The 144,179-nt window shown below is 40.3% G+C and overlaps 1 protein-coding gene across 2 annotated transcripts; it reads left to right on the plus strand.

Moving 5' to 3' along the window:
- Positions 1-5,257: 5,257 nt before the first annotated feature.
- On the plus strand, positions 5,258-108,513 carry LOC149249687 (protein REVERSION-TO-ETHYLENE SENSITIVITY1-like). Of its 2 annotated transcripts, none has more exons than XM_089458760.1 (3): positions 5,258-5,625; positions 106,990-107,506; positions 107,968-108,513. In XM_089458760.1, the coding sequence occupies exons 2-3, from the start codon at positions 107,228-107,230 to the stop codon at positions 108,388-108,390; spliced, it is 702 nt and encodes a 233-aa protein (XP_089314886.1). In that variant the 5' UTR covers positions 5,258-5,625; positions 106,990-107,227; the 3' UTR covers positions 108,391-108,513. The 2 variants fall into 2 exon arrangements, with proteins under 2 accessions (XP_089314886.1, XP_089314885.1); XM_089458759.1 differs by having other exon boundaries at positions 107,016-107,506.
- Positions 108,514-144,179: the final 35,666 nt, after the last annotated feature.

Genomic DNA, 144,179 nt, shown 5'->3' on the forward strand with positions numbered 1-144,179 from the left:
CGATGCCCCTGTTACATTGAAAACAAAATCACCTATATCCTCTAGAATCTGCACTCTAAAACTCAAAACCACTCATCCCCATCTTCAATGAGCAAAACTACCTTCATAACCCTACAAATTCATTCTAACCTCTGTTGCCCAACTTTAGAATGCATAAGCTGACTTCTAGGGTTAAATTAGGGTTTTAGTTGAAGATATTATGTCACATAGGGATAGAGGCCATGATATTCAAATTAGTTTTGATGCAAAAACTAACAAAATAACCCAAAAATAACTTTAGGTTATAGATAGCCCGCTGGCGATCAGCTGACTGCGCGAAGATGGGTTGACTGCCCATGTGAATAGGCTGTGGTCTAACCACAGGCAGACACCTCACGGTCACCTCTTCGGCAGTTTCGCTAACAGTTGCGATGCGTTCACATGTTGTCACCGCCACGGTAATGTTACCTTTGCCTGACTGCGATTTCAATGCCATGTTTAACTGACGGTGCAATGAATGTGTTCACATGCGTCTCGCATCCACTCTGTATTTCGCCGACGGTTCTATAATCTGACTGCCACAGTTAACCTCCGCCTGATAAACTGTCTGTTCACATGCTCTTGTCTCCGTCGTGGTCTCCATACCCATGGTTAGGACTGTTTTATTTATAATTTGTATTGTTTTATAATATGTTTATTATATATGGTTTGAATATAACATGGTTCGAGAGGGTTAGGATTAGGTTTTTAATGCATTTTAAATGTGTTTTAACACATGTCTTAGGTTCTAGGTTAGGGTTAAAGGGTTTAGGTGTTAGGTTTTGCAGGTAAGCTTTAGGTTTAGAACACTTCCATAATAATTTTTTGATCACGATACTAATTTGTTTTGGAATACTCTTCGGATCTAGAAGCCGAGAGCACATATAAATCGACAGAGTAGATAAGACTGACTTAATTAATATTGTTTTTCCTACTAAGTGCAACCAAAAGGCACCCCAAATTCCTATTTTCTTCTTGAATTTTTGTATTATCTCTTCCCATTATTCCTTAAAAGGTAAACCTAATGAGATTGGAACTCCTAGATATTTGAAAGATTTCCACCTAATCTTAATTGGGAAATCGAGAGCTGATGCGATCTCCTACAATGTTACCTCAGAACAATTCCATCCATAAAGATGGCTCTTCCTTTTATTTACTAATCCCCCTGAAAGCTCTAGAGAGACATATAAGATCCCTTTGAATCTTCTTGCTATGATTTTTGAAGCGTCACCCAAGAGAATAGTGTCATCTGCAAATTGGGAGTGATTGATATCTTTGATGTTTCTAGGAATGTAGAGGCATGACAATAATCCACGTACTCTGACTTTTTCTAGATTTCTACTTAAGCTCTTTGCCACTAAAATGTACAATAGAGGAGAGAGTGGGCAACCTTGACACAAACCTCTAGAAGCTTTAAAGAAGGGGGTTGGTCTACCATTGATCAGGGGAGCTATCCAAGGGGATCCAATATAAGCATTTATCTAGAGAATAAATTCTTTGCGGAAACAAAGTTTCTCCATAATAAGAAGAGGAAAGAATGAATTACTCGGTCGAAAGCATTTGCCATGTCTAGCTTTATTACAAATCTCAGTTCACCCCTTTCTTTGCTCGAGTGGATTTCCTCTTGTTCTAATATTATCCAAAATGTGCATGTGTTGAAGAAAACTGTCTGGATTTTCAAAGATCAACCTCATAATCAGTTTCTTTAATCAACTTGCAATTATTTTTGTTAATATCTTATACAAGGCATTGCATAGTGAGATGGGGTGAAATCTATTGAAGTTTGTAACATTTGACTCTTTGGGGATCAGGGCTAAAAATGTTGAATTAATTCCCCCTCCAACATTACAATCCCTTGATCTTGGTCCAATTGGGTATTTTAATCAAACCTTTTTTAATCAACAACGAAAGGGCTCGATAGAAGATGATAGGGAATCCGTCATGCCTTAGAGTCTTATTAGTGTCCATAAACTTGATTACTTCAATCATTTCCTCTTCTACAACTTCCTTTGTGAGATATTGATTTTATTCTTTTGAAATCTCTAGAAGAAATGAGGACAAAAGTTCATTAGCCTTACCAAGATTTAGGTCTCCAACTAATGAATACAATGACTAGAAGTGTTTGTAAGATTCAACTTTTATTTATGGGAATGTTGTGATTGTTGTCTTACCTTCTGAAGTGATCTCCCTCACCCTATTTCTTATTTCCCTTGCTTTTGTCTTCTTATGGAAGAAATAAGTATTTTGATCACCTACCTTTAGCCATATGCTTCTGGACTTGAGCCTCCAAAACTCTTCCTCCTTTCGATTTTCCTAGTAGATTTGCTTATTTAAACTTTTCTCCCTCTCTGGATGCTAGTCTTCCACTTTAGTGTTTTCCATGCTATATATATGTTGTTCCAGTTCATTAAGAAAATCATTCCTTCTTTTGCCCCGTGAAACATATACTCCTTTTGCCTAGGTTCTTAGCTCTTACTTAACAAATTTTATCTTCGACTTCCAAACAAATGTCGGGGACCCTCTAATTGAAGTGCTCCATGCATGTAATATTATATCCATGACACCATCCTCTTTCAACTGTCAAGGGTTAAATAAAAAAGAGATAGGTCCCATATCCTCCATTGCTTCCATTATCGACAAGATTGATCGATGGTTTGACTCACTCAGAGCCAAAATGGAGGAAAAGGGGTCCAAACCTTTTAGAATCCATGTGTTGTGAATTAAAAATCATCCAAGACGAGTTGTTATATTATCGAAACCACTTCTCTTGTTCGACCATGTAAAATTTCCTTTCCTTAGCTTGACATTTATCATATCTCATTCTGTTATGATATCTTCCATTCTTTCTCTAAATGGATCTCGCACTACGTTTCTACCCCCTTTCTCGGATGCAAATAAAGTAGTATTGAAGTCACCTCCGATGATGGAGCTCTGATTCCATTGATCATTCTTTAACATAATAAGCTTATCCCAAAATTATAACTTATCCCCATACGTAGAAGGAACATAGACATTCAATGCCTTGATCCTTTCTTTGGTATCATTCCTTTCCAAAATAGTAGCAATCCAGTTGATGTTTTTTACACATTCAATTAAAGAAAATTGAAATTTATTCCAAAAAATGCCCAGACCTCTAGATGCTCCCCGAGAGCTCTGCCCAACTCCATCGCCATCTTCCAAAAAAATTGGCCACATTCGTTAATTCTTCATCTTCTAACTTAGTCTCCTGGAGAAAAAAAATGGAAGGCTTCTCCGCTTTGATTAAATACTTGATCGAGAGGGCTTTAGAGGGTCCTCCCAAACCCCTTAAGTTCCATGAGAGAAATTTCATTATTTCTTAGGAGGTGAGTGAGCTTTGCTACCTCCTTCCGTTATCCCTGTTGTGCCTTTGTTTCCAGAGAGCTTTAACAAATCAAATATTTGCGGCTGATTTCCCAATTTTTTATTATGCTCAACTTCATTTTCCCTAATCTCCTTTTTAGAATGTCTCCTCCTTTTCTTAATAGTGCTTTTAGTCTCTTGACTACTTGCTTCATTAGGTCCTCCAATTGTCAAAGCCATATTTCTCATCACTATTTTCCCGGATCCTCCCTGTAAAGCTTCTGCTTGTCTAGGAGGGGACTCTGGTTGTGCTAAATGACAAATGATAGGACTACCATCTTCTAAGGGGGGTTTTGGGGTTGATGAGGATGCAATTTCTCCTAGATTGACCTCGTTCAAGGGTTCAAGGATTTCCCCTTCCTCCACAAGGACATCTTATTTATTTCCCAGTGTAAGCGATGACTGGGAATCATGAACTGACTCATCCAATTGAGTTGCTTCCGGTGCCTGCAAAACCTCAAAAGGATTCACAGAGGAGGATGGGGTGTTGTTACTTTGCTGGGCATTCCTATTAGCTGTCGAGTTTTTCTTATTTCCTCCTTTTCTCTGGGTCTACCACTGCTCTGTTTGGGCACCCATAGGGGTCTCACTTCTATTTGTTTGGGAATTCTTGTAGCCACAGGTGAAATGCCCATATTCATGGAAAACCCGACGCTTGAAGGGAAGATGCTCATAATCCAAAGTTTGACAGTGTTTCCATCCTCCCATCGTGAGGGAAATCTCTGCCGGGAGCCCCTTCTCCAGACCTATCTCACTACAATTTTTTGCACATGCAAGCTGACCTCCCTTTGGCTTGTCTCTGTCTATGTATTTGCCTACTATGTCGTTGATGGCTTTGAGACAATCATCACTCCAACAAGAGAGAGGGAGTCGAGGAAGCTTTACCCATAGTGGAACAATGTTTGGGATGTCATCTGCTAGGTCGAAATCTAATAACCATTTGTTCAAATACATCCCCCTATTCCTGAAGAAATATGGGTCGTTTCTGAAAATAACCTCTTTGTCTTCCTTGAGCTTAAAAAGGAAGGCGAAGAAGCCATTTCCAACTGTGTAGATTCCCAAGTTTCCTTTCATCTTATATTTCCATTTTTTCTCAGCCCAAGCCTCCATGGATTTTGGCGAAGGCCACATCCCTGTGAATTTTCCAACTAAGGCTTTGTCTGTGAAAGCCAATGTCGAGCGACAAAAGACATAGGGCATTGCCACATATGAAATTTCCTCCAACCTTTCCACAAACTTGGAAGAGTTTTCCTTGGATCTCTGCTTCACTAGAAGAGATGCAATCAAAGCTTGAAAGGCCGCCACATCGTCCTATGGAGGGGGAGGAGCTTCCTCCGGGCTAACCATGGCATGAGCACAAAAGGCAAGCAATTAAGATTTAAGATTTCAGGGGGTTGAAGTTGAAAGTAGAAAAAGTTACATTTGTAAAAATGTTTCCAGTTAAATTTAGTTTCATATTCAACGTTGCATAAAACAAGTTATTCATTTACCATGAGATATTATTATGAAAAATTATTATTTTAACAATAATTAAATAAAATTATAAAAATAAATAAATTAAAAAACACTTAAAATGTTTTGACTTATTCATTTTGAAACCCCCACGTTATTATTATGATTCAATATATTAGTTTCACATACTTTTTGAGCTTTAAAAAGACAAAGGTTTACTTGCAAATTTTAAGTTAAAACTTTGGAATTTAATGATTTAACGTATCTTCTCTGTTATAACAAACATTATTAATATAGGAAGGAATTCATATGAAATCTTCGAAAATGTTTATCTTGAAAATCTAAAACAATTCTTTACTAAACATTATTGTCAAAATACGTTGACAAGATGGGCCTAACTACTGGTGTGGCGTAGTCAATGATAATTCCTCCCAAAATGTCAATCGTTGCAGATTTTTCGATCATACTTCCAATAATTTTTTATTAAAATGTTTAACATAGCAGATTGGCAATCAAAATATGGTAAAGAAAAAGTAAATTCAACGAAGTTACCGGACCCAATTTTCTGCCCTCGGAAAGTTATCACACTCCTGCAAGCATGTATGAGGTTGAAAACAAGTTGAGGCTGCAAAGGGGCCTGTACTTTCTTCCTCTAAATAGAAAGTCAATAAATGCAGAGCGCGCCTGATTGTTCTATGGATCTCACTCATTGCTGCAGTTAAGTTTGGCACAGATCTCTGCCTACGCCTCCTCATCGTCGAATCTACCAGACTGGTAAGTACCAAGTAGGGCTGATGCTAAATTTAATCTATTATTTTTCTTCTTCTTCTTTCTTTTCTGCAAATCCTTTGAAAATAATAAATTTCAAATAAGTATAAGCTTTGAAGAAAAAATTGGCCCATGAAAAGGTTTACTGGCAGTGTCAATCATCGACATGACACAAGTATTCTTAACTTTTAAATAAAAGAGGTAATGCTGTGTTTTATTTTCTTTGCTGCCATGTACCTGCTGCTCTTATGTTTTTTGACCAGATTCTTCCGAAAATCCTTCAGCCTTTCTCCAATCTGAGAGAATTGACGATAGATTGTACGCACGTCTACTGGCTTATAACGCATATTTCTGGGAAATTTGAACATTTGGTGGGGGGGAATATAACAAAATCCATTAACCATTATCCACTCAACCAATACCCCACTGACAGACAGCTGTTGTTAGTGAGACTATTTGCACTCAATACACTGATCGCACATGAGCTCAATATTTGTTTAGGTCAGATGTTCTTTAACAGAGATGTAAATTCATTAGAGTATTCATTTCCTGCGTTGTTAACTGTTGGCAGGGGTGATTGGCATTCTGATCTTACACCAATATCTTCACGGTCTGTAAAACTGTTTAAACTTAATGTCTGTGAATTTATGCTTTCGCTTGGGTCAATCCACACTGGCTGATATCTTAAGATCAATAAGTTTATGGTTTTCATTACAATCCCAATAATTCTATTAAGATATATTTCAAGGATGAACTTGATGGAATTTGCCAAATAGCCATTTCTTAGAACCTGATATTTTAGGCTGAATTAAAGTAATATAGCTGGGAGTAGACTAAACTGAGGCAGCTTGAAGAGACCTTTAAAATTTGCAAGATTACAGGGCCATTTGATGAATATAAAGCAATAGGGCTTTGTTTGACTTGTGCGGTCACGGAGTTATGAGAAGTCAAGGAGGATCATAGTTATATAGCCCTTAATTAAGAACTAGATGGCCTGGCAAGAAATTTGTCCAGGTTGCACCTTGAACTAGTAGAGTGATCATCATGGGGGTTTTCCTAGTTAGTTTTGGGGACTTGAAAAGTTCTAATATAGAAAGGAGGATGATGAGGACCACGAAAGAGTTGGATGCACACTACAAGAGGAATGAAGAATATTACAATAATAGCATGCGACATGATATTTGCTACAACAAAAGATTGCCAAGAAAGTTGTAATGACCATTGAAGACATAAAAGACACGAAGGATATAACGTACATAAAATATTTACACGTGATCAATGAATTTAATTTTATAGGTGATGTATTTTATTACTTTATAAGCGAAGTGGAGTTGTGTCGATGCTAATCAAGTGTGTGTTTTATAAGAATGAGGTGCAATACCTGAGCCATATCATTTTTGAAGATGGGATTTCTATGGCTTGCAAAAATTCCAAGCAATTGTGGGTTGGCCTATGTTGATGAATGCTTTCCAAGGAAGAACATTCCAGGACTTGTTAATTACTATTACAGGCTTGTGGAAGGGTTTTTGAGTATTGCTCACTTGAGAACATCTTTTAAAAGAAAGGAAAGAAGTTCGAGGAGACAATTGGATGTGAAAAGAGCATTTAGAAACTGTAGTAGTTGTTCATATCTTTTAAAATTGAAGTAGTTTCCAGATTGTGATGATGACTTTGTGGTCTATGTAGATGGTTGCATCAAAGGCAGCAACATTTTGATGCAAAACACACTAGTCGTTTGTTATGTAGATGGTTGCTTCAAAGGCATTAGCATTTTGATACTTTAAAGCTGAAGGATCAGAACTTGAATCATTATACTCATACTCTAGAGTTTAAAGAAATTTTTCATGTAATGAAATTGTGGAGAAATTGTTTTATGAGTAAAATATTTGAGTTAATAATAAATCATGAGTTTGAAGAATATTTTCATTACGTCTTGTTACTGCCAAGTTCTCACTTGGTGCAAAAGTCTTTAAGTGGTGAGACCACAACGACAACTTAAGTATGCTACCCACTGTTACTTCTGTACTGTTGCCTTTCTCTCTTTAGATTAGGTGAAATCTAGCCTAGTGGGGCTATCCCAATGATTAACTAAGCTCAATGTGTGTAGCAGAGAGTAAGAGCAAGTGAGAGCTTAGAAGGCGTAAATAACTCTGAGATTTTTAGAGTTTTTGGGTGGTGGATGAATGGGAAGATCGGTGCTTTTATTTGTTTGGGCTATGGGGTCACACATGTAACTTCAAATGGCTGTTCTTATGAAAGATTGTGGGCTACTAGCAGCCAAGGTGATGTACCCTACAACAGCCCTAATTTGGTTACTAGAACAACAAATTTGATGGGGGATGATCCACTCTTCAAGACAACACCAAGGGTGGCCCCTACTTAAACAGTGTTTACAGATGCAATAAATTAATCAGATAAAATGCATTAAGGGGTACCCAACCTTCTCCAGTGTAGTGATTCTGCTCCTCTATGGCCCTTGACTGACTCCGACATTCACAAACCTGCAAATAATATATGCCACACATATAACAAAGTTGTACAAACATTTCACAATAACTTTGACAAAATAAACACCTTTATTTTGAAGCTTAGGAGCTCTTTCACTCACACCTTACAAATGGGGAGAGTAAACCCTTATATAAGTTTCAACTCTATCTCCCTTTACAATAAACTAGTATTTGTTTTCTTATCCAAGGAATAACAATAAATCACCCCTATTAATAGGTTGCTTACTAAAAGTAGCAATGAGTTTGTTGAGATTGTTAGGGTCCTGTTATCACACAAATTTGCACTTTAGGAGATAAAGTGAGAAAAGCTCAAGTGCGATCTGAGTGGACTAAAAGGGGGCCACTGTCACCTCACCAACCCTCTTCTGCACTTTAGTTCGACTCTCCTCTTACTCAAGGGGGGCTTTCCTAGGTTAAGATTGCTTGGGTTTCAAGGCAACAAAGCTCAAGGTGATATGAAGAGTAAACCTAGCAAAATGGTTTTGAAAGAATTTAGAGTATGAGAAATGGTGAGAGGATCTGAGACTAGTGCCTTTTCATTGGGCATATGGGTTTAACTAGGTCTCCCTTGAGAAGGTGAATAATGGATACAAAGTGATGATTAAGGTTGTCCACTACTGACCTTAGAAGATCCTTCTATAGGGTGATGACTAGGGTTGCCCACTACTGACCCTAGAAGATATTCCTATCAGTGTAGAAAGCTCCAAGACAATTTCAAGGAAAGGTCCTCTACTAGAAATTTTCCTAGGGTATGCAAGATAGGATCTATCCAAGCATAATACAAAGAGAATGCACCCTCACCACTAGATAAACACATTTGCACTTAATACATTCAACAAAGAAATCCACAAAGACTTAAGAATAACACTTACTAGATAAATCATTGCTCATACATAATCCCTAACCATGAAGCATTAAGAGATTGCAAAAATTCATCCACAAATCATCTCCTCAATGAAGGCATCTTAGTCATCCATCCATAGCATCAAATCCATGATAAAAGAACTCCAACAAATTTTATAACTTTCAGACTTGCTAAGGGAGTTCTTCCCCAATCCAACCATGAAAAAATGAGAGGAAGTGCATCTCTATCTATGTGAGATTCTCAACTTCCCTTACAGTTAAAATATTGATTATTTTAAACTAAGATCCCCAAATACAACCTATGGAGAGGTAGAAGCCCTCTTCTCTAATGATTTAATCTAAAATATACAAAATTTGAGCTTCTTTATGCCACTTGTACAAAATCAAGGGGTACTTACTACTACTACCTCTCAAATGTGACTCATCTCCATAAATAATAGGAATAGTGGGCTTTAGTGCCCAACATCCAACCTCCAAAGGCCCTTCAAGGGTAGGTTCTCTCCACAAAGCATGCATATACACCTCCAATTATCCTCCATTTATGGGATTTCAAATGAGTGTTCTAGCCTCCATGTCATCATCCTGGGTTGACACTCTAGTCTTCTAAAGCCTCCAAGATGGGCGTGTTCTTAAACCAATTCCACAATGTACGGAAACAAGACCCTCCAAGTGAATGCATGGATTCAAAGTAGAATGCTGCCTATTAGAGCTACAAAGGTTACATGTTATCATGAAGGTCCACTAACTCTTCTTGAATATGCACATACAATCCTCAAGGTAATTCCAAAGGGCGCCTATCTAATTCATATTAGAATTAAAGTTTACCAATAGTCGGCTTCAGGTCATATGTATAGGTCGACTCACTTTAAAACATTACACTTAGGCCAATTTTCCTGCACAATTATGTATACATATAACTATCATACTCAACCAAAAGGCCTTTTACATCAACAAATATGAGCACAGGTTTAAGGTTGATTCTCCATAAAACTTTTGGTTGGTTGTAGATTACCTTTTGCTTTCATTGTTTGTGGGACTCTATCAATGATGGTCTCAACTACGCGATTTCATTCTGAACTTCCTTTAATCTTGTGTTGAACCCATCCGCATGTGGCTTAGACTCTCGCACTCTGTTTCTCCTAAAATGCAGAAAATACATATATACCAATGCCATACCTAATTTGTTGATTTTCCACGAAATTATGCAATTGCTATGATGAACAATCTGAAACTAATTTCTTTTCACCAAGACATAAAATTTCTTAACAATAGATAAGCAGCGAAATAATCACAAAGATAAAAAGACAGTCACACAAGAGACACAATAATTTTTCTTGGGAAACCAAACTGGGAAAACCCACTTCTTTGCTGTAGAATTTATTGATAGTGTTTTGAGCAATCAGATCTCTTACAAGGCAATTTATCACATTGATAAATAAACTGATCCTCACGCTATACTAGCTGGACACACCCTGCAAAACCTTGACCTCTGCTCCTACTTCCTTGTGGCCTGCCAGGCCCTATTTCCTTGCGCTGGTTCCTCCTATTTCCTAGCACTGTCTTGGCCCCTAATATTTAGGAAAAACCTCCTAAATCTTAGCGCAAATCTGGCAGCAAGAAGTCTCTCTATGCTCTGTGTATTGGCTCTTCCAAGATACGCTCTCACAACAAGGATCTCTCAATCTCTCACAAAACTCATGAGCTTCCTTTGTCTCACAACCTTGTGCACAAAACAATTGATGAATAAACTTGTGCCTTCGTCCTCCTTTTATTGATTCGATCCATGCTATATTTGGCGAGTACAAATTTAGAACATGAGTTGAGATTGACTTGTTAACTGAGTTTGAACTGAACTCTCTCCAATCGTAACTTGGAGTTATAACTCATCCTTGCCTCAATCAAACATTGGATCTCCAATTTGTTTTATCTAAATTTATAACTACCACTCGATCTGTTGTCAAACTAAAGGAAGGATCTTGATAGCTAGTACTCCAACACTATGCATTAATTTACTAACTCCATGAACTTGTCCATGGCCAAATGAAAGATTAACTCAGTCTTTCTGGCTAAGGCATGAGCTAGAAGACCTTCTCTCACTACAATTTTCAACACTCCCTCGTCGCGAGGAAGGTGCTTTTGCGAGAACCTTGTCCACCTGGATCTGTCTTCAACACTGCCACATTCTCCGCTGTTGCGGCTGGTCCCTCTAAACTAGAAGAATTCCCTGCTTTCTTCGGCGGAATCTGATCTAAAGACCTGTTCTTTCCAACCATGCTCTGCGAGTCTATCACTTTAGTCATAAGTGCCATGTACCCCGTGTACCCTGTGGCTGCTTCCTCTGGTTGAAGGTGACACTGGATAATCCAACTTAATCCTGATCTCCCTTAAACAACTCTTTTGCCCACTTGGCTCGAACTCTCTCTGTACTGGGAATCAGAGACTGAGTGGCTGCCTCCACTCGCCTTGGGCTATGCTCATCATCTTGCTGGTCGGCCCAACTGCCAACTAGCCGAGACTCAAACTGAGATACTGGCCAAGGCTCCATCTTGAGAGCTCTATCCTGCTCTCGCTCAAACATCACCTCTCTGCTTTGAGAGCTTTATGCCTTGCTGTTCAAGGCTGTACTTGTCTCAACTTGAGTAAGTACAAATTCTTCTTCCTTAGACCAATCTGCTTCTTACATCCAGAAGCTAAGTGCTGGAGGTAAGCCTTACCTTTGCTGAAAAAGACATCATAACCCTTGTCCTCAAGGGTAGCTATTGAAACAAGATTTTGCGTAAGGCCTGAAACATAGAGGACATCTCTGAGATGAAGGGGATTACTTGACTCCCTCTGAAAATTGACAGTACCAACTCCTCTAGCTGCATACATACCATCATCTCCTAGCTTGATCTGAAACTGCATGTCCTTCTCCTTCAGGTGGCTGAAATACTTCTTGTTCCTGGTCATGTGGAAGGATGCTCCTGAATCAATATACAATACACTGCTATTTGCTGAGCTTGCCATGCAAGCAATCAATGTGAAATCTTTCTCGAGCTGGGCAAAAAATGCATCTACCTTTGTTGATGTAGCTACATGATCCTTCTTGGATTCTTTCTTCCGATTAGGACACTTAGTGGCATAGTGCCCAAACTCATGGCAATGGAAGTACTTGATCTTGCTCAAATCCTTCTTCTTCTTCTCGCCCTTCTAACTGGACTTGGCCTCTCTTTGGCCCTTCTTTCCCTTGTCTTTGCTTCCTTTGCCTACTAGGGCAAAGTTATCCTCATCCTCTCTCTTCATCGATCTACCATCTCTCGTCCCTCTCTGGATTTACTCTTAAATGCAATCACTCCATAACCTTTCCCAGCTAGGAAAATTTTCTTGGCCACTTATTGCATCCTGGAAGCCATACCAAGACTTATGGAGTCCCAGAAGCACAAGACTCACAAGGTCTTTTCTGCTACTGTCTCGCCTACATCGCCTAGCTCATCCCGAACTTGAGTGAACTTTAAAAGATATGTGATGATGGGCTTATCTTTGCTCATTCAGATACTTCTTAGCTTCTCTTTGAGAGCAAGCTTCCTGGCATCATTGGTACCCTGAAACAGATCCAAGATGACTTTGAACATCTCATATGCTGTCTTCTTCTCATAGAGATGAGGAATAATATGGTCTCTGATCCCCTCTAGAATGATCCTCTTCGCCTTGGTGTCATTCTTAGTATGCTGAGGTAGCTTTTGGGGATATTGAGGTGGAACTATTTGATTCTTGACAAACTCTCCCACCCCACCATCTTCCAACACTATTGTGATTCGCTCCTTCCACGCACAGAAATGCGAGGCTCCCTCTAGACTGTGATCTGACCTTAGTCCTAGGAACACCATGCAGCTATCCAAGGAACTTCTCTGCTCTGTTCTTCGAACTCTGATCTGTGCCTTCAAAAACCGATGCATAGAGATAACCTTGCTTGGTTCAAGCAATTCAGATTTGCTACAAACTTCCTCCTCTTTGCTTGAGACACCTTAGGCTCCTCAAATTGCTCCTTGCTCTCTGTCTTCTCGAGTAGAATTGCACTTGTGTATATCACAAACTCCTGCCCTAGAAAACCTTTAGGACAAACCTATTCCACCAGCAATCTTCTCCACAAAACAATACCTTCTAGCCTCGGCCTGCTGTAGATACACTTCTCAGACTTTGTGACCAATCTTCAAGCCTGAAGCATACTGTGACAGACATACAACCCTTAACTTCAACCTTACAAACCTGTATCCTCCTCACTCTTGCCTGAGATAACTCCGGCCTTCAATCCGCGCTTGAGAGAGGCTTCTTGGTCTCCTGTACCAATACTCCTTTACCTCACCCCTGCTCCACCAAACACAAAAATCTCGACCCTATACTCGTCTCGAATTTGAGGTGTTACAACTCTCTCCTAGGCTGCATCCTTGACTGTCATGACAAAGGTAATAAACACACAGAACAATGGTATCTTCCTAGACCAGAACCTAACCAAACTGTCGGTTTAAACAAAACACAAACTGATCTATAGATGTTGATCTTTATGCAGATCTCTGCTCTGATACCATGTCGATTTTCCAAGAAATTCTGCAACAGCTACGATGAAAAATCTGAAACTAATTTCTTTTCACCAAGACACAAAATTTCTTAGCAATAGATAAGCAACGAAATAATCACAAAGATAGAAACACAGTCTCACAAGAGACATAATAATTTTTCTTGGGAAACCCACTTCTTTGCTGTAAAATTTATTGATAGAGTTTTGAGCAATTAGATCTCTTACAAGGCAATTTATCACTCATAAATAAACTGATCCTCACGCTATACTAGCTGGACACACCCTGCAAAACCTCGACCTTTGCTCCTACTTCCTTGCAGCTTGCCAGGGCCTATTTACTTGCTCTGGTTCCTCCTATTTCCTAGCGCAGCCTTGGCCCCTAATATTTAGGAAAAACCTCCTAAATCCTAGTGCAAATCTGGCAGCAAGAAGTCTCTCTATGCTCTGCGTATTGGCTACTCCAAGAGACACTCTTACAACAAGGATCTCTCAATCTCTCACAAAACTCGTGAGGTTTCTTTGTCTCACAATCTTGTGCACAAAACAGTTGATGAATAAACTTTTGCCTTCGCATCCATTTATTGATTCGGTCCATGCTATATCTGGCGAGTACAAATTTAGAACACGAGTTGAGATTGACTTGTTAGCTGAGTTCGAATTGAACTCCAATCATATCTTGGAGTTATAACTCGTCCTTGCCTCAATCAAAGACTGAAACTCCAAATTGTTTTATCTAAATTTATAATTGCCACTTGATCTGTAGTCAAACTAAAGGAAGAATCCTCATAACTGGTCCTCCAACAATACGCATGAATTTACCAACTCCATGAACTCGTCCATGGTCAAAGGAAAGACAAACTCAATCTTTCTAGCTAAGGCACGAGCCAAAAGACCTTCTCTTGCTACAATTTTCAACATCATTGGATTAAAAATGAAGACAACAATAGTGTCTGAAACAAGGTTACTTGGGAGCGGGAGCGACATTTTCAGAAGCTCCCGGTTTGGGAGCGAATCCCAGAGCGTTTTATATATATATATATATATATATATATTTTAATATTTTGATGCATATATGTCAACACAAACATGTAGAATGATGAATTAGATATAAAAAACATAGATTGAACCATATAACAACAATCATTTAGAAGTTATAATCTTCATCAACCACGTCCACAAGTTAGTAACATACAACATATTGAGTCTCATGAATCATGATTCATTAATCTTAAAGTTTCAAGTTTTCAAAATTCAATATATAACATTTATCATCATTGATCAGCAAAGTTGTACTTGTAAGCTAAATGTAACCATTACAACAAATAATATCTAACATGAAATGAAATGTTTTAAAATGAAATGAAATGAAAGTGAAACAACTTTCAACTTTCACGAAGCATCATATTCATAATTCATTACCAATGAGTTATAATTGCCAACTTCAAACTTCAAATTTAAATTGTCATATATTGTTTACAAAAAATATCATAATAAATACGAAAGAGCCAACAATTATAAAGACTACTAGAAACTAGAAAAGACAAGTAAATCTATCATCTACATCTTCCTCTTGCCACCACGAATAATGTCTAATGTCTGAGTAAGTCATGGTGGTCTTCTAGGAGTCTCCTCCCACGCAGTCCCATGACTAGAACCAGAAGGCACATGCCCTCCACGTGAGGATGTACATGGAGGCGGCGATAGCAAAGGAACAAGACTTGGCACTCGAGCACTGCTACTGGATGGTGGGGGTGGCATGGTTGTTGCTTCATCTTCCTCTCTCATAAGTTTTGCTTCCAGTTCTTCAAGATGTATAGTACCATCCTCCAAATTATCGTCCTCTAGGTGGTTGTCCCAAATTTTATATGTTGGATCCTCATAAGCCCGATCATAGTAATGACTCAACACCTCAAGTTGTAGTGCACATAAACCAAGCTTTCTGCCCAGTTTTCATTGAGTCTGTTTCTTCTCTCATTATGTATGAAGTTATAGGTGCTCCAACACCTCTCTGCAGAAGAAATATTTACAACCTGTGAGAGAATTTTTTTTGCTAATTTTGGCAAAAGTCACTAGCTGCCATATGCTTCCCACCATGTGAGAGCATCAAATCTATCTCTATCTTCCATTGCATGGAAAGAACCAAACAAACTAGTGCAACTAAAGTATCTGCCTTGTTGTCGCTTAAAATCGCACCAAAAGCACGAGTGTTGCAGGAGAGATAGAAAGCCTCTTAGAGACAGCGTCTGGGTTGATTGTAGACCAGTGCCTAGGACATCTTAAATAGAGGAGTGCTTAAGGGATTATCTGTGAGGGGTTTTCAACACTCCAGTTGTCACGTAAAAAGGTAATAGGAGGGGCTTGGTTCAATAAGCCTTCATTAAGGTGGACTCAAGCCAATACAGGGATTCAAATGAGGGGGTATATCGAGACAATCTTAAAAGAGAAATGTCTTCTCCTGGTGGTCGACACACAACAATGAGACAGTTTTAAACCTGAAGTTGGAGTAGTGGTGGAGAGGAGGAAAAGAAGGAGGGAAACATATGCAGAGGGCTGTAAATGAACAAAATCCTTAGCAATAATATTCCAGCAGAAATATGGAAGAGAAAGGAAGGTGAAATGGCAGAAATAGCTGATCATTGATTAAGGTTTCACGCTACATATTAATATGGGTATCATTCTCTGCTTAACAACCAAAGTAAGTCTGAGCCACCACAGGTACTGTAGGCTAATCACAAACACAAGTAAATCTGTAATTCTACAGGTATTGCATGCTAATGAATAACAAAGGTAAATCTGTGATATGCACAGGTACTGTTTACTATTGAGCAGCTAAGATAAATCCATGAACCAGCAAGAAACCAACAGCTCCATTAACACTATTTCAGGGAAAGAAATACACAAGTGAAATGAAATTACCAAGAAAACATGTTGCACATCCATTATGCTTGGAATCAACAGGGAGTTTCATTAATCCAAAGGGTCCAAACAACCAGTCCATACATTAATCCCAACATCAGTTCAGTCCCCTCCATGAATACAACAAGTAGAACAAATGGTATCTCAGAACTCAGACCCAGCGGGTGAGAAATTCTGGAACCAGCCAGCCTGCCCAACCAACCAACCAACCAACCACCCCCCCATTACAGTGTTGCTTCCCCCTATTTATAAGAGGAGGGGGAGCGTTTATCAAACATGATTCAATACAAAATATCCTTGGGCCGAGTCTCAGCTGTCAGATCAGCTGGTTGTCTTGGCCAAGGTGAAGCTCTGTTGCCCAAACTGTGATTACAATAGGGATTTCCTGCATTTCTTGGAATCTTACAGAAATTAATGAACAAAGAAGGAAGTTGGAAAGAGGAAGGAGGAGGTGTCCCTCTACTGTTCTTGTGGAGGCCTCTGGTCGAGCCACGTCCCTGCCGTGATGCATTTCTCTGTTGTTGAAGCGGTTCGCTGTCTATTCTCCTTTAAATGCTTTCGGCACCAACTCTGGAGGTGTATTGCAGACTGATCCTTCCTTGAATGCGCCCATACCTGTTTTGAATGCTCTGTCCCCCATGATTTACTGCTAAAGCTGCTTTAGGGGCTGACTCTGTCGTTTCAGCCTTAAACCTCCTGCTAAATGCAATCGGCGCCCTGATTTGCCTGGGGATATGTATTACAGTGTAGCAGAGTAGTCTTTTGGGTGTGGCTTTTATTGCGGAAACACACGAAACAGGTGAGTTCCGACTGCTTTCTGATTTGTCCCTTAGCCCCTCACGCTTTCAGCCCCTTTGTACTTCTTCCTTCATGTGATCGGGGGCTTGAACGAGCGCTTAGCCCTCAGGCGCTAAGGCCTATGGAAACCTATTCGGGGGCCTTTTTCCTTTATAACTCCAGGAGCCTTCATTAACTCTTTATACTGCATCGATCGATATCCCGGACGCGAAACCCTTATATAATACACCTCAATAAATTATCACATCCGGGGGGGCCTTTTCCTTATCGCAATCGCAGCCGGGGAGGATATCGGCGAGGAACTGAATTTTCACTTTGTGCGACTGCTGATCCCCGGGGTGATGTCATCACTATCACGTGTCACCCGAAAAATGGCCCCTTTTGACCCCTGAAAACACCGAAACTGAGTGACACGTGTCCACCCGTACTGCCACATCAACATCTGTACCGCCACGTGGAGGAGAGAGAAGGGGTTTGCCCGACCTTGGTTTTTCCATGAAATTCCTTTGTATTTGGTTTTCGGCCTTCCCTTGAACTTTTACACTGTATCATAGAATCGTCCCCCCGCACGGCCTTAGGATGGAAACTCCGCCGATTGTCGATATCCGGGACTTCGTCGATATGCCGATGCGTCAATGCCACGTGGAGGAGAGAGAAGGGGCAGCCCGGTCTTGGTTTTGTTCCGCATTTCCTTTATAAATGATTCTCGGCCTCCCTTGACGATTTAACACTGAGGGCTCGAATTATCGGCAATTTGCGCTATCGGCGTGTTTTACCCCCGCAATTCCTTAAGGATGGCCCATCACAAGATTGCGGGACCGCGAGATCGTGGGATTGCAGGACCGCGAGATCGTGGGATTGCGGGACAACGGGATTGTGGTACTGCGGGACCTGTAGGATGCGGGATTGTGGGACTGTGGGATTGCGATATCGTGGGAATGCGAGCTTTGTTGTGCTTGGGGCCCTCCAATGTGCTCTTCTTTCATTTCAAGGCAACAAAACCCCCATCTTCAAACTGCTCTAACTTTTGATCTAGAAGTCCATTTTTGGACTTCCATATATCGTTGGAAAGCTCTTTCAGAGCACTATGCAATGGGGAGAGTCTGATTTAGTACTGAGAGCTTCTGTGGCTTTGGAAATGGCTTCAAACTTCACTGCTCTTGTGTATTCTGGGCAACTGATAATTGCTGAAGCAGTGAGTGACAACATTGGCTCCTACTGGGGATAGTGCCTTACTGGCAAGGTGCTGAGAACCTGCAGACCAGTGTCCTTCACCATTGAGCATGGAGTTAGAAATATAATGAATCTTTATAACCAGAAAATCTCCATGAGACTTTCCTCAATCTAAAATGTAGAAATAAAAATTCTAATAACTGAAAAGAAAATGCTCAGCTTGTGAGCTTATTTATGTACATTCCTACTTATGCACCAGAGCTTAATTCACCTAGGTGAGTTCAACCCTCCAATGGAGCCAGGCCAACATTTGAGTACTGGACCTTATGCCTTCATACTGCTGCAAATTAAAAATTAAAACAGGCATGCAACATGAAAAATATGCAAATGAAAAGTTTGATGCATGCTGCTGGCATAACCTCTGTTGCTGGCTTAAGAATAGGCTCATGTATTCAGCCACAGGGTCATGGAATAGACAAGGAGAGTTTGCAGCTGTCTTAATTTCATAAGCAGTCTGCTGGCCAATATCCTTTTGGCCAGGGCAACCACAAACACTTTCCAGCTCCTCAAATTCAGCCTTTTCAAGGAAAACTTCTTGCTGATCTTTTATTGCCCATTTTTCAATGGGCCAACCCTCTTGGAAATCTGCAACAGACTCTTCACTGTCTGAACTGTAAGAGTCATAGATTGGAGGGTCTGTTGAGAATTATTGGCAGGCATCTTGCTGCAGCAGTAGACTCTGTGTGGTCTTTTAGCTTTGGGTTCTTCTTGTAAAACTTGCTGTTGGGAGCTTTCTCCCCAGTTGTTGGTAAACAAATCCTTCTAGACCTCCACGACCATCTCATCCTCCTCTGAATAGTATGCATAATAAATGGGAGGAGGTTCTTGATCTTGCTCTCCATGTGAAAGATGTGCATCGTGGGTTGGAGCCTCTTTACTGGCCTCCTCTTCTTGTGCAGCTTCCCGTAATAGGGATTGTGGAGGCTCTGCATCACTTGACTCTCTATCAGAGTCATAGACATCATAAGAAGGAGAAACATCAAACTCAATTGAATAAGCTCCCTGAGAGTTTATTTGCAACTCGACGATGTTTCCTTCTTCTCTTTCTCGCTCATTAGGCAATGCTTCTTGATGTGAGTAGATATCTTCTTGGAATGGAGTCTCACACACATCTTCAACAGGGTCATTAACTTCGGGAATGTCTTCATCATTAAAATGTGCGCAACAATCTTCCAATAGAGCATTCGGTGGATAAAATCTTTTGAAATGTTGATAAAATGCCATATGAAAACATTTCAAGGAAGATATGCTGCCACGAGGTATCTTTTTAAAGACCACTTGAACAACTTCATTTGTACATCTTCAAGAGAAATGTCTTGTTGTTCCATGCCTTCATGAAATTCTTTGAGGTGCTGGTCAGGCCTTTTCTTTGTGTTTCCGCTGAATCTTGGCAAACAGGTATTCGACTCATGATATGCAGGGACATGATTGGGATAACCAGCGGTAGAAGAGAAATCTAGTGGGGCAAATTGGTTGGCCAGGAATGCAAGAAGGGCCATCTTGAAAACCTCCCTATGTGATTGATTTCAGCTTCAAAAGTAGGGAGAGTTTTGGGCTGCTATAGCATCTGAGTGAGTATGGGGCTACTTGAAAGCCAGGATGATCAAATAGAGATAGGGATAGTGGAGTCGCCAGGATGTTTACCATAAATTTGACAGTGGAGTCGCCAAGGTGAGAGATCTTCAACCCACACTTCCCTTGCTCACCTAACAGGGGAAATGTAAAACTTTGTCGTACCCAGGGAAAAATATTCTAATCCATTCCCTGGAAACGACACCAGAAAGACGTTGTCGCCTAAAATCGCACTAGCAGCACAAGTGCTGCAGGAGAGATAGAAAGCCTCGTAGAGAAACCTCTGGGTTGATTGTAGACCAGTGACTTGGACATCTTAAATAGAGGAGTGCTTAAGAGATTATCTGTGAGGGGTTTTCAGCACTCCAATTGTCACGTCAAAAGGTAATTGGAGGGGCTTGGTTCAATACGCCTTTATTAAGGTGGACTTAAGCCAATACAGGGATTCAAATGTGGGGGTATATCGAGACAATATTAAAAGAGAAATGTCTTCTCCTGGTGGCCGACACACAACAATGAGACAATTTTAAAATTGAAGTTGTAGTAGTGGTGGAGAGGAGGAAAAGAAGGAGGGAAACATATGCAGAGGGTTGTAAATGAACATAATCCTCAGCAATAATATTCCAGCAAAATATGGAAGAGAAAGGAAGGTGAAATGGTAGAAATAGCTGGTCACTGATTAAGGTTTTAGGCTACATATTAATATGGGTATCATTCTCTGCTTAACAACCAAAGTAAATTTAAGCCACCACAGGTATTGTAAGCTAATCACAAACACAAGTAAATCTGTAATTCTATAGGTACTGCATGCTAATGAATAACAAAGGTAAATTTGAGATATGCACAAGTACTGTTTACTATTGAGCAACTAAGATAAATCCATGAACCAGCAAGAAACCAACAACTCCATTAACACTATTTTAGGGAAAGAAATACACAAGTGAAATGAAATTACCAAGAAAACATGTTGCACATCCATTATGCTTGGAATCAACAGGGAGTTTCATTAATCCAAAGGGTCCAAACAACCAGTCCATACATTAATCCCAACATCAGTTCAGTCCCCTCCATGAATACAACAAGTAGAACAAATGGTATCTCAGAACTTAGACCCAGTAGGTGAGAAATTCTGGAACCAGCCAGCCTACCCAACCAACCAACCAACCAACCAACGAACCAACCACCCCCCCATTACAGTGTTGCTTCCCCCTATTTATAAGAGGAGGGGGAGCGTTTATCAAACATGATTCAATACAAAATATCCCTGGGCCAAGTCTCAACTATCAGATCAGCGGGCTGTCTCGACCAAGGTGAAGCTCTGTTGCCCAAACTGTGATTACAATAGGGATTTCCTGCATTTCTTGGAATCTTACAGAAATTAATGAACAGAGAAGGAAGTTGGAAAGAGGAAGGAGGAGGTGTCCCTCTACTGTTCTTATGGAGGCCTCTGGTCGAGCCACGTCCCTGCCGTGATGCATTTCTCTGCTGTTGAAGCGGTTTGCTGTCTATTCTCCTTTAAATGCTTTCGACGCTTTCTCTAGAGGCGTATTTCAGGCTGATCCTTCCTTGAATACACCCATACCTGTTTTGAATGCTTCGTCCCCCATGATTTACTGCTAAAGCCGCTTTAGGGGTCGGCTCTCTCGTTTCAGCCTGAAACCTCCTGCTGAACGCAATTGGCGCCTTGATCTGCCTGGGGATATGTATTATAGTGTTGCAGAGTAGTCTTTCGGGTGCGACTTTTATTGTGGAAACACACGAAACAGGCGAGTTTCGACTGCTTTCTGATTTGTCCCTTAGCCCCTCACGCTTTCAGCCCCTTTGTACTTCTTCCTTCATGTGATCGGGGGCTTGACCGAGTGCTTAGCCCTCAGGCACTAAGGCCTATGGAAACTTGTCCGGGGGCCTTTTTCCTTTATAACTCCAGGAGCCTTCATTAACTCTTTATATCGCATCGGCCGATATCACAGATGCGAAACCCTTATATAATACACCTCAATAAATTATCGCATCCTGGGGGCCTTTTCCTTATCGCAATCGCAGCCGGGGAGGATATTGGCGAGGAACTGGATTTTCACTTTTGCAATCGCCGATCCCCGATTCCCGGGGTGACATCATCATTGCCACGTGTCACCCGGAAATGGCCCTATTTGACCCCTGAAAACACCGAAACTGAGTGACACGTGTCCACCCGTAAAGCCACATTAGCATCCGTACTGCCACGTGGAGGAGAGAGAAGGGGTCCGCCTGACCTTGGTTTTTCCATGAAATTCCTTTGTATTTGGTTTTCGGCCTTCCTTGGAACTTTTACATTGTATCGTAGAATCGGCCCCCTGCACGGTCTTGGAATGGAAACCCCGCCAATATTCGAGACTTCGCCGATATGCCGATGCCACGTGGAGGAGAGAGAAGGGGGCAACTCGGTCTTGGTTTTGTTTCGCATTTCCTTTGTAAATGATTCTTGGCCTCCCTTGATGATTTAACACTGAGGGCCCGAATTATCGACGATTTGTGCTATCGACGTGTTTTACCCCCACAATTCCTTAAGGATGGCCCATCGCAGGACTGCAGGATCGCGGGACTGCATGACTGCGGGGTTGTGGGATTGCAGGGTTGCGGGATTGCGGGGTCGCGGTACTACGGGACCTTTGGGATGCGAGATTGCGGGACTGTGATGTCGCTGGAATGTGGGATTTGTTGTGCCCGAGGCCCTCCAATGTGCTCTTCTTTCATTTCAAGGCAACATAACCCCCATCTTCAAACTACTTTAACTTCTGATCTAGAAGTCCATTTTTGGACTTCCATATATCTTTGGAAAGCTCTTTCAGAGCACTATGCAATGGGGAGAGTTTGATTTAGCACTGAGAGCTTCTGTGGCTTTGGAAATGGCTTCAAACTTCACTGCTCTTGTGTATTCTGGGCAACTGATAACTGCTAAAGCAGTGAGTGACAACATGCCTAATTCAAGAAGCAGATTAGCACATTCCTCCCTGTCAGGTATCAACTTGTGTAATGCTTGCAAGTATCCTATAGATGCCTCTTGATCTATATGGAGTTTGACCCTAACCCCACCCCCAGGTGTAGGTTGGCCCAACGAAGATGGAGAGTAGTATTTTGGCGTAAGGATATATGCCAAGGCATTTAGTGGAACATTAAGTTTATTCCACCGTGTACACACAATTCTGAATCAGTGTATACAAGGTGGGATCATCTTTCTGAACAATATCTTTTATTTGCCCCAACCTGGTATCCATCTGCTCATACACCTCCCCAATCACTGATTTATTTGTATCTACAAAACGAATCATGTGATAAATGGGCTTGGTGAATTCCAATACTTGCCTCACACGTGCCCAAAACTGACCATCAAGAGCGGTCTCCTCCACCTGTTCAAAACCTTGCTTGTCAGCTGCATTTGTAGCTCTTTCCTTTAATACTTGCTAGTGTGGACTTGATACCATGCTAGCCAATGACTCTCCTACCTTCAAAAGGCTCCTGAAGGTGAGGTAATAACTAGCAAATCTAGTCTTCGGAATCTTCAACAACTCCAATCTTGAGTGACTGCGGAAAAGTCCATGGGTATTGCTATGATTTGTAATAAATTTTATCATTTGTTTGCCTCTCTTGTACAAATCACCAATCTATTTGTATTGTTGGTTTTGTTCTTAATAATATCATGCATCAAAAGGTTCATTGTGTGAACCAAACACCCAAACCAAAATATGTTGGGGTATTTATCCTCAATATTTGCTCCAACTGCCTTACAATTAGGAGCATTATCAGTGATGACTTGGATGACATTGTATGCCCCAATACGTTCAATTGTTTCAAGTAATGGTCTTGCAATGTTGATGCCGGTCTTGAACTTGTCTGAGTAATCATATGCTGAAAGAAAGATGGCACCACTAACAGACACAGTAAGAACACTTATCAATGGCTTGCCTTTTACATTTGTCCATCCATCAAATACAATGGACACCCCATGCTCAGTCCAAGGATTTGTCATTCTACTCAAATAATGTAATATTTTTGCTTTTTCATGATCAAGTCCAACGGTTCTAGCCTTGTCATACCCAGGGCTCTTGTATACTTTAGGGGCATCATTTATGGCAGAAACCATTTCATGCCAATAAGGTGAGCGAAGAACATTGAATGGTATCCCACATGCATAGAGAAAGCGGTAAACTTTTGAATCCACATCATTCCTACACCCTTCATCAATGAAATTTGATATGGGTCTACACCTTAAAGAGATGTTTGGTGACCCTGTGCCTCCATATCCACTGCCATGGGAGGATGCTCAAGGAGTTTTTTGTGCATGTGATTGTGAGCTTGGTTCAAAGAAACCCTTTGATTTTTTACATTTGTATTGGGCTTCCTCCTCTTCCCTTATGTATTTGGCTTTCTCTGTTGCTGACACACTTGCACAAGTTTTGATTCCTATTTGTTTATCTCCATCCCATGGCCTTTTCTCGCAGAGGTGCTTTATGGGACGTGTGTATGAACCTGTGTAATTATTGTTGCAATGGGGGCAGTGAAATTTAGTGGTTCCACCCCCTTTCCCTGCTTCAGGCCTAGTAACATATTTCCACAATGGGGTTTGGTCTTGTTTAGTTTTTTGAGCTGAATCATGTTCACTCTCCTCCAACTCCTCCTCACCAAGGTACTCCTTTCGGGGTTTTCATCAAATCCACTATAACCCACTTCTTTATGTTCAACCCTCCTTTTTCTACTCTCCAACACCATAATAACCAAAAAAGGAACCAAGAAGAAGAAAATGCCAAACAATATAACCATGATGTTTGAAATTTGAAGTTTTGAATCTGCAAAAAAATGGAATGGGAATGGGAATGGGAATGGGAAATAGAGAAATTTATTTATTTAGCAATGAACATAAAAAAATTGCTAGATTAGAGTGTAGATCCTACCTCTTTGGCCTCCAATCCCAAGCTCCAATCTCCCCTTGCAAGCTCTTCAAACTCCTCCAAGCTCCTCTCTCACCAAGCTCCTCTCCTTGCTTCAAACTCTCTTGCTCTCTCTCAATGGGATGAAGTGAATAATGGGAGGGAGAGGGTCTATTTATTCCCGCCCCTCCCCTTCCCTTTCTCCCATTTTCCCTCCCTTTCCCTCTCCTACGCCGTCGTCACCTCTCTCTCGGCCGCGCGGGCGTCGCTTTCCGCCGGTTGGGAGCGACTTTTCCAAACGGGGAGCAGTTGGGAGCGATCGCTCCCCAACCGCTCCTGGAGCAGCGAGAGCGACTCTCCCGACCTCGATCCCGAAAAACCAGGGAGCGTTTTTTTGGGTTCGAGTCGCTCCCGACCGGAGCGCAGATTAGGAGTGGGATCGAGGGGCGGGGCGCTCCCCCGCAACCTTGGGACTCTAAAATAGTGTCTGTTAATCATCTAGGTGGTATTTTCAACTTCAGGTGGATTAGATTTTACATAGCAGTGATTAAAAGTACAACTAGCGTGCATGTCAACTTTGTGATCATCCCTTAGATGTGCCACAAGAGATTGAATGCCACCTATGACATAATATTCCATCTTGCATACGGGTAGTAGCATGGTCTGAAAGTGCACAAGACCTCATGTTTGACCCAATGATTTCAAATGAATAACCAACATCTCCAAAGATCTCTTACATTTGTCTATCAAGCCATGCAAGATAGCCCACAATAGCAACACCATCATGAATCTGGGCCCCTTTTTGAGCCGTCAAGCTCTATAGGATTCTTCAAGTTTTTTGAAAGAGCCAAGGGTGACTGTTGCTGTAGTACTTGATTAGATGGCAGCTTTTTAGTACAAGGCATAACGAATTTCTTCTTTGTAGGATTGATTGCATTATTTGATCCCTTATCTAGACCTTTAAATTAATCCAGACCTCCATTTTTTCATATTTACCAGTAGCTGACTAGATGATAGCAACTCTAAATCAGATAGCACTGCCTCATAATATTGTTATCTCATTTGGATATGCTTTGACAATTGGATTATATGCTATATCAAATCCACGAATGTTGTATAGCCAAGCAACTCGATCGAGTGTTGCAATGTTGATATCCTCGACTTTCTCTTTGAGCAAGTTTTTCCCTTTGATTGAAACAACACCTACCAAAGACCAACAATGAGGCATGTATTGTTCAACGTAACCAAGCATTCTTCTTTCTTAACAGGTGTCTAGCACCCCCTTTAGTCTCAACCAAAATGGTGGTTAACAAGTCCTAACCTCCCTAACCCAGATAGAATATTATGTGTTGTTATGTAATGAAGGCCTTCATTAGTAAATAAGGTCTATGTAGTAGTGTGGACACAACATTGTAAGAAGGCTTATAGAAGGTTCTACCTATTAGAAAGTTCTTTCTCTAGAATGTTCTTAGGGGATAGAAGTAGTATATATAGAGGTAGAAGCATTTTAAAAGAGGTTTTGTATAATTATTTGTATTTAGAGCTCTTCTCTATTCAAGGTTGCCACATTGAAGAGGTAAGTGAATAGTGCTTCCATATTAATAAAGGTGTCTTAGTTTGGCTCATGTTGTCATTGTGTTCACTATTCTTTTTCTCTCTATAATATATCTAGATAATATTTGTGCTTTTGATTTGAATATTTCTGGTTGGTACTTTACAAGTGGTATTGGAGCACTTGACAACTTTTTTTTTTTTTAGAATTTTCCTTTTTTAGGTTAGAAACATATTTCAACGTCTATAAAAAACACAAAGATCTCTTGTTAAGCGGGTAAACATGCGATAGGGAAGCACATTGCCGGAACTACAAGAGGTTTTACTTGGTTGGAAACCCTTATAACCCCCATTGTCACCCCTTCGAGTAGTACCACATTAGACAACACTTGTATCTAGAATTTCACTCTCGCGCACCCTCAGGTACATTGGAGGTCTTGTAGGAATATTGAAACTAGCCTTAGATTGGCCACTCGACTCTCTGACTACTATAGTGGTATTGAAAACAACACTCGGAAAAAATACTCACATACCTGGCTAAGCGGGGTAGTATGGTAAAGGGTACAATCAACCCTCCTTAGTTAGGGCCCTAAGATGTTGGGTTGAGTACTACTGTTGGACCCCATAAGCATATCAGAGAGCTATAGCTCAATATCCTTGTCCTTAAGATCCATTCAAAGCCCTACTCCTTGCCATTAGTCAAGAAATGGTGTTGAAATTATGCACATATAGTCTCTGGAAACCTTGCTTCCTACATCTAGGTTATTAAATTCCTATACGATCTACAATATTCAGAATTTAGGCATTTCTTAGCGTAGTATTATTTAGCAGAGTATAATTCTGTAGGAGTAAAAGAAGAGTGCAAAGTGGTCCCACTCACACCCTTATTTGTGACCCATCTCAATAGATTTCTCATATTTCAGTGATCACAATGGTACTTTTTCATAAACCATTTTTCGTGCGGACCCACCTGCCCTTTTATCTCCTACCTACTCCCCCAATCCAAAATGCAACACTGACCACATTTGGACAACTCTCCAGTTTTTGTATGGACCCACTCACCCCATTCTACTACTCACCTATCATTGGCCTCACCCTCCCATCATCCTCTTACTTGTGCACCCTGTCTAGATGGAAACCTAAAACCAAGATTACATTGCCTCCTTGGAAGAGTCCTATGCAAACTTGTAGACCCCAATTTAAAGAAGATTAAGGTCATATCAATCAAAATTTTGTTGTAGTTAATTCCCAACTTGCTATCGTTAATTCAAACCCAACCACCCTCAACAACTCCCTATCAAAATACATTGTCATGATTTTATTGATAAATTTAGGGTCCCTAGCTCCCTAGAACAACCTTTACACCAAGAGAGAGTTGAATCATCCCATTCCATGGAGCTTTACTCTAACTCTTTTGCTTAAGATTTGTTGCTGCACAAACTAGCAGGCCTTGTAAAGAGGCAAAAGCTAGAGGGCACAACAACACTTGGGACAGAGGCCCACCGTCACCATAGCGTAAGTCCCCTACTCTTCTCGGATTTTCACCGACAGGAGGAGTCTCAGTAATACTCACTTGTGATAAATATTCCCTTTGTAGGTTTGAAGTGAGGAAAGGTAGCTCATTCAATGGAAAGGTTCAATAAAGGTATGAGCTTTGGGAGAAGCTAGTAAGACTTTCCATGAAAAACCCCTTTGAAAAGAAATTACGCGAGACCTAGGTTTGAGAATTAACACGTGATATGTGCATCCAAGGTCAAGGTAGGTGAGATAAAAGACTAAGAATGATTTACTTCACCAAGTACCAAAGAATTAGCCTTCAAAGAATCCCCAAGTTGAAGGATTAGCTTCTAGGGTTCCCTCTTGGTGTGATGGATAGGGCATTAAATATATGGAGAATCCATTGTTGGAATTCCACCAAAACTTGAGGATGCATAGAGGAGACACTAATGAAGAATTCTATCCAAACGGAATTTGAAAATTTCTCTAGTAGAATTCGCACCAAGCACTAGGGGAGCCTCCTTATCCTTAAGGGGATGAAAAACAAAGGTGAAAAGAGAGATAATCTTTGAGTTTTGAATGATCACCAAGGATTTAAGATCAATGCCTAACCATTGGGAGGCTATGGAGTCAAGGATAATCTCAATATTGGCAACTCGCTCTTTCAAGGAGACCTAATGGAGGCAACTTCACTACCCTTAATGGAAGCAACTTCGTTACACCTTTAGATATTTACACTTCGTTGACACTTGTTAATGAAGTTTCAAGGATGCAAATGTGATTATCCCCTAGGAACATCCATTCATTCACTATCTATGAGTAATACATGCAAAGTTTCTTAATAGTTACAATTTTTAGACAATATTTCAACAATTAGGGCACATTAATAACCTTGAGACAATATTCCATGCATTAGACATTAACAAAATCAGAAATTCATCAATAAAGAGCACTTACAAGATAGTGAAGAACATATCCATCCATAACAATGCCAATTAGAAGCTCCAAGAAAGATAGCAAATTATTCAAACATCAAAATTTATTCAAAAATCTCCAAAAGCCATCCACAAATAGGTCTGAAAATCTTTAATGAGGTATCAAAAATCCAAAGTGTCATGATTAGGATGAGACTAGGTCTCTCCTATTTATACAAGAGTTATGAGTTCAAATTTTAAAAGACAAAGCCCCCTTTACATGCCTAATATGCTAAGTAACCCACCCATGGTTACAGGCCATCCACAAATAGGTCCGAAAATCTTAATGAGGTATCAAAAATCCCAAGTGTCATGATTAGGATGAGACTAGGTCTCTCCTATTTATACAAGAGTTATGAGTTCAAATTTTAAAAGACAAAGCCCCCTTTACATGCCTAATATGCTAAGTAACCCACCCATGGTTACAAGCCAAACATGATAGCTTCAAAATTAAATCTAATTTCCCTCCTAAGCCCACAAAAGGTTGATGTCATGCATGCGTGGCCTAGAGGCGCAACGTTGAGGTCTCATGTGCTAAAAATGTGAGAGAGGGCCTCAAAAATCATGATGAAGAGGGAGGTACACTCCTTGTGCTGCAAGACATCTCCAAACCCCTATTTGGGCTCCAAATGGGTTTGATGGATCTCCAAGTGGCTCAAGATCAAGTCGATACTCCATCAATGATGGCTAGAAGATGACACATGCCCTCCCATGTCTCCCTAGGAAAGACATAACCTCCTCTGAGCCTTGGATCAATTGCCAAGTGTCGGGTGCAATGTGTAGCCGGCTAGGGCATCCTGCTCCATGTGCATCATCATCTCGAATAACTGTGGCGTAAACAAGCAATTGGTGGTGCTGAAGAAGCCCATGTTGTGGCAATCAATGCTCTGCATGGATGAAGGCCCATGGCTATCAACACTCACACTACAAATGCTATTGTGATCCTCTGAAGGGCTTCGATCCCGTATAGGGAGGCCAAGTCCAAGATGAAGACCCACCTGCAATCTTGCATAAGATCCAATGTATCTCCTCACGTTCGAATACAATGATTCATTAGTGCAATTGAGTAAATAAGCTTGTTAATCAAGGGCAAAAATGAGAAATTCATAGTGGGATTCCCTTCCAAATTTGGGGATTTGAACATATATTAGTGTTACCTTCCTGGGTAGGAGAGATTAGTGAAGGACCCTATTAGGTGGTTTCAATCTCTAAGGGAATGAAAGGTCTACGGTACACCCTTCGAATGGCAGGTGTCATGTGAAATAGTGATGGAGCAGAGTGGGGACAAAGGAAGGCTTCAAGCCACATGCCATGGTACAAGGGTAGCAATGATGAGGAGGCCCATACCTTGGGGTATATGAATGTGGGAGGGAGCAATCGTGGTACATGAATTACCTCGACCTTTGTTTTTCCACCCTTCATTTGCCTTTTGCCTTTTATTGATTTTTCTTCATTTTACTGCTTGAGGCTCAAAGGGATGAGAGCATGATGTGTAAGATATAGCAGTGATTTCCCCTCCCAAGACGGGGCAGTTTGTCACCCACTAGGGGTTGGGACATTCATGGGTTCCTTAATGATGCAAGGAGCACTCATAGTGGCCCTAGGAACCAGGGTGATGGCCATAATGATAGAGGGTAGAGCTCATGTTTGACTTTTTCCCACGTGCTAAATTTTATTGTCCTGGCCATCTTTTGCATTTTGTGGTACATTTCTTGTTGTATGTGGCTGTATTATGCTTTTATCTATTATTTTGTAGCCGCATCAACATTCGGGGCATCATTCCAGGCCCGACCCAAGGTGTGGGCAAGGGAAAGGGGATGCTAACACCTTGTGGACCCAATGGACAAATGTGGACCCAGATAGAGAAAATGTGAAAAGGGGTTGTAATGAGCGAAGGGGAGTGAGATATATGGTATCAGGAAGCAGGACCATGCAACCAAAATCAAGGTTTCCCATGTAATGCCACTCCTAAAGCTAATAACCAATAAAGGAGATGCCAGGAGACTAGGATTCAGGATTAACCCCCCTAGTTGAGGTAAGGGAACAAGAGTACAACCCAAACCCTTCCTCCTTCTACGTCTCCCATTAATCCATGCCCAAGTGTGCCCAAGAAAAAAAGCATAAACACTCAACTACATAATGAAAAATCATACCTTTGGGATTTGATGGCCCACCTTCAAACATTTGATCATGACAGATGAGCGAGGGTACACAACAACTGGCTCAGGTGGCGGAGAAAGATAGCACATCAAAGCTATTAGGTGGCTAGCAAGGGGCTGTTGGCTAAAGACAAATCTAGGATAAAATTTCTCCTATGGGGTCACCCACTGGTGGTGGGTAACATCTTGTTAAAATTGGAAACTAGGGCCAAATCCACTTTGGGCAGCTCTTTTGAAGAAGATAATTGTGGCAATGAATTCCTCTTTCCGAGAGGACCAAAATCGACCTAAAAATCACTAAAATTGGATAAGGAAAAAATATATTTTTGAAAGCAAGCCCACTCGTGTAACTCATCAAGGTCGGCTTGGGGTTAATTAACCAACTTAAACCCCTCTCCATCTCCTATAAAAGGAAGTGCCCTCCAACCTCATTAGACACATCTTCATCACACATTTCTCTCTTTGAAATGGCTATAGAAGGAAGGATGGCTCTAGCGAAGGAGGAAGGGCAAGGTTGACGTCTTGGTTGGGCTGTTTGATGGGCCGAGTTTCTTAGGCAGGAGGCCGAGCATGTTAAGGGCAAATCTGGGCTCATTTGAGGACTGTTTTGGGCATATCTTTCTCCTATTGCAGGTCTGAATTATCCCTGAGGCTGACCACAGAGCTGAAGTGTTTTGGGTGTGTTTCTATGGTATGAAATCTCTCCCCTAGGTGGGCCGCACCTACAAGGAGCCATTCTCAAGTAGGCGCAAACCCCATCTTGCTAAACAGTAGGCCAAAAGGGTTAGTATCTGCCCAAATGGACTGCATACCTGTTTTGGTTGGCATGGAAGCTTGTTTGGGGGTTGATCTAAGCCCAAATCTGTAGCAGAAGGAGAATAGATTCTCATGAAGAAAGGCCGCAGTTATAGAAGGTTGTTTTGGGTGAGTTTGTGTGGGCTGTAGCAGTGTGCCACAAGCCCTAACCAGGAGCAGCAACAACAGTAAACTCCAACACTTGTAATCATATCATATGATGTATTCATGTAGTCTTGGATGATAGTTTGATGGTTGTCCAGATTGGACAGTTCATAGTATCTCATCGATGGACTGCGTGTAGCTCTAACTATACCAAGCTCCTTCAACAACATGACACCAACTTGAGTACTCCAGAATTATAACTATGTTTAGGCCTTCTATTTATCTAAGGGCAGTGATATTGGATCTTCAAATTGGCAAGTCAATCTTGACTTTGAATTATTGTACTCTCTCTCTCTCTCTCTGAACATCTGATATTAATAATAAGAAGAATTGATCAAGGGTTTTCCCCATCTTGGGTTTTTTCCTTGTCTTGAGCCATATCTTTGTGTCCTCTTGTCTTGGCTTGTCTTCAACTTTCATCATTTATGTTCTTTCTTCAGAAACTGTCAATAATGATTTATGTGATTGCTAATAAAATTGGCTAATATGGAACTCTGAAGTAACTGTCCTAAGCAAAGAGCATGTTAGCCCAAAATTAACACATCTGGCTCCAACTGGGACATGAGCTCTTAGTAGAGTGCACGAACCATGTACTTGAATGGGGAGGTCACAAGAACACCAACAATACTCTAGGACCGTAGACTTGTTACCTGCGCATCATAGACAAGCAACAAAGGAAGCATGTGTCCTGGGCGTACTTTGTTCGCCCATGTTTTCATTAAATAATTACAAACCATACAGGAAATAAATTTATTCTAAATGCATCTAATCTAGCATGAGAACATAATATGATGACATTAGCTATGCAAAAATCAATATGAATTCATCTTACCCTAACATGCATATTACATTATGCAAATACTAAGTGTATTCATAAAGGCAATGCAACCAACATATTATCCAATCAATATTAGTTTTCCTACCCCTATGATTTATCATGCGATAAATCCAGGAGCAAGGGCAAGAATAATCATATGGAGGATCATGAGGGCGGGAGGTGGGAAAATAAGAGAGACCCAAACATCATTGAAAGGAGCTATGGATGAGGGGAAAGACTTCAAGTTGCAAAATTGAATCCTTTCCTGCAAACAAAGAATGGAGGATTGGACGACCAAGCTCAAGAACTCCCTATCAAGATCCCCCCTTAGTAGTGTCATGCTTCATGGTTGTCTTAAGGTCATGATGGGACGGAAAAGGAGGAGGTTGGCATGAAGGATCATGGTCAATGAGTTGTTTTTCCCAAAGATCATACTCAAGAGGGGGAAAAGAGTCATCATCATCAATGATCATATGAAAAGGGGCAAGGCAATGGTTCATGGATAACTCAAATATATTCTTAGGATCATAAGGAAGGCATGGAGAAGCAAGGCCCTTATGAATGTTATCCTCGGTATGATAGATGGGACCTTTGTTAAAATGGCAATCAATTACCTCCCATCGTTCTCCTTCCCACAAGGGAAAATGATCATATTCCCTTTCAAAGTTATTGATAGATATATCATTATATGTAACGTCTTGGAGAAGGGGAAGACTAACCTTAACCTCATCTTCCTTGTCAATATCATAGATAGGATCATTGTCGAAATGATGGTTGCCGATACGCCAATTTCCCTTGCTTTTGTGGAAGAAGCCACAAATGTCAACCTCAGGGGAAACTATGATAACCACATCCTCTAGATCTTCATGAAATACATTATTCAACATCCCTTCTTGAATGAGAGGTCCAACTTTATTAGGATCATCATTGTGGGCTTGGGCCGCTATGGGGCTTTCAGTTTCACTATAGTCGTACCCAAATCCCCAATCTACAACCCAAAAGTCATCTATAGATTCCTCATTTGCTTGATTATCATGATCTTCTTTAGAATCATCCCACTCTTCATTATTAAGCAGGGAGAGCTCCTTTTCTTTCTCCTTTTCTTGAACAATATCACATAAAGTATCTACTAGATATTCCTGGTAATAAAGTTCTAGGAGAAGGGCATCAGTAGGATTCCTTTTATATTCTTGTTGCATCTCATAGGGCTTTCCTCCTTGCTCACAAAATGGAAGATGGAGATCTTTGGCTTTACATCCTTCTACCAACTTTCGGCAAGATTTCTTACATTCATGCATTCTTTCTTGCGGTATTTGGAGGCTTTCGAGATCCATAACTTCATCATCATCTTGGGAGGACATGCTTTCAAGTTCATAATTTTCTTCTTCAGCACAACCCTCAAGATTTTCATCTGAACTCTCATCAAGGTTAGCTTATTCATTTTCAACTTCACTTGCGTGCTCAATGAGGTCTTCTTCTTGATGATTTAAGAGGGGATCATCTTTTTCCTCATAATTCTTATCATGTTCACTAAAAGCTCTTTCAAACGCTATGTCCAAGGATTGCTTCTTCAATGTTTTGAGATCCTTTATGCAGTAAGAAACACAAAAGTAACATAGAGAAAGAGGAGATGCTCTTAGGTTCACATGATCTAAGCTAATCGCCATTTGGAAAAACAAATAGGATGAGCAATTCCATTATGTCATAAAGTTGAGTTATATTGCGTTTTGCAATATAGCTTATAAATATTATTACATGATTGGCTGCAGAAATTGGATGCCCATCGAATTCAGGCATATCCCATGTGTCTTTGAAACCCGACCATTGTGGGATATACGATATATCTATAGCAGGAAAATTTTGGATAAGCATATTGTTGGTTCTTGGATTTTAATGACATGAGAGTCGCCAGGGTGAATGAAAATTGCCTGAACGAATGCTTGCTTCACCCTACAAGCATTGAACTCTAAAGCTCAATGAAGAATGAGGGTTTCGTTCTTACAATGGAGTTGCCAGATAATGATCTATATTGTTGTTAAGGAAGAAGGTGAATATTTCATAAAGGTAGACTCGCTTCTTCCTCGGCAGGGGCGCCAAAAATGTTGCTGCATAAACTAGCAGGGCTTGTAAAGGGGCAAAAGCTAGAGGGCACAACAACACTTGGGATAGAGGCCCATTGTCACCACAACCTAAGTCCCCTACTCTTCTTGGATTTTCACCGATGAGGGGAGTCCTAATAATACTCACTTGTGATAAATATTCCTTTGGTAGGTTTGAAATGAGGAAAGGTGGCTCATTCAATGGAAAGGTTCAATAAAGGTATGAGCTTTGGGAGAAGCTAGAAAGACTTTCCATGAAAAACCTCTATGAAAAGAAACTACACGAGACCTAGGGTTGAGAATTAACATGTGATATGTTTGCTCCAAGGTCAAGGTAGGTGAGAGAAAAGGCTAAGAATGATTTATTTCACCAAGTACCAAAGAATTAGCCTTCAAAGAATCCCCAAGTTGAAGGATTAGCTTCTAGGGTTCCCTCTCGGTGTGATGGCTAGGGCATCAAATATATGGAGAATCCACCGTTGGAATTCCACCAAAACTTGAGGATGCTTAGAGGAGACACCAATGAAGAATTCTTTCCAAGCAGAATTTGAAAATCTCTCCTCTATTGGAATTTGCACCAAGCCCTAGGGGAGACTCCTTATTCTTAAGGGGATGAAAAAAAAAGGTGAAAACAGAGATAACATTTGAATTTTGAATGATTACCAAGGATTTAAGACTAGTGCCTAACCATTGAGAGGTTATGGAGTCAAGGATAATCTCAATATTTGGCAACTCGCTCTTTCAAGGAAACCTAATGGAAGCAACTTTGTTACCCTTGATGGAAGCAACTTCGTTACACCTTTAGATATTTAGTATTTACACTTCGTTGACACTTGTTAATGAAGTTTCAAGGATGCAAATGCCATTATCCCCTAGGAACATTCATTCGTTTACTATTTATGAGTAATACATGCAAAAAATCTCAATAGTTACAATTTCTAGACAATATTTCAACAATTAGAGCACATTAATAACCTTGAGACAATAATCCATGCATTAGACATTAACAAAATCAGAAATCCATCAATAAAGAGCATTTACAAGATAGTGAAGAACATATGCATCCATAACAATGCCAATTTGAATCTCCAAGAAAGATAGCAAAATCATCCAAGCATCAAAATTCATTAAAAAATCTCCAAAAGCCATCCACAAACTGCAGGTACGAAAATCTCTAATGAGGTATCAAAAATCCCAAGTATCATGATTAGGATGAGACTAGGTCTCTCCTATTTATACAGGAGTTATGAGTTCAAATTTTAAAAGACAAAGCCCCCTTTACATGCCTAATATGCTAAGTAACCCACCCATGGTTACAAGCCAACCATGATAGCTTCAAAATTAAATCGAATTTCCCTCCTAAGCCCACGCAAGGCTGACGTCATGCATTCATGGAGGCCTAGAGGGGCAGCGTTGAGGCCTCATGTGCTAAAAATGTGAGAGAGTGCCTCAAAAATCATGATGAAGAGGGAGGTAGCCTCCTTTTGTTGCAAAACATATCCAAACCCCTATTTGGGCTTTGTGGGTTCCAAATGGGTCTCCAAGTGGCTTAAGATCAAGTCGATACTCCATCAATGAGGGCTAGAAGATGACACATGCCCTCCCATACAGAGTATTCAAAACCGATCGGTTTGAACCGAAAACCGGTCAAATCGGCTAGTTTATTAGCAAACTCCCCAGACTGGTAGAAAAACCCAGTTAGATCGCTCTCCTTGCCGGTTTTTTGGTCAAACCGGGCATAAAATCACTGGTTTATGATTGAATCGGCGTATTTTCTCATAAACCGGTTGGTTCCATCATAAACTCGCTGATTCACTGCTAGACCAGCCGCAAACCCAACAAAAAGTGGTTTTGTTAGTTTTGAAGTGGTTTTTGAGCGAAAGACCCTCCAAAAACAACCCTTCCAAGAAAAAACATGTCTCCCCTCTCATTTTCCTCGAACATCTCAACCCTAGCAATCAATGGTAATGCTAAATTCTTAAAGTGAAAGTGACATTTCATTTATCTTTCATTTTCATCCTTTTACTTAAATTTTTAACACTACCATGAAATGACTCAGGATGTTTGAAAGTGGTTTCGACCTCATTGGATGTCATCTGGAGAAACTTGAATTTTAGATTTCACTCAAAATTCAACATACTTAATGGTTTTCAGGATTTCATGGTTCCGGGTTTTGCAATGTTTCTATTTGATTCTACCACGCGTGAGGGTATTAGATTGGAATTTGATCAAGAGCATGAAGCCCTTTAATAACCTCGATGTTGGTGGCATTGTTTGTTGAACTTTGTTGATGTTGGTGGTATTCATGTTGAACTCTTCTACCATGGCCTTAACAAAAATGTACTTTTCACTAAAAGGAAAGGCATGCTAAGCTTTTTCTGCCACATTATAAGGTTGAGGAGATGAATCCTTCACTCAAACCAAAATCATTGGTTAGATGTGTTAAACTTTTTCAATTTCTATCATATTATAAGGTTGAGCAATCCAAGTTTGAAGACTTTGAAATAGATGATGTTTATGTATCTCTTGTTGATGACCCCATTTCTAGTTGCGTTGAATTAATGATGAGTTTCATGAGTTATCATGTTGATCAGTGATTTGTAGTTTTGATGTCTAGTTTTGTTGCTGCTACTACCACTACTACTGAGGTTGCAAAGGAGTTTTAGGAGTCCTCAAACTCCGAGCCAAATTATTTATGTAACTCATTTTGATGATCCTATTTCTATTAGTGGTGATGAGTTTGATCATGATGAGGAGTGATCATGTTGATCATTGATATGTAGACTTGTAGTAGGCCAGTAGCCCCATAGCTTGTAACACTGTTTTTGGACTCTAGATGCCATTTAGAGCCTCATTGATTATGTATTTTGTTGTTGATATGTATTGCACTCGACGCCATTTTGATATATTCACCTTTATATGGTATATAAATAAATTTGCATATTTTGTCTCTACTGGTTTGGAATCATGGTTTTAAATCTTAAAAGTAGTTTTTTTCATTAAAAATTAATTACTTATGTATTTTTTAAAATCCTGTTCATTGAGATATGACTAGTCCTGGTTTGACCAGTCCCTGTTTGAAACCCGGTTTGATAGGTGGACCGGTTTGGTCACCGGTTCTGGTTTTGAATACTATGCTCCCATGTCTCCCTAGGAAAGGCATAACCTCCTTTGGGCCTTGGATCAACTGCCAAGTATCAGGTGTAATGTGTAGTTGACTGGGGCATCCTGGTCCAAGTGCATCGTCATCTCGAATAATTAGGGCACAAGCAAGCAAGTGGTGGTGCTGATGAAGCCCATGGCAATCAATGCTCTGCATGAATGAAGACCCATGGCTCTCAACGCTCACCCTACAAATGCTATTGTGATCCTTTGGAGGGCTTGGATCCCATATAAGGTGGCCAAGTCCAAGATGAAGACCCACCTGCAATCTTGCATAATATCCAATGCGTCTCCTCGTCTTCCAATACAATAATTCATTAGTGCAATTGAGTAAATAAGCTTGTTAATCAAGGGCATAAATTAGAACTTCATAGCGGGATTACCTTCCAAATTTGGGGCTTTGAACATGTATTAGTGTTACCTTCCTAGGTAGGAGAGGATAATGAAGGACCTTATTAGGTGGTTTCAACCTCTAAAGGAATGATAGGTCCACGCTACACCCTTCAAATTGCAGGTATCTTGTGTGATGGAATGAAGTGGGGACAAAGGAAGGCTCCAAGCCATATGCCATGTTTCAAGGGTAGCAATGATGAGGAGGGTGTTGAGGAATCTCGGGCATCATAAGGATTAGGTTCTTTAGGTAGATTTCTCTTAGTCTTTGACATTTTCTTGTGATTGCTCTTTTCTTCAATATTAGTTCTTCTTTCAATTTATTATGTTCCTTTCATCAAGGCAAATGCCAAACAATGAAGATCACAATAAGGGACACAAGATGTAGGCACTTAGCCAGGGCAAAACCCCTATCTAGGGGAAAACCCAGTCCAATTCTTCCATTAGTATCTTCAAATCAAATTGAGACCTATTAAGACCTTTGACCAGACCAAAAGACCTTCCTCCTCCACCAAGTCAACCCTCAAACTGTTCTTCCAAGCTTCAATGATCAACTGCAACAATACTGCATCAAAGACAAAATTTCGGCCCTACTGCTTCAGAATTTCGGCCCAACTTCAGGTTTGCAACTTCGACCCTCCTGCAGCTTCAAATTCTTCGCATGTGTGAGGGAAAGTGAGAGAAAAATGAAGTTTTCTTCTTCGCTAGAGTTTCTCCTTTCTTCGCTAGGGTTTCTCTTCCCTTTTCAAACCTTTTACACCCTTGTTTCTTGCCTTCGCTTCTCCTTATGATTGCAAGTCAAACTTCTTGGATTGGATGCTCAAATAGGTTGAGTAGCACTTCAATTTATAGTGGTTGTAGCTCCCATGATGAGGGCGACTTGTTGTACTTGAGGTCAACTTGATGGAGGAGGCCTAGATGACTCATTTTACATCAAAATAAATTTCTTTCTTGATAGATAGAGCCCAAGAAGGGTCTTCTACATGATGACATGGATAAGGACCCTTGACATAAACCACTTACAATGGAGGCTTTGACCTATTAATCATTGACCCAAGCATGAAACCTATGCTTTAATAAGTCAATTTCTTTTTAATAATAAAAAATTCTTTTTCTTTCTTTTGAGTCTTGACTAATACAATTATGAAGACTAACACTAGTTACATTCTTCAACACTCCCTCTTAACTAGGGAGGTATTCATAATTACATATATACAGAGGTACATGGAAGATCTCAAAATGGTATACTCTATGAAGAGTCACAGCACACACAGTGCTACTGATTAGATACTTGACCAAGGTATTCTAATTGGGTGGGACTAAGGTGTGTTCCAAGCTTTAGCCTCTATATGTACCATCAGGGTTTAGCTCTAACACCAAATCAGGGATCTAGGTGTGTATCCAAGGTCAGATCTCCAAAGACCAATGCCACCCTCCCTGCTTCGCGATCTAGACATCATCACATGCCTACCAAATGTCCTCCCAAGGATCTTGTCGCCCTAAGATGCTTCATCTCTCCTTATCAACTATATCCATCAATCCAAGCATGCTTCAAACATTCAACCTTTTTATGGAGAGATATGCACAAACACAACCCCAGTGAGTAATAAACTTTCACTATACATATTTAACACAAACCTTCGGGGTTCTTAAACATTCTGATACTGCTTAGATCATCATCATATCAAACACATCTATTCGGAAGCTTTACTTTTTCAACTTTTCAACAACACCAAACTCAGCCTTAACACTTTCTTCAAAACATCCAAGTTTTGTTTAATCACGAATAACCATTAGTATTGCTTCAGCTATTCTCCGATTTCAAACATCCTCATGCCCTTTTCATCAGGTCGTTCACTTCTTTTCAAGCTCCCTCTCAACTAGGGAGATGATCCAAGGACAAGTCCAACAATTATCTTATTTTTCACACAGGCTCTTCCTTTTGCATCAACAATTCATCGAAGAATTTAGACCTTTCAAAACTTCATCATGGCAACAAGGTCATCTATTGAACTTTAATGTCATCGAGGTTCTCATAGCTCCCTCTTTCCATCATGCTCAACATTATCATCAAATTATCATCAAGTATGAGGTAAGCATCTTCATCTTCTTGAAGACTATGTACCTGTAAACCTTAACAAATATATATGTACAAAAGCATGAAGCCAACTTTATCAATATGTCATTATAATAGGAGCATAATAAATAAGATTTTAGACATTCAAGACCTAAACCTAGTTAGGTTTTATCAATCCAGAGTTTCATCCATTAAACTTCTTTCAACAAGGTTTACTAGGGTTTCATCACAAACCCTAAATTTCATCACCAAAACTAAATCATATCAATAATAAAAAACATTATACTTCTAGAGTTTCACTATTGTGCCCTAGAAAATCAACTACTAGGGTTTTATTATAAACCCTAGATTTCAAAAACTAAGTCATGAATATCAACAATCAAGTTAGCATACCAACATTTCATCTCTAGGGATTCATTCTTATATCAATCTCTACTAGAATTTTATTGTAAACCCATCAAACCCCAACAATGTTGACCAAACTAGGGTTTCAATTATGTGAAAGTTTATACACCTAGCGTTTCATTCCTAGGACATTACTTTTAACTATTACAAGGGTTTTTGTTTGTAAACCCTAATTTACCAAACCCTAAAATCTAGAGTTTTATTATTTAACTTAGATATCATCGACAAACCCTAAAAGGCTAGGGTTTCATAAACCATAAACATCAAGAGTAGAATTTTATTTCTAGAATTTATCAATAAACCCTGAGTAGACTAAGGGTTTCATTGTCAACATACCCTAAGGATAAAAAAGGCTAGGGTTTTATAGTGAACCCTAAAGGTTAGGGTTTCACCAACAATGATCAAACAAGAGATAGTATGATAAGGGTAGATTCAATCTAATGATTAATCACCCTAACAAGAATCTTTATGATTCAAGAACCCTAAACATAAGAAAGTTAGTAATACAAGACAAATCTCAAAATGATCTTGTCTTTTAATGAAGAAGTTTAGCTACAAAATCTTATCGTCTTAGACATACCTAGACTTGCTCCTTTTACAAACCTTTAAGTGCTCCCTCTAAATTATGACAGCATTTTCATGGTTCATTTCCTTATGAATCAACTTGTGTCCAAGGATCCAATTCGATTTATCAAGTCACCACACCTGCAATATTTATTGACAAGCACAACCAAAATATACAAGTACAATAGCGTAATATTTATCTTGGGTTTTCATTATCTCTTAGAGAATGAATTCCAAAGGATTTTGAGTACAAATCCTTTGAGTACCTATAAACCCTATCCTAAATATCATGAATTAGGGTTTCTATGAATTTTACAATCCTTGGATATTAACATTCTTCATTATGATAAAGAACTTGCAAACCCTAGAAGCAACTAAACTAGATTCTAAACAAATGATCACGCTCTACTTACCTCAAGATTTCATACCTTTGTCTTTCATGCTTGAAAGATTGATATTCCTATGTGCTTGTTTCCTTTTTCTTGCAAACTGAAGACAAATTGTTAGATAACTAAAACATGAAGAGTAATACTTACTTGAGAGATGCTTCCTTCAAGCTGTTTGAGTCAAATAACAGTGCTGCTGCTCTGCTTCAGGTCTTTAAGATGCTACTGCTCTTCTTATCACTGACTGAATAGAAACTTATCTCTTCTGTAGCTTTTCTAGATAATTCTCTGCCTTTCCAATGATGTCTATAAGAGATAAACTTCATATGCTGTTTGTAATGACCCTCTGGTTAGGGCTTCTTCAAAAACACCTTGACTGTCAAATACTGAGGAGGCTTCAAAATCAGATTTCAACTCCACTGTCCAGATTTCGAATATTATATATGCTCAGAATAGGGATCACAAGGTCGGCTTCAAATGTGATTGTTCAAGCTTGTAATGTATGTATTACAGCACTGCTAACATTTGTCTCAGATATCTTGGCTTTTATACAACTGTTTAGGATAGATATAGGACTGCGAATTAACTCCAAATATGATGGCTGTATATAGGTGATAGACCAAACATGTAGATTCAGCCTTGGGTCCTTTTCTATGCACAGGTTCTCGGCTTCTTTTGTAGATGCACACTTATGCTCAGAACTTTGAGGGAGTCTCCTTATAGCTTTAGGATCTTCCTATCAAAACACACTTTGACTTGTAAATTTGGTCATCCACAAAGTGCACAGAATTTGGATTTCTGAGATAGCACAGTGAATTCAGATCTTTTTCCAATAGAGATTTCAGATCATAGTATTTATGCCCAGGTCTTTGATCCTTTCAACAAGGGATTCGGTCTTGAAAGGGCTATTAATCTAGCCTCTCGGATCTGCAAAGTGATGTTTCTTTCCTCCTTAAAATCTTCACTCCTTTTGCTCAGGTCTGTGGCCCTAACCACAGAGATATTGACTAGTTGATGTGCCCAGAATTCAAAATCTCTTCCATCTAGGAGTTCAGTCCTGACTCCTAAGTGACTATCTTCCTTGTTAGTTTTGTAGTTCATGTGACCTTCTTTCTGCCCTTATATAAGTGAACCAAGCTCTGATATCATGTTGAGAAATCTAGGGCATCATATGGATTAGGTTCTTTAGGTAGATTTCTATTAGACTTTGACATTTTCTTGTGATTGCTTTTTTCTTCTTATTAGTTCTTCTTTCAATTTATTATGTTCCTTTCATCAAGACAAATGCCAAACAATGAAGATCACAACAAGGGACACAAGATGTAGGCACTCAGCCAGGGCAAAACCCCTATCTAGGGGAAAACCCAGTCCAACTCTTCCACTAGTATATTCAAATCAAATTGAGACAAACCAAGACCTTAGACCAGACCAAAAGACCTTCCTCCTCCACCAAGTCAGCCCTCAAACTGTTCTTCCAAGCTTCAATGATCAATTGAAACAACACTACATCAATACTGCATCAAAGACGAAATTTCGGCCCTATTGCTTCAGAATTTCAGCCCAACTTCAGGTCTGCAACTTCGGCCCTCCTGCAGCTTCAGATTCTTCGCACATGTGAGGGAAAGTGAGAGAAAAATGAAGTTTTCTTCTTCGCTAGAGTTTCTCCTTTCTTCGCTAGGGTTTCTCTTCCTTTTTCAAGCCTTTTACACCCTTCCTTCTTGCCTTCGCTTCTCCTTATGATTGCAGATCGAACTTCTTGAATTGGATGCTCAAATAGGTCGAGTAGCACTTCAATTTATAGTGGTTGTAGCTCCCATAATGAGGCTGACTTGATGTACTTGAGGCCAACTTGATGGAGGAGGCCTAGATGACTCATTTTACATCAAAATAAATTTCTTTCTTGATAGATAGAGCCCAAGAAGGGTCTTTTACATGATGACATGGACAAGGACACTTGACATAAACCCTAGAAGCCTACAATGGAGGCTTTGACCTATTAATCATTGACCCAAGCATGAAACCCATGCTTTAATAAGTCAATTTATTTTAATAATAAAAAATTCTTTTTCTTTCTTTTGACCAATACAATTATGAAGACCGACACTAGTTACATTCTTCAACAGAGGGCTTGTACCTTGGGTATATGAATGTAGGAGGGAGCAATTGTTGTACATGAGTTACCCCGACCTTTGTTTTTACACCCTTCTTCATTTTCCTTTTTCCTTTTATTGATTTTTCTTCATTTTAATGCTTGGGGCTCAAGGGGATGAGACAATGATGTGTAAGATATAGGAGTGATTTCCCCTCCCAAGGTGGGGTACTTCATTGCCCACCAGGGTTTGGGACATTCATGGGTTCCTTAACGATACAACGGGCATTCGTAAGGGCCCTAGGAACCAAGGTGATGGCCATAATGATAGGGGGTAGAGCTCATGTTTGGATTTTGGCCACGTGATAAATTATATTGTCTCAACCATCTTTTGCATTTTGTGGTACATTTCCTATTGTATGTGGCCATATTATGATTTTATCTCTTTCTTTTGAGCTGCATCAACCTTCGGGTCATCGTTCCAGGCCCGACCCAAGGTGTGGGCAAGGGGAAGGGGATGCTAACACCTTGTGGACCCAATAGACAATTGTGGACTTGTTATAGCTCAAACTAGCAAGTGCCTAAGGAGGGGATCCTAAAGAGAAACTACTAGGTCAAGGGGCAACAACAGAGCGATAGCCCACTGTCACCTTAGCTAACGCTCCCTGCTCTTTATGGACTTTCACCGATGGAAGGAGTCTCAGTATGAGAGGAATCACAAGAAAGGATGGATCAATGATAAGATATGATGATTTCTAAAGCCTAATCACAAGAGAGGCTCAAATAATTGGCTTGCTTGCGTTGAGAGCAAGGTGATTAGCTCTCTAAGAAGTGCTATGAAGATACCTAGACCTAGGGTTGGGGACTATCCTTTGACAAGAGGTATACTAGACCTAAGAATCCTATAGCAGAAATGGCTTCTATGTGACCCCTGTGGGATGAGAATTACAAAGTTGTGGGACCACAAAGAACCCAAGTGGGCCCAAACTAGGTCAAGCCTCAAGGATATGGAGTTGATCAACACTAGAGGGACTTCACCTGTTTAGGGAGGAGAATAGGATCAAAGGACAAATTTTCTTTTCAAATACAAATGCAATGACCCAAGTGAGGACACTAACCCAAATCAACCTAGGGAAAGAGATGGTCTTATGGCTAGGGCTTGATATATCTCGGGATTTCATCGTCGGATTTGCCTCAAACTTGGAGGACCTCTTGAGAAAACCCCAACGCAGTAGTGGACCAAAATTTAAGGGTTTTGGGTGGTTGCAAAAAATTTTGCTTGATGTCCTAAGTGACCTACTAGGGTTGGGCCTAAAATTGGAGAAGATGAAGAAAAGAGAGGTAATTTTTGACCACCAAAGCGATGCAAGGATCAATGCCTTGCTTCTTGAGCTTCATGGAGTCAAGATACACCTAGATCGAGAATTTTCATATTCTAAGGAGCCCTAGATGACTTTCGGTAGCCTTTTAAGGTGCAACAACAAGGTCATTTAGGGATTTATACTTTAAATTGCAAAGGAGATGAAGTTTCAAGGGCTTTCAACCTATGAGGTACCTCTAGGAACATTCACCCACTCCCTCAAAGATCAATGCATGCATTAAATCACTTATTCAAGGTTTCCAAAAGAATTTTGCATTACTTTAACCCATACAAGAATAATGATAACAATAACATGCATTAGACAAGTAAGATAACAAGAATAGCATTAAAATTTCACTTACATGAGAGAGAGAGTATATCCATTCATCAACTTCGCATTAAAAAGAAGCTCCAAAGACAATAGCGAAAATCCAAACATCATAGTGCATCCAAAAACTCCAAAAATTTCGTCCCAGAAACAAGTGTGAAAATCTCTCAAGAGATACTAATCCAATCCAAGTGATGATGAGAGGAATGAATGAGCCTCTCATCTATTTATACAATCCATAAGGGGGTTTGAATAGCCTAATTAGCCTAATAATGCCCCAAATAATAAAATAATGTACAATAATGATATAACTTGGTGACAAGCCCACCAAGATAGCTCCAAAATAGAAAGATAAGCCTCTCAAGAGGACAAATTAGTAAACATAATGAGTCGTTGGGCCATTGAGAAGACCTAGTGGAGTCCAAAGTGTGCCAAGGTGAGAGAATAGGCTCCAAACATAGTGAATAAGGGGTTGGCCCCTTGATATCCAAGCAAGTCACATGTGGTGTCCCCAAGTGGGTGTGGGGGCACAATGACATCCTCATGGGTCTCCAAGTGGATCAATAATGCCTGTAAACCATCTTGTAAGGGCTAGGATGATGACATAAGCTCTCCTTTTGTCTCTCGCGGTCAGAGACATCCTTATCTGGACCCCGGAACCTCTGCCAAGTGTGTGGTACAATTGTTAAGCCGATTGGGCATGGTGATTGAGGTGCATCATCCTCATCCAAAGGGTGGAACACGAGCAATCACTGAATGTTGCTGGGGATCCATGAAGTGCTCTCTGCTATGGTGGAGGCCCATGGCTCTCTACGCTCACCCTACAAGTGCCACTGTGACCCTCTGGAGGGCTTGGACCTCGTATAGGGAGACCAAACCCCAAATGGAGACCCACCTGCAATCCTGCATAAGATCCAATGCGTCCCCTCGCCTTCCAGTACAACAAATCATTAGAGTAATCAAGTAAAAGAGCTTACAAATCATGAAACACAAGTGGACACTTCATAATGGCATGCCCTTCCATAGTGGGCTTTGGCATGTACAAGTGTCTCCAAGCTCAAAAGGGGGTTAACCAAGGACCCTATTAGGTGGTTTCATCCTCTAAAGGGGGTGACATGTCCATGGTACATCCATCAAATGGTAGGTGGCTTATGATATAGTGATGGAATGGAGTGGGGGTGAAGGGGAAGCTCCGGGCCACATGCCATGGTACAAGGGTAGCTAATATAGGGAAGCCCACACTTGAGTATATGAGTGTAGGAGCGAGCTACATGGTACATGAGTTACCCCGAATTTTGTTTTTCTAGCCTTCTTCATATGCCTTTTGCCTTTGATTGATTTTTCTTCATAATTGCTTGGGGTTCAATGCGATGAGAGCATGATGTGTAAGGTATAGCAGTTGATACCCCCTTAAGGTGGGGAAGTTCATCACCCACCAGGGGTTGGTACAATCATGGGTTCCTTAATGATGGAGGGGGCTCATATAGGTCCCATAGGAACTAGGGTGATGGCCATAGATAAGGGGTAGAGCTCATGTTTGGCTTTTGCCCACGTGCTAAATTTGTATGTCCCGACCATCTTTTGCATTTTATGGTACAATTTCCTATTGAGAGTGGCCAAATATGCTTTTTCTTTTCTTTTTAGCTGCATCAACCTCCAGGGCATCATTCTAGGCCCAACCTAAGGTGTGGAGAAGGGGAGGGGGAGGTTAACTCCTTGTGGACCTGGATGGGAAACACGATGAATGGGGTTGTAATGAGCGAAATGGGAGCAATGTATATGGTTTTGCGAAGAGGGACCACGCAACCGAAATCAGGGTTTCCCATGTATTGCAATCCCTAAAGCTTAGTGGCCAATAAAGGAGATCCCACAGGATTAGAATACAAGGTTAACCACCAAAAGGGAAAAAGAGACAAGAGTACAAAGCTAGTCCACTCTTTCTGCCGAATCCCCCCACCAATCCATGTCCAGAAGTGTCCATGATAAGTAAACAAAAATACCCAACTACACAATGAAAACCCATACCTTCGGGGTCAGAAGGCCCACCTTCAAACATACAATCATAACAGATGGGCAAGGGACCACATGGCAAGCTTAGGGGGCAGAGAAAATGGCACATCGAGCTATTGGGTGACTGCAAGGGGCTGCTGACTGAGGACCATATAGGAGAAAATTTTCTCCAATGGATATTATCCACAAAGTGGTGGGTAACATCTAGCTCCAACTGGGACATGATCTCTTAGAAGAGTGCACGAACGTACTCGAACGAGGAGGTCATGAGAACACAAACAATCTCTTGGGACCGTAGATTTGTCACCTGCACATATCACAAATCGAACACATGGGGCAACATGTTTTTGCGGCGCCTTATGATCGCCCATGATTATATTAGGCCATAAAAATCAACAAGAAATAAAAAAGTTTAAATGAAATTTAATCTAAATGCACCTACTCTCTCATGATAAAAGAATATGATGTTAGTTCTAATGCGAAAATCAACATGCAATGCATCCTACTCTAACATGCATATTACATCATACAAGTACTAAGTGTAATCATAGAGCCAATGCAAGCAGGACATCACCAAATCAATATAGAAATAGTTTGCCCTATGATTACTTATGCAACAAATCCTAAAGCAAGGAGAGGAATAATCATATGGAGGGTCACTAGGGCGGGAGATGGGAAAATAGAATGTCCACACATGGAGCATCACAGGAGAAGAGGGGGCAAAGGGATGCAATCTATTCCACGAGATCCTTTCTTCTAACCAAAAGATAGAGATGTCAACAATTAAGCTCATAAACCTCCGATGGATGGAAACCTCAGGCATATCATCTCTATCATGGTCTTTATCATTTGTATCATGCTTTATGGCCACCATAGGTTTATGATTAGAAGGAAAGGGGGACTAATGACATGGGAAGACACAACAAGTAGGGTGCTCATGATGATCATTCTTAGGTGTGAGAAAAGATTCCTTATTACAAGAAGGGTTGAGGAAAGGGTCCACGTGCAACTCAACTACAACCCCAGGATTGTGAGGAGGGACAAGGGTCCTATTGATATCATTGTCATCGGTGTCATAGATAGGGTCCTTGTCAAAATTATTCCCATGAACCTCCCATTTTCCTTCATCAATATGTAAGTAATCATTGATATCAAAGTTTGAAGGGGTTATGGGGTCACAAAATTATCTTCATCACCTTTTTCGTCATGTGAACCCAAGGAGGACCCTCCTTCCTACTCATCACCTAGATTCCCAAGGTCACGATGATGCTCAATGAAGGCTTTCTCTTGAATGTTTAATGCAAGGCAAACTTGAAAATGTCTAAGAAAGCCATCAAAGAACTCCTCAATAGATAAGATGCTCCTAGGTTCGTGATTATGCAACCATGAATTATGACCATGGAGAGATCTCACAAACAACAGTATAAGGACATCCTGGTGGATCACTTTCTCCTTTGAAGTATGTGCAATAAATCTTTCTACATGATCAATTGCGGATAGTGGATCACCATCAAACACGGGCACTCCATGTGACATCTTCCCTGTGACATGATTTGGGTGCTCAAGTATGCTAGTGATGTCCAAAGCGGGAAAATCATCAAAGAAAGACATCCTATTGAGATATAAATGTAATTTATGCAGGAGTCGCTAGGGTGAATTTATCAATGCCTAGAGAAATGCTTGCTCCACCCTACAAGCATCGACCTTAAAATTCAATGAAGAAATAGGGCTTCGTTCTTCCAATGGAGTCGCCAAGAATGATATATCCATATTGTTGTATGGGGAATAAGACATACGTCTCGTGTCCCTGACAACGACGCCAAAAATGTTACTGCTCAAACTAGCAGGGCCCCAAGGAGAGGATCCTAAAGAGCAACTACTAGGTCAAGGGATAAGAATGGAGCGATAACCCACTGACACCTCAGCTAAGGCTCCCTGCTCTATACAGACTTTCACCAATGGGAGGAGTCTCAGTATGAGAAGAATCACAAGAAAGGATGTGTCAATGATAAGGTATGGTGATTCCTAAAGCCTACTCATAAGAGAGGCTCAAACAATTGGCTTGCTTTCTGTGAGAGCAAGGTGATTAGCTCTCTAAGAAGGGCTATGAGGATACATAGACCTAGGGTTGGGGAATATCCTTTGACAAGAGGTATCCTAGACCTAAGAATCCTAAAGGAGAAATGGTTTCTATGTGACCCCTGTGGGATGAGAGTTACAAAGTTGTGGAACCACAAAGAACCCAAGTGGGCCCAAACTAGGTCAAGGATATGGAGTTGATCAACACAAGAGGGGCTTGACTTGTTTAGGTAGGAGAATAAGATCAAAGGACAACTTTTCTTTTGAAATACAAATGCAATGGCCCAAGTGAGGACGCTAACCCAAATCAACCTAGGGAAATATATGATCTTATGGCTAGGGCTTGCTATATCTCAAGATTCCATCGTTGGATTTGCCTCAAACTTGTAAGACCTCTTGAGTAAACCCCAACACAGTAGTGGACCAAAATTCAAGGGTTTTGGTTGGCTACAAATAATTTCGCTTGATGCCCTAGGTGACCTACTAGGGTTAGGCCTAGAATTGGAACAAATGAAGAAAAGAGAGGTAATTTTGACCACCAAAGGGATGCGAGGATCAGTGCCTTGCTTCTTGGGCTTGATGGAGTCAAGATATACCTAGATCGAGAATTTTCATATGCTAAGGAGCCCTAGATGACTTTCGTTAGCCTTTTAAGGAGCAACAACAAGGTGATTTAGGGATTTATACTTCGAATTGCAAAGGAGATGAAGTTTCAAGGGCTTTCAACCTATGATGTACCTCTAGGAACATTCACCCACTCCCTCAAAGATCAACGCATGCATTAAATCACTTATTCAAGGTTTCCAAAAGAATTTCATATTACTTTAACTCATACAAGAATAATAATAACAATAACATGCATTAGACAAGTAAGATAACAAGAATAACATTAAAATTTCACTTACAAAAGAATTTCATATTACTTTAACTCATACAAGAATAATAATAACATTAACATGCATTAGACAAGTAAGATAACAAGAATAACATTAAAATTTCACTTACATGAGAGAGAGAATATATCCATTCATCAACTTCGCATTAAAAAGAAGCTCCAAAGACAATAACGAAAATCCAAACATCATAGTGCATCTAGAAACTCCAACTAGAAGGGGACCTAAGGGGGATCCCTAAAGGGCAAATGCTAGACCAAGGGCAACAAATGGAGACTTCGCCCACTGTCACCTCAGCTAAGGCTCCCTTCTCTTTATGGACTTTCATCGATGGGAGGAGACCCGATATATTATGGAGTCATTGATGAAGGATAAGTCAATGAAAGGATGTGGAGTGACCCAAATAATCTCTTTCTCGGAAGAGTTAGAAAGATAGAGCTTGCTTGCTTTCTTACCAAGGTACAATGTCTTCTAGGGAAAAGAAGGGAGGATTTGAGGGTTAGGTTTATGGGATATGACTAGTGAAGAAATTTCCCAATCCTTAAAATCCTTATTGAAATTGGTATGTCAGATGGTTTTTGAAGAATTGTCTTTTCAAAGGAACGAGACCACATGGGACCAAGTGGACCTAGTCTAGGGTAGGGGAGAAGAGTATGGAAACCAATGATGACCCTAACCTGGACAAGGTATGGAAATGGATCAAAGAAAGAATATCCACTTAAAGGTTTGAATTGATCCAATAAGGTACTAGCCTTTGGGGATGCTAGGGCAAAGTTTGATCCTGAAGCTAGGGCTTGGATTTTCTCACAACTCCACTATTGGAATGGCCTCAAATTTGGAGGAGGTCTTGAGGAAACACCAGCGCAGGAGACCCTAAGAGATCGAACTTTTTGGATGGGTAGTTTGCTGGGAAAATGATGCCCTAGGTGACCCAACTTGGCTAGACCTGGGAAAAGGTGAAAATATATGATTTTAGGTGACCACCTCTTGGTAGATCAGTGCCTTAGTCTTGGGAGAATGGAGTCTATGATGAATATCAGTGAAGATCTTTGATTCCCAGTCAAGGAGGCCTCGAGACCACTTCACTAGCCCTCTAGGTCAAAGAGAAGCAATCCTACAATTTTTATACTCCGATGTACAAAGGAGATGGCTTATCAAGGTCAATTTGTTGATAGAATTACCCCTAGGAGATTTCGTTCACATTACATGGCCCATACATTGAGAGATGCTATAATAGAGACGAAATTCCACAATTTAAAGCAGTGAATGCATGCAACAATTAGCCCTAAAAATATCGAAAATCCCAGTCCAATGTATATGACAAAGTAAAACAAGAATAACATTAAAGACATGTACTTACATGTAACAGAATATATCCAACCATCCATAATTGACAAAAGAGAAGCTCCAAGATAAGATAGACAAATATCCACACATCAAAATTCATCCATAAAGCTCCAATTCATCCCCTAGAAAAAGTGCGAAATTCTCAAGAGAGAGAAAAGATCCAATCCAGAGTGATGATGAGAAAATGAACTCATCTCACTTGTATTTATACACAAATTAGGAGTTCCAATTAGCCTCCTTGGCCTACAAAAGCCCGAAAAATAAAATGATGTTCTAATAATTCAACTTTGGTGACAAGCCCACCAAACTAGCTCTTAAATGAAAGAATAAGCCACTCAAGAGGTCAAATAATAATCTATGCATGTTGTAGGGCCCTCTAAGAGGCCTAATGAGGTCCATGGGTGCCATAGTGAAGAGTAGGATCCTCAAAAGCAATGGACAAGGGGTTGGCCCCTTGTAATAACCTGTGGTGCTCCAAATGACATGCAGGGGCACACAAGTGTCCTCATGGGTCTCCAAACAAATCGAAGATGCCTGTCGATCGCCTGCAAGGGCTAGGATGATGGTGTAGGAAGTCCTGGATCATCTGCCAGGTGTATGGTGCAAATCTGGGGCTAGCTGGGCATGATGGATTAGGTGCATCTTCTTCGTCCAATAAGTTAACCACGAGCAATCTCTGAATGGATGTGGGGATCCATGGAGTGCTATCTGCTGTTGTGGAGGTCCATGGCTCTCAACGCACACCCTACATGTGCCAATGTGACCCTTTGGAGGATTAGGACCCCGTATAGGGAGACCAAACCCAAGATGGATACCATCTGCAATCTTGCATAAGGTCCAATGCGCCTCTTAGCCTTCCAATACAACAAGTCATTATAGAAATCGAGTAAATGAGCTTACCAATCATGGACCACAGGTGGGGACTTCATAATGGCCTACCATTCCATAATGGGCTTCGGGATGTGCCAATGTCTCCTAAACTCCAAATGGAGTTAACCAAGAATCCTATTAGGTGGTTTCTTCTTCTAAAGGGGATACTATATTCGAGGTACATCCTTCAAAAGGCGGTGGCATGTGATAGATAGGTGAATGAAGTAGGGAATGAGAAAGGGCAACCCTGGGCCACATGCTGTGGTACAAGGGTAGCTAATAAAAGGGAAGCCCACACTTGGGTTTATAATGTATAGGAGGGAGCAATCGTGGTACATGAGGTGCCTTAACCTTGATTTTTCCACCCTTCTTTATATGCCTTTTGCCTTTTTATGATTTTCTTTGATTAATTGCTTGGGGCTCAAGGGGTAAGAGCATGATGCATAAGATGTAGCAGTGAATACCCCCTTTAAAGGTAGGGTGGTTCATTGCCTACCAGGGGTTGGGACAATCATGGGTTCCTATATGATGAAGGAGGTTCATAGAACTTGTAGGAACCAGGGTGATGGCCATGAGGATGGGGTAGAGCTCATGTATTGGCTTTTGCCCACGTGCTAAATGTGTTTGTCCTGACCATCTTTTGCATTTTGTGGTACATTTTCTTGTTGAATGTGTCCAAAGATGCTTTTATCTTTCTTTTTAGTTGCATCAACCTCCGGACTTTATTCCAGGCCATGGCCCAAGGCCTGGGCAAGGGGAAGGTGCAAGCTAACCCTATGTGAACCCAGTGGAGGAATGTGGACCCAGGTGGGAGAAATGATGAATGGGGTAGTAATGAGTGGAAAGGGGGTAATATAAGCGGATAAGGGAGCAGGACCACACAACCAAAATCGTGGTTTCTCGTGAAATACCATCCCCAAAGACAAATGGTCAATAAAAGAGATCCCACGGGACTAGAATCCGAGGTTAATATCCAAAAGGGGTCTAGGGGACATGAGCACAAATCTCGCCCATTCTTTCGTCGAAACCCCCTATTAATCCATGCGCAGAAGTGTCCATGATAAGCAAACTACAATACTCAATTACCAAATGACAAGGCATACCTTTAGGTTCAGGAGGCCCACCTTCAAACATACGATCGTGGCAGATAGACGAGGGACCACATGGCTGGCTCAAGTGGCGGAGAAATGGCACAATGAGCTAGTTGGTGGCTGTAAGGAGTTGCTGGCTGAGGACCATCTTGGAGAAAAACATTTCTCGTGGGAATATTACCCACAAAATGGTGGGTAACAGGGCCCATAGGAACCAGGGTGATGGCCATAGATAAGGGATAGAACTCATGTTTGGCTTTTGCCCACGTGCTAAATTTGTATGTCCCGACCACCTTTTGCATTTAATGGTACAATTTCCTGTTGAGAGTGGCCAAATATGCTTTTTCTTTACTTTTTAGCTGTATCAACCTTTAGGGCATCGTTCTAGGCCCAACTCAAGGTGTGGACAAGGGGAGGGGGAGGATAACTCCTTGTGGACCTAGTGGACAAATGTGGACATGAGGTTGTAATGAGTGAAAGGGGAGGAATGTATATTCTTTTGGGAAGCGGGACCACACAACTGAAATCAGGGTTTCCCATGTAGTGCCATCCCTAAAGCCTAGTGGCCAATAAAGGAAATCCCACGGGACTAGAATACAAGGTTAACCACCAAAAGGGAAAAAGAGACAAGAGTACAAACCTAGTCCACTCTTCCGCCAAAACCCCCAACTAATCCATGTCGAAAAGTGTCCATGGTAAGTAAACAAAAATACCCAACTACACAAAAAAAAGCCATACCTTCGGGGTTGGAAGGCCCACGTTCAAACATATGATCATAACAGATGGGCGAGGGACCACATGGCTGGCTTAGGTGGCGGAGAAAATGGCACATCGAGCTATCTAGTGACTTCAAGGGGCTGCTGGCTGCCGATTGAGGACCATATAGGAGAAAATTTTCTCCTATGGAAATCACCCACAAAGTGGTGGGTAACAGGATCCATATAGGGAAAATGTGAAAAGGGGTTGTAATGAGCGAAGGAGAGTTAGATATATGGTATTGGGAAGGGCGACCACGCAACCAAAATCAAGATTTGCCATGTAATGCCACTCCCAAAGCTAATAGGCAATAAAGGAGATGCTAGGAGACTAGGATTCAGGATTAACCCCGCTAGTTGAGGTAAGGGAACAAGAGTACAACCCAAACCCTTCCTCCTTCCAAGTCTCCCAGTAATCCATGCCCTAGTGTGCCCAAGAAAACAAGCATAAACACTCAACTACATAATGAAAAGTCATACCTCTAGGATTGGATAACCCACCTTCAAACATACGATCATGACAGATGAGCAAGGGTACACAACCACTGGCTCATGTGGCAGAGAAAGGTAGCACATCAAAGCTATCAGGTGGCTGGCAAGGGGCTGTTGGCTACTGGCTGAAGACAAATCTAGGAGAAAATTTCTCCTATGGTGTTACCCACCACCACACCTTCATAAAGTGGACTTGAATAAATTTGATGGATTTGACCCCATTCGCTGGGTCGCTCAAATGAAACGTTATTTCTTATTGCATGACGTCATCGATGACTTATTGGAACTTCATTTTGGTGTTCTCTATTTAGATCTAGAGTGCTAGAAATGGTGGTAATGGTGTAAGAATTCCCATTTCAGTTATATTGCTTGGACTCAATTTGTTGTTGATATTTATGAATGTTTGACACAAACACTCATCATATGGGCCATTTGACCAAGCTTAAAGCGCCAGGAACAGTTGAAGACTTCATCATTACTTTTGAGCAACTAGTTTTCTGCATCGAAGCAATGTTGGACACCTCCTCATGCAAATGCTTTATTAGTGGTCTCAAGGAAGAAATTTGTGCTCACGTCTTAATGGCTTGCCATAAGATGCAGCTTAAAGCTACCCACAAAGCCAAGGAAGCACAACAGGTGGTCACTACTAAAATAAAAAATATCCTTTATTCCTTGTCCTTGCCCCACCAATCTCTCTCTTCCCTTGCTTGCTCTCAAGATCCGCAAATTAGCAAGTACAAAAACGGTCGATTGACACCTTCAAGCCCTTTGCTACAACTGTGATGAAAAATACTTTCTAGGGCATAAATGTAAGTAACATAAACATTTTATGGCCATTTCTGAGGACATTTCTAAAGATGATGGTGATGCTGCCCTCCAGAATTGCTGTCTCAACCAGATGATGACAGTCGTCCCTCTAATCAACCCAATGGGGAATGCCTGATCTTGCTAGATGCTCTAATCGATATTTCACTCCCCAAACTCTTAAATTAATTGCTTATATCAAACATCGTAAGGTCATTATCCTCATAGAAAATGGCAACACCCATAACTTTATTCATCATAGAGTAATCATTGCTGTTATAAATCTGCTGCAAATTGGAATACATAAGAGACTTGGAATCAGGATTGAAATTCTAGCTTTTCTGCCATGTTGTAAGGTTTCCTTTCATGATCTAATGATGTTCTAGTGAACGTAAAATACACAGAACTTTGCAGCACTTCGTAAGTTAAGCAATTAATTTTCTCTTGTGAGTTTCAAGTGCAATCTATGGAATAATGTGAAGATGTTTGATCTGTAACATATTTCAAATCTGAAAACAACCATTCTAGTAGTTTCTTGTGAGTTTCAAGTGCGATCTATGGAATAATATGATAATGTTTGATGCATAACATATTTCAAATCTGAGAACAACCTATTCTTGTAGTGATGGATTTCGTATTTAATGTTGGATGGTCGATCTTCTTACATTCTAAGTAACTTGCAAATCTGATCATAACATTACAGATGTCACTGGCTCATTGATTCAAGTTTGCTGGTCATTTTTAAATCTTAGTCACTTTTGAACATTCTTGGAAAATACATGGTCATGTCTTCTTGAGCGGTTTGAGGCATAATTGAACAATTGTTGTGGTGAAAAGTACATTTGGTTTTTGTTGAAATTATGATGTTCTATGCTGTAACAATCACTTATTACAAAACTTCTTTATGCTGCAATATCAGATAAGGAATTGTAGATAGAACGTAAATCAAATGCACAATAGAAGACAACCAAGAACAAAATGAGACATAGAGAATTTAGGTCCAATGACGAGGGGAAAACCCAAATAGACTCTTCTTCTATTAGAAATCAATTGTTCAGCAGAGATACAAAGTACAATGAGAGATCAAGAGAATGAGTAAGTTCACCCAAATTTGAACAAGTTGTATCATGATGATCACTGGTAGCAGCAACAGATGCACACACTGAATCAACCTTCCCTTCAATTGAATCAACACTGAAACACTGAGGCACTGAATCAACCTTCGTTCACCAAGTTCTACTCTTACTCTCCAAGTCTCTTTCTCACAATCTTCTTCAAATCTCTCGAGCTCTCTCTCAAGTTCGAATTTTTCTTTCACAATGCACAAGTAGTGAGGGGAAAAGAATGAGACACATATATAGGGGGGGCAATGAATCCATGTCGTAAAGGAGTAACTCGCATGCCAAGAGAAAGAGTAACTCACGCCCATTTAAGGAATTCATGCCATTAAGGAGGTACACATGCCTTTGTAACTTATGCTTTTAAGAGAGAGTGTAACATATGCATTAAAGAGTGCATATGAGGAATCTTTTATGACATGCTTTTATTTAGTGTAAGAGAGTAAGAGCATTAATGAGAGTGCAAGAGGAATACGCCATGCCAATAATGAGAGTGAAAGAGAACATTATTGAGAACCATGATTGAGTGACTTGAATTTCTTTTTAATAATAATATAATAGTATCATAATAATAATAATAATAATAATAATAATAATGATTAAGTCGAAATTGAACTATTAGGATTGATTGCTGATCAAAGGGGATTTTCCATTACCAAAAGGTTTGGGTTTTGATAACTCTGGTATTATTTCATTCATACCCTGTATCGTGATATCTTTGAAAGAAAATAAGGTACCCTCAACACTTTAGATCTAAAATAGTTTGAAAGTTCCATAGAGGATCCTATTAAACATTGATATCAGATCTTTATATGAAGCCTTCAAGCTGAAGCCACCAATAAAATTATTATTGTCACCAAGTCATATGAGGAAAACAACCATTCCAAAGGTAGGATCTTCGTACAACCCAACCCACATGGCAATAGAACACGAGTTTTAGAGAAATGAGTTTTATCATATATCAATATCAAATCCTAGCAACCTTCAAAACTTTTGAACTTATAGATACCAATGCCTAGAAAGATAAATCCAAATTAAAATGTCACTCTCAGATCTAGGCTATAAGCATTCCCAAATGAAAATACTAGTCTTCAAATAGGTACATAGTACAAAAAAAGAACTGAATTAGATCTCATAAAAGTGCACACACTACAATATTTCACTCTAAATTCCAAACCACACAATACTATCTAATAGAGGCGTGACAAGCTGGATTGGTTGGGCCCAAACCAACCAACTTGCACCCTCCTTAAAAAGAAGTTAAGTTACAGAGCAGAGGAAAATATTAACAAAATGTAACAATGATAAAAAGAGAACCTGACATTTGCCTTTTACTAAGAAAATCTTAGTCCTTAGTACATCTTGAGCTCGGTAATTCAAATCCAGTTGATCAGAGGAAAGAGGGAGAACCCCCTAGAATTTAATCCAACAACATGAGAGTACAAGGAAGGGGTCTTTTCTTCTTGCTGCCATAACTCATCTTATATAAATTTTGCAATACAAATTTAGCTTTAGACAAGCTAATCCATTACAAACAAGATGGAAAATTGAATCCCAACAATGTGCCATCAATGGGAGTCTAGTACAACCACTATCTAATCAAGGAAATGCAAATCTGATTCATAATTTTCCATTTTTTTGCAAATCTGGGCATGATTTGGAATTCTAGAAAAATTGCATTTTTTTTATTTATAAAACTACCTCAAAGGATCCTTTGGATCTCCCAAACCATGGCGAATTTTGGAAAACTGTTCATAGGGAGCCTAATTTGCCATAGTGTCAACAAAACCTGTGTTTAAGAATTCTAAGATTCACCCTCATCTGCACGCAAATCGAGGAGAAATTTGGCAGTTTGAAAACTGCTGAGAATTTGTGGCTGTAGCATTAATTAATTTCTAAAAATTGATTCGTACAACCTGGCTGCATTTTGACTGATGTGGAGGTGTTAAAATGTCATTTTGGACAAAAACAATCTTCGGTTTTCCCTGAAAGTGTGCCATTTTATCAAAGCCCCAAATTGGTGCAGGAATTCTGGTGTAGGAATGTTGGTGCAGGAATGGGCCAGAAATTGATACACTTAGAAATCAATTATTAACTCATGTATATCTTTAACTAGAGTTTCATGCATCTTCTTGAGGACTTAAAATAACACAAAAAAACTATCGTTAATAACAATTTCGATATAATTTTTATTGAAAAAAAGGGAATATACTAAAGAATAAATAATTACCTTGTCATGCTCTTAATTGAATATAATAGCCCAATAATTATAGTAAATTAGATAAAATAATGAGTAATCAAAGGGTAAAAGGATGAATTAAATACGACGATTTTGGGGCCTGACATCCCCCCATGCCGATCATCTTGCATGTCTTCATGCAAAAAAAACATCTGACAAAGACCAAAGTCAATTAAGACTGTAGGGCTAGGGTTTCTCTATTAGAGTAATGCTGCATTGAACACAATATCCTTAAACTATGGGGCTAATTGAGTGAGAGCATGTTGGTAAGTGTCATGTGATGTCAAATTCCTTTACGTCATTAAGATAATAATAACTCGTGACTAAAGATTTAATGATGTCAAGATTGAGTTTTATTATTTTGCAAAAGAGTAACTAATGCTAGGGCTACCAAGGGATAAAATCACGTGTAATCACAGGGCAAAATGATGAAGTAAATATGACAATTTTGGGACCTGACAATATTGATGATTAAGTCGAAATTGAACTATTAGGATTGATTGATGATCAGAAGGGATTTTCCATCAACAGTACTTGATTACAAATTAATGCAAGGTAATTTACTATTTTTGGAAAGTCATACTTGAGACTTTCTATTTTTAGAGTTTTTATTTTTAGAAATTCTATTTTTAGACACTACTTTTTAGAAATTCATCCCCGAGCTGCCAAATTTTCAACACTCCCTCTCAACTAGGGAGGAATTTCTTTTTGCAACAAAAGATCCCTTCTTTCTCTACTCATCTTTGTTCATCTTTGCTCTGTATCATCTAGAATAATGATGTCTCACTCTAATGAAGAAGAATCATCATAAGGGAGTTCCGGCTACCACCTTCTATCCACGAACAATAGGGGAAATTAATCTATCACCCTATATTCACATGGGGGATTGCCAGTTGCCAACATATGACAAGGATTTCGCACAACCATGTTAGGTCCTTGTAATACTAGTGTAGCCCCTTATTGTTATTATTAGTGTAGCCCCCTTATTGTTATTGTTGTGCCCATGTAGTTCCCATATTGTTATTATTGTGCCCCATAAAAGCCCACTATTGTTATTGTTGTGCCCTGACATTATTATTGTTATGTAGGCTCTTATTATATTTTGACCCCTTAGACTCCTATATAAAGAAGAAGGTTTTGTCATTTGAATCATCCAAGAATTGTTCATTTATGTAATGTAAATGTGGTTTCCCCCTCGAAGAGGATAATTTTTAAGTCATTGATCGATCTATTTGTGAGCTGGTTGCGTAACATTTGGTATCAGAGCTTTGGATTCTAGGGTTTCGCTGCCTCAAACAGGTCATTGTGACATTTTCACTATAACTTTTTTTCTATAAAGCTTCGGAAGTTGAAATTGAAACCACGTGGAGCCAAAATCTTGGTGAACTTCGTGTACGAATTTCAGATCTTGTCTTGCTATATTTTCGAAGATATGATCCGGGAAGTTAGGGTTTTTGCAGGCTCTAGAATTCCTTCTCAAACATGTGACCTAGGGAAAATCGTCATAACATTCTCTCTGAGCATCAGATTTGAATTTCGTAAAAAGTGACGGGAAGAGGACGGACTATAGTTTTTTGGGTACCATTTTCAGGGCCGAATGTCGAAACTGTGATACGTGGCACTCTGTACAAGTTCGCTCTATTGAACTAGTCTATAATCAGGCCATCGTGGGAGATTGGGGATAACTCTTTCTTGAAGACTCCAATCTTGGTATGACTTGTTGGGTTGGAAAGAAGACTCAGAGAGCTACTACAGAACAAAATTTCAGATTTTGGAGATTCGCAATTACAAAAATACAACAACTGCAATATCTAGCTCCTAAAACGCAAGAAAAAGGTGTGTATTTTTTAAATTTTGCATAACTTTTGTTTGAAAAATCAGTTTGAAGTGATTTAAAGGGCATAGTGAAGCATAGGTATCATTGTTTGATTTCAAAATGCCTCGAAGCAAGAAAATGGAAACACCTAGTAATAAAACTCTACTATGACACATGAAAAAGAGGAATACATGCAACATGATATATCAAAATTACGAGACCAAGTGCAACAAATTTCGCTCTCACAAAGAGTAACCAAAAATGAAGTGGAAAATATGATGGATGGTTTGAAGAATAGCTTAAAATCAAACATGGAAGGTTTGAAGGATGGCATGAAAGCTAATATGGATGGTATAGAATAAAAAATGAAAGGCAACATGGAAGATTTGAAGAATGGTTTAAAAACAGACATGGAAGGTTTGACAAAGTTGCTACAAGAAATGCTTCTTAATGGCAAAAAGGTATTAGATGAAATTCATGATGAAAACAAAATAAATGTTAATCATGATTTCATAAACTCTAACGTTGGATTGAAGACCCACCATATTCCGAAGATCGATATGAGTAAGTTTGATGGCAAGAATCTAGTAACATGGATACTATAGATGGAGCAATATTTTGATCTCCATAATGTCCAACACACACAAAAGGTACGCATTGCAACTTTATATTTAGAACCCAATCAGTTTGTATGGTATCGATGGCTTTGTTCTCGTAAACCATTTGTCACTTGGTTAATTTTTACGGAGGAAATGATAGCACATTATGAGGATACAAAGAGCAACACCTTCTTTAGCCAATTGATAAATCTCAAACAAAAGGGTTTAATGGTGGAGCACATTTAGGACTTCCAAAAATTGAATATAAAGGTAATTGATATTCCAAAGGAGCATAGGATTGATGTCTTCATAGGGACTTTAAAGGATAACATCCAACATGAGGTTCACCTTTGTGAACTTGATTCATTGGAGAAGGCATTCAGGTTGGCAAGAAAAATTGAAAGAAAAATTATGGCAACAAGGAAGCCTACCACTCACAACTATAAAGATGGAAGTGTTGCTGCCCCTAGCCTTCCACAACCTACAAGGTTGACACCACAACAATTGGAAGAAAAAAGAGCAAAAGGGCTTTGTTACAGTTGTGATAGCAAATACACTAAAGGTCATAAGTGTGCTGAGAAGAAATTATTTTACATAGATTGTGAAGAGGAGGAAAAAAGGAACAAAAAACTTCAAAAGAAGAGGATATACACCAGGAACCAACCCTAGAGAAAGAAGAAATGAATCCGACCATATCTTGTAATGCATTGGCAGGAATTACCACTCCTCAAACTCTCAAGATAGAAAGACATATCAAGAAGAAAAAGGTAATAGTGCTGATTGATTCGGGAAGTACCCATAATTTTATTCATTGTAAGATAGCTAAGGAATTGAATTGTTTCCTATACCCAGCACCAGAGTGTCAAGTGATGGTTGCAAATGGAAGAACTACAAATTGCTCTGGAAAGTGCCATAATATCAAACTAACCATGGGGGAATATGTATTGAATAGTCCAATGCTCTCCATTCCAATGGGTGGTGCTAATGTTGTACTAGGAGTCCAATGGTTACAATCTTTTGGTACGATAGCTTTTAATTTTCAAGAACTTTTCTTGATTTTTTTTTGGGTTGAATTAAGGGGTATCTCAAGGAAACCAGGAAAGATAAGTAGATCTAATGGCATGACAAAGCTTCTATAGAAAGAACAACGGGGCGTAATTGCACAATTATGCTCTCTAGAGGTTCAAACATCAAAATAATATATTTCTCCAGATCCCCAAAAAGTCTTGGACAATCATTCCAAGGTATTTGAGACTCCCAAAGGCCTCCCACCTATTCGTGATCATGATCATGCTATTCATTTGATTCCAGGAAGTGTTCCTCCAAACATCAGTACTTATAGATATCCCTATGCCCAAAAGAGTGAAATTGAACATATGGTTGTAGAAATGCTAGAGGCCAGTATAATTCAACCTAATCAAAGCCCTTTTTCGACTCTAGTAGTATTGGTGCATAGGAAGGATGGATCATGGCGCATGTGTCCACATTAAAGATAAATTTCCCATTCCTGTCATTGATGAATTATTGAATGAATTACATGGAGCAATTTACTTCACCAAGTTGGATCTTCGTTTAGGATATCATCAACTTAGAATGAAGATTGAAGACATTTCGAAAAATACATTTAGAACTCATGAGGGTCATTATGAATTTTTGGTCATTCTTTTTGGCCTTACCAATGCACCTTCTACATTTCAAGGTTTGATGAATTCCATTCCAAACCCTTCCTTAGAAAATTTGTGTTAGTATTTTTTAATGATATACTAATCTACAAGAAGTCTTGGAAGGATCATGTTCAACATGTTGATAGGGTGCTCAAACTATTGGAGGAGAAACAATTATATGCAAAAACCTCCAAATGTTTCTTTGGAGTACAAGAGGTGGAATATCTAGGTCATATTGTATCTCATGAGGGTGTTAACGTAGACCCTAACAAAATTAAATCCATTAAGGAATGGAAAATCGCCACAACCATAAAGCATATGCGAGGATTTCTCGGGTTGACAGGGTATAATCGCAAGTTTGTTAAGAATTATGGGAGAATAACAACACCTCTAACAACATTATTGAAGAAAGATGCATTTTCTTGGACTCCAGAAGCAATTAAGTCCTTTGAACATCTTCAAGAGGCAATGTGCCAAGCACCGGTTTTAGCTATGCCAGACTTCACAAAAACGTTGTTGTGGAATGTGATGCCTTAGGAAATGGAATTGGTGTTGTTTTAATGCAAGAAAGAAGACCCATTGCTTTTGAAAGTCATCCAATCAAAGGAAAGTATTTACACAAACCTATTTATGAGAAGGAAATGTTGGCAATACTACATGCACTAAAACAATGGTGAACTTACCTAATGGGAAGACACTTCAAGGTAAAAACAGATTATGATAGTCTTAAATACTTTTTGGAACAAAGATTATTTTTAGAAGAGCAACAAAAATGGGTCACAAAGATGTTTGGTTATGGCTTTGAAATCATCTACAAAAAGGGAAGCAAAATGTTGTGTAGATGCACTCTCAAGAAAGAATGAGGATGTGGAAGCATTGCTTTGTTCCGTTTCTATTATTCAACCGGATTGGATAACCGAAGCAAGGGATGAATGGAAGAATGATGAAGAAGTGTGGACACTCATTCAAAAGTTGCAGCAAGATCCCAATACATCTGATACATTTAGCTGGAAAAATGATTCATTATGGTACACAGATCGCTTATATCTTTGTAAGAATTCCCAACTCAAACAAAAGATTCTTTTGGAATTGCACACCTCTGCCTTAGGAGGGCACTCACGATTTTTAAAAACTTACCACAAGGTCAAGAAGGGTCCTTGAGGAGTCCACCTCTTGGATCAATACCTTGCTACGGGAGCCCATATCAGAAGTAGCAGGATGGACCAGTGTCGGTGCAGAGGAGTGCCAGAGAGAGTTGCAATGGCTAGGAGCGCCAGAGACTGAGTAGCGCAAAGCAAAGTTGGTAGTAGTGCAGTTGGCACAATGCAGAGTCAGCAACAACGCAGAGGCTTCAGAGGGTCAGCGCAGAGACTAGCAGCAATCAAAACTTCAACAAAAAATGCATCATGCTGAACACCTGTTCAATATTTTGGATGCTTTTTCGTTGTTGTTGCAACAACAACAATAGTTGGAGAGGGTTGCAGTGTAGATGCAGCGTTGGCAGTGGCAGGGCCAGCAGCAACACAACAACATTTGTGCAGTAGTTGGTGGGCAGTGATGTCAAACATCAGCAGTGCAAAGGGAGATGTTATAGAGTCAGGGTGATGCTTCAGCAGGTTGCATTACTAGAGCACATTCCTCGCTAAGAGGGAGTGTTGATTTCTGGTAGCATCGGATGTGCTCTAAGCCTCAAAATTTGCAGGGAGGCTAGGACACATGTATTCCAGAATACCCAGAAATCGTTTTGGGAAATTCCACCCAGAGACAGTTTTATTAAAATAATTAATTATTTTTAATGGATGCCTAAGTCTAAACTTAGGAAATTAAAATAATTAAAGGGTATTAATTAAACTGGGGGTGAAACTTCTAGAAGAAGATGAGGATCAAGCCAAAATGATCTAAGCCATTGATTAGAATCTAATCTGGGCCGTTGATTGATCAACGAGAGGATTATAAGAAGAGGCTTGATGGGCATTTGGAAAACACATCGAGTGAGAGATCAAAAATCGATTTTCTCAAGACAGCAGGCAGCAATTGCCGGAGAAGTGATCGAGATGATTTCTTGCAGTGAGGGACAGGGATAGTTTCCGGAGAAAGTTTTCCTGATCAGGAGAGTACAAGGCAAAGAGGGCAAAAAGATGTTCAGAGATGCTGACATAGGGCCATGCAGAGCTACGCTGTGGCAGCGCAAAGCTTTAGAGGGAGACCAAAATTCTGCAGAGGAACAATCAGGATCTAGTGCGGAGCCAGGGTGTGAGACTGGGAGGCCAGAGGGCCGAAGTTTCCAGCCAACAAAGGATCGAGAGGAGGTGTAGCGCAGTCCCAGTAATAGTGACTGCGTGGGTGTGACGTAATACTGCGCAAAGGCAGCACAAGGGCTCATCTCTAGCGCAGATCAGTGCCAGATCTTCTAGTGACAGAGTGAGATCATCTCACTACCTTTTTGCCCAGTTAGATCTTTGTATAAGATTGCCAATTTGGCCATTCGAATAATTGTATTTAGAAAATATTGCTTAATAATACAAACCCTCAACTGCTGCACCGGTTTTCCCAAGTTGGGGTTTTCCGGAGACATTTGTCCAAAAACAACGGTGTCACTTGTGTGTGCTATTTCTTTCTTGCTCAGTTATTGTTTTCGCATATAATTTAATTAGTGAAGGCGGCAGTGTATTGGTTTTGATATTTACCCTAGAACACAATAAATAATTTGTTGAGTTATTTAACAAATAGAAGAAACTTAATCAGTCGCTGTAGTAGAAATCTGGGTCTCCAAATTTTCACAGGAAGAGCTATTGAGGTGACAATGGTCAACCTTCCCAACTTGCACAAACTAACCCCTAAATGCTTAGGACTTTAAATCAGATGGGGATGCTAGATATTGTTGTAATAGATAACATGGGGTAGCTTGGATTCTTGGATTGAGGCTTGGAGTTGGCTTGGGGATGCTAGATTTTGTTGTAATAGATAACATGGGGTAGCTTGGATTCTTGGATTGAGGCTTGGAGTTGGCTTGGGGATGCTTGGGCTGTGATAATGTTCATGCAAGGGGAGTGGACCTAGTGGAGTACATGGCTTAGGAGTGGTGGAGTTTGTATGGGCTTGTCATGAAAATATGTGGACACACCATGGTGTAGCTACATCATCTTGGAGCTGCCATTGTGTATGACATCACCTTGGAGCATGGCATGTGCACTTTGGAGTGGAGCACTTCACTTTTGTAGGCCTACATGTGTTTATTCAATTATTGCAGGTTGCTTGTAAGGGCTTGGCTCTGCATTGTATTGTTGAGATTTCTTGCCTCCCATATATATAGAGAGAGGAAGGAGAGTGTCCCTCTCTTTTATGTCATCATCATTGTATTCTTCTCTTTGTACTTGTTTTCTTGGAGTAATTCGCTAGGGTTCATGAGGAAACCTAGGATAATTATACATGGGAGGAGGATGTCTTGTTTTGGAGATTGGTCTTGTGACTAGGTTTTGCTTTTGTGAACAAGATGTTGGAGATGATGATCAGTCATATTCACTCATTGTTATTATTTCTCTTTTGTAGAGATGTGATTTATAGGAGTGCGCATTAGTCGTCTTTCCTCTCTTGTCTATTGATTTGCACACACACTCTCTCTCTTGGAATCACTAGGGTTTGATGATCTTCTTGGAGCAATTGGATATCTTGGGTTAGGCTTTCATCCTTTAGAGGTTTTAGACTATGATTTTGATGAAATCCTTGGTGTATTTGGTGAAGAAGAATTAGATAAGTGGATGTCTTGCCTTGGAGGACATGTTTGGGTGATTCATGCATGTTAGAGCTCCTTGGTTGAGCTAGGGTTTTCATTATTTTCCGTAGCTAGTGTTTTGGAGAGCTAGTGGCTTGAACTAACCTTGTGATAAGGCTATTATATGTACATCACTTCATCTTGAAGTTTTCATTTGCCCACAAGCTGTGTAAATTACAGATTTGATTGCCAACTTTTTATGTTCTTCATGAATTGTAATTAACTATATGTCTTGATGATTTGACATAAATAAAGATCAATTTTGTTGAGTGATTTGACATGGTTAAAGAAATTAAGGGCTGTTTTACTCCTGTTATGGCTGCTGTAAAAGTGGGTTTCCAGATCTGTTTATGCATATGTTTAGATTGTGCTAGAGGGCTGACTTATCAGGTCACTTTGGTATCTTTTCTCCTTGGATTGCCTAGAAGAATGGTCTATTAAAAATTGAAATATTGCTCATTTTCCGCTGCTGTTTGTTGATTGGAGTAGAGCAGCAAGGCTTCTGCTTGCCTAGGTGCCAAGGCTAGTAGAGGGACCCACAAGACAGCCACTTAGCAGATTATTAATTTAATTAACTGTTTCCTAATGTTGGACTTTGGAAAAATTAAAAAGGCCAAAGTCAACATATAATTAGATCCCAACCCAACCCTTCATCCAGATTTAATCTCAGCCATTGAAGATGGTGGGCCCAGGATGACTTATAAAGGGAAATAGGGCGCAAAAGTGGCTAGTTCGATTGGCATAGTGTGTGTGTTAGCTCAACAAATAGGAGATTAGGGTTTCAGCAGTTGGTAGGAAGATCAATGACCAAGAAGGAGAAAGAGAGAGGGCCGAACAACTTTATCTCAGCCTAGAATTAGCGCGGTCATACAACGTGAAGTGTGCACAGAGAAGGCCATACTACGCGGTTGTACAACCTCTGAAGTACGTAGGGGGTGGTTCGATTTTGCTTGGAAGTTGTTCAAAGGATTTTGCTATACAACAAAAGTGTTCCCTTGCTATAATACTTTTTGAAGATGATTATTTGCTTAGCTAATCGAAAAACACATATGATTGCAGGTTTTCCCCGAAGTTGGGTTTTCCAGGGTATATCCATGTTTTATTTGTTGCATGTGTTTGTCTTCAACTTTATTTACTTCCGTTGTTTAGAAAACTCATTGGTATTTGTGATTTAAGTTTCAGAACAACAGTTTAGTTGTTTTTTGGTTGCATGCTTAGAAAATCATAAATCAGTTGCTGGGTTTTAAGGAAAACTAACATGGTATTAAAGCGTAGCCTTTGATTGAAGATCAAGCACGTGTTTTATCTTCAGGAGTAGGTTCTGTGTTCAGAGGGAGCGAGTTCGCTAGTTCGACTTGGCTGCTAGGGTTTCTGAGTAGTACGAATTGGTAGAATGGCATACCAGGGTCTTAGATTTGAGGATAGATTGGATGGAGCACCCAACTTTTTCTCATGTTGCGAGGGGATTGGTGTGGTGTTGGAGGAACAAGGGGTATGGGAGTTTGTGGATAATGTCCCAACCGCCTGTAATGACCCTCGACAATTGGCTCAGCATAATAGGAGAGATGCCAAGGTGAAGAGAATCATCTTGGAAGGACTCAAAGACCGCATCATTCCTCACTTGACCGAAAAGAAATCAACCAAAGCTATGTGGACAACCATTATTGGCTACTATCAAGGTTCGAGCGAGGCCAAAAAGCTAGCGTTGAAGGATAAACTAAGGACCATTAGAATGACCAAGTCAGATTTCGTGGTGTCTTACCTCACCAAATTTACCCAAGTAAGGAACGAGCTGGCTAGTGTGGGCAAGACAGTTCCAGATAGCGACTTGGTGAGTTTTGCCTTGATGGTTTTCACTAAGGCTTGGGAAACTTTTACAGATAGAATATGTGTTAGGAAGAAGCTTCTGGACTGGGAGCGATTATGGGGTGATTGTGTCCAAGAAGAACTCTGCAGACATGCTCAGTCAGGGTCTTGCACCAAGACTGAAGATGAAGATAACTTTGCCCTATCTAGTAAAGGGGGCAAGTTGAAGGGAAGGATGAACAATGGTGGTGGTGAGCCGAGCTCCAAGGGAGAAAGAAAGAAGAAAGATCTCAACAAGATCAAGTACTTTTCGTGCCACTAGTTTGGGCACTATGCTACTAAGTGCCCTAACAAGAAGAAAGGGTCCAAGAAGGACCAAGTAGCAACCTCTGCAGAGATTGATGAGTTCTTACTCATTGCTTGCATGGCAAGCTCAATGGCTACCAACTTATGTTATGTAGACAACAGTGTGTCATGTCATATGACGAGGAAGAAGAACTACTTCAACAAACTGACAGAGAAGGACATGTAGTTCCATATTGAGATGGGAGATGATGGGAAGTACTGAGTTGAGGGAACCACAGTTATATTTGAGAGGGAGTTGGGAAACCCTATGTTTCTTAGAGATGTCCTTTACGTTCCATGGCTCAAGAAGAACCTCATTTTAGTTTTAGCATTGGAGGATAAGGGGTACGAGGTGAGCTTCAGAAAGCATAGGGTTTTCATAAAACCTTCAGACTCCAAGGTGGCCAAGCAAATTGGGGCTAAATGTAAGAGCCTTTATAGATTGCAGTTTGAGATAGCCACAACATTGACCAACAGAGGGAAACGTGACTTAGGAAGGGAGCTAGTGAGTTATGGTATAGGCGCATTGGGCATCTGCACCATGGTGCCCTAGAAATTCTCAAGGAGATAGTGACAAAGGCTACCACAATGTAGGAAGGACCAGCATGAGGTGTACAAGGGCTGCACATTTGGAAAGTATGCCAAAACCTCTTTTCCTAGTAGAGACAACAAGCCCAAAAGCATCTTGGACCTTGTTCATTCAAATGTTTGTGATCCCTTCTCTTCAGTATCGCTCATGGAGTACAAGTATTATGTCACCTTCCTAGATGATTACTTGAGAAAGACTTGGATATTCTCTATGAAGAAAGATGATGAAGCCTTCTCGAAGTTTCAGGAGTTTAAGGTCTTGGTTGAGCACCAGACTGACAAGAAAATCAAGGTGCTGAGGTCAAATAAAGGTGGGGACCTCAAATGCATTCAAGGAGCTTTGTGGTAAGGAGGGCATTGTTGGAAAAAGTAACAATGTTCAGTCTTCAATAATGTACTTGAGTCATCATGTAATGTACTTGTCAAAAGAATAAAGAATTTATTATTATTATTATTGTGACTTATTAAAGCATGAGTTTCATGCTTGGGTCACCTTGTTTTAGGTCAATGTCCCCATTGAGGAAATCTAGGATTTATTTTGAGTCAATAGAATTATTGTACATTTAAAGAGACCCTTCTTGGGCTTTTGAATCATGTAAAAAGTTTAAGTATTGAGTCAAATATGAATTATGTAACCTCCACACCATGTCGGCCTAAGAGAAGATCAAGTCGGTCTAAGGACCCATTCAACCCCACAAGAAGCCTATAAAAGGAAGGACATTGAATTCATTTGTAGCATCACTTCTCATTCTCTCTACTGGGCAAAAGTGCAAAAATCTCTTGTTCCTGGGCACAAGTGCAGAGTGGGTAGCTGTGGAAGTCTGTTGTTGGGAAGCCGAAGTGAATGCGAGTTTGGGTGAGTCTAAGGTGAAAAAGGAAAATCAAAATTTTGGTGGTGGTCTCACTCTGTTTCGTGCTCTCTATTGAGAGATCGAAGTCTTCCAAGTTGGGCTGCTGCCGGAAGCTATCAGTCGCTGCATAGTCGAAGTTGCTCGGAAGAGGTCAATCTTCTGGAGGCTGACTTGGTGTTGAGGGAAGGTTTGGTCTTGGTCTAGGGTGAAGAGTCTCAAAGAATATTATTGAAAGGAAGAATTACTTTGACTGGGTTTTCCCCTCGAGGGGCATTTTGCCCTGGCATGTGCCTACATCTTGTGTCCATTGTTTTATGTGCTGCTGCTTTTGGTAATCACTTGATGAACTAAAGAAAGAAGATATAAATAATTGTAATAATAAGAAACATCGCAAATAATTATCAAGGTCAAGAAAATCTTTACTGCCTTTCTGATTTTCCAACACATTAGGAGGGAGTTGGCCAAACCATATAACCCTCAGCAAAATGGTGTGGCAAAGCGCAAAAAAGGGCCATAGTTGGAGCGACCAAAGCCATGTTGCATGACCAGGGGCTGCTCAAGTTTCTTTGGGCCGAGTCATTCATTACAACTGTTTTCTTGCGGAATTGGAGCCCACACAGAGTGTTGGGGCGAGTTACACCAGAGGAGGCCTTTACTTGCAAGAGACCGGATGTGTTATATTTTTGGATATTTGTTAGCTTGGTGTATTGCCATGTACCCTGATAGGAAAGGTCGAAGTTGGAGCCCACAAAAGAGAAAGGCATCTTCGTGGGCTACAACAAGATATCCAAGGCGTATAGGGTATACATGCCAACACTCAGGAAGACAATCATCACTGGAGATGTGAAGTTTGAGGAAGAAAGGGCCTTGAGGAAGTCCTTAGAGGTTGAATAGGCTACAATGCAGGAGGAGGAGGAGTAGGATTCGAAGCAGGAGGCTTAGCGAACACCTCAAACTATAGTTGTACATTTTGATGGGAAGGTCGAGCAACATGAGGACAAGGGGGACACAGGTGGAGGAGAAAGTGGAGCCCACTCAGATCGTGACTCCCAACATAGGGAGAAGGAGAGCAAGATGGACAGAGAAATTGATCTAAGAGGTGCAGGAGCAAGTTGGTTCTCCTAGTACATCAGTTAGACAGAGCAAACAATCATAGAGGTACACAAGGTATATGGCACATATGACAGAGTTATTGGATGCTGAGCCTTCTAGCTACCAGGAGGCAACCACTCAACAGGTGTGGAGAGATGTCATGGTGGAGTATGCCTCCATCATGAAAAATGACGTCTGGGAGGTGGTATTGAGGCTTGAGGGAAAATTTGTGGTGGGTACTCGTTGGGTCTACAAGATCAAGCATGGGGCGAATGGGAGCATCGAGAAATACAAGGCATGATTCGTGGCCAAGGGTTCTTGCAGGTAGAGGGCATTGACTATGATGATACATTTGCCCCTATGGATAGATATTTGTCTGTGAGGACCATTATAAGAATTGCAGCTCAGATGGGGTGGAAGCTCCACCAGATGGACGTTAAAACAATGTCCCAAAATGGGGTTGTTGAGGAGGACATTTATATTGAGTAGCTAGAGGGGTTTGGGACATGCAATAGGGAGACTCACATGTGTAGACTCAAGAGAGCCTTGTATGGGCTCAAATAGGCTCCACGAGCATGGTATGCTTGTATTGATAGTTACCTTCAAGGATTGGGCTTCACTAAGAGTGAAGCAGACCCCAACCTCTACTACATTGTTGTTGGAGGTGAGCTGCTCATTCTGGTGTTATAGGTGGACGATCTTATTTTGACAGGCACAAATAAGCTCATCTAGGAGTGCAAGAGAGATCTTGCAAGCGAGTTTGAGATGAAGGATATGGGGTTGATACATTATTTCCTTGCATTAAAGATTTGGCAGGGAGATGGGGAGATCTTCTTAGTGCAAGGAAAGTACACCCTAAAGATTCAAAGGAGATTCCACATGCAGGATTGCAGACCCATGACCATGCCTCTAGTCACAAACTGGAGGAAGTTGGACACATCCAAATTGGAGTGAGTAGATCCCACGCTTTACCAACAGTTGATTGGGTCACTAATGTATTTGGTGAAGACATGACCAGACATATGTTTTGCAGTTAACTCCTTGAGCCAGTTCATGGTCAAGCCTACCAGGGTGCATTGGGTTGTTGCCAAGCACGTATTGAGGTATCTTAGGGGGACAATAGAGTATGTATTGTGGTATAGACAGGTTGATGGGGTGATGCTTGAGGGCTTCACTGATGCAGATTGGGCAGGGAGTTCCACAGAAAGGAAGAAGTTAAGAACACATTGGGTTGCACAATGCTGGATCAACAATTGTTTCTTGGTTTAGCTAGAAGCAGAGATCAGTTGCATTGAGCTCAATAGAGGCCAAGTACATGGCTACTAGCCTGGCAGCATGCAAAGCTATCTGGTTGACAAAGTTGCTCATGGGCTTGTTTGGATAGGAGCTAGAACTCACCATGATCCACTGTGACAATTGAAGCTACACCAAATTCTATGAGAATCCAGCGTTTGACGATCACTGAAAGCACATCGAGATACACTATCATCACATCAAGGACATTGTTCAAAGGTACAGTTAGACTCTAGTACATACCAACAGAGGAGCATACAATAAACATTTTGACCAAGGCCTTGCCAAGGGACATTATTGTTTACCTCAGAGACATGTTGGGTGTAGTGTAGAACACCTTCATCTCTAAGAGGGAGTTTTGATTGGAGTAGAGCAACAAGTGTTCTGCTTGCCTAGGTGCTAAGGCTGGCAGAGGGACCCACAAGACAACCACTTAGCAAATTATTAATTTAATTAATTATTTCCTAATTTTGGACTTAGGAAAAATTAAAAAGGCAAAAGTCTTCATATAATTAGATCTAAGCCCTTCATCTAGATTTAATCTTAGCCATTGAAGAAAGTTGCTAATAGGCTTGTTTGGACAAGAGCTAGAACCCATCATGATCGACTGTGACAATCAGAGCTGCATCAAACTCTCTGAGAATCCAATGTTCACGATCGCGCAAAGCGCATTGGGATACACTATCATCACATTAGGGACAATGTTCAGAGAGGTACAGTTAGACTCCAATACATACCAACAGAGGAGCAAACAACAAACATTCTGACCAAGGCCTTCCCAAGGGGCAGATTTGTTTACCTCAGAGACATGTTGGGTGTAGTGCAGAACGCCTTCCTTTCTAAGAGGGAGTGTTGATTGGAGTAGAGTAGCAACAATTCTGCTTGCCTAGGTGCCAAGGCTAGTAGAGGGACCCACAAGACAACCACTTAGCAGATCATCAATTTAATTAATTGTTTCCTAATGTTGGACTAGGAAAAGTTAAAAAGGCCAAAGTCAACATATAATTAGATCTCAGCCCTTCATCTAGATTTAATCTTGGCCGTTGAAGATGATGGCGGGCCTAGGTCACTTATAAAGGGAAATAGGGCGCAAAAATGGTTAGTTCAATTGGCATATAGTGTGTGTTAGCTCAACAAAGATGAGACTAGGGTTTCAACAGTCAACAGGAAGATCAACGACCAAGAGGGAGAAAGAGATAGGGCCGAACAACGTTATCTCAGCCCATAATTAGCGTGACCGTACAATGCGTAAGTGTGTGCAAAGAAAGGCCATACTGTGTGGCCGTACAACAATAGAAGTGTGGAGGGGGTGATTCAATTTTGCTTGGAAGCTGTTCAAAGGATTTTGCTGTGAAAGGGAAGTGTTCCCCTGTTGTAATAATTTCTAAAGATTATTATTTTGCTGAGCTAATAAAAAAACATACATAATTTGCAGGTTTTCCCTGAAGTTGGGATTTTCTGGGTACATCTGTGTTTTATGTGTTTGTCTTCAGCTTTATTTACTTCCATTGTGCATGCTATGGTTAGAAAACTCAGTGGTATTTGTGATTTAAGTTTCAATACAACAGTTTAGTTGTTTTCGGGTTGCATGCTTAGAAAATCATAAATTAGTGGCTGGGTTTTAAGGAAAACTAACACTGTTTTATTCTATATGCCATAAAAGCCCCAAGGCTGAAAATTCACATGGTTAAAAGATGGGAAATGTCTAGTTACAAGATGAAATTTCTGTTTTGCATTAAAAGTTAAAGCCTACAGAAGTTTCAACTATGAGCAAGACCCTTGAGACACATAGTTGATTGAACAAATATAACATAGTGTGTTGAAGAATATAATTCGATAAAGGATCATGATTGATGATTATTGTTGTGACAAAGATGAATTGATGTTGTTATTATGATAAATGGAGTAACGATGAATACTTAAATGTGGTGAGGACATTTTGATGACTTGTTGGTATGTGCAGGTATAGAAAAGTATATTCAATGTTCTTTTTAAGACTAGTATCGGCCTTAGATGTATCATGGTCATTAGGAGTATTAGGAGTGATTGGACAGGGAACTAATGTGTGGTATGAACGCATTGCAGTTGTGGTTTTAACAAGCGCAAATGAATGTCAGTTTTAGGGTAAAGGATTTCATTACCAACCTTGTGTAGTTGATGGATATGCAATGGTAGGTCATACACCCTAATCTATGACAGTGGAATAGAACACATTTTAATTGGATCCTTTAAATCAAAATTTATAAGTATACCTAAGATAACATAACATGTGTATAGTAAAATTGAGCGATATCAATATGGTAATTTGTAGGATAAATTGAATGGTTGGAAAAGTAAGTTACATTGAAAAGTGAGTGCATGGCACCAAGTGTATGGTGGTGGTTGCCACAGGTTGGGGGGATTTCATCACAGTAGAGCCAATCAATCGTGAACAAGGAGGATTGACCCATGGTTTTGATCCTAGGCATCAAGGCAATTTACAAGTGGGCAGAAAAATCTTTTGGGCAATTATGGTAAAGGCTGACATACCCGTTCCTTGCCTGTCATCCCCCATTGTTCTCTCCGGGATTATCCAACTGTGAAAGAAGGGCATAAATGTGCAGCTGGGAGAGGAAGGGTTAACAACTTGGACAAAAATTGTGTGGAGAATTTGGAGAGATTGGCTTGATTATTTTTGAAGGAGAAATATTTTTAAGTCTGACATCAAAGGGTTTGAACAATCAAGGAAGCAAAGGAAAGAGGAAACAGATTTGTCTGTTCTTTGCCTTTAGATTTTAGAAGAAAGCTTTGTAGAAGCAAGCATGTGAAAATTGAAATTGACAGTAAGGGTTAGAATTTGAGAAGAGTTTTGATAGACTGAAGGGAGCGATAGCATGGGAAAATAATCTAGAATAAGGCTCGGGAATTAACAGCTAGAGTTGGGTGCCAAAAAGAAGCAAGGAGGATGGAGGAATATTTTTGGGAATCATTTTAGAAATATGCTGGAACCATTGATCTCTGAATATGCAAGGAAGAATTCAGCCAACAGTGAGTGAGAAAGTGAAGTTGGGTAAGTGTCTGTTTGGGTCAGTGTGCAACAAATTCCTCATCACTCTTTTAGGCCACCCTATGCAACATGGTCGGTCTCAATATAAGAAGAGTACCTCTTGATAATTGGCTGGCAGGCAAATCCATGCCCTTGCTGTGCTCGTTCAAGAATTTTTGAAGTGGAGTAGCATGGATTAATCATCAATATTAGGCGATCTTCTATGAACTTCTTGTTAATTTACGACATCTAAATTCTGCTATGATTATGAATAGGCTATGATAAGTTGCTTTAAGTAGTTATTGAAGCAAGATTTATGATTGTGTTGGCACGGATGTTAGTTTCTTAAATACCAGATCTGATTTATATCCCAAGTAATTTTTATAACCCAGAAATTTATTTAGCCCAGTAAATTATGTTTTGAGATTACTGAATAAAATACACTGATGTTTTTAGCAGTAAAATTTAACAGCATAAGCACAAGTAGGAAATCAATCACACAACAGCTAAGTAACAGGACATCTCCAACGAAGGCCCGTGTCTTGAATCCTATGTGTCGAACACCGATAAATGAAGACATGTGTCTGACACATGTTTGGCATGTGTCCTATTCACGGGACACCTGCCAAATGTGTTCGATACATGCCCTCACTGTGTGCCGCATAAAAGAGAGGCCTGCAGCCCATAAAAACACACTTTCCCTTTCATTTTAGCTCATTTCGCTCAACAAGTTGGAGGTGTCAGATGTCTTGGAGAGCAGATGAGGGTTATTGTGTAGTTTTAGAAGGGATTCCAAGTCCCGTACAAGTGGATTTGTCCACCAATCTTCAAGTTTTTTCCTACAACAGTCCATTGTTTTCCTCATTTCATATAAATCATGGCTCAATCATCAAGGGAAGCTGGAAAAAGTTAAAGAAAAGGGAGGAATGCCCCCCACTAATGTTGTCCCCCCTCCATTTGCTCCATTTGCTAGAAGTGGGGCTGCAATAGTAGCTTCAAATGCTGAAAAAATATTGTTTTAGCAGTACAACAGGCTAAAGAGAAAAAGTTGTATGATTGAATTTGTATCATGATCATGTAAAATTCTAAATGTTTACAGTTTCTAACTTCTAAAAAAAATTGAATTTGTCTCTTATTTCATTTTTGTATGGGTAATTTACTACTTTGTTACATTTTTTAATATATGTAATAAATTTGTTTGTATGTGTGTGTAACATGTCCTGCATGTCCTATTTCCGGGGTCATTGTGTCTCATGTCAGACACTCGTATTTTTGTCCTCTGTGTCCGGTGTCATGTCATGTGACTTATTAGCACAACAGAAACAATAAACCCTCCAATTTATCCTTCACTTTTATTTCTCAGAATAAATAAGGGCTCCCCCTATAGGTAAAATGGCCCACAGAGAAATAAATAGATTTACAGTGATTGAACCTGAGAATTTGGCTCCCTGAAAATACTGATCTGCACCCCAAGACCACTGTATGGCAACTCTAGTGCAACCCTACCACGTGCGGACCCATTGAAGCTCTACTCCACGCGACATGTGCAGCCCAACATCAAATTGTGGGGTACATGTGAGTTTTGGCTTTTCCTTGCATGGTGCATGCAAGTTGTTGTTCGCTCTACGCAACACGTATAGGTTTTGCAACACAAACCCATTGGAGTGTGAGTTCCCTGTGCTCTTCGAAAGCCCCCCTCGCTCTACACGTGCAACTTTGCTGTCTTGTGTTCAAAAACTGGTACAACACTCTTTGCTGGAAGACCTCTGCTCAATCTCTTGCCTCAAACTTTTCTCATTGCTACAATCGTTTTCTTTTCTCTTCAGCCTTTGAGTATCTCAGTCACTTGAGAAAATCTCTCTCAAATTTGCAAATCACTTGCCACTTGTGTTGTGTCTTCTTCCCTTTAGACTGTCTTTTATAATTCTTGATTGAACTAGATCCCAAACTCTAATCTTCAAAGTGATGGATGGCTAGGATTAAATCCTAATCTACTTGAGATCAATGGTTGAGATTGGATCTATATCACTAAAGTGAATAATTCACTTTTCCTTGGACAACGTTAGCCCAATAACCAACATTAATCAATTAATTAATCAATGTGCTTTTCCTAAGTTAGACTTAGGAAAAATATCATAATAGACACCTACTAACATAGAATTAGCTAAATGCCCAACAACATTGGCAACAAATGGTTGAACTAACCCCTTTTGACTTATATATATGTGTGTGTGTGTTTTGCATCTAATTTAGGATTTTGCACTTTTGACACACACACACACACACACACATATATATATATAAGTCAAAAGTGTAAAATCCTAAATTAGTGGCAAAAAAAACATAGATTTGAGTGCTGCTAAGACAAATATTACATTATTAAGGAGTTAGAAGTTAGAACTATACTTATAGTAGATTAGAGCATCAACCTTTTAATACAAGTCTCAAGACTAGATACCAGCAAACGTGTAGTAGGTTACGAAGTTAAAAATCAAATAATATGAAGTAGAATAGGAAATGAAGTTGAACCAAATAATGTCAACGATCTATTAGTTACAAAGTTATAACGCAAATGGCATGAAGTAGAATATGAAATGAGATAAGCATTCATAATTTAGAGTTATAACATGTAGGGAATGATGTTTCCAAAGTATGTGAAGTGCCTAATTTACAAAATAGGAATTGAACTGAAGTCTTTGATAAGTAAAGAGATGAAACAAGACAAACAAGTCAATTTTTGTTTCTGCTTGCCATTAGCAATTTCTGGTCTTTGTTGATCAATAGAAAATGCCACACCACGACCATGTGCATCACTAGGTGCTGCACGACCCACATGTGAGTGTGGAGGTAGTCTATGTGCTGATTGCCTTGCCTCTACTAGTGAAGCTTCAATTCTCTAACAAGAAGAGAGCGTCTTTTTTAGTCTCCATTCACACCTCCAAGCTCTAAAAATTCTAGTATATCCACGCTGACCTTTAACGCTGTCAAAACCTTTATTTTTTGAAAAGAAAAGTGCAAGGAGAAATGAAGAGGAATTAGGGATTTAATCAGCTCTAAACCCTATTCATTGAGCACACGAGGCCTGTTGACCACTCTATGTCAACTACCCTATAGCAGTGCACATTTTTTCAAAGCATTCCATCATGTTCGAGCAGTGAAACATCCAAAGATCATCATTATTCTTCAATATTTTTGTCAAAATTGTAATCCCAAATTTTGTAGCTCTGTGGGCCATATGTAGAAATGATTCTAGCATGTTTATAAGGCCATGTAACACACCTACATAAGCTTATGAATTTTCAGCAAAGAGTTCAACTTTAGGGAGTTTTTTAACCTCAACTAATAATTTGTGCTTTTCCTAAACATCAAATAATTAGCAAAGTTTTTTTCCCAAGCGTACCCTAAAGCTAGAGTTGGGACTCCATGGTGATGTCTTAGGTGAGTCCTAGTGTATAGAGTCGATGTAAATTATCATGCTAGATCATGTCTTGAGTCTCGCAGAATTTGGTTATGTCTAGAGGTCATTTTTTAATTGTCAAATTTCCCCTTCCAGCGGGATTTTCATGTAAAATTTGATGTAAAAGATGTAAAAAGTGTTGTCTATAGAAGTTATAGGTGGTATGAGTAATCAAAATTAGACCTCATCACCTAAAATTTCTATCTAGACACACTTTGAGGGTGGAAAAATGTGTTTATACCCCTCTAGAGTCATATTTTTGATTTTCCAGCGAAAAATGGCATATAATTAGCTGGAAAATAGCCAAAAAATTAAAAGTGAGAGAAAATAAAATCCTCTAAGTGGAAAAACGAATATTTGGAGAAAGTGCACTTTCCCGAGGAAGATTAAATGTGAAGTACTCATTCCCAAGGAGAAAAATCCCACAAAATATTTCGTTGGATCAAGGGAAATTAATTTCTTAGGGGAAATCGATTTTTTTTGGTCCAATTGGTTAAATTGAATGAGGGAATTTCAAGAAAAGAAAATTAGAAAAATACATTGTGGTCCTCCATCAAGAGAAAAAAAATGACTTTTTGAGGAAAATCAAATTAGTAGACCAAATTGGTTAAGTGAATGGGGATTTTTTGAGGAGAAAAATTTGAAAAAAATAATTTTTGGACCAAGATTAAAACCTTCTTCAACAAATTCGAATTTTTTCTTCTAGATCAAGGGTCAGGGTTAAATTTTGGCATGGATCAAGCTTTAACTAGTTGTTATTCTTTGGGATCAAGTCAAATTTGTGCACTTCGTTGGACTTAACCGTTTTCCACTTGGAGAGGAATCTAGATCTTTCATTTTTCTATAAATTGAGCCTAAGGCTCCTCATTGTAACATCTTTGGATGGTGTAATTGGCTCTGGAAGCTCTATACTATAATATTTTTCTGATCAATAAAAGCAAAAGTCTTTGGGGGCAAAGTTATGGTGTATGTCTCCAGTTTGTTATGGTAATGTTATTTTGATCAATTGTGCCTAAATTTTCTACTAATGTTTTAACTTGTTATTTTCATAAGCCTATTAGATTTATTGTTGCTTGTTTGCACCTTTATTTGGATTGGGGAAACACATTTGATTGGGCGGATCTGGTGGATTCTTGCTTGAATCACTAGATAGTAGACTTCCTTCTCACTATGCCATCCAATCCCTATGAAACTAACAATTTTTTCGAAGATTGTGTAGAAAATATCTTATGTGATCAGATTTCGGGCATTTGGAGTAATTCTTGTTTGAATCATCCATCTCCTTAAGTCAGACATTTGGAGAAATTCTTGTTTGAATCATTCACTGCTTGACACATAGAAGCTAAGAACCCATAGTGGGACTCCTCAAGGGCTTATCATAGGATATCTTTAAAGGGAGCTTCTTGCCTCTTCATTTTCAAATCTCTCTCTTTCATTTTAAGGTGCTTAATTAAATAGATCTGCTATCTAGAGCTACTATTTGCTACTTGAGGAATGGAGTTGGACTCATATTCCTTCAAGCTAGCTTTTGTACATTTGTAAATAAATCCTCTTGTGAATAAATGTAGCCATTGTATATGTTTTTCATTCATCTTGTATATATATTTGTTGGGTTTCATTTCACATTTTTGTTTGCAGATCTGAGGACTAGAATTCAGATCTCTCTAAGAATTTTTTTGTAGGTAGATCTGGCCCCTTCAGCAAGAGAAACGAATTATTTTTGAGGGTTTCAAGCGTAAATTTTTTTGTAAAATTTTTCTGAGGTTGTTCTAACATTGGTTTCACCTTGCAGACCTTGGAATGATTTTCTAGGGAAGCTGAGGTCTCCTTTTCCTCTCTAAGGATGAGATCTGAATGCATATGATTATCTTGAGGGCTTAAATAATTTTTCAGGTCTATTCTAGCATAGCTCCAAGGTTTGAGGAGCTCGTTCTTCTTGTTTCCATTATCATTCCATTAACCCTTGTTTGCAGAGGATCTGAATTACTTTGAGAGGGTTTTACACCATATTTTTGGAGACAAATTAGTATTTGAAGAACCCTGATTTTGTTGAAAATTTCTTTGGCTAAGCCGCAAGGGTTTTAGAGGCCTTTTTCTCTAGGCTGCAAGCCGAGAAGGTCTGGTTTTTCTCTTATCAATTGATTGAATAACCTTCGTTTGTTTTGCAGAGATTTCATATAATTTTGCTAAGGGTCTATCATTCAAATTTGGCAAGAGATTTAGTGGTCTAACCTTGTGATTTCTTGCTAGGGCTGAAAGCCTCTTTGGAGGCCTCTTTCTACTCATTGCTGTGAGCCTAAGAGGTTGGTTCTTTTTACTGATTCGAGAAGCCTTGGGCTCTGAAACGTTTTGATTAATTGCAAATTTTTGGAAGGCTTCAAGCCTTGAAACCCTAATGTTCCCTCAAAATTTCAATAAAATTTAAACTAAAATTTTAATCATTTTTTAGAGGTGGCCGAGAGCATTGTCATCACTAGTGCAAAGTTTTTTTTGTTTTCTGAGGACTAATCTTGTGGTTTTGCAGGAGAAGTTTCACAAGCATCCAAGCCTTTGTTTTGCAAAGATACTTCATCATCATTTTTGAGCATCGAAATTGAGAAATTTTAGAGTTTTTGTCTCCCAGGCTCTGAGCAATTTTGGATTGCATTCATATTGGTTGAGGGCCGAGAACATTTAAGAGTCTGATCTTTTGGAAGTTTTTCGAAATAATCACAAGTGGACCAGTTTTGCTTCTTGAGGAAATATCTTGTTATTGTAAAGTTCTTATCTATGTTGTAAAACTCCTCGAGTAGAGGAGCCTTTCCCTTTTTCAAAAGGTTTGTCCATTGTAATCTTAGTAATAAAACTAATCCTATCTCTTGAGGGAGCTTGGGATTTAAATCCCTTGGTATCCCTTCTCCTTATTTAAAAGGGAGAGCTTGTTAACTTACTAACTTTAGATCTAGATCTCTTGCTAACTCTCTCTTGGATCCTAGTTTCATCTCTTAACTTTTCTAACTAGCTTCTTGATCTAAGTGCATTTGAAATATCTCATCTTGTTTCACTTGCTATTGATGATCTAAAGTGGTTTCTTCTATCTTTTGTTAGCAATCTGGAGCGAATAACTCAGATTTGACAGAAATTTATACATATATTTATTAATGATTGAAAAATGATGATTAAAAATGTGGGAGGTCCCTGACTTAAATATTGCCTTGGGTGCCTCTTGGTGAGATCATGCCCTTTGCCTAATTAATTAATAATTACAGACTTGATTAATTTTTACATAACATTGCCTTCCTCTTGAAAAGATGCTTTGTCCTCAAAGCATACGTAACGATGGGTGTTGTTGACGAAACACTTCTGTCTCCCAAGAAGCTTCTTCTTCAGGGAAGTCCATCCACTTGATCAGGGATTCTTTGATTACTCGTGATCGCAACTTTTTTTTCCTGATGGAGATGATACCTTCTGGTTCTAGAATGACCCTTCCTTCGTCATATAAAGTCGGAAGTGTTGTTTGTGCTGATTGATGTTCACCAAGTGCCTTTTTAAGGCAGGATACATGGAAAACGTTGTGAACACGACTTTTATCAGGAAGGCTTACACTGTATGCTACTTGGCTAATCTTTTTGTTGATCTGGTACAATCCATAAAACCTTGGTGCCAATTTGTTTTTTCCCTTCTGTTTCAAGGACAACTGCTTGTAAGGTTGAAGTTTAACAAATACCCATTCTCCAACTTCAAATTCTCTCCCTGTTCTGTTTTGTCAGCTTGCTGCTTCATACGATTTCTTGCATTATTTAGATATTATTTTAGAGTTTGGATGACTTTTTGGGTTTCTTCTAACTGGTCTTTAACAACTGGAAGTTTTGTCTCGATGATAGCAAAGGCCTTCCATTTCGGAGGTTTGTAACCATACAAAGCTTGAAATGGTGTCATTTTTGCTGATGTGTGGTAAGTAGGATTGTACCACAATTCAGCGAGATGTAACCATTGAGCCCACTTATTTTGTTTGTCTGTAGCATAACAACGTAGGTAAGTTTTAAACATTTATTGACAACCTCTGTTTGGCCATCTGTTTGAGGATGGTAGGCTGAACTCATGTTGAGGTAGGTTCCTATATGTTTGAAAAATTCCTTCCAAAAACTACCCTTGAATTTGGCATCTCTATTGCTCACAATGACCTTGGGAAATCCATGTAATTTGTAAACATTTTTGCAAAATATCTCAACGATTTGTTTTGCTATCTGATTTCCTCATTCCAATAAAGTGAGCATACTTGGTGAGTTTGTCGACTACTGCAAGAATTTTATCCTTACCATCAGACATAGGTAATTTTTGATAAATTCCGTTGATATTTCTTCCCATTTATGATTCGGGATATTTAAAGGATGAAGTAGGCCAGGTGTCATAATATTTTCATTTTTATTGCTCTAGCATTTATCGCATTTTGCTACATATTTTTGAATATCACTATTCATTCCCTTCCAAAAGAATGACTGGCGTGCATTATAGTAGGTTTTAAAGAATCCTACATGTTCGACTGATAGTGAATCATGCGACTCTTTGAGAATCTTGGCTTTAAATTTGGAATTTGAACTCAAATAAATTCTTCCTTTGTACCATAGAATATTGTTTTTCCATTCAAATTTTGAATTTTGAGGAAGGTTATTGATTATAGCACTTGTTTCTGGATCTTTTGCATGTTAATTTGGGGTAGCATCGGATGTGCTCTAGCCACAAAATTTGGTGGAGAGGTTTGGGCACATGAGATCTCCAATACCCAGAAACGGTTTGGGTAGATTCTAAGCAGTTCAGGAGATATTAAAATAATTAATATTTTTAATGGAGTCTTTAAGTCTAAACTTAGGGAAAATAAAATATTAATGTGTATTAATATGAAACTACGTTAGAATGGTCCAAAAGACATGGATCAAGCCAGATCTAATCTTAGCCGTTGATTAGGGACATAATCTTGGCCGTTGATTTGTCAACGAGAAAAGTATAAGAGGAGGCTTGAGGGTCACTTGGAGGACACACTGAGGGAGACCAGTCAGTTCAATTTCTGGAGCGGGGTCAACTGAGAAATTGAACCAGTGGTCTGGAGAGCAGTCAGGAGGCAGCAAGTATGGAACAGAGAGACAAGAGATCAGTGTCGAGGCAGAAGAGATCAGACGCAGGGCTAGAGGAAGCCACGTAGAAGCAACAGAGATTGCACAGAGGCAACAAGGCCAGCGTCATCCATGCAGAGGCTGCAGAAGTGACGCAGAACGCCAGAGAGGCTACGCAGAGCCTCAGTAGGCTGACACAAAGGGTTTCAGGCTGACGCAGAGGGTTTCAGGCTGACGCAGAGGTTAGTAGGGCTTACGCTGGGTTCAGAAGAAGTGCTGGAAAATTTGTCTATCTGTGGGTAAGCCAGTTTGGCACCTTGTTGTACTAGAAGATTGTTGAATAATAAAATCCTCCCTTGCTGCACCGGTTTTCCCACATTGGGTTTTTCTGGGGACATTAGTCCAAAATAATTGTGTCAATGTGTTGATTCTTGTGCATATGTTTGTTTCTGTATTACGGTGTGATATCTGCAGCAGTATTTATTTTAATGTTTGTTGAAGTAATTTCATGAATAAATTATGGTGAAATAAGTAGGAAAAGTAAATCAGTTGCTGCAGTGATAGAATTTTCACATGGTATCAGAGCAAGTAATCAGAGACAGAAAGGGAAAATCAGTTATGGGTCGAGACGACGATGCAGAGGCATCTACCTCACGGGACTCACACAAATTTTTGGTAGATTGCACAAGAGAAAGAGATTTCAATTTCTCTATGTTGGCTTCCAAGTTGGAAGAAGAAGTGGCGTGATGACTAGTGCTGCATCATTAGAAGTATGGTATATAGACAGTGGAGCCTCGTGGCATATCACGGGAATCAAGGAGTGTTTCTCAGAATATCGAGAAGAGAAGATGAACTTTTAGATCACCATGGGGAACAAGGCAAAGTGTACTCCAGTAGGAAAGGGTACCATAGCATTTTAGACAGAATCGGGAGAGCGGTTTTGTGCCAAAATGTGCTACATGTACCAGGATTGGGGATGAACTTACTTTCCATGTCACAACTACAAGGCAAGGGCTATGACGTCTACTTCATCAAGGAAAAGGTATACGTCAAACACCCGAGCTGGAAAAAGAAAGCGCAGATCGGGATCAAAAGTAATCGGTTGTATAGATTACAACTAGAATCTCCGATGGCACTAATAGACAATCATGGGGACAAGGACTTGAACGAACTATGGCACAGAAGGATGGGTCACTTGCACCATGGAGCTCTGAGAATTCTCAGGAGCACTGTAACAGGAGTTCCAGATCTGAGTATGGAACGAGATGATGTATGCAGGGGATGCGCTTTAGGAAAGTATGCCAAAGCGACATTTCCTAGGAGCAAACACAGGGCCAAGAGTGTAATAGGATTGATACACTCAGATATCTGCGGACCTATGTCCGTCAAAGCTCTTAGCGGTGCCGAGTATTTCCTTACCTTCATTGATGACCACTCGAGGAAAACTTGGATCTATTTTTTGAAAACCAAGGATGAGGTTTTTTGTCGATTCAAGGAGTTCAAGGCTCTAGTGGAGAATCTGACTGGTAAGAAAATAAAAGTCTTGTGCTCAGATAATGGTGGAGAGTATGTCGATAAGGACTTCACTGATTATTGCGCTAAGGAGGGCATCAAAAGAGAGTGGACAACTCCCTACAATCCAGAGCAGAATGGGGTGGCAGAAAGGAAAAACAGGACTATTGTAGAAGCAGCTAGGGCCATGCTGTATGATTAGGATATGCCAAAATTCCTGTGGGCGGAAGCATGCAACATAACTGTCTACGTTCAGAACATGACTCCTCATTGAGCATTGGGCAATATTACTCCAGAGAAAGTCTTTACTGGGAAGATGCCTGAAGTCAGTCATTTTAGGATATTTGGGAGTTTAGCATATTGTCGCATACCCGAAGAGAAGAGGAAGAAGCTGGATTAGACTGCAGAAAAGGGGTATCTGGTGGGATATAGCGAGAACGCTAAGGCATACAGAATCTATCTTCCAGGGAGCAGGAAGGTAGTAGTACGACGAGATGTAAAGTTCATGGAGGACAAAGCCTTCAGAAGATCTCGCGAAATGCCTTCCGAGGAGCAGTCGAAAGAGGATTTGTTGGTCATGCCTCTTCAACCAACGAAAGTGAAGAAGCCTTCCTCAGGTCAAGAAGATTCTCAAGTTGAGGAGGAGGAGCGAACAGAAGCACCTGCTAGCAGAGAACTTCGTCAGATTCTGCATGATGCAGAGAACTTCATCGGTGAGCCAAGGAACAGTAAGAGGGAGCGAAAATGGCCAGACAGGTATCAGGCGTTAGTAACTTAGGATGGGGAGCTTGCCAGTTTCAAGGAGGCAACTCAGCATCAGGTTTGGCTAGATGTGATGGTGGAGGAGTATAACTCCATAATGGTGAACGATGTCTGGGAGGTGGTGTCAAGGCCTCAAGATAGATCCGTGGTAGGTTCAAGATGGATCTACAAGATCAAATATGCTGCGGACGACAGTGTTGAGAAATACAAGGCCAGGTTTGTAGCTAAGGGGTATGCTAAAAAAGAAGGGATTGACTATGAGGAAACCTTTGCCTCAGTAGCCAGGTATACATCTATTAAGACCGTGATATCTCTTGCAACCCAGATGGGGTGGGAGATCCATTAGATGGATGTCAAGACGACATTTCTGAACGGGGTAATAGAAGAAGAGGTATACATTGAACAACCAGAGGGCTTTGAAATTCATGAGAAGAAGTCTCATGTATGCAGACTGGAGAAAGCCTTGTATGGGCTAAAGCAGGCACCGAGAGCGTGGTATGGTCGAATAGATGGCTACTTGCAGCAGATGGGGTTTGTCAAGAGTGACGCAGATTTGAATCTCTACTATCTGGTCATAGAGAACGAGCCACTTATCTTAGTATTATATGTGGATGATCTCTTTCTGACAGGATCATCCAGACTCATTGAGGACTGCAAGAAGAATCTAGCCACAGAGTTCGATATGAAGGATCTGGGACAAATGCACTACTTCCTAGGGTTGGAAGTTTGGCAGTAGAAAGGAGAAATATTCCTTGGGCAAGGGAGGTATGCTACAGAGATCTTGAAAAGGTTCGGATGGGAGACTGTAGACCTATGGCTACGCCAATGATCACCAACTGGAAGAAGATTGATGCATCAGAAGACAAGGATGTCGATCCCACCCTATACTGACAGCTCATAGGGTCCCTGATGTATCTGGTCAATACCAGGCCAGATATTTGCTACGCTGTCAACACCCTCAATCAGTTCATGGTGGAACCAAAGAGGGCACACTGGGCAGCAGCCAAACACGTTCTCAGGTATTTATAGGGAACAGTTGATTATGGGCTCTTATACACCAAGGGGAAGGATATCAGGTTGAGTGGATTTACTGATGCAGATTGGGCAAGAAGTTCAGTGGATCGGAAAAGTACCTTTGGGTACTGTTTCAACATTGGATCAAGAATGACCTCCTGGTGCAGTGGGAAACAGAGGTCAGTGGTTCTGAGCTCATCTGAGGCAGAATATATGGCACCAAGCACAGCTTTGTGTGAGGCCATATGGCTTAGAAAACTGCTGGTGAACCTATTCAGAAGAAATATGGAGGCGACCAGGATCATGTGTGATAATCAGAGTTGCATCAAACTCTCTAAGAATCCAGTATTTCATGATAGGTCGAAGCATATTGATATCCGGTGTCACTTTGTCAGAGACTATGTCCAACGAGGAGCTATACAGTTGAGCTACACTTCTACAGGAGAACAAGTGGCAGATATTCTCACCAAGGCCCTTGGAAAGTCAAAATTTGACTACTTCAGGGAAAAGATGGGGATGGTAAAGAACCCCTTTCAGAAGTAGTGTGTTAGCAGCACGAATGAAGAGGGAGTTGTAGTGCAGATGTAGTGTTGGGAGAAAGGACCAACAACAACACAGATGCAGAGGGAGTTGCAGTGCAGATGCAGTGTTGGGAGAAAGGACCAGCAGCAGCATGGATGCAGAGGGAGTTGTCGTACAGATGCAACAGTGGTAGTAGTAGAGTCATGGGCAGCAGTATAGGATGCAACAGTGCAGAGGATGTTGGGCAGGGAGGCTTAACATCAGCACAGGGACCGATGTTGGATGATCAGGGTGATACTCAGTGAGGAGTATTACTAGAGCATAGTCCTCGCTAAGAGGGAGTGTTGATTTGGGGTAGCATCAGATGTGCTCTAGCCACGAAATTTGGTGGAGAGGTCGGGGCACATGAGATCTCCAATACCCAAAAAGGGTTTGGGCAAATTCTAAACAGTTCAGGAGATTAAAATAATTAATATTTTTAATGGAGTCCCTAAGTCTAAACTTAGGGAAAATAAAATATTAATGTGTATTAATATGAAACTGTGTTAGAATGGTTCAAAAGACATGGATCAAGCCAGATCTAATCTTAACTGTTGATTAGGGACTTAATCTCGGCCGTTGATTTGTTAACGAGAAAAGTATAAGAGGAGGCTTGAGGGTCACTTGGAGGACGCATTGAGGGAGACCAGTCAGTTCAATTTCTGGAGCGGGGTTAGCTGAGAAATTGAAACGGTGGTCTGGAGAGCAGTCAGGAGGCAACAAGTACGGAATAGAGAGACAGGAGATCAGCGTCGAGGCAGAAGAGATCAGACGTAGGGCCAGAGGAAGCCACGGAGAGGCAGCAGAGCTAGCAAGGCCTGCGTCATCCACACAGAGGCTGCATAAGTGACGCAAAAGGCCAGAGAGGCTGCGCAGAGCCTCAATAGGCTGACGCAGAGGTCAGTAGGGCTTACGCTGGGTTCAGAAGAAGTGCTGGAAAATTTGTCTATCTGTGAGTAAGCCAGTTTGGCACCCTGTTGTACTAGAATATTATTGAATAATAAAATCCTCCCTTGCTGCACCGGTTTTCCCACATTGGGTTTTTCCGGGGACATTAGTCCAAAATAACTGTGTCAATGTGTTGATTCTTGTGCATATGTTTGTTTCTGTACTACGGTGTGATATTTGCAGCAGTATTTATTTAATGTTTGTTGAAGTAATTTCATTAATAACTTATGGTGAAATAAGTAGGAAAAGTAAATCAGTTGCTGCAGTGATAGAATTTTCACATTGCATATTCACTTCGAATCTCATTAAGCCATTCAGGAACAACAACTGAAACTGCAAGTAATGATGGTTCTTTGTCTTTCCTAGACAGAGCATCAACTATTACGTTATATTTCCCTTTCTTATGTAATATATCCATGTCGAAGGCAACGATTTTTTCAATCCATTTTTGTTGTTCTGTAGATACGTTTTCTGCTGGAGGAGATGCTGACGACTATTATGATCTGTTCGTATTAAGAACTTGCTTCCCAAGAGATATTGCCTCCATTTGGCTAATGCATGCATAATAGCAAGCATTTCCTTGTTGTATGTAGACTTGAGACATTCTTGCTTATTGAGCTTCCTGCTTTCAAACATGATTGGGTGACCATCTTGCATTAGTACTGCTCCTATGCCAAAACCTGAAGCATCACACTCAATTACAAATGGTTTTGAGAAGTCTGGAGTTGCCAATACAGGGGCATTAGACATAACTTCAAGCCTTCAAAGCACTTTTTTGTTTCATCATTCCATTGAAATGAGTTCTTCTTTAGAAGGTTCGTTAGGGGTGCGGTTATATGGGCATAGTATTTAATAAATCTTCGATAATACCCGGTCAATCCTATGAATCCTATTAGCTTGGACATATTAATTGGTTTGGTCCATTCCCTTATAGCCTTGATCTTATTAGGATCTACTTTTACTCCTTCCTTAGATATTATATGTCCGAGATAAAGTGCATTTGGACTTCTTGGCATAGAACTGATGCTCTTCTAATATAGTAAGAACTTGTTCCAATTGGACTTCTTGGCATAGAACTGATGCTCTTCTAATATAGTAAGAACTTGTTCCAAATGTTGTAGGTGCTCCTTCCATGTTTTACTATAAATTAGAATGTTATCAAAGAACACTAACACAAACTTCCTTAGATATGGACAAAATAGTTCGTTCATAGTAGCTTGGAATGTTGCTGGTGCATTGGTTAAACCAAAAGGCATTACTTTAAACTCGTAATGACCTTCATGTGTTCGGAACACAGTTTTTGCTATGTCTTCCAATCCTATTCCGATTTTGTAATACCCTGACCTTAAGTCCAATTTTAAAAAGTATTTAGCTCCATGTAGTTCATCCAACATTTCATCGATAAAAGGGATTCAAAACTTGTTTTTAATTGTTATTTTGTTTAGTCCTCAATAATCGATGCATAATCTGAATGACCCGTATTTCTTTCGAACTAATAAAACTGGAGCAACATACAGACTTCTACTTTTTGTGATAATGCCACTTTTTAAAAGATCCTGGACTAATCTTTCAATTTTGGTTTTTGATGATGTGGATATCGATACGGTTTGATGTTGATGGGATTTGATCCTGATTTGACTTTGATTGTATGCTCGATTTCTCTTTTAGGAGGCAACTTCATTGGAAGATCTTGGAATACTTTTTCGTGCTTTTGAATTAGCTCTTGGACTTCCGGTGCTTCTTTGCTGACTAGATTTGAAGTTAACATTTCTAATTGATGACACTGTACTAAATAGGCTGGTGCTCCCTTCCGAATCATTTTCATCATTTGGGATGATGATACAATTTGATTCTTAGGGGGCTAGAACCCATATAACTTGTATTTCTGCGCTTCTCATTTAAATTTTATATATTGCTTTTGATCGTTGGCAGAGTAAGTACCTAGGGTTTGAAGCCATTGGATACCTAGGACCACATCCACTCCTCCTAATGGTACAGTGTAGAATGGAGATTCTAGATTATAGTCTTGAATTTGTAATTTGACTTTATGGCATTTCTCTACTTTTTCAATTTTCTTAACGTCAGCCACCATAACCTTCATGTTGGGCATGGGGAATTTGAAAATGTTGAGTCTTTTCACGATTGTTGAGTCCAAAAATTTTTGGGTGCTATCGGTATCGATCAGAGTCATTACATTGCTCTTCTTGATCTGTCCTTTTAACTTTAATGTCTAGGGCTGCGATATACCTGTCATGGCCGATAATGACACTTGCAAAATATTCTCGTTATTTGGTTATGGAGAATCTTCGATTTCTTCTACCTCTGATTCTTCACTGTCTGAATCATTAGTTGCTTCACATTTATACAGGTTCTTGGTTTCTTTTCCTTTAACACACCTATGTTTAGGGTCCCATTTTTCGCCACAACGTTTGCACTTTCCCTCTTTCATTCTTTGCATTTCCAAGTTAGTTTTTTCTCCTTCACGAAGATGTGGTGGAACATATTTTGTGTTATCCGTGTTTGCAGCTTGGGAAAATCTTCGTCTCAAATAGACTCTTTCAATTTTTGGCGACTGCATTTTTGTGCTTCTTTTCAGCAGCTTTTGCCTTCTGTCTTGCTACTTCTATAGAAGTGATGTCATGAAGCTCAAGCTCAACCTAGAGATGGGGTTTAAGTCCCGTGGTGTATGATTGAATGAGACGAGTTTCTGATAACCCAGGTACTCGTGTAGCTAAAGTTTCCCATTCTCAAGTGTATTCATCCACATCTCCTTTTTGTTGCAGTCTGGTGAGTGCTGAGAAGAACTCTTCTTCCTTGACAACTTGGAACCTTTTAAAAAATGCATTTTTGAATTTCCTCCAGCTGATAGCAAGTGTCGTCTTTTTCGACCACATATACCAATTATATGCTTCGCCTTCCATTTGCATGGACGCATGCCTGATCTTTTCATCATCATTGTCAATACCGTAAATCTCGAAATATTTTTCTTCTTTATTGAACCATACAACATTGCACTTCTCGTTACTGTCAAATTTGGAGAGCTCAAGTTTTGCTATTCATTGATATGTAGCAACTGGTGGGGTGAAGAAGGGGTATTGATTTGCAAGCTGCATATTCGAATATTGATTCTAGAGCTGCATATTTTGAAAATTTGTGTTACTATTCTGTTGATGGGGGATGGACAATGCTTTTGGAGACTCAAGGTTCTCATGTGTGTTTGACGAGTTTGATGTATCTAGAGAATTGAGACGTTGAGTAGCTTCATTATTTTGGGGTATTTGATTAGGTGTAATCTTCAACTTGTCACAAATACAGGTCAACATCACCATTGCTTGATTATGATTTAGATTCACCTTATTTGAAAGGATTTCATGATCCTTTTTAAATTCGTTATGGTTCTGCTCGAGCTGACTCTCTATTCTTTTTGTTGTACCTTGGAGCTCCTTGATTTCATTGGAATGTTTGGTCACCTTATTCTCAAGATCAATCGATTTTCTACTAAAATTAGTTATCGTCATTGATGAAGACAATGATCGGGTATGTCGTGGTGTATATTTATCCAACTTAACCCTCTTCTTTAACTTGAACCTAATTCTTTTTTGTTTATTTGTTGAAAAACTTTTTTTTTAATATATGATATAATTAACTATATGTTTAATTAAAAATTAATTGTATTATATAGTTTTTTTTTTTTTTTTTTTTTTTTTTTTTTACAGAAACGGATAGAGGATCTATTAAATACTTGGCCTTAATGCCAAAAATCAGATTACAAAAGGTGAGTCTGATTCCACAAGAACCGCACAACCATGCAAGGCCATGGCGTTTATGCTTAGCTCACATCTCTTTTTGCCTGCTACTATGTAGTCTATTTCTGAGATTTTCCCAACTTTATGGGTACATACAAACTGATTTAACAAAATGCAGTAAAACATGACAGCTATCTAAATTAAGGAATTGGTTCCCATGATTCTTGTCCTCCTCTGAGTAAGGCTCTAGCCGTAAGGAGGGCAGCTTTGTTGGCTTCGATGTCCGCCTCCTTATTGTTAGCTCTCAACACATGATAAAAATTCAACTTCTGGAAAGAGTCTCTAAGATCTGTTACTCTGAAAATCAGCCTTGCAAGCCTTAGATCCGTTGGCTTAGAATGAGTCACCATAATATTAATTATTACCTGGGAGTCCCCTATTACATTTGCCTCCCTGATGTTCAACATTTTCATAATCTTGAGACCTTGGAAAAGAGCCAAAGCCTCAACTTGTATGCTAGAAGCTATGCCTAGACCCCAGGCGAAACTGTGTATCCTTATGCCATCGGGATTCAAAATGACGCCTCCAGCTCCAGCTCTTCCAGGATTGGCCTTTGCAGCCCCGTCAAAAAAGAGGGAGAATCTCTGCTGATTTGTGGCCTAGTCTTTGAATTCATTTGCTGAAAGTATTATTTGCCAATCTTTGAGGAGGGAGATACTGTTTGCACTATTTTGGAACTGGAGTTCAAAATATTAATTGTATTATATAGTTATTAAATATTAATTAATTATATATTTATAAACTATATAACAAATTAATAATTAAACCATATAATAACTATATACATATATTATATACCAATGAAAGTCGATAAAAGGAATTTCAAAGGAAGACAACGGTCAAAGAACAAAATGAGTGACAGGGTGTCAGAGAACATGATTGTCAACGGTGGAGTGGTGCGGACCGAGCAATCGGGAAAAGGTGTAGGTCGATTGCGGCGGCAATAGGGAATACGAGGAATATGGTGAACGGAGGAGAAGGTGGTGACGGTGCTAGTCAGAAGACGACGCAGGTGGTAGTTGAAGACAGTGTGGTCGAGGAATAGGTAAGGCAACAATGAACGACACCGTGAGGTGGAGGGTCGACATGATGGAGTGTATAGGGACAACGACAACGGAAGGAAAACGATGGCAGTGGATCGAGCAACAACAGAGTCCTGAGGAGCGAACACTCTCTGATACCAAATGGAGCGAATAGCTCATAATTGACAGAAATTTATACATATATTTATTAAAGATTGAAAAATGATGATTACAAATGTTGGTGGCCCCTGGCTTAAATACTGCCTTAGGTGCCTCTTGTTGAAGGGGCATGATCAAAGATCATGCCCTTTGCCTAATTAATTAATAATTTACAGACTTGATTAATTTTTACATAACACAATCTCATCTGCCATCTCTTATTTGTGTTTACATCATATAATTTTCACTTATTGCATTGTCTAAACTTAAGTGAAGAACATCTTTAATAAACACACCTTAAAGGCATTGTGGGATTTTGCTCTAACACATCTAGATCTAATTATCTTTTGTTTCATTGAGTAATTATTGCTTCATTGGTCATTGTCATAATCTATTAATCTTGTGCTCAAAGTATCTGTCTCATTTTTTATTATAAGCATATTGGCATTTTATTTCCTTTTGAAGCATCTTGATATCATTGTGTCTCATTGGAACATTGCATCACCGTTTGCATCATCTTGCATTTTAGGGCTAGATTTGCATCCTTAAAATCTACCTCCAAGCATAAGTTTGGTTGAATAGAAAGATAGGGCCACCTTTTCCACCATTCAATTTGATGAGCTTGACCCTTAAACACGGTTAAAACAGGTGACCTTGCAGTTCTCTTGTGGGCAATCCTTGTAGGAACAAAGATACTTGGGTCGTTAGAAGTCCTGGGTAGGTATTGTTAATGAGGCCTTAGCCGCCTCCTTCCCCAATACTTCTTTCTACAACCATGTTCTAAGACAAGTTCTGGAGCAAATTGAGAAGAAATTCACCTTAGATTAGGCATTTTAATTGAAATTAACCAAGATCTTGCATATCACATAGCTTAATTCTGCATTCATTTTTCTAACTTTCTCTCATTTGGGCATATTGTTAACTATGAACATTTTATTTCACTTGCAATATTTACTGCTCTGTACTGTCTTATAAATTCCTTGGTCATTGTCCATTGACATTGTCATATCTTATTTGAGCCTTTCTCTCGAAGTGAAGTACAAGTTTATTTCATTTTTGCAGGGTATATTTTCTGCTCATATTTCAATATTGTCCTTTTGTACTAACACTTGCCTTGCAGCATTGTTGTTATTGTAACTTGAAGGATTCATTTATTTTTAAGTATCTAGATTCATATTTGAGCATCATTTCAAGGCACTGGTTTATCATTTTATACATCTTGTGTTTGTCATAATCTTAATTGAATCTATCTTATATACATTGCTCATAAACACTTACACTTGCTCTAATTGATAATCGAGTTACATTAATAATAATTGCCTTGCCCTTAGATCTCCTAGACTTGTTGTTTCAACAAGTTTTCCATATTTTAGGGGCTACCCCCCTTAGCTTGCCTAGGAGAGAGCTTAAACAGAGTGAGTAGGGAATAGGTGACAACCCCTACTCTAAGCGTTGTGCCATAAAGTTTATACCTTGTGGGGTTGGAAACTTTTCCCACATTTAGGTGTACATCTTAGACAACAACAGGGCCTATTGGGGCCTTCTCGTCGGCCCCAACTTGTTTACAAAAAAGTAAAAATAGGTTTTCCAATTGTCATGGGACTAGCCCTGCTTTTTGGGGAATGTTCAACATTCTCTAGAGAACATGAATCTACAGGTTGTGAGCGTGCTCTTGAAAACACTCGATCAGGAGTATTTTGGGAGTGCACTACTGTAGAGACTTGCTTGAAAGTTGAGCCCGGGGAGTGCTTCCCTACAATATTGCTTTTTCCTAGGTTTTTCTTAATGGAGACTTGAATGACTAACACTTCTACAAGGATCACGTTCTACAACGTCTACTAACGGATCTTGAAAGATATTATGATGTGGTTTTTACTAGCAAATCTCAAAGTAGATATTATTATGTGACATATAGAAGCATGTTACGTGGAGTGCCCATTTTTTGGATTTCACGTAGAATTCTGTGTTGTTTGGTCAATTATTGTGTTTGTATATTATTGATTATCTAGAATCTAGATTTCGTTTTTTCCAGTTTGCTAGGCTTCCTTACCACCCTTATCTCTTTGGTGAGCTGTGTACTTCATAGGTAGGGGTCTCTTTTTCATATTTACTATCTTCACTTTTGGTCTTATATAGATTTTTATTCATCCAGGCTTAGTCCCTTATTTTACTACTTTATTACTTTGTCTTCCCTGTTAAGTATATTTTGTTTAACGATCATAATGTTTATTTCAAGGATTGAGGTTCATTTTTCTTGAATCTATCAATCTCCATTTCTGTCTCGCTCATAATGGTGTATTAGGAACATCACTAGTAGAGCTAGTTTCTATGGAGAAGGAAATGCAACCAATTGTATTGTCAAAGTAATGCCTGTTATCTTGGTAACTGAGATAAAGTTAAAGATGATGACAGTCAGGTGTGAAGGGAGGGTATCAGGGATGGAAAAGGGATAAAAGTAGCATTTCCCTGGCCTAGCGGAAGTTGTCTGGGATATCTTTTAAAAACATCATCCGAGAATTTTTTACAAAATATTTTTTATATCAGCAAACAATGGAACCTACGAAAAATAATTGTATTGAACATATCGAAGTGAAAAAGGCATTTCCCTATGTCAGAGTAGAATGAGGCAATAAATAAAAGAGTACATAAGTTGAAAGTTCATTGAACAAATGTATAAATTGGGATGTGTGTAAGAATGCCAAATAATGGAATAAAAACCCTTTTAGCTAATTTATCCACCCATTCTTTAGGCACTCTGCTGTCCACTATGATGTAGGCTCTGGCCTGCAGAGTAAACAAAAGAAGTTGGATTATGAACAGGGTGGTCTTTGGCTGTTTACAATAATGATGAGATTGTGTAGTCATATTGTAAATTCCAAAATTTGGCTTATAAATATTAGTTATGTAGGCCCAAGGGTTGGCTCAATTAGTTGAACGATCTGCCAAAGGCATGTTGCTGATGGGGATGCCATAGGTCACAGGTTCAAAGCCAGTCGAGTCTGTCAGGGTTACCAGCTGCTGTTGTGGCTGGTGGATGACCTGCCCTACATCTGGATATTCGGGGAAGAGGGGGGATCTTGGGAGGTTTTCTTGGCGAAAAAAGTAGTTATTGATCCTTTTAATATGAAGTTTGAACTATGAATCATGATGTAATTGCTCATGCTTTAAGGTAAAAAAGTAAATATTGAAATATATTTGCAATTATACTGTTTTATATCTTCTTTATCTTTCAAGTTTTTTTCTTTTTCTTTTTTCTTTAATCCTCTTCAGGATTCTCACTTCCCATTTCCTATTTTTTTTCCATCCAGATTCTCGCTTCTGGCAACATTGTTATCAGTTACATGTATAAGAGGATTTCAGAGTGTTTCTGCTGCTTGCATCAATTCATTTTCAGCTTTATTAAGAGCAGTAACAATACAAAGACTGTTTGTCCCTCCTTTAACAACTAATAAGCATAATGGGGACTTATTGCACATTTTATGGATCGCCTTTTTTTTTTGGCTTGGGTTGTCATCATCGCTGTTTGAGCTTATCACTGGCAGAATGGTTAAGTGAGGCAGCTGCTCAAAGCACCTCTCCCAGTCCCTAAGTAGCACCTTGTTGGCATCCACTTTGTCAGTTGTTCTCTTCGAACCATCAGTGTACGATCTAATCTCCCTAACTTTGAACTTAGTCTTGCATTGAACAAAAGCTGGAGAATGCGGTCAGGCTTGCAACAATGTTCTATCCTTAACTCAATATCAGCAGCCCTCTTGTCTTCCTCATGCTTACACACTCATGTATCAAACTATGGCATAGCTTTCTCCATTGCCTCCCTGATGATTTCTCTCAGCTCCAACTTAAAAAACATAGTATTATCCTCCACTCGTTGAAATCTCTCACCCACACTGGAAAGTGACTTGTGAATTTATTGTATGAGAATCACATCTTCATGGAAAATTTCAGTGTTCCACAGGGACACGTCCCCCAGGGTCAGGTTCACGTACCCCATGCACCCGGGACGAGGGGGCGTTTCCCCACACACCCCTTTTGGGGAGTTATGGGGAGATGCAGGGGGTGTTATTTTTTGTAGCATCGGATGTGTTCTAGCCACGAAATTTTGTGGAGAGGCTAGAATACATGAGATCTCCAAAACCCAGAAATCCTTCCTGGAAATTCCGCTTAGAAGTGTTTCAATTAGATTATTAACCGATTTTTAAATATTTTTTTAGTCTAAACTTAGGGAATATGGTTAATTAATCAGTATTAATTGAGATAAAGCGTGAATCTTCTAGAAACTCACACGGATCGACCCAAAATGATCCTAGCCATTGATTAAGTTTTAATCTTGGTTGTTGGTGCTCCAACAGTGGATTATAAAAAGAAAGTCGATGTGGTGATGAAGATCATCCTAGTGCAGATACTCAGTTGCCCAGGCTGTTCGATTTTCTCAGTAGCAGCAACTCGACAGAGAAGATAGAGCCACAGGGTGAGTAGCAGGTGGAAGAGGAGAGCAGCAGTACTTCGGGAGGAAGTTTTCAGTTCCCGGAAGAGTCGAAGGAAGGAAGGTCGAAGTCTTCAGAGGGCTTAGCGTAGGGATTGCGCAGAGGCTGACGTAGGCATCTCAACGCAGAAGTTAGGGAAGCTATTTCGGAGTTAGAAAATCGTTGTGGGGTAAGAAAAATTCTCACAATATTTTTGCCAGTGTTTTATTTAGATTATATTTCCAGTTGGGCATCTAAATTATTGTACTCAAAGTTGCTATTGAACATTAATAATAAAACCCTCATCTGTTGCACCGGTTTTCCCCAGTTGGGTTTTTCTGGGGACAATTGTCCAAAAATAATTTTGTCAATTTTATTGTGTGTGCTAGATTTTCTTTGTTTCCAGTATTTTATTTTCTGTGGTATTTTTATGGTAAAAATTGCAGCTATGATTTTATTCATTATTCGCTGTAAGCAAATACACTGCAGAATTAATTTTGAAGTTAGAAGAATAATTTCCAGTGGTTGCAATAGATAAAAATTTCACATGTTATCAAAGTTTAAATGATCACCGGGAAGCTTAGAAGTAGAAAGGAATTTCGCTATTCAGAGGGAGCAGCAGATCGAAATTCCTAGAGAGACTACGCAGAGCCCAGAATAGACATTTCGAGTTATTAGGGCAGCTGTTCGATTTTTTAGTTGAAGGGAGGTAGGAAAATCGAACTACCCAAATTAGTGTTTCCAGTAGTCAGAGGGAGCAGTTGCAACTCAAATTTTCACTGAGCAGAATCCTGGTTGGACGCAGAGAGTTTTTGTTGCAGGCTGTAGAGCAGAATCTGCGTCGGGAGAAAAAGAGAAATAACACACTAAAATTGTTCCAGTATAGCCATGGACAGAAGTAACATTCAGGAGACTTCAGATTTGTCTTCTAGATTGGAAGACGAATTCGCTTGCTTAGCAGGATCAACTTCACAGGGAGTCTGATATATAGACAGTGGAACTCCAGCTCACATGACAGGGGTTAGAGAATATTTCTCTAACTACAAAGAGGAGTAGATGGATTTCCAGATTACTATGGAAAACATAACTAAATGTACTCTTGTAGGGAGAGGTACCATAGATTTTTAGGGGGAATCAGGAGCAAGCACCAACGCTTCAGATGTATTGCATGTGCCAGGATTGGGTATGAACCTGATAGTTACAGGATAAGGGGTATGATGTTCACTTCATAGGGAAGAAAGTGTATGTCAAACACCCGAGCTGGAAAAAGGTAAGACAAATTGGAGTTTGAAGTAACAGGTTGTACCGGTTACAAATCGATTCTCCAATGGCACTGATAGGCAGTAATAGTAGCAGTGGGAAGGAGCTGAATGAATTATGGCACAGGAGAATGGGACATCTACATCATGGAGCACTCAGGATGCTCAAAGAAACCGTAACAGGGGTTCTTGAACTTGGAACCAAACACGATGATGTGTGCAGAGGGTGCGTACTTGGGAAGTATGCTAAGGCGACATTTCCAAGGAGTGACAACAAAGCTGATGACCTGTTAGGACTTAAACACTCAGATATTTGTGGCCTGATGTCCGCTATAGCTCTCAACGATGCCAAATATTTCATCACCTTTATTGATTATCATTCCAAGAAAACCTAGATGTACTTATTGAAGACCAAGGATGAGTCTTTGATCGTTTCAGAGAGTTTAAATCTCTCATGAAGAATGCGACAGGGAAGAAGATCAAGGTGATCAGAATCAGAATCAATGATAATGGTGGAGAGTATATTGATAAAGACTTCAAAAATTTTTGTGCGAAGGATGGCATCAAGAGAGAATGGAAATCTCCATACAATCCACAACAGAATGGTGTAGCGGAGCGGAAAATCAGAACCATTGTTGGAGTTGCAAATGCTATGTTATATGACTAGGATCTACCCAGATTGCTGTGGGCAGAAGCATGTAACGCAGCAGTGTATATTTAGAACAGGGCTCCTCATAGAGCATTGGGGAAGAAAACGCCAGAAGTTGTCTTCACAGGGAAGAAGCTAGAAGTCAGCCACCTCAAATTTTTTGGCAACATTCCTTGTTGTCACGTGCCAGATGATAAAATGACCAAACTGGATCAGACTACAGAGAAGGGGTTTTTCGTTGGGTACAACGAAACCTCAAAGGCATTCAAAATCTACATTCCTAGCAGTAGGAAGATAGTAGTAAGGCGAGATGTGAAGTTCATGGAGGACTGAGCTTTCAAGAGGTCTCGTGAGATGCCTACAGGTGATCAGAATCAGTCAACAGAAGCTCCTTTAGTCCAGTAGCAGGGGCAGCCACAGGGGAAACCAATGGGACAAGCAGGAGGACAGTCACAAGGGTCAAGTATTGTGACCAATACCAGTATTTCCTCAGGTGCAGGAAATCTGGGGAGTTCTCAGTAGATGGAGCAGCAGAGACAGGATGAGGAGGAGCTGGCAGAACCTCCCACGACTAGTGGTTGAGCTAGCAGAGAGGTTTGTTAGACATTAAGAGATGTAGAGGAGTTTATTGGAACTCTTAGGATGAGCAAGAGACAATGCAGACAACCTGACAGGTACTAGGCATTGGTAGGCCAAGTTGCAGTACCTTCCAGCTTTCGGGAGGCTGCACAACATCAGGGGTGGATAGATGCCATGGTAGAAGAGTATGGCTCTATCATGACGAATTATGTTTGGGAGGTAGTGCCCAGGCTAGAAGACAGATCAATTGTAGGTTCGAGGTGGATCTATAAGATCAAATATGCAGCAGACGACAGTGTGGAAAAGTACAAGGCTAGGTTTGTGGCAAAGGGGTATGCACAAAAGGAAGGGATAGATTATGAGGAAACCTTCGCCCCAGTTGCTAGATACACTTCTATTCGGTCAGTTATATCTCTAGTAGCTTAGATGGGATGGCAGATTCACCAGATGGACGTCAAGACAACCTTCTTGAATGGAGTGATAGAGGAGGAAGTGTACATAGAACAACCAGAGGGCTTTGAGACTTAGGAGAGGTGCACACATGTGTGCAAATTGAAGAAGGCTCTATACGGGCTCAAGTAGGCTCCCAGGGCATGGTATGGTAGAATTGACACCTACTTGCAGCAGATGGGGTTCGTCAAGAGTGACGCAGATCCCAACCTTTACTATTTGATGGTGGAGGATGAGCCTCTCATTCTAGTTTTGTATGTGGATGATCTATTCTTGACAGGATCATTAGGGCTCATAGAGGATTGCAAAAGGAACCTGGCAACAAAATTTGACATGAAGGATGGGGTTGATGCACTATTTCCTAGGATTGAAGGTGTGGAAGAAGGATGGGGAGATGTTCCTTGGGCAAGGAAGATACGCTACAGATATTCTGAAGAGGTTCAGAATGGAGGATTGCAGACCCATATCTACACCCATGACTACCAATTGGAAGAAGATAGATGCATCAGATGACAATGATGTCGACCCCACCTTGTATAGACAACTCATTGGGTCTCTCATGTATTTGGTCAATACTAGACCAGACATTTGCTTCGTAGTCAATACCCTTAATCAGTTCATGATGGAACTGAAAAGGGTACATTGGGCAGCAACAAGGCATATTCTGAGGTACATTCACGACACAATCGAGTATGGGTTGAAATATACTCGAGAGGATGGTGTCAGACTTTGTGGGTACACATGCAGATTGGGAAGACAATTCAGTGGACAGGAAAAGTACCTTTGGGTATTGCTTCAGTGTTGGATTAGGGATGGTTTCTTGGTGTAGTAGGAAGCAAAAGTCAGTAGCATTGAGCTCTGCAGAAGTAGAGTATATGGCAGCCAACACAATTACGTGCGAAGCTATATGGCTTCGGAAGCTGCTAGTAAGCTTGTTCAGGAAAAGGATGGAGGTGACCAGTGTCTATTGTGATAATCAGAGTTGCATAAAGCTCTATGAGAATCTAGTGTTTCATGACAAGTCAAAGCACATCGATATTCGGTGTCACTTCATCAGAGATTGTGTACAACGAGGAGCAGTCCAACTACAATATGTTCCCACAGAAGAGCAGGTTGCAGATACTCACGAAAGCTCTAGGGAGAGCTAAGTTCGTCTATTTCAGAGAATAGATGGGTATGGTGGAGAACCCGTTTCAGTAGCAGGGACAGGGTATTTTGGATGTTGCAGTTGCAGCGGCAACAGATGAGAGGGAGTTGCAGTGCTAACAACAGTATGGCAGGGTCAACAGCAACACAAATGCAACGTATATCAGAGTTGCGCAGTGGTTGGTGGGCAGAAAACATCAACAACGTAACAGGAGATAATGCAGAGACAAAGTGTTGCTACAGGAAGCAACAATGCTAGAACACATTCCTTGCTAAGAGGGATTGTTATTTTTTGTAGCATCGGATGTGTTCTAGCCACAAAATTTTGCCGAGAGGATAGAATACACGAGATCTCCAAGACCCAAAAATCGTTTCTGGAAATTCCGCCTAGAAGTGTCTCAATTAGATTACTAACTAATTTTTAAATATTTCCTAAGTCTAAGCTTAGGGAATATGGTTAATTATTCAGTGTTAATTGAGATAATGTGTGAATCTTCTAGAAACTCACACGGATCGACCCAGAGATGATCTTAGCCATTGATTAAAGTTTAATCTTGGTTGTTGGTGCTCCAACATTGGATTATAAAATAAAGTCAATGTGGTGATGGAGATCATCCTAGTGCAGATACTCAGTTGCCCAGGCAGTTCGATTTTCTTAGTAGCAGTAGCCCAACAGAGAAGATAGAGCCAAAGGGTGAGTACCAGGTGGAAGAAGAGAGTAGTAGTACTTCAGGAGGAAGTTTTCAGTTCCCGGAAGAGTCGAAGGAAGGAAGGCTAAAATCTTCAAAAGGCCAGCGTAGGGATTGCGCAGAGGCTGACGCAAGCATCTTAGTGTAGAGGTCAGGGAAGCTATTTCAGAGGCAGAAAATGGCTGTGGGGTGAGAAAATTTCTCACAATATTTTTGCCAGTGTTTTATTGAGATTAGATTGCCAACTGGGCATCTAAATTATTGTACTCAGAATGGTTGTTGAACATTGATAATAAAACCCTCATCTGCTGTACCGGTTTTCCCAAGTTGGGTTTTTCGGGGACAATTTGTGTGTATGCTAGAATTGTCCAAAAATAACTGTGTCAATTTTATTGTGTGTGTGCTAGAATTTCTTTGTTTCCAGTATTTTATTTTTCGCAGTATTTTTATGGTGAAAATTGCAGCTGTGATTTTATTCGTTATTTGTCGTAAGCAAATAAACTGCACAATTAATTTTGAAGTCAGAAGAATAATTTCCAGTAGTTGCAATAGATAAAAAATTCATAGGGGGGTGCTTTTCCCCAATGTGGGGTACGCGACTCCCCAAAAGGGATGCTTTTGGGCATCCCCCCTTGAATTTGTCTAATAACACTTAATATAAAAAAAAAATTGAAAATTCATGTTTAAAAGAACTTAAAAAATAATGTAAAAAATAAACAAAACTAAAAATTAAAAAGTTAAAACTTACCTATTCATTTCCCAAATTCTCTTGCTTGTTGTTGAGCTCTGCTGAGTGCTCTCTTGCCATCATCGAGCTGTGCTCTCTTGCCCGCTATTGAGCTGTGGTCTCCTGCCGCCGTCGAGCTCTGATCTCTTGCCCACCGTCGAGCTCTTATAGAATGATGAATGATGAATTTAATTTTTAAATCAATGTAGATTATAGAATGATGAATGATGAATGATATGGATCAATGTATTTGAATATTTCAGTATTGAATCTCATGGTATGGATGAATGATGAGTATGTCATATGAATGATGCATTTATCAAAATGAATGATGAGGATGGATCAATGTATGTCATTATTTAATTCACTTATGAATTTAAATTTTGTGTGGATCAATGTGTTACTATTAGTCTATTTATGCTTTCATTATTGAATATGAACTTGAATTATATATATGTATATATATTATATACCCCGACATCCCCCCGCAACCCCAAAATTTCCCTAAAATTTGAGGGCACTCCCACACGTCCCCCCTGTGCATCTCCCCGCACCGGAGTCTTGGTGGAACATTGGAAAATTTTCACCACCCACAGGATTGCTTAGTATCATTCCACGTGGAGGACTCTTTCTGCCTATGAACATATTGCTTGTCAATCTGGGCTGTCTCCTCAGACGAGTCCCATCAAATCCCATCGTTTTTAATTATGCAATTGACAGGCAGGACCCTCTTCCCTCACAGTTCCTTGAGGCAGTGTTTGGGCTTTGCTCCTCTCCTTTCTAGCCTTCTTCTGATTGTTCATGGCTAATAGAGACTGAGGTAATGCAGAGAGCGAGTGAATTAACAGGCCCAGTTCTTCTACAGGTGTGAAAACAAACAGAAACTTCATAAGAATTAAACTATGATTTATACTACTCACTAATGGCTGTCGCCATTATCACAAATTATGGAAGGATTTGCAAATCAGTCCATAAATTTGATGTCCTGCAACTTAAGGCATCCTGCCTTGATCTTTCTAATTGAAAAAACTGGGACGTCTATGTCAGCTCCCCAAGGCCTAGTGTTTTTTGGAAGTCTCAACATTTTGACTAACTATTAATTTCAATAATTCACTATTCCAACCACTATTCTTCCTTTGAACCTCGGGTTTTGAAAATCCTGATGTCATACACTCAATGGCATGTTAGAAAGCCAATCAGCAACCTTGTTGGCTGCCCTTCTAGCATAATGAATTCTATTGCTAACCTTTCTGCTGAAACCTCCTTTAATCCATTGACATTGGGGGTTCAAACTTCCAACTTCGAGAAGAAATGCCTTCTGTCATCACAACTTTGATTATAATATGAGAATTCCATTCCATTGCCACTCTTTCCTGGCTAGGTCTAGGAAAAATTTAACTCCACTATAAGATCCCTCGTTCCTGCTTGATTGTTCATGTTGATTCCTATTTTTTCCATATAGACTGCAATCATCACCCCATTCCTGCTTGTTATTACCCTACCACTAACTGCTCTTCTGGGATCTCTTTTTGCAGCCCTAGCAAAATTTGACTTGAACTGTCCTCCCTTCGGGGATTCCATTTTGACCTCTTAGGAGTGGTAAGCTGTCCTTATTAAGGTGCTTGATAGCTTCTTCACATAACAGTGGTTGGCACAATGGGATTTTATCCCCTCCAGCCAGTTTCAAATCCCATGGGGGACATCTTTGGCCCGTTGTGATAAGGCTGAAGTAGTAGACTCCCCCACCCTCGTGGAGTCTCGGCTCTTGCTAAGGCATAATTCCTGGTATATCTGGCTTATAGGCTGTTGGATATCTCTTGGTGTTATAGTGGCAGCCACTAGGTTTGATCTTGGGCCTCGCCCAGATTACTCCAACGAGTTACTGATTCACCATGGTTTAAGAAAAAACATAACAAACCAGCTGCTTCTTAACATTCCAGCTGGTGCTCGATAATTGAGAAGTTTATTACCTTTCTTGGTCTTGGCTAACATGAATTGTGACATGATTATACCATACGGTCTGCCATTACTGTTAACGAGTGAGAAAGCTATCAGATGTTCTCTTGAGCTCTGTGATGCAGAAACATCACATTTCTTGTGCTTTTTTTTTTGGAATTGTAAAGTTTATGGTGTTAGAAGTTGTCGCCTTCCTCATTCAGCTAGAAGGCCTAATTTAATTTTGTTATGGATGACTGTTTATTTTTATTGTATAATATCCCTATTCATTAGCGCACTGGAAAATACTTAATTTTTGCTTCAGTCTATATCATATATGGCTATTAGAATATATCCTATGCTTTAAAATCCCTATTCACAAGTTTGTTTTTGGCTTATTTGATATCTTGTATCTGTATTCTGCAGTAAAAATATTCTTTTACTCTTAACAGGAAAGGTGGGGATTTAAAGGAATGCAACTCAAATTCAGTGTTTACACTCTCTACCCATTTGGAGCATGACAGTATCTTAATAATATCAACTCTTTATTTGAATGCAATGAAGTCATGTGCAAATGTGATATGACAAAGATCATGCTGTTCAGATTTTCCTGGGCAAAGAATCTAAGGGAAACAGATTCCTGATACGTAGATTTACTGGAATTATGACGGGTTCTTGTGATGATTACGAAGAAAGGATTCCTGATGTATTGCCTGTAGGATCCATGCCAATTATGCGAGTGGAACCTCAAAGGGCCCGTTTTCCTTGTTGTCTAGTATGGACACCTTTACCAATAGTTTCATGGTTGGCACCATTTATTGGTCATATGGGTATATGTCAGGAAGATGGCACCATTTTGGACTTTGCAGGATCTTACTTTGTGAATGTTAATAACTTTGCATTTGGGGCAACTGCAAGATACGTTCAACTTAGCACACAACAGGTATGCCATGTTCCTGCTTTAGTGACTGGATTTGTTTTGGGTCTGTACAACGTACCGTGAATTTAATTATGTGATTTTAATAATGAAGTTTGTACCTTCCACTTTTCTTTCAAGTTTGGAAGATTTATATTATCAGCTTCATGCTTTGTTCCTCTAGTGAGAAGGTGGGAAGTGGGATACTTCTTGAGCATTGTATTGGATCCGATTTTCCATGCTGGAGGATGCACAATGCCAATAAATTGCATATATGCAGCTGGGTGTAAGGCTAACTGACTAGTGCAGAGAGAATGCATGTTCCATTATTCGATAGTTGGCCTTTATATCCTACAAGTTTTTCTGTGTGCGCCCATGTTCATCCACGTTCCTGCTTTCTTACTAGAGAAACAAGTGACTGGGGATTGTGTCTCAGTGCCTCGTGATTCTCTGCATTAAATTCAATTTTCTCTTTCATTTTATTGCAGTGTTGCTTCCCCCCTCATTTATCTGGACACAAATGCAAACATGGATTCAGACATGCAGAACTGGGGACAGCTATGTCATGGGACAATGCTCTTCAAAGTTGTACGAATCATTTCCAGCACAAAACTTATAATCTGTTCACCTGTAATTGCCATTCCTTCGTAGCAAATTGTCTAAACAGGCTTGCTTATCAAGGATCCATTAGTTGGAATGTGGTTAATGTATGTGTACTTATTATTTTGAAGGGCCGCTGGGTGAACAAAATGGCCGTTGCCAGGTCCTTTTCTCCCTTCCTGGTCGTATTTTGCATTGGTCTTTTAGTTGCTGGCTGGCCCTTTGTAGTTGGTATGTGTGTTTTTTCTCTTCTTTTGGTGGGATGGTTTGTCTTAGGAAGTTATTTTTCGAAGAATCTTGTTTACCGCTAATTTTTGTTTTTCTGAAACAAGCCTGTATTACTATATATGTAGTGCATTCTACAGAATATTATTTCATGCTTGATCACTGCGTATGGCAATTTTAAAATAAAACTCAAATTTCGTTGGAATGTACATGTTTTTATTTATTTATTTAACCCTTTTTAAATTTAAAATATATAAAAAGACATTTATTATTTATTTATTTGGTGTTATGTAACTAAAAGTTTTGTTTTCTGGTTGTTTTTTTTTTAAATCAAAATGCAGGTTTACTAATTTTTGGTCAAATCGTAATGGATTAATCACCTTAGAATTTTTTTTGGGGCATTTGAATTGAGTAAAAATCACATCTGAAATTTGTGATTTCAACTGTATTCTAATGAGATTTCAAATAAATTTGACTAGAAAATATAGGAAAAAAAACACTAAAACATATAAAATTAAACATTTAATTTTACATGTCATGATACCATGAGTAATATATGGATTTGAATTTTAAAAAATAATTTTTAAACATTTAATTTTACATGTCATGAGTATGGATTTAATTTTAAAATATAATTTTTAAACATTTAATTTTACATGTCATGATATCATGAGTAACATATGGATTTGAATTTAAAAAATAATTTTATTTATTTAATAACGTATTTTTATATCAAATTTAAATTTTAAAAAATAATTTTATTCGTTTTATGTTTGAATATTTAAAGCGATGATGGAATTCACACACAATTGTCGTTATCCAACCAAATGGCGAATTTTTCTATTCTTTTTGTTGGCAACCTTTTCAAATTTAGTTTTTCACGAATTCGGCACAATCATGAATGAGGTGATTTGGCTTTGCTGGGAGGGTTGGTGATATCATTTCGATACTATTCTTTGAAATACAGGGAATTATATTTTTTTTGAAGTTTCAAGTTTGAAAAATGCGCAGGGGTTTCTGCACGATTGGTGCAGAAGTTTGAACAATCTTGGTGTTGTTTTATATTTTTGTGTCTATGCCAAGCCCTAATTACCAATTTAGTATGGAACAAATGTTGTAATTTTGTGTCTTGTTTTATGTAAACTAAAATAATAAAAATAATTATATTTTAAAATAAAAAAATATATTGATACTCAGTATTTATGTGGAATATAGCTTATTTAAGGGGGAAATATTCTTTAAATGCTTTTTAAAAGGGGAAAGACCAGTCTATCCCATAGATCTATCCTAACTTCGGATCTACCAAGTGCTAAGAGGATCAAATCTATTTTCACTCTAAAAATGTTTGTACCCTAAGAGATTTGATCCCTCTCTAACACTGGGTAGATTCAGTGTTAAGATGGAACTAGGCTAATAATTAGTAGTAATATTACCAGAAAATAATATCATTACAACTTTAAATTCACTGGATCTATTTTGACCTGTAGGTAAAGTATCTTGCGTTCTGTCATCTTATCAATCTTTTTAGGGTTTTGGTGCAAAGGATGATTGATAGTATTGGAGGTTGTGAAAATACAAAGGCAGCTCGTTTTGGACCTTGCTGGTTGTTTCTGTACCGTGTGAACTTCAGAAAGAAATGGTTTAATTTTCTCAAAATTAATTTTTAACTTGAGTGAGCTATCCTGCATTCTTATGATTAAACGATCATCATTTTAAGCCTTTGGCACAAAGGATTATGAATAGTGCTTGATGTGAAAATAGAAGGAAACTCTTTCTGGATCCTGCTGGTTGCTTCCGTACAGTGCATTGTGAATGTCATGGAGAAATGGCTTATTTTTTTCTCTAAATGATATGTTTTGGGTTTTGTGTGCTATGGGACGAATTTATGTTCGGAGATTTGATTTTAATGTCATTGTTTCTGAGTTGAATCTACTTCCAAATATGTTATGCACCATGTTCTATTTTCGGTTGCAGTTATTGCTTTTTGCTTCTAGTTGTTGTTGTTTATTCCTTTCAAAGTATCGGATAAAAATTGTATTAGATGGGGTTTGCGGCTGGAACAGGCAGCTTGGTAATACAAAATAAAATGAGATTGACCGCAACCTACAGCTCTAAAAAGTTGAAACAACCAAAATTTTCATCCTAAGTAGTGATCTATCCACCCTTCCCAAGTACTACATCACAAGAAAAGGTTCTTTTATACAATTCTTTCAGAAATTCTGATACTTTGAATAATAAGCAATTAAAGTTTCTTTGTTATGTTCTGCCTAGGTTCCTCGATGTTCGGAATTGGTTTTCCACCCTCTTGTAAGTGGAGGCGAGGGCTGCTTTCTTACTGTGTTTATGTAGGAGACATCAAGTGTCGGGGAAGAGCTCACGAATTTGTAGGTCTTTGTTGCCTGGGATTCTGAAACAACCTCTTGGACCTATCAAGAATTGGAGAGTTCTACTCCATTTTGAGGGTCTTCTTGTAACTTGCTCTACCTCCTTTTCTGCTTTTCCATTTTTTTTCTCGTCTTTCTCCACTGTTGTGTTGAGTTTTTGGTCATTCTGATTCTGATTTTCCCTTGATTCACGAGGGAGCTTATCTTGGTTGTCCTCTTTTGGAATAGCCATCTGTTCTTTTGGGTATTCGGTGGTTATGATCCGCCTTCACTTCTTTAAACTATGAATTCTCACCCTTGGATTTGGGTGCTTTTGATCCACCTTCGGGCTCCTCATCCCCATATTCTTCAACCCACCACTTCCCTTCTCTGAGTCCTCTAGATTTTCAAGGGTCTATATTTCTTGTTGCTTGATTTGAGTGGGTCTCATTAAGTCTTCTGGTTTAACTTTTGCAGGCCCTTGGGCTGTGGTTTTATGTAGTTATTGATTACTGGTTGAAATGGATTTTTCTGTATTTCACTAGAGGGTTTCAAAGTTTTCTTTGATGGAGGTTAATCTGTTTGAATATTTGGGTAATGTTTAGCAAAACGCTCGTACTCATGACATGGATTGCACTAAAAAAGAAGTTGTTCATAATATAATACTTGTGGGCCACTCCAATTGTCCAAATTAATTTGCAACACTTATGAGAGACCCTTCTCTAGGTCCACTTTCACACATATTCTTGCATAAGTGTACATCATCCCTTTTGGTTGTGCTTGATCAAGGTATCAATCCAATTTACCCCTAGTGGGTCTAAAGGTGCTTTCATCCTAGGGAATTAAGGGAATACGAGGTAGCCTCGCCCACATTGGGGCTACTATAATCTCCTCTCATGGATTGAAGTCAAGGGTCCAATTAGAATAAAACAAACCAATTGATTCTATGAAATACAATTTGGAGCAAAAGATCATGTCTTGGTCCACCCCATTCTGAAAAAATAGAATAAAAATTCCATGGTTACATGTAAAAGATAAAACCCTGCCTTCAAATTTTGGGTTCCAATGCTCTACTATCAATGTATCAAATAGCTCTTAGACGAGGCCAAAGGCTTGTAAACTTTCCAATCAACCCATTCTTAGTTGGAACGAGAACTTTTTTGCTTGGCTTTGGGGATGGGAGATCCAAATATGGGATGGAACTCCATTGCTTGATGAATATGCTACGCACATGGTGAGATCCTTTGGTTTGTTTTAGGGAATGAATCAAAGACTTGAACACTCCTCTTGATAAAGGGAGAATTTTTCCATTTTCACTCCAATGGAGTTATGCTTCACCTCCACTGTTATGGTGGCCAGGGTTTCAATTTTGACTTGATCATTGCATTGAATCCTCATAATGTTGCTCTACTAAACTAATCTTGCGCAACAAATCAAATTCAATTCATTTTCTTGCATTGATCTTTTCAAGAGGGGCATAGTTTCAACGGAATGGATGTGCTCTAGATCTTGTATGGGAATTATAGTTAGGGTAAACCCCAACCATGAGTTGGGCTCGACATCTCATTGCTTAGTGTCTTCATATTTGAAGAATATATATCTCAAAATTTTTGACTTTTTGCTTTTAGCTTTTGATATCATCAATTATTAGAATTCTTGATTTTTGAGTTGGTATAAAATATAGTACCATAAACTCCTTGTTAGTCTTATACATCATAAATCTATAAAATGTTAATATGTGTGTGTGTTTTAGTTATCCCTGCACCCATTCCAAGTTCTTGCCTGTGAAATTTCATTCTTCGTTTACAAGATGGAGAGTAACTTCTCATCCCACCTTCCATCTTGTAAATGAAGAATTAAACATGTCACAAGTGACACTTGAACTTGGATAGGGGGGATAATAATTTCTCCTCCCAACCTTCTAAACTAGACCCAATTGACAAATCCATAAAAAAATTATGCTCCGTAATCACAATATATTATCTTTTGGAAATTGTTGCTTGTGATGTTCTAAATTGACTATTTTCTTGTCTTCTTTTGCTAATGTCTATTATTGCCAGTTTATGAGTTATTCCAAATGCAAAGTAATGGGAATAACATCTTGCATTAATACTCAACAACATTGCAAGATGCCAATTGCAACATCATTGGATGCCAGAGTTGTGAAAGGGCTAACTTTGACGTAGGTTGGTAACATCTAGGCTATGATGAACTATAAACCTCTACTTTGGTCATGTTGAAGAAATTCAAATGCAATAGGGAGGGAGGATTTAAAGTCACATAGGCCAAATCATTATGGATGAAAGTGATTTTGAAGAAGTTTTGATTGGTGTAGTGCTTTTAGAAGGTAAAGCACATGATGTGGCAATCTTGTTTGTGTCCCTCCAGAAATTTGACATACACATACACTGGTAAAAAGAATGTATTTTATTAAAAACACTGGAATTTGTATAACAATACATTCTCAATATTGATTATGGGTGTTGTAGCATCCTTGTATCTATCTAAACACCGCACTACAAATTGATATGTGAATACAACTTGAGAAAATCAGATTTGTTACAAAAGGAGTGGCAAATATTCATATGGATAGCCATCTTATTTTTTTGGCTCTCGACTTTGATCCACCCTAGATCTTGATAGTGATGCTTTATATTTTATTGAATTTCATAATATTAGAAGGTTTTGAATCCTTTCCTTCTCTTTCTTGAGAAGTAGCCATTGAATCCATGAAGTGTTGTGATGTGGTAATGAAAGGTTCTTTATTGGGAAAACCATTTTTTTCTAAAATGTTTATATCCAAGGAATCCTCATCTGGAATTTTCGATGGAACATTGATTTGTATTGGTATCAGTTGAATCAATAGTGGATTCCATTGACACCTTGCCATTGAGTTGGAAATTGAGTCCTACCCCACTTATATTTCTTTGATGGACAAGAAGGAGCTATGTGCCCATAAGTGAAGCATGTCTTACATCTAGGAGCAATATACTCTTAATCAAATTTCTATTTCCATGTAAGTTTTACAACATTCAACCAAATTTCTTTCAGGAGGCATTTGGTAGGGTCCATTTAATGTAGATGTTTGCAAAGGTTGTCAAGTGCCTTCTTCCCATCTCGTAGGACATAAGATGAAAATTTCCAAAAACATTTTCAATTTATTTTTATGATTATAAGCACTAAAAATGGTAGGTTTAAGACTTTGACCCAATAGTAACATAATTAAGAATCTTGTGAAAGTTCAAAATTTGGGAACCAAGGTTTCATACATAGATTGATGTAGCCCATGAACCAAGGCCCAAACCAAAAGATATGGTTGTCATATGTATCCAAATTTCTTAATGAAAAAAACTCAATCATAGGGATGGACGTAAGCTTCCAAGATTTAATCATGTATTTTGGAGGCTAGGAAGTTAGGCTAGAAGTCATGAAAATTGTAGATCCGTCTGTGATCATGATGAAAACGAAGCTACAAGGTGCCTCTTCTACAAGAGAGACAACATATATTTCCAGTGCATTCTCAACCACAAATTCCTTGGATAGGGAGGAGGAAGCCCTAGAGCCTAAAGCAATCATGTTAAAAAAATGGGCTAAGACTCACCTTCAAACACATGTAGAGTTGTGGTCACATGTTAAGACCTAGATATCAAGTTATTTCCTTTTTGTTGTTATATTAGTATTTTCTTGATTGATTGGTTGAACCCTTTAATTGTAATTGTATCTTTTGTCTCTTATATATACAAACAATAAAACTTAGCTTTAGCAAGCATCTCATCTTGTCCATTTGTTATATTGTAAAAGGAGGTTTCCCACTTGAAGAGGCTTCTCATTCACTCCTCTTTTATTTTCAAGGTGTGGAGTTACTTCTCTTTTTCCTTTTATCTTATTTGGGTGTTTTGGTGTATAATATTTGGTCTCAGAGCATACGATTCTTGGATTTGATTCCTTCAAATGATTCATATTGGTATTTTTGCTATAATTTTTTTTTTTTTTTTCTGTATATTTTCATATTGGAACTTTTAGGAGCCTAAGGAGACATAGTAAAATACTTGTGGTGGTTTGCTGTACTTTTGAAGATATAACCAAAGGAAATTAGGGTTTTTGACTAGTCCTGAAATTAGTTTCAAATGACTCATTTTGTCTATTTTTTATTATTTTATTTCAATTTTTGTTTTGTGGTTGTGATGTTTTCTTTGAGGTGGTTTAAATAGTGATTTTTTGGGAGACCGAGGATACATAGCAAAGTACATGTAAAAATTTTAGGTTTTGGTTCACTATACTTTTGGAAATATAGGTTGTGGAAATTAGGTTTTTGATTAGCCCTAAAACTAGTCTCAAGCATGTTTTTGGTAAAACTGTCATATTTGAAGCTAGAAAAATTCAAATAGGGTACTGCCATTTCCATTGGAAAGAATATAGATCATAGTAGTCAAGGACAATTTTTTTGAAGCAGATTAAAAAAATTGGACATATATAAGGCCGTACAAGTTTGCAATCTTGAAAGGAATATAAACAATAGTTTTTTGGGAAAGTTACCATAACATTTTCTTGGGACATTTGAATTTGGTCAAGCTTGTGTAATAAGACATATTAGGCAACTACATTTAAAATTTTAGACTCAGAGAGGTCAAAATTCTAGAGATATTTTAGGAGAACAATTGGACAACAAGACACTATAAACTAGGGTTTTAAAGGTATTTTAACTTGAAATTAGCATAACTTTTGACTGAAAGATCTATTTTTGTATTTTAAAAATTGTGATAAAGAGAAATAAAGAGCTATTATTTCTTTACATGGAGAAGGGTTTTGCTAAAAGTGCCTTTTTGGCTAAACCTCTAGAGAATTCATATACGACGCTTGAAGGTGGACACTTAGGTTATTGGGTTTTCCTATTGAGGAGCCAATTTAATGAAATGGGTAATATTGTGTTGAAGGTTGATCTAGAACATTTGAAAGAATTATTTAAAAGGGAAATGGATCAAAAGATGAAACATTTACAAAATTCCATGGTAGCCATGCTCTTACATACCCTAGATGAGAGGTTGCTTAAAAGTGATATTTTGATGTAAGAAATAATGAAAAATAAGAACAAAATTGTTGAACTCAAGTTACATATGAGGGAGATTTTAATGAATGTGGTGAACACAAATATTGAGTGCTAAAATCATGAGTATTCATCACTCCAAGGTTTGTACCATTGGTGGTTCAACTTGGCACCAAGGAACAAAATTCTATGATTGATACAAGAAGTTGATGTAAAGATCCTATAACATGGATTTTCAAGATGAAGCAATTATTTAATCAACGCCAAGTGCCACATTACAAAAGGTAACTCTTGCAAGCCTATACTTTATCAATTTGTTTGGTACTAATAACTTTGTGAACAAAAGAAAATCTATTTTCTTTTGGTCCCTTTTTTATGGATGAATTGATAATACATTATGGGGATATTAAGAGCAACACATTCTTGAGTCAATTGATAAATCTTTGGCAAAGAGGTCGAAATACAAAGTACATTCAACGATTCTAAAAGTTGAGTTTCAGGGTAAAGAACATTCAATAGAATAACTTGTTAGATAATTTCAACATGAGGTGTGTTTCTTTGTACCTAAATCCCTAGAGCATGCTTTCACTGTGGCAAGGAAAGTGAAGTGGAAATATGGCTACTATAAGGGTGGTCACCAACAACTATAAAGACAACCGTGTTCCACCTCCTATCCTCATCTAACCTACAAGGTTAACACTTAAACAAATGGATGAAAGAAGAGCAAACACACTATGTTTCAATTGTGATAGAAAGTATCGTAAGGGGCATAAACGCGGTTGAGAAAATGATTCTACATAGATTGTAAAGATAAATGCAATCAAGAACTAGAACAATTGTAAGATTTAGAAATGGAAGGGATTACTCCAAGAATATCTTATCATGCATTGATTGGCATAAACACTCTTGAAACTCTCAAGATATAAGTTTATATAAAAAAGAAAGAGGTAATACGATTGATTGATTTTGGTAGTACCCATAACTTCATTAGTTGTAAATTAGCCAAAATTCTCAATTACTTTATATACCCAACACTCGAGTTTCAAGTAATGATTATTGATGGAGGTGTCGTAAATTGTTTAGGGAAGTACTGTAGAACTAAAGGTTACTTTTGGGGAGGGGGATGGTGTAGGGGTTATTTAGTGGATAGTTCAATTATTGCAATCCAAATGGGTGGTGCTGATGTTGTTTTAGGGCTCCAATAGTTACAATACTTAGGAACGACGACTCTTAATTTTTAGGAACTTTTCATGAGATTTTCCTTGGAAAGAAAATTGAACTAAGAGGTATCTAAGGGAGTCCCTCTAAAGTGATAAGCAATAATAGTATAAAAAAATTTCTTAATAAGGGATGCCATAGTGTAATTGCATAATTATGCTCACTAGATGTTCAAATGTTCAAAATTTCTACTCATTGGATCAACAAAATGTTGTTGACAGTTATCCCAATTTATTTGGAGAGATGTCTAAGTGTCTTCCACTTACTTGAGATCATGACCATGTTATGCATTTACAATTGGGAAATGTACCATATAAAATTAGGCCTTGCAAGTACCTTATGCACAAAAATGTGAGATTAAGTGTTGGTTCAAGAAATGTCATGCGTTAACATCACTCAACTTAGTGAAAGTGCTTTCTTTTCACTAGTTGTGATGTTTTACAAAAGGAAGGTTCATGGAATATGTATCTAGATTACAGAGAACTCAACAAAATGACCATTAAAGATAAGTTTCCTATTATCATCATTGATAAGTTATTAGATAAATTCCAAGGAGTAATTTTTTTTACTGAGTTGGATCTTTGTTTAAGATATTATCAAAATTAGAATGAGGTAAGAAGATATACCCAAAAAATACTTTAGCACACATTAATGCAAATATGGGTTTTTGGTGATGTCATTTGTCCTTACTAATGGACCTTCCACATTTCAAAGCTCGATGAATTCTACATTCACACATTTCCTTAGAAAATTGGTGTTAGTACTTTTTAGTGATATACTCATTTACAATAAATCTTGGGAAGAGCATGTACAACATGTTGACATTGTCTTAAAACTATTGGAAGAGTGAAAATTATATCAAAACTTTCCAAGTGTGCCTTCAAGGTTTAAGAAGTGGAATATTTGGGTCATATTGTATTCCATGAAGGTGTTAAAGTAGACCCTAGCAAAATTGAAGCTATGGCAAAATGACCGATTCTCAAAAACTTGAAGAATCTTTAGAGAATTCTTAGGATTGACGTCCTATTACGACAAGTTTGTTAAGAATTATGGTTAAATAGAAACATTTCTGACAATTTTATTAAAAAGGTGGTATTTTCTTGGACTCAAGAAGCAACCAAATATTTTCAAAAATTTAAGGAGGCTATGTGTACAACCTCTGTCCTAGCCATGCTTGACTTCATGAAAAAATTTATTATGAAGTGTCAGGCTCAAGGCATGGCATTGGTGTTGTTTTAATGCACAAAGGAAGTCCCTTAGTTATAGAAAGTAACCAACTTAAATTAAAAACTTTACTCACATTTTTGGGAATGAAATGTTGGCCATATTACATGTAGTTAAGAAATGACACTACAAGGTAAACATAGATATGATAGTTTGAAGTACTTCTTGGAAGAATATTTGTCTTCAATAAAACCAACCTAGCTTCATCTTAACCCCGGATCTATCAAGCGCCGAGAGGGATCCAATCTCTCGAGGTGCAAACCTAGTTTTTGAGTGCGAAACTTGATGAAAGGATTGCGCCTCGAGAGATTTGATCCCTCTCGACACTTGATAGATCCAGGATTAAGATGGATCTAGGTTGGTTATATAATTTCTATATTTGTACCTATATATCTCTTTCTTAGTCCCTCTCTCTATCGCACCCCCAAAACATACACATTCTCTCTCTATATCTATCCCCCCCTCTCTCTCTTCCCCTTTTCTCCCTTTCTCTCTTCCCTCCTCTCCTCTCTCACTCTCTCTCCATTTCTCCCTTGTCACTCCCTCTCTCTCTCCACCTTTCTCCCTCTATGTATTTCTTCTTCCCTCCCTCTCTCTCCCCCTCCAACTCCAACTCTCTCTCCTTCTCTCTCTTGAGTCCTCTCTCTCCCTTTCTCTCCCACCTCCCTATGTCTCTCCCCCCTCGTCTCTCTCTCTCTCTCACTCTTCCCTTCAACTCTGCCACTATCTCCCTCCCTCTCTCATTCTCTGTCTCCCCTCCATCTTTGTGTCTCCATCTCTCTCTCTTCCCCTTCTCTCTCTCTCTCTCTCTTCCCTCCAACTTTGTCACTATCTCCCTCCCTCTCTCCATCTCTCTCTCCCCTCCATCTTTGTGCCTCCCTCTCTCTCTTCCCCTTCTCTCCCTATCTCTCTCCTCTCCCCTTCTTTGTCTTCCCCCCTCTCCTCTCTCCATCACTCTCTCTCCATCTCTCCCTTATCACTCCCCCTCTCTCTCCACCTCTATCTCTGTATGTATTTGTTCTTTCCTCCCTCTCTCTCTCTCACCCCCCCTCTCTCTTAAATTTAATCCCATTGTATTGTGTTTAGGAAAATATCTAAATTTAAAAAACTTAATTGGATCAATCATGTCAACTAAAATACAATAATGAAATACTTAAAAAAATCATGCACTTTTTTCCTATATTATCATATTTGATCACAATGTATTGTGTTTAGGAAAGTATCTAAATTAAAAAAACTTAATTGGATCAATCATGTCAACTAAAATACACTAATGAAATACTTAAACAAATCATGCACTCTTTCCTATATTATTGTTAGTCACTTTGCTTTCTCTCATCGCTTAGATCCTTAGTTAGGATGGATCTATATTGGTTTTTAATAATATTATTTATATTATATAAATTTCACGTCTTTATATATAAAAGTATTCTCATTTTTAACTTTATTAAAACTTTAATTTAAGTTATATGGGAATATTTTTAGTATTTGTGACGTGACGATACAAGGTTTAGATATATATCAAAAGTAATTATAACTTTTTCCTTTTAGATTCAATTAAACAAATGTTATAAAATTAAATTAAAATAAAATAGTTTTATTGTGAAATATTTTATGGTTTTTGGCCACGTGGTATTGATAAGCCATGGTATTGGCCCATGATATTGTAACAAAACCTATTTACAAGTTAATAATATCCATGGTCAAGAATCTTGTCACATTGTTATAAAATATTTTGATTGTAAAATAAGTTATGAGTTTTGGGCATGTGGTATTGATAACCCATGGTATTATAACAACAGATATTCACAAGTAGCAATGGAAAAATGGGGGTCGATATCTATGATTAAGAATCTTGTTATATTGTTATAAAATATTTTGATTATGAAATAAGTTATGTTTTCTGGGCATGTGGTATTGATAAGCCATGGTATTGTAACAAAGCCTATTTACAAGTTGTTGGGCGCGGGATGCCCCAAAGGAAGTTTTGGGGCTTAGAGCCTAGATTTTGGTCAAAAGTTGTAACCCTGATGTAAAGACTTCACATTTTGTGGGTGCGGAGTGCGTAGATTGTAAAAGATTCATAGGGTTGTCCGCCCTCAATTTTGTAATGTAATGTCAGTTGTATAGATCTACCTGTGGTCCGCAGACCATGGGATTGTATAAATAGAGTGAGGCTCGAAGTAGTTAAAGGGGCAATAAAAAGAAGAATAACGATAACGATGAAGAGTTGAGTCATATTTGAAGTGTAAAGTCTAGTTTTGGGTCGTAGAGTAGGAGAAGGCCCTGTAGATGAGTGCGCAGAGGCCTAGTGCTCCGCAGCTGAGTGTGCGGACCCCTGCAGGTGAGTGCGCAGAGCGAGTCGAGTCTGTAACAATTGGAAGGATTAATAAAGCGAAGTTTCATATCTATTCTGTGTATTTATTTCCTGTTTTATGCATTGAATATATTGGGTATAAATTACACTTCTATTGTTTATATGATGCACGAATATATATGATTGTATTGATTAAGTGAATACAAGATATAATATCTGTTTACGCGAAGTTGACTAACATTTGTAAGAAGATAAGTAAGATTTGCGGTGTAGATTGGGGAAATAGTGCAGTTCGTTGCCATAGTAGCGCGAAAGCATCTCAGCCCCTGGTTAGGGCTGTGCGAAAGGCGATTATAATAGATCGCGAGGATATTGAAGGTTAGAATAGTGCGCGAAGTAACTTGTGCGAAGATAGGAACAATTGGATTAAATCGACACCACAGACATCTCAAGGGTGCGGAAACTTGGTTCCATCATCCCCCCATACTACTTCGGGTGAGACTTCAGTCTGCGCTCCGCGGGTTTATGCCGAAAGGGCCAGTTGTGTAGGGATTTGTTTGGCTAAATAGCTTTGAACCTGGGTCAAGCCCCTTCAAGCCAACAAATGGTTCCGTTGCTGGGACTGGAATATGCATAAGAGATGTTTGATGTCGTATCATTGGAATCCAACTAAGAAGGAAATTGAAGGCTGGTTGGATAGAAGAATTCACGAGTTCGCGGCGCAGGAGAACAGGAACCTGCGACTGACAAAAGAGGAGTGGTTAGACTGCTACCTGTACACGAAGATCCATGAAATCTTCTTTACATCCTTCCCTATTGAGCTATACGAGTGGATTGCGGAGCTAGCGAATAGCTAAGGGAGGTGGAAACTTGATGGTCCTATTGTGTGGACCCCAGAGCTAGTGAGAAGGTTGGAAGCATCGGAGGATAAGATCGAACGTGCTATTGATCATTGGCTCGATTGTATTATAGGAGGATTCATTACTGAGTTTGCGGTTGACACTTCAGTTAGCTACAACGAGACAGAGCGATGCTTTCTCAAAGGACCGCGAGGTAAGTACGTAAAGTCTTTGAATACTTGGATTAAAATGCTATTGTGCAAAAAGAGGGTTATGTAGTTACCTTGATGTTCAGGGCTACGCAAAGTGGAAAAGCTTACAGGAACGAAGGGAATAAGGGACTAGAAACTAGCCCCTTGATTTCATCTCCGCAAGGGGGCGAGGAAGAGCTCGCGAAATCCTCACCGTGAAGTGCAATCCATCTGATAAGGCAAAGAATTCCGCGAATACCACCTCCACCCACAATGCCACCGACTTCACCACCATCATCTCCATCTTCACCCATACCACCTCCACCACCACCGCGATTCAATATGGCAAGCATAGTGAAGTTGCCTGTGTTCAAAGGTTTGGGAAATGAGGATCCGGACCAATTTTGGTTCGTGGTAAGGGCTGTATGGGAAGCGCAAGGAGTTACAGATGATAATATAAAGAAAGTGACACTGGTTAGCGCCCTGCAGGACCGCGCGCTGACTTGGTATATTAAGCACTCTAATGATAATCCAAATGCGGGAATCGCGGATATCCAAGCAGCGCTAAATAGAGAATTTAGCAGGCCGAAGTCTGAAGCACAGTCGATCATTGGATTCAAAGAGATCATGATGCTACCAGGCGAGACTCCTTGAGCACTGGATCAGAGGCTGAAATGTATGATTTGCGAAGCTCCTATGAATCTGATGAATGGACAACATCGCGAATGGTTTGTAGCTTCGCTAATGCCACATTTAAGAAGTGCGCCATCGCAGTAGAAGATAATGACTCAGGTGGAGGCCTTAGAGATTGCTATGAGGCTACATGAGACCTTGATGCAGGATCCTAACTTAGGAGTTCAACAGATCCACACGCAGCTGAAGAATTTATGCCTTGAGATGCAGAGTTTGAAACAGGACAGGACAGCTCGACCAAAAGTGCGTGAAGAGGTGTGGTGCGTAAAATGTAAGGGTCAGGGTCATGACAAGGACCACTATTTGGTTTTCGCAAATTATCTTGCAGGAGGAGGATCGATGCCCTTAAGACCAGAAGTGCAAGCAGGACCTAGCGTGACACCCTCTTTATGGTGCGCAATTTGTCAAATAGCAGGAAAATATGCCATGGACAATTGTCACTTGTTACAGAAGTATATGCAAAATTTTCAACAATTGTTTTGTAACTTTTGTAGGTCAGTGGGACATGATGAGCACACTTGTAGAAGCTATGAGTTAATGATGGACAGAACTCCCACCTACAGAGTTCAGGTCGAAACACGGCTTCTTAACCAAAATGCAGGAATGACACGAACATGATTTCAGGGGCACGGACGAGGCTGAGGCGGAGGAGGACCTAGAAGAGGTCGCGGACAGTTGATATGCTATAATTGCAGAGGGCCAGGACATTATGCCCGCGAATGCACAAATCCAACGCGCCCGTCGTGTTTGTATTGCATCTTGTTTGATCATGATATAAAAGATTGTCCTACACTGATAGCTAGGATACGTGACAAAGGAGCGCTACCTTCTCCCTTGACAAAGAACCTGGAGATGATAAGGTCTAAGCCACGCGAGGAAGATCCAAATGTGAACATTGTGCTTCGAAGTGGAATCACGACGGAGATGACAAAGGCAAACAACCAGAAGATAGTACTTGGGTTCGCAAAGCTCCGACGAAGGAAGCAGAGTTTGATTTCGAGCCCACTCGGGAAACCTTCATGGAAGCCAAGAAGAACTTCGCTGATGCCTCCACTTCCGGAAGCAAAGATAAACCAGTGCCGGAGATGGACCCATCTATGCTCACAACGTTCTTGGAAACATGTATGAAGCTACTGCGCGACTATGAAAGTGATGATGATTTGGATTGTATCTATAAGATAACACTGTGAAACCAGGACTGGATGAATCCCATTGCGGATGGGCAAATTACATGGGAGCGTGAAAGCTCCTGTACTTTGGATCCGGATGAGGAGACGGAGCGATGGCTGAATCGGTTACATGAGGTAACTACATTGAATTGTAATATGATGACAAAGTCGTTGTGCTGCGTATCGACAGAAGTAAGAGACCTGCCTACTTACGATGGTTTAAGTGAGGTAGATACCTTCTTGAATAAATTTGAAAGGAAGGTGCCTGAAAAGAAACGCTTTCAAGCTTTGGACTGGGTACTATGCGCTACGCCCGCGAGGTGGTGGGGTACACACAAAGGGAGCTTTGATGACTGGCGTGAGTGTAGGGGAATGATGCACATACAATATGGGAAGCCTAGGGTGCGATTGACATATAAGTACAATGGGCAGGATGATCCACGCATGCATCTGGCCAGGTGGGCGCAGGCATGTGGAAAACAACCTATGTAGATAAACATGAGCTCTCGCTGAAATGTATGATCAATAGGCATCTGTTGGGAGGGAAAATGTGTAAATGGCTCTCAATGTTGGGGAAACATTATGTAGGAAGAACAATCGCGCAGAAGGTTATCCACGTGGAAGAATTCCACAAGGTGTGCAACGCGCTGCGAAGTGATTGGGACTTGCGCGTGCCCGCAATATTATGGGCTTATAGGATGACATGTAAGAAACTGATGGGACAGACACCTTTTAGGCCTGTCTATGGAGTGGAAGCTGTAATGCATATGGAATACATCGTACCTAGTCTACGCATAGTGGTGCTCATAGGTATGATAGACAGTGGAGCCCTTGAGGAGAGGCTTGCGCAGTTGGAGGAGCTCGAGGAAGAACGATTTTTCGTTGGATTTCACCAGCATGTCCAAAAGCAACGCGAAAAGGCTTGGCACGATCGACATACTAAGTTGTGCACCTTCAAGGCGAATGATTTGGTGTTGTTGTATGATAGTAAGTTCGATAAGTTCCCAGGGAAGCTCCGAATGCATTGGATGGGACCGTATGTTATTAAGGAGATCACAGATGGTGGTGCTGTGGAGTTGGTAAAGTTAAATGGAGAAATCTTCCTTGGAAAAGTCAATGGCAGTCGTTTGAAGGCGTACACAAGGGGCTCGACCATCTAACTAGCCGACAAAAGCATAGTCTTAGTGCTCCAGGCAGCTGAAAGGAGGCATAGGACTATAAACTACTCTACCTGGGAGCTGCGCGATGTCAGGACTACGCATAGTAGCAAAGTATCACAGGGTCCGCGACAATGCAAGGGTAGCTGCGCGATGTTAGGACTACGCGCAGTAGAAAAGTGTCACAGGGTCCGCGACAACGCGAGGGTAGCTGTGCGGGTCAGCTGGAAAGTGACCGTTAGAGTCACTATTCACGATGTGATGCTTGGTTTGAGACCAAATGGAGCGGGCGACAAGAATTTAAGGCAAAAATTAAGGGCTAGATTCTTGAAAATCTGTTGCCAATCAAGCATTAATGGACCGAATGTGGGGGGAACGGTTGAATTCAAATTAAAAAGGCACTATAAATTACAAAGGGTTGTCCAACAAATAACACTTGGCAATTTGAGTACTGAGTTGTTGCACACATAGACATTCATGAACCTAGATCTATTCAATCTTCTGAAGGCGAATTTGTTATTTGAGCATTTACCCGAGCCGTTAAGAGAATTGTGGAATAGCACTATGGCAACACCTGAGGAAGCCATGGATACTGGAGTAATGACCTCCGAGGAAGCCACACAGGCCATGGCGGAAGTAGAAGTCCCAGAAAGTGTCGGGATAGTCGTAGAAATCCCTAAATTGCTGCACACGTCGAGACCCAAGAAAGACAAGCAAGCTATGGTACTAGTGCGCGTATCCCCTAGAAACCCATTGAGGACTAAGCTTACCATGGAAGAAAAGGGGAAGGCTATTAATTTGGAGGCCAATGAGGAGGAAGAACTTGAAGAAATCCTGGTAGAGGAGGAGGAGGATGTAGAAATTGACACTCGGGGTGCAGACCCTCTTACTAGGCTACTCGCATATGTTCCTCCATGGAAGGTTAAAGCAAAGGTGCCCAAAGACATAGATGAGAGAAAAAGCTCTCTGCAGACTCCGCTACTCCCTTATGACATTACTTTTGATAGAGCGTAATTGGGGCGAGTGCCTGTATTAAAATTTGAACACTAGGATCTCATGGACCACGAGAAGTTCCCACATTTGGCAATCGCACAACTGATGCACCAGAAGAAAGACGTGCCGACTGGAGTTATAGAGTTGGAGCCGCATAAGTGGCTGAGAGGTGTAGAAAAGGCAGGACTGTTAAACCTGCTCTGGGTACCGCATTACCATTTCACCCCAGTGACCATTTTTGTCATCAGGCAGCTGCTCTGCCTGGTGCATGATGGGTGCTTGTGGCTGGAGGAGCCCATCCCCATCACGGACCACTTGATTCACATAATTACCCAGTTGCCTTGCAAAGGGGAGGACCCAACGAACATCTCGGAGGGTAAGAGTGATGATTTGGCCATTGCAGAGGCCATGAAGAAGAAGTTCAATTTGGACAAGAAGAAGAGAGGGTATGTGATTTCTAGCATCAATAACCCTGTGGTCAAAGTCGTGACGCAGATATTGGTAGGGAAGGTTATGTGGAAGTGCCGTGCGAATGAGGTGCCCGCACCGGTGGTTGCACTTGCAGTGCAATGCATAGAAGGGGTCTTGTTGTCCCCATCACGGACCACTTGATTCACAGAATTACCCGGCTCCCTTGCAAAGGGGAGGACCCAACGAACATCTGGGAGGGTAAGAGTGATGATTTGGCCATCGCATAGGCCATGAAGAAGAAGTTCAAGCTAGAGAAGAAGAAGAGAGGGTATGTGATTTCCAGCATCAATAACCCTGTGGTCAAAGTTGTGACATAGATATTGGCAGGGAAGGTTATGTGGAAGTGCTGCGCAAATGAGGTGCCCGCGCCGGTGGTTGCACTTGCAGTGCAATGCATAAAATGTCTAAGCACCGTGACAACGCTCAGACTGTGGTCTGTCACCCAGATCCCTGATCTCTCCGTTTAAACGTCTCACTAGGCTAAGGGGGGTAGACCCTTTGGGATAAAAGAAGACCAACTGGCAGTCAGTTGGCTCTTGTTTTATCCCAAAGGGTCTACCCCCCTTAGCCTAGGGAGACAGTTTAAACGGAGAGATTGGGGATCAGGGTGATAGCCCTCGGTCTGAGCGTTGTCGCGGTATTTAGACCTTTTATGCGACAACAGGTCCAATTCAACTGGGTGAACTAATTGTTCAGAGAGTTCCTTGAGAATTTCCGTGAGGCACAGGGGTAGGAAAGACTTTTCATTATGCGTGGTTGCGGTTGTCCATAGTACTGGTGGCATGGGAATTGCCTGAAGACAGCCAGTTCCCCACGATTGTGCAGAACCTTCTTGAGGCAGCGAAGTACGCTTTGCTGTGGGCAACTAGAGATGCGCAGAGGATAAGTGACAATAAGATATTCTAGGTGTTCATGGAGATGAACATCAGAATGGGGATTAATTACAAGCCGTAGTTATCATCCACGGTCTATAACAATCTGCAGAGCTTCGTGGAGTTCAAGGCAGATTTCCACCATTTGTATATCAGGGTGCGGAAGGAACCCATGAAGACATGGCGTGAGCTACCTTATCTCGTGAAGGACGATGTCATATTCGCGGTCCTTGAGTCGTGGCCACTAGAGTGGCGCGCTCTAGCCAGCTCTACTGTGGAAGTAGAGAAGTCTGCCGCGTACAGGAAAAAGGATGAGGCGAAACTGCGGATAGCGCAGTTGGCAGAGAAGCGTAGGAACGAAGCAGCAACTGCCAAGGCCCAGGCAGCGAGGGACGCTACGAAGGTGGCGGAAGAGCAGTAGAAGGCAGCAGAGGAAGTGTGTGAAGGATAGAAGTCGCCTTTGCCTGAACATAAAACAGATATAGAGCAAGGTGGCGTGGACCCGCACACAACGTCCACATAGCTAAAATGATAGTGCCCAAGAGAGCATGTAGGTCGCGGAAGAAGTCGAAGGCTTCAAAGACTTCTTTTGACCCGATCACCCTCACTAAGGGGGATCTGCATGAACTTGGGGAGACGGTGAGAGACGTCACCGTGGAGACCCTACAGTAGTTCGTGGAGGAACACCAGATGGTGTTGGGGGATCTTCGAGTGCAGATATAGGAGTTGTAGGTGCGCACCCTATAGGCCGGCACTGTGTCAACCAACCTCGCGCTAGGCATGGCCACGACTGAGGAGATGCTGCGCGCCCGGACGACTAACACAATAGCGCTGCCAGAGGGAGCGCTGGTTATAGAAAATGAGGCCGACATGCCTATGGTCAGTGGGCTGAAGGGTATTGGTCTAAATATGGCTACGCTCCCTTGGGAGACGCTCTATGTTTTGCAGGACGGAGTTACTGCAGAAATGCGAGCCAGGGAGGGTCGCCCGCTTCAGGTCATGAGCGAGCAATGCATCAACATTGAACATTTGAGCTTGTAGCGCGACGAGGTAGTGGCACAGAATCGACAGCTAGTACAGGTGGTCGAGGAAGCTTGCCAGATGGTCTCGAAGCTGGCCATCCAAGCAGAAGAACCAGTGGAGGCGCGCGTCCGGAAACTAGCAGCAGGGGTGCACGAGGCAAAGGAAGAAATGGCCAGGGTTCAGCTCGAACTGAACCTCCAGATAACTGAACTCCAATTGAAGGCGCAACCTTCATCTCCGCCTGATTTTAAGGAACAGCGCGCCAACGTGATTACAACAACAATAGCGGAGGTCAACAGTGTAGTGAAAGACTGCACAAAGCTATTCGAGGAGTCGTTCGAGGTTCTCACTACTCTACAGGAGGACTCGAACATACAGTGCCTAGAAACAGAGGCGTGCGAGCTACAACAAAAATATGATGAAGTAAAAGGGACCGCGCAGACGATTGCCCTTACACAAAGGCTCGTGAGGATGCAGCAGGTGAAAGCGCTCAAGGAGCAGGTGGATGCTGCTCAACATAAGGAAATAGTTTTGAAGGCGTGCTTACAGTCGTGGATTGATGAGGTGTATGTCATTACAGCCTCTATTGAAGCAAAGCTTGCGCAGATGCAAGGAACACAAGAACAGGTTCAGGGAAGTAGTTCAGCTATAGCGGTTTCTGAACAACGCGTCTAAGAAGTGCAGCAGGCAGCCGTTCAGTGCACTGCCGATCTTGCAACGATCCAGGCAGAATTGGGGGGTATTCACACAAAGATCTCAACATCGACAGAGTGACTCGAGGGCGAGTCACGATGTTTGTGTTGGGGTCTTGTTGGGTGCGGGATCCCCCAAGGGAAGTTTTGGGGCTTAGAGCCTAGATTTTGGTCAAAATTTGTAACCCCAATGTAAAGACTTCGCATTTTGTGGGCGCAAAGTGCGTAGATTGTAAAAGAGTCATAGGGTTGTCTGCCCTAAATTTTGTAATGTAATGTCGGCTGTAGAGATCTACCCGTGGTCCGCGGACCATGGGATTGTATAAATAGAGTGAGGCTCTAAGTAGTTAAGGGGGCAATAAAAAGAAGAATAATAATAAGGTTGAAGAGTTGAGTCATATCTGAAGTGTAAAGTCTAGTTTTGGGTCATAGAGTAGGAGAAGGCTCTGCAGCTGAGTGCACAGAGGCCTAGTAGTCCGCAGCTGAGTGCGCGGACCCATGTAGGTGAGTGCGCAGGGCAAGTCGAGTCTGTAACAGTTGGAAGGATTAATAAAGAGAAGTTTCATATCTGTTCCATGTATTTATTTCCTGTTTTATGCATTGAATATATTGGGTATAAATTACACTTCTATTGTTTATATGATGTGTGAATATAGATGATTGTATTGATTAAGTGAATACAAGATATAATATCTGTTTACGCGAAGTTGACTAAAATTTATAAGAAGATAAGTAAGATTCGTGGTGTAGATTGGGGAAATAGTGCAGTTCGCTGCCATAACAGTGCAAAAGCATCTCAACCCTTGGTTAGGGCTATGCAAAAGGCGATTACAACAGATCGCGAGGATATTGAAGGTTAGAACAGTGCGCGAAGTAACCTGTGCGAAGATAGGCACAGTTGGACTAAATTGACACCACAAACATCTCAAGGGTGCGGAAACTTGGTTCCAGCATCTCCCCATACTGCTTCGGGTGAGACTTCAGTCCACGCTCCGCGGGATGATGCCAAAAGGGCCAGTTGTGTAGGGATTTGTTTGGATAAATAACTTCGAACCTCGGTCAGGCCTCTTCAAGACAACAAATGGTTCCGTTGCTAGGACTGAAATCTGCATAAGAGATGTCCGATGTCGTATCATTGGAATCCAACTAAGAAGGAAATTGAAGGCTAGTTGGACATAAGAATTCACGATTTCGCGGCACAGGAGAACGAGAACCTGCGACTAACAAAAGAGGAGTGGTTAGACTAATACTTGTACACGGAGATCCATGAAATCTTCTTCACGTACTTCCTTACTGAGCTATACGAGTGGATCGCGGAGCTAGCAGATAGCCAAGGGAGGTGGAAACTTGACGGTCCTATTGTGTGGACCCCAGAGCTAGTGAGAAGGTTGGAAGCATCAGAGGATAAGATTGCACATGCCATTGATCATTGTCTCAATCGTATTATAGGAGGATTCATTACTGAGTTCGTAGTTGAAACCTCAGTTAGCTACAACGAGGCAAAGCGACGCTTTCTCAAAGGACCGTGAGGTAAGTATGTGAAGTCTTTGAATACTTGGATTAATATGCTACTGTGCGAAAAGAGTGTTATGTAGTTACCTTGATGTTCGGGGCTATGCGAAGTGGAAAAGCTTACAAGAACGAAAGGAATAAGGGGCTAGAAACTAGCCCCTTGATTTCATCTCCGCGAGGGGACGAGGAAGAGCTCGTGAAGGTCTCACCGCAAAGTGCAATCCATCTGATAAGGCAAAGAATTACACGAATACAACCTCCACCCACACTGCCACTGACTTCACCACCATCACCTCCATCTTCACCTGTACCACCTCCACCACCACCACAATTCAATATGGCAAGCACAGTGAAGTTGCCTGTGTTCAAAGGTTTGGGAAATGAGGATCCAAACCAATTCTGGTTCATGGTAAGGGCTGTATGGGAAGCGCAAGGAGTTACAGATGACAATATAAAGAAAGTGACACTGGTTAGCGCCCTGCATGACCACGCGTTGACCTGGTATATTAAACATTCCAATGATAATCCAAATGCGGGAATCGTGGATATCTAAGCAGTGTTAAACATAGAATTTAGCAGGCCGAAGTCTGAAGCTTGAGGAAGAACGATTTTTGGCTAGATTTCACCAGTAGGTCCAAAAGCAACGCGAAAAGGCTTGGCACGATCGACATATTAGGTTGCACACCTTCAAGGTGAATGATTTGGTGTTGTTGTATGATAATAATTTTGATAAATTCCCAGGGAAGCTTTGAATGCATTGGCTGGGACTGTATGTTATTAAGGAGATCATAGATGGTGGCACGGTGCAGTTGGTAAAGTTAAATGGAGAACTATTCCCTGGAAAGGTCAATGGCAGTCGTTTGAAGGTGTACATAGGGGGCTCACCCATCTGACTAACCGACATAAGCACAGTCTTAGCGCTCCAGGCAGCTGAAAGGAGGCGTGGGACTATAAACTTCTCTTCCCAAGGGCTGTGCAATGTCAGGACTGCACGTAGTAGCAAAGTGTCGCAGGTTTCGCGACAGCGCCAGGGTAGCTGCATTGCTGCACGGGTCAGTTGGAAAGTGACCATTACAATCACTATTCACGATGTGATGCTTGGTTTGAGACCAAATGGAGCGGGCGACAGGCATTTAAGGCGAACATTAAGGGATAGATTCTTGAAAATCTGCCGCCAATCGAGCATTAATGGACCGAATGTGGGGGGAACGGTCGAATTCAAATTTAAAAGGCGCTATAAATTACAAAGGGTTGTCTAGCAAACAACACTTGGCAATTTGAGTACTGAGTTTTTTCACACACAGACATTCATGAACCCACATCTGTTCGATCTTCTGAAGGTGAATTTTTTGTTTGAGCATTTACCAGAGCAGTTAAGAGAATTGTGGAATAACACTATGGAAACACTTGAGGAAGCCATGGATACCGGAGTAGTGACTGCTGAGGAAGCCGCACAGGCCATGACGGAAGTAGAAATCCCAGAAAGTGTTAGGATAGTTGCAGAAATCCCTAAATCACTGCGCACGTCAAGACCCAGGAAAGACAAGCAGGCTATGGTACCAATGCGCGTATCCCTTAGAAACCCATTGAGGACTAAACTTACCATGTAAGAAAAGGGGAAGGCTATTAATTTGGAGGTCGATAAGGAGGAATAACTTGAAGAAATCTTGGTAGAGGAGGAGGAGGATGTAGAAATGGAGGTTGACATCTGGGGTGCAGACCCTCTTACCAAGCTGCCCGCATATGTTCCTCTGCGGAAGGGTAAAGCAAAGGTGCTCAAAGACATAGATGAGAGCAAAATCTCTTTGCAGACTCCGCTGCTCCTTGACGACATTATTTTTGACGAAGCGCACTTGGGGCGAGTGCTTGTATTAAAATTTGAAGACTGGGATCTCGAGGACCATAAGAAGTTCCCACATTTGGCAACTGCGCGCCAGAAGAAAGACGCGCCGACTGGAGTTATAGAGTTGGAGCCGCGTAAGTGGCTGAGAGGTGTAGAAAAGGCAGGATTGTTAAACATGCTCTGGGTACCGCATTACCATCACGCCCCATTGACCATTTTTTTCATCAGGTAGCTGCTCTTCCTGGTACATGATGGGTGCTTGTGGTTGGAGGAGCCCATCCCCATCACGGACCACTTGATTCACAGAATTACCTAGCTCCCTTGCAAAGGGGAGGACCCAGTGAACATCTCAGAGGGTAAGAGTGATGATTTGGCCATTGCGGAGGCCATGAAGAAGAAGTTCAAGCTGGAGAAGAAGAAGAGAGTGTACGTGATTTCCAGCATCAATAACCCTGCGGTCAAAGTCGCAACACAGATATAGGTAGGAAGGTTATGCGGAAGTGTCGCGTGGATGAGGTGCCCGCGTCGGTGGTTGCACTTGTAGCACAATGCGTAGAAGGGGCCCAATTCAACTGGGTGAACTACTTGTGCAGAGAGTTCCTTGAGAACTGTCGCGAGGCACAGGGGCAGGAAAATACTTTTCATTATGCGTGGCTGCTACTGTCCATATTACTGGTGGCATGGGAATTGCCTGAAGACAGCCAGTTCCCAATGATCGCACATAACCTTCCGGAGGAAACGAAGTACGCTTCGCTGTGGGCAACTAGAGATGGGCAGAGGATAAGGGATAGTAAGATATTCTGGGTGTTCATGGAGATGAACATCAAAATGGGGATTAATCGCAAGCCGCGGTTATCACCCACGGTCTATAATAGTCTGTAGAGCTTCGTGGAGTTCTAGGAAGATTTCCACCACGTGTACATCAGGGCGTGGAAGGACCTACGAAGACATGGCATGAGCTACCTTATCTAGCTACGGATGATGTCATATTCACGGTCCTTGAGTCATGGCCACCGGAGTGGCGCACTCTAGCCAGCTCTACGGTGGAAGTAGAGAAGTTCGCCACACATAGGAAAAGGGATGAGGCAAAGCTGCGAATGGCGCAGTTGGCAGAGAAGTGTAGGAACAAAGAAGCAGCCGCTAAGGCCCAGGCGGCGAGGGACGCTGCGAAGGTGGCGGAAGAGCAGCAGAAGGAAACAGAGGAAGAGCGTGAAGGACAGAAGTCGCCTTCGCCCGAACATGAAACAAATATAGAGCAATGTGGCACAGACATGTAGACAATGTCCACACAACTGAAATGACAGCGCCCAAGAGAGCAGGTACGGCCGCGGAAGAAGTCGAAGGCTTCAAAGACTTCTTTTGACCTGATCACCCTCACTGAGGGGGATCTGCATGACATTGGGGAGACGGTGAGGGATGTCACCACAGAGACCCTACAACAGTTCGCGGATGTTATAGACATTTTTGTGCCTTACAACTCTAAGCATGAAATGTCTATAAACCAAGGGATCCTAAGTCCCTAAAAGTGTTGTTCCTACCCCTAGAGGAACAAGGTCAACCAATTACAGCTTCTCCCAGAAGTTCTCCACCAGAAACTGCTCAGAATCAGTTAAATCAGGATCATTTCAGCTGCTCCACTAGCTAGTTGCGTTGCATAGCACCCCAGTACACTAGCTAGGTGCGTTGCAACGCACCTAAATGCACTACCAGGGTGCGCTAAGCGGGAAATGACAAATGGCAGTGTCATTCCGCGAGGTGGATAGACAATGGAAGTTTCCAGAATCTTCCCCAATGACACTTGCCTCACTGAGTTCGACCAAGGATGAGTAAGAGGCTCTCAGTCTCCAAGTGGAAGCAAGAACTGACAGAGAGAGGCCACTAGTCAAATCATAAGCTAACTCATCCTCTTTGCATACATCTATATATGGATCCCTCATCCCAGAGATCCAGGAGGCTGGAATTTTGTACATTGCAGAGAATCGCTGTTGGTTTTGAGATAGAAGATCAGTGTATTGGGTGATTTATGCTTTGTTGGAGGTGAAGAGGGGATTCCTTTGCTGGGGGGTTGATGCTGGATCAGGAATCATCGGTTGTAACTCCTCCTGGACCTTCTTGTTATATCAATAAAACTATTTGAGTTTCTCCTACATGCTTGTGTATTAGTGATGTTTTGTTATATTTGCATGTTTAGCTTAAATCTGATCCTAAGCTATTTATGAATATAAATCCATGTCTTTGTGTAGTTTTCCTCTTCTGTGATCTTGCAGGAACTTGGTGAAGCTGGGCAAGTAAGGGAGCAGGTAGCTGGAAGCTGTCAAAGAGGAGAGAGATTGGATCAAAGGACTAGCGCAAGACACAGGTTGGTTCATCCTATTCCTCTTCGTTTATAGTTCATAAAGAAGAATACGAAAGTAGTTTTCCTTGTTTTTTTCTAAGGTACTGTCACACCTTAGTGGGATAGGGGCGTTCTGAGTAGACACTTTTCCCGTTAACAAAATGGCGACTCCGCTAGGGAGCGTGTCTAGTTAGTTTGTTTGTGTTTCTCTTGTTGTTTGTTTCATAAACACAGAAGTAGCAATCGAACTACATTTGCCATCATCAAATGCAAAGTAGACACCTGCTACTTCAATCCATTCACTGGATTTGTTTATGATCTGAACAACTGATTCACGAATGATCTGATTACCCTTTGTGATAGCTCTTATACCTCATTTAAATCCACCCTCTGATTGTGCATTACTGATTGCTTTTACTCGGCCAAAATCCATAGATTAAACTGCAAACCATGACCCAAAACCCGAATAGAAGTCTCGTTTCTGCCCCAGCGCAGGCACAGTGAAGAGATTCTGCATTTCAACGCAGTTCCTGAGAGGGCTACCTGCGCTGCAATTCAGTTTCTCTGTGTAACAAGTGCGCTGATCAGCCTAGCCCTGTGCAGCTGAGGTTCTTTGCTTCATTTTTTCAGTTTTGTCTCTGATTTTGCAGCCTATGATCAGTGTGTGTCTGTTTAAAAACCCCTTTTCTTTGCCTTAATTCCGCCTCCTTTATACAAAAAGACTGTAGATGTTCTTTGTGTGTTTGTTACATCATTTACAGTTTTCCATTGAAAGAGTAAAATAGTCATACTGTCGTCCTTGGATTTAGATCTGTCGTAAGATTCAATTTTGATCTTAGGAGAAAGTTTATTTGCTGTTGACAATCGATTATGCTTTTACTTTTACCTTTGGTTTGAATTTGTCACTTTCTGGTGTCGAAACGAGTGTTTATTTCAAAATCATTAAGTGTCGTAATCTTCTCTACCTTTTGATTTCGAAAAGAAGCTTGTTTGTGTTTGTCGCTTGAAAGCGAATTCAGATTTGTACATCAACTTTCTTTTTAGGCATCAATATTAAGAAAGTGAAAACAAATACATGCATATGTGCATTTGCATATTGATAGTCTGTTTGGCTTGATTTAGGACAAGTGCATTTACAGTGTGCTCTTTGCTCTTTGAGAAAAGTTTGTGTCTTTCTTTTCCCCTTGTAGCTAGGATTTTCATTGCTGAAAAGAGACAAAAGCTTGCTTATCATCTTTAGATTGCATATTAGGAATTACATCTACATCTCGTGGTGATCCCAAAAGGCAAACTTCTAAGAAAGATCAACTTAAAATAAATTGAATGAGTCTAACAACGCTTTGGAACTTAACGCACAACATTTAGAGGTCTAGGCTAGAGACGTATTCCGGCGTCGTAAAGCCTGGTAACTGTTGTCCTCACTGATGGTTGGGTGATTCCTCCACTTTGAGACGATAAGTGCCAGTACGGACTTGTGCTCCCACGTACCATCGAGTATATATTGGGAGACCCCTATAGGCTTAAAACCTTTTATCCATAGGAAGCCGTGTCGACCGCCCTACTGATCGCAATGCACCGAACACAACATTCGGGAAGATTGACTGCCGTACCGTAAAAAGTATTCTACAGTTTTGCGATTGGTTTGGTACTCCCTCTACCTAGATCTCCAGAGCAGTCCCTTTCGTTCCTTTTCAGACTCCTTAACGGAAAAGGTCCATCTGAGCACTTGTCACTTCATGCTCATTAAAAATCGAAGGAGACTAGAGTCATCTTTTGTTTTTTCTCAACTCTTAAAAATTGTAAAAACAAGTTGTGTCAAAGCGTCTTAAAATTTATTTTAAACGAAATATTCATACCCTTTTCCTACGTTGATCTTAGGTTGAGAAAATGGAGTCTACCAACCAAGGAATTCCCCTTGGTGGAAATCCTAGTCCCTTCTCCTCTTGGGGAGATGTTGGTGCACCCCATATGGCCACATTGTCGCTTCCAGGACTGACAATTGGCTTGCCAGTCTGGCTCTTCTCAACCAATGTCGTTCAGAACACCACTATTCCTGAACAATCGAATCAGCAATTAGACGAGTCCAGAGTTGCCCACCAACCTTCTACTTCCTCTAATTCTTCCTCTCCTCCTTCCTCTTCGCTTGATGGGGCCGGAAAAGCCAAAAGTCAAGTTCCTAAGGAGAAGAAGGAGAAGAAGAAGAAAGAGAAGAAGAAGAAGGAGCCAAAGGCGAATGGGGGAAAACGAGTGTCGTCTAACGAAAATCCACACACTGCACCAACCAGGCCTAAATTGCCATGTGTCATTTGCAAAGGAGACCACTTTCACAGAGATTGTCCTTGCATCCCTCGGATACTAAGGGACTGGTCTCCTCGTTTGCACAATCCGGTGTCATCAACCTCTGATGATCATGTTGAAAGCACACCGTCAACTAGCGAAAGTGAAGCTCCAGGACAAAGAGGGAAAGCTAGATTTCCCTGTAAACTGTGCGAAGGCAATCATGCCCTCCACCATTGTCCCTTCTTAGACGAAGCAAAAAGAGTTTTGGATGATCGTCCGGTTTCACCGTTACGACTTCCTCCTGGATATAAAAAACTCTTGCTGAGTCCGTCGCTAGTTGAGAATCCAGCCGGCCCGCTCAAGTGGTCGGCTGAAGCACCTATCATCGAAGATAAACCATCTGAATCCATACCAGACGAAAGTCAAAAGGTCGAGGCGGCAGTTGACCCGGTCTTGCCTTCAGAGGTTTTATCTTCGGATGATACAGTCACTGAAGAGAACAAGGATGACACCGTCCAAATTCTCTTCATCAACACAGACTCCGACGAACATGGGGGCAATCTACCCATTCCCTTACCGCAGGAGGGGAGTTCGTCAGAGCCATACCCGGCCGTCTACTCGGTCCCACCTCCAAGCAACCTAGTTGTCTCCTTCGATTGGAATCAACTAGGCAGACCCCGCTTACCAGCAAGCATACCATTCCGAATTATCGTTCAAATATATAGAATGGTCATGGCTGGTACCATCATAGATGAGGGGGCTTCTGTGAGTATCCTTTCCTCTATTGCTTGGAAAGCGCTTGGTTCGCCATCGCTGTTGCCTGAGATGAGAAATCTGACAGGCTTTGATAAAGGAACCAGTCGACCTTTAGGGATCCTTCCCAATGTGCCCATAACATTGAGAGGGAAGACAGTTCAAATGAACGTAATGGTAGTTCAAGGACCCTTGGATTATAACCTACTCCTTGGACGAGACTATATTTATTGCATGGGAGCCATCATCTCCTCACTCTTTAGAGTAATGTGTTTTCCGCACGAAGGAAGAGTGGTCAAGCTCGTGGACCAGCTTTCATTTCCCGGATCGCGCATAGCAAATAGTCATATACCATCCCTAAATGGTCTATTCACGCAAGAAATGTCTCAATCTCCAATCCGTCCTCCCGACGAGCGCGAGTAATTTAGAGGGATATGACTGAAACCCAGGGGGCATGCATCCTGGTCTGCTTCGGCAGGAAAACTTCGGGTATAGGGTAGATTTCCGTGGGAGAATATGACTAGTCTGCACCCCGTCCGTGATTGGAAGAGGGGTTATTCTAGAACAAGATTCTTTTGTCAAAGTTATGTGAGTTGACAGAATAGAGTCACTCGCCTTTGTTTATCTCGGTAGACATCGCCAAAGAAGTGTTTTGTTTGCACCGCGAATCGAACAATCTTTGGGTAACCTATAAGAGGTAGGCCTCTCCCGGTAAAACAAATGTTTTATTGGACCGAAGAAGGGGTAACCTTGAAACCATACTTTATACCTGGGGGCATGCAAACCTTTTGGAGTGCAAGCGAGGGGCGACTATTTATTTTTTAAATTTTTAGGACCTCTAACCCTTTAAACTCGTAGGATTAGTCGTCACCTAACTTGCATAAAGAAAGGATGTGGGGCAAAAATCTAAAAGTTTCCGTTTTATACGAGACATTATTATCATATGACTGGATTAATCGAGCAGTTTTAGCGCATAGTTCAAGCTCGTTAAAAAATAAACGTAAGACATGAGCAAGTGTTTCCACCCGCGTTTAAGCTCATTAAAAAATGAACTATTCCCCGGTAAATAACCACCGTGAATGAAGATTTCAGCCATTAAAGCCTTGGTCGTGTTTGCACCGTCACCTCCACTTTTCCATTGGCCGATCATTCACCTCCATTTGATTGTTTACCCATTTTGAGGAACAGTTGCGAAGAGTGATTTCACTAGCCATCCTTGTGACACTGCCGTGATTGGAAAATTCCAACCATTACCTGGAATCAGCTGCTACCCATTTTATCACTCGTTCCTCAAAAGACGAGTCTTCTTTAAGCTCTTTTCAACTGACTCGTAAAATATGAAAAGATTTCCGAGTTTTGGCCTTCCAGCTCGTTAAAGCGACCAGAAGTGCTATCCCTCCTCTAGATTTTAATCTTTTTGGACCTGAGGGATTGTTGCACAAAAAGATCGAGCGCTTGTTTTGTTCGGCTCGTTAAAACTATCGAAAATTCATCCCTTCTGTATTGTTTTATACTTTTTCGGACTTAAGGGATTAGATGACGAAAAAGGAATTTCAGAGTTACCTTTACGTACCTTTTCAGACTCTCTAAAAATGAAAAGGACCGAGTTATCTTTGTCGTTAAACTCGTTAAAAATATTAATAGCGACAAACTTGTCTTTAGACGAGAACGAGTTTCACTATCGCTAGGCTCGTTAAAACATAGCGATGGGTTTGCCCGAAGGGCAAATCATAGAACAAGCATATGTTATCCTCCTCAAGCTTGACAAAAATAAAGAGGTACTGGTCAGCAATGACTGGGGAAAAATTGGGAAGAAACTCAAAGGATCTTTATTGGTAGCAAGTCGCTCTTGAACATGACACTTCCGCTCCGTGCCTGAGTCGGGTTGGGTTGTTTCATTCGCCGGTCACATCACCATGGTCACGCCATACCATCCACATTTGGGGTAAATGCTACCAATCCATCACATAAGTGTTGCCGACATGTTCAAGAGAAGTCATCCAGAGAAGTCACCCGTGTCCCATCCACTACCATACATTATACTTCATTCCTTCATGACCGCCATCCTGAACCATATATCATCAGATCGTTTTCACCTCCATCAAAATCATTTGCTCCGTTCCATGTCATTGATGTGGGATTCATCAAGGCCCTCCCTTGACGGATCTCTTCTTGTCGACATCAGCTCATTATCCAAGAAGTTGTCCTAGGAACACCCCATTCAGTACTTTGAAGCTTGCATGCCTCAATGGCAAGTTTCTCACTTCCGGCGACAGGTATACATCAATGACCTTCGACCGAAAGATTTTGCGTGGTGTTCGACGCCAAGTCCTTTATTCACACCACGTGAATTGTACTGCAGTACCTTGAGGGTCATCATCATTATCGGTGATTCCTCTCGCGCTTGTTAACAGTTTACATCATCGACTGGTAATCAAGCGATGTCTTTCCATGTTCGACTTCAAAACATTTCTCACATGGATCGACTTGTACTTCAAGTGAAGATCGGACGAGATTGAAGACCCCGGATCTAGTTTCATCCATCCGGGTTGCGATATATATTCAGGAAAAATAAAAACATTGACATGTACATCATTGCAGCACAGATAATCATCCTACCAAAAGGATGATGACTTCATCAGAATCATCAGTCTACCATCTGACGATTGTCTGTCCTATGTACATAAAAATGAATTTATAAAGCTGAGCATGGGAATGCCCGCCTCAGCTAGATCATGAAAACAGTATGAAGATAATGTATTGTATTGTATCTTATTACAGGTCTCCTCCCAACATTGAAAGAACTTCGGATCCTCCTAATAAAGCATTTCACCCGATAAACGGCCTCATACTTTAGGGGCAACTGTTATAGACATTTTTGTGCCTTACAGCTCTAAGCATGAAATGTCCATAAACCAAGGGATCCTAAGTCCCTAAAAGTGTTGTTCCTACCCCTAGAGGAACAAGGTCAACCAATTACAGCTTCTCCCAGAAGTTCTCCACCAGAAACTGCTCAGAATCAGTCAAATCAGGATCATTTTAGCTGCTCCACTAGCTAGCTGCGTTGCATAGCACCCCAGTACACTAGCTAGGTGCGTTGCAACGCACCTAAATGCACTACCAGGGTGCGCTGAGCGGGAAATGACAAATGGCAGTGTCATTCCGCGAGGTGGACAGACAATGGAAGCTTCCAGAATCTTCCCCAATGACACTTGCCTCACTGAGTTCAACCAAGGATGAGTAAGAGGCTCTCAGTCTCCAAGTGGAAGCAAGAACTGACAGAGAGAGGCCACTAGTCAAATCATAAGCTGATTCATCCTCTTTGCATACATCTATATATGGATCCCTCATCCTAGAGATCCAGGAGGCTGGAATTTTTTACATTGCAGAGAATCGCTGTTGGTTTTGAGATAGAAGATCAGTGTATTGGGTGATTTATGCTTTGTTGGAGGTGAAGAGGGGATTCCTTTGCTGGGGGGTTGATGCTGGATCAAGAATCATCGGTTTTAACTCCTCCTGGACCTTCTTGTTATATCAATAAAACTATTTGAGTTTCTCCTACATGCTTGTGTATCAGTGATGTTTTGTTATATTTGCATGTTTAGCTTAAATATGATCCTAAGCTATTTATGAATATAAATCCATGTCTTTGTGTAGTTTTCCTCTTCTGTGATCTTGCAAGAACTTGGTGAAGCTGGGCAAGTAAGGGAGCAGGTAGCTGGAAGCTGTCAAAGAGGAGAGAGATTGGATCAAAGGACTAGCGCAAGACACAGGTTGGTTCATCCTATTCCTCTTCGTTTATAGTTCATAAAGAAGAATACGAAAGTAGTTTTCCTTGTTTGTTTCTAAGGTACTGTCACACCTTAGTGGGATAGGGGCGTTCTGAGTAGACACTTTTCCCGTTAATAGCGGAGGAACACTAGATGGTGTTGGGGGCTCTCCGAACGCAGATATAGGAGTTGCAGGTGCGCATCCTACAGGCTGGCACTGTGTCAACCAACCTCGCACTAGGCACGACCGAGACCGAGGAGATGCTGCGCGCCTAGAAGACTAACACAATAGTGCTGATAGAGGGAGCAATGGTTACAGAAAATGAGGCCAACATGCCTATGGTCAGCGGGCTGAAGGGAATCAGGCTAAATATGGTTGCGCTCTCTCTCGAGACGCTCTATGTTTTGTACGACGAAGTTACTGCAGAACTGCGAGCCAGGGAGGGTCGCCCGCTCTAGGTCATGAGCGAACAGTGCATCAACATTGAACAGTTGAGCATGCGGTGTGACGAGGTAGTGGCACAGAACCGACAACTAGTATAGGTGGTCGAGGAAGCCTGCCAGATGGTCCTAGAGCTGGCCATCCAAGCAGAAGAACCAGTGGAGGCGTGCGTCCGTAAACTAGCAGTAGGGGTGCGTGACGCAAAGGAAGAAATGGTCAGGGTTGAACTCGAACTGAACCTCCAGATAGCCGAACTGCAATTGAAGGCGCAACCTTCAACTCCGCCTGAGGTTAAGAAACAACGCGCCAACATGATTACAGAAACAATAGCGGAGGTCAACAGTGCAGTGAAAGACTGCACAAAGCTGTTCGAGGAGTCTTTCGAGGTTCTCACTACTCTGTAGGAGTACTTGAACATATAGTGCCTAGAAATAGAGGTGTGCGAGCTACAACAGAAATATGATGAAGTGAAAGGGACCACGCAGGCGCTTGCCCTTACACAGAGGTTCTTGAGGATGCAGCAGGCGAAAGCACTCAAGGAGCAGGTGGATGCTACTCAACATAAGGAAACAGTTTTGAAGGTGTGCTTATAGCTGTGGATTGATGAGGCATATGTCATTATAGCCTTTATTGAAGCAAAGCTCGTGCAGATGCAAGGAACATAAGAACAGGTTCAGGGAAGTAGTTCAACTATAGCGGTGTCTGAATAACGCATCTAGGAAGTGCAGCAGGCAGTCGCTCAGTGCGCTGCCGATCTTGCAACAATCCAGGCAAAATTGGGAGGTCTTCACGCAAAGATCTCCGCACCGACACAGTGACTTGAGGGCAAGTCACGATGTTTTTGTTGGGGGCCTGTTGCGCGTGGGATCCCCTAAGGGAAGTTTTGGGGCTTAGAGCCTAGATTTTGGTCAAAAGTTGTAACCTCAATGTAAAGACTCTGCATTTTGTGGGCACGAAGTGCGTAGATTGTAAAAGAGTCATAGGGTTGTCCACCCTCAATTTTGTAATGTAATGTCGACTGTAGAGATCTACCCGTGGTCCACGGACCATGGGATTGTATAAATAGAGTGAGGCTCTAAGTAGTTAAGGGGGAAATAAAAAGAAGAATAATGATAAGGATGAAGAGTTGAGTCATATCTGAAGTGTAAAGTATAGTTTTGGGTCGTAGAGTAGGAGAAGGCTCTGTAGCTGAGTGCGCAGAGGCCTAGTAGTCCGAAGCTGAGTGCGTGGACCCCTGCAGCTGAGTGCACTGTTGGCGTTATTAGACAAGTTTTGTCCTTGATGGCAAATCACACAGATGACAGATCATAGTGCAGCAAATCAATAGCAAAGAGTTGATGATCAGACTACAAAGAATGAAGTAAATAAGGTATACACAGGTTCCTCTTATCGAAGTCGCGTATACACGTGGGATCATAGATCAAAAGGCGCGTATGCGTATACACGCACTTTCATGCAAGGGAAGGCGCGTACATTGGGTTTTGGTCCATGGTATTTAGTCCTTGGTATTTGAACCTATGGTTTTGGACCATGGTATCTCGTTAGAAGTGTTGATCCCAAGTATTGGGTCCATGGTATTGTTTTGTTATGGTTTTGGATCATGGTATTGAAAAAGGCCTAAGACTATAAAAGGAGAAGAATATCATTAGGCAAGGGCAATGAAAAAAATTCTTGAATATCAGATGAAGGATGAGATCCAGTATGCAAGATAGGGGTTTATGATGCATTGCTTGATTTGAGCTAAGGAGGGATCTCATCGGTTGATGGAGAACAAGATCTAAGCATAGATCGGGATCAAATGGTTTGAAATGGACTATCTCTATATGGTTGATTATGCTTATTCTAGACGCATGTAATGTTCTGAACTGGGTATAATTTAAGTTTGAAATAGCTGCAAGTCATGATTGAATATTTATAGATCTGTACGCGGGTTGGATTTGGTGAAAGCGCGTATGTACGCAGGTTTGGTTCATTGTAATAGCGTATACCATTTGAGCTATGATGTTTGAAGTTATAGGTGGTTCTGGTTGTTGATGAGTTCTGATGACTGTTTAATGGTGTCAGTATTCTGCATATTCAGTTTGGTTGATTGTGTTTAGCCTCAGTGTTGATGGATGAGATCTAATAATGGATCAGGATCATAATGACTCATATTTATGTGATCTGATGGACTAGATCTGGTTGCTAACACACATATTATCCTTGTATATGTAATAATCTGGATATGTCTGAAGTCAGGAAGTGCATCAAGTTATAAGTAAGTAATTGATGATATATACGCTGGTTCACTTTGGTGAAGTTGCGTATACACGCTGGTTCAACACTTCCAAGTAGCGTATGCACTTTGATGCATGATTTTGATGATACAGTTGGTTCTGAATATTGTTGCAGAGTTCAGTGTTCTGCTCTGTGTGTTCTGGTGACTGCATTTTGTTGACAGGGTCTCAGTGATTCAGTATTGAGATTGATGATGCTAGTATTGATTGTTTTTGTGCTTCAATGATATTGATGGGTCCAGTGTGAAAATTGGATGAAACGTGGCCTTCAGATTATAGTGTTGTGCTTCAGGAGTATCCAGTCTGAAAATGTATGAAATGTGGTCCCTGGAGGATGAAAGGAGATTGTAGGCCGATGCCTACGTACTAGTACATCAGCTAGTACAAGAGCAAAGGGA

The sequence above is a fragment of the Pinus tabuliformis genome, chromosome 7 (assembly GCF_031772625.1).
Source record: "Pinus tabuliformis cultivar Carrire ecotype Pingquan chromosome 7, CPIR1, whole genome shotgun sequence".
NCBI classification, from domain to species: domain Eukaryota; kingdom Viridiplantae; phylum Streptophyta; class Pinopsida; order Pinales; family Pinaceae; genus Pinus; species Pinus tabuliformis.

Excerpts from the sequence above, each read along its gene's own strand:
- LOC149249687 (XM_089458760.1), top strand. The coding sequence starts at position 107,228 with ATGACGGGTTCTTGTGATGATTACGAAGAAAGGATTCCTGATGTATTG. Across the intron at positions 107,507-107,967 it reads TTCAACTTAGCACACAACAG|TGTTGCTTCCCCCCTCATTT; the intron begins GTATGCCATGTT and ends ATTTTATTGCAG.